The 125,483-nt window shown below is 41.8% G+C and overlaps 3 protein-coding genes across 3 annotated transcripts; all 3 read left to right on the top strand.

The window, feature by feature from the left end:
- Positions 1-3,974: 3,974 nt before the first annotated feature.
- Positions 3,975-21,824, top strand: RRAGD (Ras related GTP binding D). The gene is made up of 7 exons (XM_060237069.1): positions 3,975-4,356; positions 11,890-12,185; positions 14,156-14,355; positions 15,060-15,174; positions 16,189-16,331; positions 18,067-18,215; positions 21,202-21,824. The coding sequence occupies exons 1-7, from the start codon at positions 4,176-4,178 to the stop codon at positions 21,351-21,353; spliced, it is 1,236 nt and encodes a 411-aa protein (XP_060093052.1). The 5' UTR covers positions 3,975-4,175; the 3' UTR covers positions 21,354-21,824.
- A 3,289-nt stretch (positions 21,825-25,113) lies between these two features.
- On the top strand, positions 25,114-43,162 carry UBE2J1 (ubiquitin conjugating enzyme E2 J1). Its single transcript, XM_060237057.1, has 8 exons — positions 25,114-25,436; positions 28,906-28,979; positions 31,906-32,037; positions 33,161-33,245; positions 33,497-33,602; positions 35,227-35,356; positions 36,676-36,810; positions 41,823-43,162. The coding sequence occupies exons 1-8, from the start codon at positions 25,406-25,408 to the stop codon at positions 42,084-42,086; spliced, it is 957 nt and encodes a 318-aa protein (XP_060093040.1). The 5' UTR covers positions 25,114-25,405; the 3' UTR covers positions 42,087-43,162.
- A 3,899-nt stretch (positions 43,163-47,061) lies between these two features.
- On the top strand, positions 47,062-111,577 carry LOC132570425 (gamma-aminobutyric acid receptor subunit rho-2). Its single transcript, XM_060237021.1, has 9 exons — positions 47,062-47,417; positions 62,778-62,884; positions 83,588-83,655; positions 91,335-91,558; positions 93,343-93,425; positions 97,167-97,307; positions 99,106-99,258; positions 100,234-100,430; positions 110,938-111,577. The coding sequence occupies exons 1-9, from the start codon at positions 47,305-47,307 to the stop codon at positions 111,244-111,246; spliced, it is 1,395 nt and encodes a 464-aa protein (XP_060093004.1). The 5' UTR covers positions 47,062-47,304; the 3' UTR covers positions 111,247-111,577.
- Positions 111,578-125,483: the final 13,906 nt, after the last annotated feature.

The raw sequence follows: 125,483 nt of genomic DNA, 5'->3' as shown, positions 1-125,483 counted from the left end.
AGAAAAGTAGGCAGAAGGCAAAAGTTTGCCCTTTACTACCCTGAACAGAAGCTCCAGTCTGCCCCCCTTAGAGAGGCAGGTCAGCTCAGCATTTTCCAAATCCCGGAAGTCGCCATTCAGCTGTTTTTGTGGCTTTCATGGGGAACAGAAAATGTGGGAGTCCCTTAAAACTCCTGCTTTCGCTCTATTCATGAACCCCCACAAACTGCTTTAAAAGCTCGTGGAAGTTTGTGATGGTAGACTCATCATGAACATCATGAACCACAGGCTGGGCAAAATTCATGACAAATTTTGCTTTGTGGTTCAGCTTGTGCCCATTTCTAACCCAGACATCCTCATGTCATATGCTTCCTCAATGGGTCATGCAGATCAACCCTTCTGTGGTCCACAGATTCCCCTCATGGAGCCTGCACATAGATCTTTTGGCTCTCACTAAGCCTCCTTTTGAATCCTTAAGGGAGATTCCCCTTAAATAGCTCCACATCATGACCTTTTTCCTTACTGCAGTGACTTCAGCTAGGAGAGTATCAGAACTGGCAGCCTTATTAGCCAGGAAAGGCCCAGAGCCAGCCCTAGACTATCTGGGACCCTAGGCAAGGCTATCTTCTGGTGCCCCCCCTGCACTGATAACATCACCAAGTCACATGGGGGGCACCTAATTTGGCATCCCCAGAAGGCCAGCGCCCTAGGCAATTGCCTCGTTTGCCTAGTGGCAGTGCCAGCCCTGGAAAGGCCTATGTATCTTCCAAAAGTGGTGCTCCAGCTGGACCCCACCTGTATTCCCATGGTGAGCTCAAATTTCCACAGGAATCAAAAGATTAATCTCCCATCTTTCTGCTTGCATCCTACCCATCCCAAAGAGAGAGAAAGTAGCACTCATTTGACTTCTGGAGGGATCTCAGAATCTACCTCCAATGTACAGAGAACATCAGAAAGATGGACTCTGTTTTAATTTCATTAACAGCCCAAAATAAGGGGAAGAAGATGTCCTGATCGGCCATCAGCTATGCCATTCAGCAGTGTGTCTCCCTTGCCTACAAGGCAAGCAAAATTCTAGCTCCAGCAGGCATCACAGCACACTCCGTGAGAAATGCCACCTCAACCACAGCTTTCTCTCCATCAAAGTGGGCGGGGGGGGGGGGGGACCTGAGTATGCACCCTGAAATCCAGGAATTTCCAGATAACCTAAAAAGCTGAATTTTCATACATCCATAGCCCAAGACCCACTGATTACTAGACAAAATCTGAAAACAGCTATTTCACTCCCAATTATCAAAAAAACCTCAGGGAGCCTAAAGTTTCCTTTATAATGGAAACCAGCATTCCAGCATCATATTGCAGCTGAGGTACATGAGAAGCATCATGCAGAGCTGTGTGAATTTTATGAGGGAGAAGAAACACTTCCAGTTATCAGAAGAAACATAGATCTATGCTTGCAGAATTTACTGCCATATATAATGATTCCATATATAATGATTCTCAGACATGGCTGATGTTAGGATACTTTAAAAGAGTCAAAGCCCTAAACTGAGTACATGCATAGTCTCTAAGAAAGGCCAGATCTACGGGGGGCAGGGGGGGTGCTTGCCCCAGGCACCGATGGAGGGGGGGCGCCAAATTGGGTATGCAGTCCATTGTATTCTATGGGACCATAATATAGAATGGCCCAAAAGGGGGCGTCATTTTTTAATTTTGCCCCCCCCCCCCTCAAGAAACATGTAGATCCGGTCCTGTCTCTAAGGCACCACAATGTGTAGCAAAAGCAGAAAACTGGACATTTATCTATATACCACTTCTTCAAAATGGGGAACCCAAATGGTATCTCCACATGCTTAAACTACTTCCATACCACCCAAAAAGTTGAAATTGACATGCACATGCTGATCAGTAGAAGAGTTTGCAAAGAAAGATTAATCCTTTTCCTGAAAAACTAAATTGCACCTGAGGTGGAATGCTGGGTGTGATAGCCCTGTTGCCTTCTCACATATTTCAGTCAGAGCAATTTCAGGGAGGAGGAGCTAGGATCATGTATGTACTAAAGCAAAATGCAAGCATTATCTACATGTGTTTGTGTGTGTGCATGCATGCATCTGTTTATAGACTCTAAGAACAGTTGCACATAGGGTTGCTAATCCCCAGTTGGGGGCAGGGGATCCCCCGGTTTGGAGGCCCTCACACTTCAGGGTCATCAGAAAGCAGGCGGGGGGATGTGTGCTGAGTACTCCATTATTCCCTATGGAGACCAATTCCCATAGGGTATAATGGAGAATTGATCAGCAGGTATCTGGGGCTCGGGGAGGGGGGCTGTTTTTAGAGGTTGAGCCACCAAATCTGCAGCATAGCATCCAATGCCTCTCCTCAAAACACCCTCTAAGGTTCAAAAGGACTGGATCAGGAGGTCAAATTCTGTGGGCCTCAAAAGAAGATGCCCCTATCCTTCATTATTTCCAGTTGAGAGAAGGTATTTAAAACTATTACATCATGCTTTAAAACCTGTTAACTAGCTTATCGAATCTAGACCAATGGCCTACTGCTATTGTTGATTGCCTCTGTGCTTTATTTGAATTATACATAATTATATTTCACCCTGAACTTCCTTGACCATGTTGCTGTTTTGTTCATACTCATATACAGTATGGTGACTGCCAGTGTAGGAGAGTGGCTAGAGTGTTTGACTAGAATCCTGAAGACACAGCCCCCACCCCCCGCCCTGCCTTGGAAGCTTGGGCCAGTCACACATTCTCAGTTTTGCCTACCTTACAGAGTTGCTGTGATGGTAAAACAGGGGAGAGGAGACTGAAGTAACCTGCTCTGCCCCCCCCCCTGGCCCAAAGAAAGGCAGGATATACATGAAATAAATATAGAAATATCTTCCTAGTGGGGACCTGCTGCATTGTGTCTGAGGAAATAGGCCCTAAGCTATGAAAATGTATTTTGGAATAAATTCTAATGTAAAATATAAGCATGCCTATTCAGCCTTCTGTGTCCAGGTGAATTTTATCCCATTGAATAAAGATTCAAGTGGGTAGCTGTGTTGGTCTGAAGCCGCAGAACAAAGTTTGAATCTAGTGGCACCTTTAGGAGCACCAAAATTTTATTCAAGGTATAAGCTTATGTGTGCATGCACACTGTATCTATCTGAAGAAGTATGCACGCACACAAAAGCTTATACTTTTGTCTAAATTAATATAAATATGATTGCAATATAAATTGTGCTGGAGTTCTCCTCCTCTAGCTTCCATGGGTGGGGCCACAGGAAAGCAAAAAAATAGCAAGCCCCCCCCCCCCCCCCAAATGCCTGGATCCATCCTAACTGGGCTCCCCCCAGAATACCGGTATGGAAGTTTGTATTCATTGGTATTCAGGCTGCTTTGAGAATCAGTTTTGGCAGAAAAGCTGTATAAAATCTGAAATTTATCCAAAATATTCCACTCCCTGATATGCTTGCGAGTTGACCATAGTTAGGGTTTAGTACTTAGTATCTGTTAAAATACTTAAATGATACAAGAAGAGAGAGGCCTCCTAAACTTTTAATAGTGGCTTTGAAGGGAGAAATTAGGTTGGCGTGCAGCTTGTCATATCACGGTTCTACAGTGGGACATCTGCCAAAATTTTCATTTTTGCACAACTACTTAAATTAAATGAGCCCTCCCCCCATACTATATTAATTCCCATTGCCTTTGTTCATGTAACAGAGACTCCCCCCCCCATTACTAGGCAGCATGCGTATGGGGGAGAAGGTACCTTTGGGGGAGATTTAAAATCATCCTTTTTATTCTGCAAATCTAGCGGTGACCCCCTCCCTCGTGTGGCACGCGGTTTGTGCAAAAACAAAACAAAACCCCCGAGCGTACGCGAGCAAGTCCGCTCCCTTCAGTGCCAGGATTCTCGCTTCTCTATGCATACTATTATGTTACTCACTATGTGAGTGTGTTTCTCTGTGTGTGTGTCAGGTGACTTGGGTCACGCAGTTTTTCTCCTCTGGGAGGGACGCTGGGGCCTTGGCTGACTTTCCTTTAAGAACTGCGGGGAGTAGGGGGAGGCGAAGGAGGAGGAAGAAGAAAAGGAAGCCGTTTGCGTGGAAGTCCCAAGGGGGGGGGGGGCGCATATTCGTGGAAGAAATTCAGGGGCAGTAGGAGACTTTCCTAGGATTGCCTGCTCTTCAGAGGAGCAGGATGAGCCAGGTGCCGGGAAAGCTGAAGGAGCAGGAAGAGGACGGCGGCGGAGAAGAGGAAGATGAAGAAGAGGAGGACGAGGAGGAAGAAGAAGAGGATGAAATAGTTGGACTAGGAGACTATGGAGACCGAGCTGAATCCTTCTCAGACGGTGACCCAGAGAGTGGCGGGGATGAGGCATGTAAGTGGCCGCCGCCGCCGCCGCTGCTGCACAGGAGAAGCGAGGAGGAAGAGGGAAGCCTCGTGACTGCCCTGCCAGTTCCATTGTTTTGGGGCGGGGTGAGGTGGAGTGGGCGAAGAGCGAAGCCAAATTGAGCCCCCAGCAGTTACGAATGCTTGACTAAGCGGCGGCGCGGGGAGGGGGGGGATCTATCTGCGGTCTGGGCCCTGGGGAGTACCGTACTTGAGTGGTCAGGAATTGGGAGAGCGAAGTGAAGGAACCGGGGAGGGGTGCGTTGCTGAGAACACTGTTGTCAGATTAGCCATGCATAAAATCATCAGAGCTTTAGAATTCTTTTTCTCAGACAGCCTTGAAATGGGGTATGTGTGAGCACAGATAACCCTTCCGTCGTTCATCCCCCCTCTTTCTCAGGCAGCAGTGATTTTGGGGCACATAAACTGCCCCTCACAGGATGCTGCTATATGGAAGAGCGACTATTACAGGACCAGAAGGCTTCTTTATCAAGGGTAGCCACCAGCTCTGGCTTGGGAAATTCCTGGAGAGTCGGAGATAGAGCCAGGGGAAGGCAGAATCCGGGGAGGGGAGGGAACTCAGCGGGGATATAAATTCATAGAGTTTACCCTTAAAAGCTGCCATTTCCTCCAGGGGAACTGAGCTCTGTTGCTTGGAAATCAGTAGTAATTCCACCAAGAGATCTCCAACCACCACTTGGAGGTTGGCAACACTACTTTTATTGCAGTTTGAGCTGAGGCAACAGCTGCAGGGATGGAGAGGACACTAGCACATTTTCCTATTCATCCTTTTGCTTCATAGTTGTTGGGCACACTAGGAATTGCTACTGCGATGCTCAAGTTAGTTCTGGAATCCCTGAATCTTTCCAGATGCAAATAGCCTTGTACATCAATTCTAACTGTGTTTAAGAGAAATTTCACCTATTGAGCAGCACTAGTGGGGAAAGAAGAATATAGGAAAATGTTGGTTTGGGGGTGGGTGGTGTATTGAGTGTGTGTTCTGACAAAGAAATTAGGAGGTGAGACTATGGATGCATATGGGGGTCTGTGGGCTGGTGGAGGTGGAGAATCTAGAAGGGGCAAGAGAGAGAGGTAGCTGATGAGAATCAGTAAAGAGTTTAGTGAGTGGATAAGATTAGGGATGGGAGATGGGTCATGAGCAGTCTTTAGTGATGTTAGGATGAGTAAGAAGAGAAGTGAATGTTGGGAAATGGTTGCAGATGTTCTGAAAAGCATTAGGCCAAAGCCCTATATATGGGTTAGCAGGGGTGGAATTCTAGCAGGAGCTCCTTTGCCTATTAGGCCACACATCCTCCAAGAAATTACAAGGCTCTTTTTTGTAAGCTCTTGGAGGATTGGCTACATCAGGGGTGTGTGGCCTAATAGGCAAAGGAGCTCCTGCTAGAATTCCACCCCTGTGGGTTAGTCTCTTTCTCTCCCCTCCCCCCCAAAAAACCTTCAAGTCACAGCTACGTTATGGTGACCCTGTGGAGGTTTCAAGGCAAGAAGGTGTTCAGGGTGGTTTGCCATTGTCTGCCTCTGTGTACTAACTCTGGTATTCTTGGTAGTATCCCAGCCAAACACTAATCAGGGCCAACCCTGCTTAGCAGTCAACTGACTAGATTGGGTAGCCTGGACTATTTAAGTCAGGGTTAGTCATAGGGGCAGAAATACTGAAGGCTTACAAGTCTCACAAGAGGTCCAACTAACCAAACTGTGTTGCATTTTCTGCCAGGGACCTATTGGACTGGAATTTGTTGGGTGTTTTATGGTATTATTAAAACACCTCGTGCTTTTACAGTATGGTATTACCTCAGTAAATTTTTTAATATCCTTGAAAGGGCTAATTTAAGTGTAGTGTTTGCACTTAGCCATCACATAGCTTCTTGTTTAAGTTAGATTGTTATGTGTTGTGCTAAGTTAGCATGCCAGAAGCTAGTAGCCTGGGTGGGTGTTGCTCTGGGGCCTTAGCTTTGCACAGATAGCAGCCCAGTTTAAGCACAGATCTGCGTGACTCCTGTAGATCTTTTGCCTCATTGCTGTCACAGAGAAATTGGTCCAAGGTTAGACCAATATGGCAGAGGGCGAGAGCCATACGTGTAAGAAAAAGGCCTTGCTTTGAGCTACCTAGAGGAAATTTGAAGTGTAATCTTTTTTGAACCCCTAGCCCAGAGATGTCATACTTATTTGTTATGAGGGCCAGATCTGACATAAATGTCACTTTGTCAGGTCATGCCATGTGTGCCATAAAATATAATGCCAGGTACTGGAGATATTTTATCACTGGCTGTGGTCCATACCCCTTCTCAGCAGAGGTTGGGGCCAAACCAACCCTCCTCACCACTTATGGTTCCCAATCTGGATTGGGCAATTCTTGGAGATCTGGGGGAAGACCCTGGGGAGGGCCTGCATTTGGGGAAGGGAGGAACCTCAGCAGGGGTTATAATACCACAATATAGGTCCTTCCAGTCCATGTTTGGACTGATTTCTCCCCAGTCGCTTGTGGGACAGATAAGAGCCTCGGACGGGCCGGTTCTGGCTCTTGGGCCACATGTCCACCCTAGCAGCTTTAATAAAGACTGCCTGGCAGTATATGTGCAAGGTTTGCTTTGAATTAGGCTGAAGAGTCTGTTTTCAATGCCAGGACCCAGTCCCAAACTATCAGAAGTAATAGAGCACGTGCAGCCTTTTCCTTGCTATTGAACATTCACAATCAGCTCCTACACTTCTGAGTTCTTGGGGGAAACAGGCTTTCTAGTCAGAATCTTCTGCTTTCTTAAAAATGGAATCCAGTTAGCATTTGTGCCTTGAATATACAAGGTGAAGCAGTAGCTGCCTCTGAGTAATGCAATATTTAGCTTTGTAGGCAGTCTAGTATTGTGCATCTGACTGATTGAAGATCCTGGAGGAGAAAGTTAGACATTTAATACTTCCAAATCAGGAAGAAAATGGGGGTGGAGGGAGAAAATGTTAATATGACAGTGGGGTATGATCAATAGGAAAACACCATGCCAGCATAAGAAACATATATAGAAATAATAATCTGTGGCTACTCAGTTTATTAGTACTTAAGACTGTATTTGGTATATGAAGCGGGAAAGGGAAAGGATCAGCAAGACAAATGCCAATGAAAAGTGATCTAGACTGGGGAGAAAAATAGTTTAGATTCATATAAAAGTGATTGAGCACCACTTGAGAGGAAGAAGAGAAGGACAGTATTAATGTCTTTGAAATAATATCTGGAGAGAAATCAAGAAATGCTTCCTATGATTGTTGTGAACAGGTATTCACTATGTAGAATAAAGTGGATGCCTTTTGTGACCCTGGAGTTCTAAGGAAGCAAAGAAGGCAGATTTTAGGCCCATAAAAGGCAACAGCTGTAGAGGGTTCTGTATTTGGAGTTCCTTCGCAGCTGTGAATGTCAGTCCCCATATTACCAGGCTCTGCTCCAGTATCTGTCTTTATAGTTTTCATTGAGTGCCTGTGCACCAATATGATGGTATAGAGAAAGTATATTATACATGATTATTAAAAAGAGTACCTCATATAGCACCTGTTACTTTCTGTACAGAATGAATTACTTTTCTTTGGATAACACCCTGTTGCTTTTTACAGAGCAGAAATAAATAAAAATCCCAACCTTGAAAATTGAATTGAAAATGTCTTGAGTGTGACCTTATTTAATGTGTTGTTCATCAGTGTGATTAATTTAATGCTATTGCTGGTATTTAATACACAAAGGTAATCTCGATCAAGTTTGCACAGTTGACGTGTTGCATTTGCAAGCAAAAATACCATTTCAGATGCCCCCTCAATTTTTTCATTAGCACTTACTCTTTTAAAACAGCCTTTTTAATTTCTCAAGGAGGGGGGAGTATTTTCTTATCTGCATAGAACCAGAAACAGATTCCCTTTTCCATGAGATGTTTTATACCATGATTCAGTTGGCATGTTTACAGTCCCATATTTCTAGTTCCTTTTCCAAACTGATTCAATGGTATGAAAATAGTTCATAGTCCAGTTCTTTCTGAATTGTATTCCTACTGAGTGCAGGGGGTGGTATAGCAATACAACAGAAGAGTAGGCACTAGAGGTGTACAGAGTGTTTTACAAAAGTAGATGCCAGCACTCTTTTAAGTAGGATGTTCTTCCTGTATCGAGTGCATGGGCCAAAGCCTCTAAAATTCCATGTGCCACAACCACCACATCTGATTATAAATAAGAAAATGAGGATGTCTGAAAACTTAACCTCTCTGGCTATTAAATGCTTTTTGGTGCTTGGGTAAAAGAGTAAAGGAAAAACCCACTAACTTTCCCCAGTATTAATATTCAAACTCAAGCATAGCCAGAGTCTGCCACAGGAGGCAGCTGGGGGAAATTTGGGTTTATATTCAAGGATATTGCCTTTTTAAAAGAGAGAAACTTGAATAATGGTTTTAAAAAGGATACAAACAGAGAGCAGAACCAATGGTATGCTTCTTGGAATCAAATGTACTTCCAATCAGGGCTCAACATGTTCTTGAAAGTATGCTTCATCCTTAGGTTGTAGCCATATTGATTCCATCCCCAAAGATCTTCAAGTGTTACTAACATCCCACTTACAGTTTGTTTTAGCATTTAACATGGAATGATCCCCTCCAATATTCCTCTTGAAAGTAAATCCCTAAAATGGTTGATTTTTGGGCAGCATGACTTGAGCTTTCCCTATTTTTGTTCCCTGATTATAGGCGCAAGAGGTGTGTACGGTACTTCTTTTCTGTTAAAGTGGTACAGATCTGTGTTCATTCTTCACTTTCCTTTTGTATGTAGAGGAAAGGTGCAAATGCAAGCTTCCCTTTCTGCAAAACTGGGAAGATGCTTCAGCTTATGCTTATAGTGAACAATTCAGTACAACAGATATATGTGAACGTTTGCAGGAGTCTTTCTTCCAATACTAGACATGTGCACAAATATTTGTACTTTTCATCTCACTGCTTTAAAAAGATGAACTTGATTTCATATTCAATTATTGAGATATAGGCTGCGATCACACACTAAATAATGCACTTTCAATCCACTTTCAATGCACTTTCTAACCAGTTCACACAGCAAAACCCAGTTGGAAAGTGCATTGAAAGTGCATTGTTTAGTGTGTGCAATCGCAGGCATAGTCTTATTTTTAATGATTAACGTATGATGTACGCAGGGGTGGCCAACAGTAGCTCTCCAGATGTTTTTGCCTACAACTCCCATCAGCCCCAGCCATTGGTTATGCTGGCTGGGGCTGATGGGAATTGTAGGCAAAAACATCTGGAGAGCTACCGTTGGCCACCCCTGGGGTATAGAATCAAGTTACAAACTCATCCCAGGAAGAGTTATACCCTCCTAAATCCATTGGCTTGAAAGTAAATGTAGGCTTGACCCTGTGAAAGAAGTGAACTGTGAACAAACTTCTTTGTCACAGTTCAAACTTAACCTTGAACTTATTTGGAAAAGTTTGTGAAGTGGCATGTATCATCATTTTCCTGAGTATTCTTCAGGGCTATTCAGAAATTTTAGAAAGCAAAACCCAAACCCATATAATCCAGTGATTCTTGGTTCATAATTCATAGTTTGCAATTTATGTAATGAAGCGAGCTCTCTATATAAAAAGTATGATGGAATAAATTTAATTAGGCTTTAAGGTACCACTGAGTTACTGTCTTATTTTGGGTTAATACTATATAATTGGGGCCCTAAACTCATGAACAAAGTGATGCTCAGCTGTTATTGTGTCATGTAATGTTAAGGTACTGACTGTGCATGAAAGATACTATGAATGTTTGGGAATTTCATGTAACTAGTTAAATTGTTCTATAATAATGCAAATATTTAAAGAAAATAAACTGTGTTTATTTCTGCTTTCCAAATTTGCTGCTGAGGGAAGTTTAAATTAAAAAAAAAAACCTGGGTAGAACTGTTTCTCATGTTATAAAAGGATACTAAAAATAATACCCGGGTTTAGACTATACCACTTGAAACTCACATTGAAACTCCTTCAACTTTTGTTTGAAGTGGTACAGTCTAGACATAGGCTTGTCACCTGATCTGTTTGTGAGGACTAGGCATAACTGAGCAGTAAGTTTAACGTAATGTACTGGCAGTCTCTTCCAAAGTCATGTGTATAGGATCAGGGTATTACCCCCTTGCTGTAAGCCTCTTGTGAGTGACCAGTCAGCAGCAAGCAAGCAGCTGCCCAGAGTTGTATAAAGGTTTCAATTCCCTTAATTCTTGTAGTAAAATCCGTGTGCCTGGAAAGTATACATATTCCAGTTGCTGTTCTAAAAAGATGGGGTGGAGGCTGAAATCACAGGTGTTAAAATTGTATCTTCAGCTCCAAGAGAATGCATTGGATCCAAAGGACCACAAGTGGGAAAGCAGAATTGGCAAAAATAGTCTCCTCTTGAACTGTGCAGAAAATGGGGTTTGGATCCTGCACAATATACTTTTAGATGTATTTCTTTATAACTCAAGAACAATAACATTATTTTTAGTAAGGGTTTCCTTTTGCATTTTAAATAGTACCCTTTTCTGTTTTCTACTTGTAATGTCTGATATAATACAGGATAGAGCTGACAACTGACTTAAATAAAATTTAATTAGCAATTTGCCTATGTACCTCACTTGTTAATTAGCCATCACATTTAGGTGATGTATTATCAAAATCTTTAGCATAGGTACCCTTTTGAGGTGTTGAAAGATATGAGACATTATAATGTATTAAACAAAGTATACCAATTTTTAGGATTGGCAGCCTTCAGATTTATTTATTTATTTTATTTTATCAGATTTATATCCCGCCCTCCCCTAATGGGCTCAGGGCTCAGATGGGGCTTGGAGATCTCCCGCTTTTACAACTGATCTCCAGCTGGCAGAGATCAGCTCCCCTGGATAAAATGGCTGCTTTGAAGGGTGGACTATGGTATTCTGTCATTCTGAAGCCCTTCCGCTTCCCAAAGCCTGCCTTCTCCTGGATCCACTCCCAAAGTCTTGTTTTCTAACACAGACCTGGCAACCCTACCATTCATTGTTGAAAGGGAAGACCAGTTTCATTTCCTGTTGTAGTAACAAACCAGAACCAAAATAGCCTCAAAATATACTCCTTACTTAATCAACTAATGCTTTAGTAGATCAATGTAGTGATTAAAACCTACAGTCCTATAAAATAATAGCATTCTAAAGTTAATAAACATTATGAAACTGTGTAATCATAATGTGTAAACAGTCATCTAAATTAGTTATTCTTTGACTTTTTTTTAATCAGCACATGGTGCTTTAAAAATAATGAGGTCAGGTAATAATTAGATGATCAATTAACATTAATATCTTAAGTACAGTAAAAGGAGGAATTCACAAACTGGAAAAGACAGCCTCACATGGGAATAGGTTCAAATGAAATTTAAAAATATTGCTTCTAAATAAGTGCATAAGAATTGAGATGCATGATGAATACACATATTTTTATTAGCTAAGTATGCATTCACCAGGTAATTGTTCCGTTCAGTTCTAGATTTCAACGATCCCTTCAGTACTGAAGTCAAACCAAGAATCCTGCTTATGGGACTGAGGAGAAGTGGAAAATCTTCCATTCAGAAAGTTGTGTTTCATAAGATGTCACCAAATGAAACTCTTTTCTTGGAGAGTACTAACAAGATCTGCAGAGAGGATGTTTCCAATAGCTCCTTTGTAAACTTTCAAATATGGGACTTTCCTGGGCAAATTGACTTTTTTGATCCAACCTTTGACTATGAGATGATATTCCGAGGCACTGGAGCACTGATATTTGTTATTGATTCTCAGGTAAGGGAAAATATTACAATGGCTGGGGTGTTTTTTGTTTGTTTGTTTTTGCCCTTCTTCCTTCCCCAGTAACTTTCTGTGAAAGCACACAATCTGCACAGTAAATTAAAAGAGAATTTTATTCAATTTATGTTGTTTGCCATCTTTTTCCATAGTATGCTTTCATCTGTGTTTTTTTAATGTGAGTATGAATCTGTACAAGCTTTTCTTGTTTCGTTGTAGACCAGGGGTATCAAAACTTATTTGTTAGGAGGCCAGATCTGACACAAATGGGGCTTTGTGGGACCGAGCAATGAGTGTCAAAAAATACAATGCCAGGTAGTGGAGTTATAAACTTTTTCAAAAGACCCCTGTGGGCCTGATCAAAGCCCTGAGTGGGACGGTTTTACACCCCTGATGTAGACAGAGTCATGATATTCTTTTGGGAACTATATGTATAGTTGAATGTTTTTACAATAAATAATTGTAGGAATAAAACAATAAGAATAGAAAGTTTATATTGTTGAAAAATTCTTTTTTAATAGTTTCAAGATTGATAATTTTAGTAAATTGAATATTATATTCATCACATAAGAACAGGAAAGAAATTGTCATCTTTGGGAGTGGCAGTAACCCTTGGCCAGCAATCCCTAGCAGCATTGGGGATGGAGATTTGAGTCATCACTTCCTGTTCCAAAAAAGGAAGTGACATCCAAGTGTAGATTGATGTCATTCCCTCCTTCCAATTCCTGCCCTCCTGCCACTCCACTGAGCAGTGGCAGGAGAGAAGGAGAATTGTAAGGAAGTGGCCTGCCGGAACTGGATAAGTAGCAACTGTAATGACAGAACATCTGATTTGTATTCAGAAGGCCTGTGGCTCAATCCCACGCATCTCTAGTTTAAAAGGTCAGGTAGCAGGTGATGTGATAGACCTGTGCCTGAGGCCCTGGACATCCACTGCCTATAGTAGAAGGTAATACTGACCTTCAGGGCTTTTTTGGTAGAACAAGCTCAGCAGGAACTCATCTGCATATTAGGCCACACCCCCTGACATCACCATTGCTTCACATAGGGATTTTTGAAGAAAAAGCCCAGCAGTAACTCCTTTGCATATTAGACCACACCCCCTGACACCAAACCAGCCGGAACTGCATTCCTGCTCAAAAAAAGCCCTGCTGACCTTGATGAACCATGGTCTGATTCTATGAGAGATAGTTTTGTGTGCTTGTGTATGGTAGTTGAACCCCATAATTTAAGCAGAAAAGTGAGAAAATTTAAGGACACTATGGGGAAGCTGTTTTTTCACTCACTGTCAACTTTTTAAAATGTAGATGATGATACAGAATTGCCAACAGTGGTAAGCTTACTACAATGGTAGCAAACTTCTAACTGAGAAGCCTGATTTCAAGCTTAGCTGCATGATCAGCAGAATCATGGGATGGCTCTTGCTGGTATGTGCTATTTAACATGGCAAGTATAGATCAGTAGGAGAAATACAGCTAGAGTTCTTGTCCTTTTTCTGTGTGCAGAAAGTTGTGAGGAGGAACTCTTACCTGAAGTATTACAGTCTGACAAGTGCTGTGCAACATGGTTATGTTAACTATATAGTTCCATTCAGTGATTGGTGAGATGTTGAGAACAGCCATCCGAGAACACCAATCACAGCATTTCTTAATAGCATGCTCTGCTTAAAAATAATGAAAGATAGAAGAGATCTGTAGGATGAAATTTTATAATGCTGCAGTTTTAATCTGGTGCAGGGAGACTTTTGCAGGTACAAGAAGCTGTTCTCCAATGACAAATCTTTTTGTAGAGGAGGAAAGCTGTACCATTAGCAGAGTCGTTCTGTAGGAACTTACCTGTATGCTGAAGCATGGGCATTTGTAAAAGGTATTTTACAGTGATAACATAAAAGTGTGAAAAGTTGAAATATTTAAATTCCTTGTTAGTTTATAAAATCAAAGGTTTATTTGATGTATTTCTGTTTGTAGGATGACTATATGGAAGCATTGGCTAGACTGCATCTGACTGTGACAAGAGCATATAAAGTCAATCCAGACATAAACTTTGAAATATTTATTCATAAAGTAGATGGTTTGTCTGATGATCACAAGATTGAAACACAAAGAGACATTCACCAGAGGGCAAATGATGATCTTGCAGATGCTGGACTGGAAAAAATCCACTTGAGGTGAGCAGATGGTAGCAATTTGTACAGCCCGTGAAATAAAGTTACAAGCACCATATATATATTGTACATCATTAAAGCCAGTAATCATGCCAAGTTCTTGTAAGTTCTTAGCAAACAACAGTTGATAGCAATGATGCACATTGGAAAAATAATTATCAAGTTAACTAGAAAACCCTGTTTTGTTCAAGGTTGTTTTCCAACATGGCTTTTATTTTGGTATTTTCTGTGCCAGTATAAGGAATCTTAAAATATTTAGTTGTATGTACTAGTAATCATATTATTAGAGGCTTGAAAATGCTTTGTCTTAATCACATCAGTCCTCTTAATATGCATGGCTTAGGAAGAATCTTGAGTATAATTTTGTCATTTATTGCAGAGATATGCCAAGTGGCAAAATAAATACCTCTTCTGGGAGTGTTACAGTCCAGAATGAACACGAGTCCTGGTGTTGGTAGCCCTCAATATTAAAAATGCAGTTGATGGAAATAAAAAGAAAGGGTTAGCAACTGGGAAGGGATTTTTAAAAATCACTTAAAATCTTGTATTCAGTTTGTGTCTGGCTTCTTGGTATTGATAAGTAGGATTTAACAAAGAATTAATGAAGTATTACTTTCTGTCATTTTATCACTATACTAGGTTTTTAAAAAGGAGTTTCTGTACCTATGCATTAACAAATTAATTAATAATGCTATTTCCTTTCCCAGCTTTTATTTAACAAGTATATACGACCATTCTATATTTGAAGCATTTAGCAAAGTGGTACAGAAACTGATCCCTCAGCTTCCCACATTGGAGAATCTGCTTAACATCTTTATCTCGGTAAATACTTTTTTATATGCATGTAAAAGGTGAAAAAACAACTGTTTTTTTACCTTTAAAAAATATATTGCAATTGTTGGGGCTACTCCAGTGGCTTGAGAATAAATGCTAAGAAAATCAGTTCAGTCATGTGGATGTATGTCTTGGATTCATTGGAGGATTTCCACAGATGGAAGGATTTTCACTGATTTCCCAAACATGCCCTGCCCCACTGCATGGTGTTCCTGCAAATCTCCCATCCCCCAGGAGCAACTTTTTGTGGGGCATTTTGGTCTTCACCAGGAGGGGGAAATTTCTGGTTGATCCAAGCCACAACATCCACATACTTACAGTGCCACCCTAAGCAAAAGTGGAGTTAGTGATTTAACTCATTTGAAAAAGAATGCCCGTTATATAGATGGTTTTGGCACATAGGCTATGAAGCTGGTTGTTGAAATTTCACCTATGTAGATTGCAGACAGTCTAGTAAAAGTCAGTCATGACTTAGTTGCAGTGATATCAATGGGAGTTAAGTGTACAATGGGACTAAGGATCAAGCTAGCGGTGACAGAGGCATCTCTATTGATTTGGGTCCTCCTGTTCACATGTGAAGTGAAAATAGGAGATAACTTTGGTTTTAAATAGACAATGGAGTGTGCATATTAACAGAGCTAGATACTCTTCCTCCCAATCCTTACTTTGCTGTACCACCTTGAAGAATTTTTCTCTCCACTTGGTTCACTTCTGTTATGAAACTGAGCTGGTTCAAATCGTTAAACCTGGTGCATGCTGAAATGAGTGAGGTCTAGATGAATTAGTATGAAGTAGTACACCCTGATCTATCTTGTGACCTCTGGTTTGTATGTTATAATTATTGCTTGAAAGTAACTGTATATTGAAGGAATCACTTCTACTTAGTATCTTTCACCAGTGTCTGCCCACTGTCAACATGCCTGGAAGAAAAGAAAGTAGTCTTTATTGTCTAAATGTTAGGTTCCTGCTAACAAGGTTTATGTTCATCCTATTTGTTTTCAGAATTCTGGGATCGAGAAAGCCTTTCTCTTTGATGTAGTCAGTAAAATTTATATTGCAACAGACAGCACCCCAGTGGACATGCAAACTTATGAGCTCAGCTGTGATATGATAGATGTTGTTATTGACATTTCCTGCATCTATGGGTAAGTAAAGTGTTCCTGTGCCATGTACTGTATCCACTTGTCAGTCTCTCATCAAACTCATATTCATCAAAACACTTGAGTGCTTCGAACTGGGCTGATTGAGTAGAATACTGAGGTAGAGAAAGACTCACTACAAAAATCCAAACTGAAAGATCACATCTTTCTTTTGTGTACCTCAGTATATATGCCTTGATGTGGTTTTGCAGGTATAGCATAGGCAAACAATAGTATGGGCACTGACTATTCCATAGGCTGTCATGCTTCTTTCCAGGAAACCCACAGATTCTGGTTGCCTGTGCCACTTGTTGACTTAGTGGGATATTCTAAATAAGGTTTCCTTGCACCTTTGGAATCTCTGTTGTAGCTCTACCATCTTCCTAGTAACCAGTGAACATAAGAGTCTTGCTGAATCAGACCAGTAATCCATCTAGTCCAGTATCTTGTCTCACACAGTGTCCAATAAGTTTCTCTGCAGGGTCAACAACAAGGCATGAGACCTTCCCCATGATGTTGCCTCCTGGCACCGGAATTCAGAGGTTGACTGCCTCTGGTGGAGGTTTCCTTCAGTCATCATGGCTCGTAGCCACTTACAGACCTATCCTCCATGAATCTACAGACAGACATAACCTTTATCGGCATAACAGAAAAGAAAAACAAGGTCCAAAGGAACTTCAAAATTGGACATACAAACCACAGTAATTTGCAAGCCCAACCAGCATGGGAATACAAGGTTATATGCAAAACTTAACTAAGAAAAGTGGGGCAAGGTATTTCCCTACCTGACTCCATTTTTAATTTCTTTCTCATGCACTGCTAGGGCCAGAAATTCTGCAACCTGCTCAGTAATTGAGGGACATTTGTCAGCCAACAAAAACTCTATCCTTTTGCTTGTCACCAAATTGAGGGTTAAGAAGAGAGGTTTGATCAGGCGCCGTTGGTGCTGGGAAAGTAATGGGCAGTCTAGTAATGTCCCGTATAGAGTCAGGTTCTCTACCACATTTGCACTGTCTCTGTTTGTAAGGGATACCCTTATATCTACCAGAGACCACAGACAATGGAAATATGTTGAGTCTGGCCAACATAAAAGCTCGGCATTGATATGGGCTTATTAGATTTGAGAAGTACTGAGCCATATGTTGGGAAGGTCCAAGAAGTGGGGTGAGCATGTACCCCTTGAATCTTTCTAATCCCCATGTAAAACTATCTATTTTTGTGGTCATCGCTACTTCTGGCAGCAATTTCCCCATTTTAATCACTCCCCATATAAAGAAGCAGTGACATCTTTGACATCTTGCAACACAGTTGTTGCTTGCAGTTGAAGTGGCTGAGATTTGGGAAGAGAAACTGCAGTCATCTTATTTTACCTATGAGTACTGTATTGAACTACATGTAAAAGTGGTCTGAATGAGTGAGCTTGTCTGCCACTGACATAACATGTTATGGATGGAAATTGACTTATCATTGTCTTCTGTTCATCGGAGTTGCCCTGGCTAGAAATAGTAACAGAATGGTACACTTCCAGAACATAATGTAAACAGCTTATCTCTGTTCATGGTGCTATAACAATTTTTTCTACAATACATTGCAAAGCTAGTTTTGATACAAGCACCCGATTCTTAATTGTATATAGTCTTCAGAATGGAAATAAGATCTTTTACTCTGGAAGAGGTAAATGATGTGACTTTTCCCCAATCTTCACTCCCCACTATTCCTGCCCCAAACTATTCCTGTTTAGGCTTAAAGAAGATGGTGGAGGAACCCCATATGACAAAGAATCAACAGCAATAATAAAACTAAACAATACTACTGTCCTGTATTTAAAGGAAGTGACAAAGTTCCTCGCTCTTGTTTGTTTTGTCAGAGAAGAGAGCTTTGAGAGAAAAGGTATTTAACTTTTTAATTACTTTAGTTAGATACAACATTGTAATATCCAAAATGCTTCTTAGTTTTTATCCCATTCATAATTATTTGTGTCACATAGTGATACGTTGGCTTGTTGGATTCACTTGCTGGCTTGGACTCATCTGCCTGTATCTCTCTGAGAAGTGCAGTTTTCTCTAGCTATCCAGTTACAGCAGTTGTCGCCAATGGGAAAAAGCTGTTCCGTAAAGACAGACAGAGTTGCTAGCCTTTTTTGATGACTCCTAGTGAGGGGTGCCTCTCTCCCAATCTTGGCTAACCAGATAGGTTGAATGGCTGTGCTTGTTATTAAGGACACCACTGATTTCACCACTGAGAGCAGGGATTCTGTTTCTTCAGCAGCAGTGGCTCAATACAATGATTTCATTTCTTCAACAGCCTTTTTGATTTATTGCCTCTTGTTTCTTCAGGGGGGGGCCTGCACCTTTGCTTCTGACCATGTTGGGATGGACTCTGCTGCCCACAAAGCTGACACCCCCCCAGGTTTTCCTTTAAAGGAGAAGTGGGAAAAGCCACAGGGATTCTGTGCTCAGGCCGAGCAGTTCCTCAGTCATTCCAGTCTTGTCTGGACAAGCAGAGCATTGGAGGCAATAGCTGTAGGGTAGGCCCTTGACCTAGGATTGTGAACTTCAGATTGGAAAATGCCTGGAGATTTGGAGGTGGAGCCAGAGGAGGAAAGGGACCTCAGTGGACTATAATGCTGTAGAGGCCACCCTCCAAAGCACACCCCTCTTCTCCAAGGGACCTAACCTCTGTAGCCTGAGAACCATTTGTAATTCCAAGATCCCTCCAAGCCTCACCCAGATGGAGGCAATCCTACCTTTACCTTCCAACCCCATGGCAGCCTTGAGTATGTTGCACTTGGCTGGTAAGAATGGACCACAGGGTACATCAAAGGACACGGGCATGCTCTCTTGCCAGAAGAGAACCTGCTACCCTTCACCTATCCTGTTGGGATATCTGCTCTTTAAAAAAGGCTACCTCAGTGATATCCAAACAATGGGAACATTTAATAGAAGAATAGAAAGCATTAAGCAGTTCCACAAAATCAAGGAAAACATTGCTACCCCTAAAGATGACAAAAATATTGTTGATATACCTAAAGTACAACCTTAAGTGAGTCAGGAAGGAAGAAGAGAACTGAAAGGTTGATGTTTCCTCAAAATTACAGCTAGATTAACAACCATGGGTGCAACTGCACTATCCATGACTACCCCTTGGATTTTATAGGACCAAAACATCTCCAAAGTGAAAATAATAATTTTCCAACACAGCATCAGTTGTGTTATAATTCTCTTTTTTCTTGAGGAAGAATTCAGCTACAGAAAAAGCCTGGTGTGGTTGGTTCATGTATAATTCTTTTACATCAAGTGTGGCCAAAAGGTTATCATTGCCAAAGGGCTTACCTTCTGCTTTTGAAATAAAATCAGTGGTGTCCTTAATAAAAAAACCCTCATAGTAGGGGCAAAAGATCTAAGGTGATATTCCAAAGATTTGGCCAAAGGCTCAAGTATAGAATTGGATCCAGAAACAGTTGGTCGTCTGGAGGAGGAGGCTTATCAAGCTTATGAATCCTGGGCAGCATACATATCATGAGAATCCTAGAAAATTCCTTGATCGAGAAGAAAGAAACAGATTCCTCAATATAACTTAACACAAGACCTTTGTAAACAACCATTTTAATAATTGAAAGAATGTGATTTGTAAGGTCCTGTTCTATGGGTCTATAAAAGGATGTATCGCTAAGTTCTCTCTCCACCCTGCTGTATAGGTAGTTTGAGGGTATCCATGTTGGTCTGCAGTAGAACAGCTAGATTCAAGTCTAGTAACATCTAAAAGACCAAAAAGATTTTGGGGGGGGGATGGATTTTAGAGCATTATCAGATACCATCTAGCTCACCTCCTATATGTACTCTGTAGGGTCTTGAATGACCATTGCTTCCCCTTTGTCACTTGGCTTTATTACAGTAGACTTGGTTGTACTAAAGTCATCCAAAATCATTTGTTCTTTAGACACTGTGCTACTGAGATGCATTCCTTTTCCAGTCTGCCAGAGTCCTTAAGTACCAGATGCTCGAAGGTGAGACTGTTCAAGGGAGTAGTTGTGTTGGTCTGCAGTAGGAAAGCAAGATTTGAGTCCAGTAGTATCTTAGATGCTTTCGAGCTGTGGTGCTGGAGAAGAATCTTGAGAGTCCCTTGGACTGCAAGAAGTGATCAAATCAGTCAATCCTAAGGGAAATCAACCCTGACTGTTCCCTGGAAGGTCAGATGCTGAAGCTGAAGCTCAAATACTTTGGTCACCAAATGAGAAGGGAGCACTCACTGGAGAAGACCCTGATGCTGGGAAAGACAGAAGGCAAAAGAAGAAGGGGACAGCAAAAGATGAGATGGCTGGACAGTGTTATCGATGTAACTAACACGAATTTAAGCAGACTTCAGAGGATGGTAGAAGACAGGAGGGCCTGGCATGACTTTGTCCATGGGGTTGCAAAGAGTCGGACTCGACTGTGCGACTGAACGACAAAGTACCTTAAAGACCAACAAGATTTCCAGGGCATATGCTTTCAAAAGTCAAAACTCTCTTTTATAGCAACTGATAACTCTGAAAAGCTTATACCTTGGGAATCTTGTTGGTCTTCAAGGTACTACTGAGCTCAAAAGGTGAGACTATTAAAGTTACTGGATAAGCAACTAAAGGATCACACCCTATAGTTTGTTTTTGTACCTCTGTTTTTCTTTGTCTCCTTTGTTTATGTCCAATAAAGACTACTAAAAAGAGATCACTGTATGGTCTTCTATATTCTGTATACAATTAAGTTAATGTTGCTACAGAACTCAGGGATCAGTTAAGTGAATAGTGTAAGCTAATATACAATTTGGAAGAGAATAATTTGTTTATAAAATTTTTAAAAGTTCCCTTTCTTGTGGTTTTGTTTTGTTATTTCTTTAGGACTGATAGACTACAACTTCCATTGTTTCCGAAAGGCTATACATGAAGTATTTGAAGTAAGAATGAAAGTAGTGAAGGCACGGAAGAATCAGAACCAGATACAGAAAGCCAAGAGGGCCACTCCTAATGGCACACCTCGAGTGCCACTCTAGCTGATCTCCTTATGTCATTTGTAAGGGTTCTTGCTTCAGGTAATGATGCCATCAAGTTCCACAGCCAGAGGAAGATCAGGACTGATGTTCTCTGACCATGGATTTTTATACACTATCCCCCAAATTGTATCTTCTATCTAGTTGTTCCTATAAAGAAATATCTGACTGAGCTGTGTGCACTCCTTTTATGTTTCATGATGGAATTGGACTATTGATGAACTAAGGTGTGTTATTTTCAATGCCACTCTGTGTATTTGGTTGGATAGAATGTGTACAGTCATTTCTCTATATGTTGCATACAAACTATTTAACAATCGCAACATAATAAGATGACTTTTTACAAACTTGAAAGGGTTAATATTCATGCCATACATATATATATATATTTATATGTGTGTATATATATTTTCCAGTTTGTAAACTGAAGTTTTATTTTGGAGTACAATGGCAATAAAGAAATATTTCTTGGAAGTGCTTATTGGTACATGATGTCATAATGTCCTCTCAGTTCTGCACACATAGTCCTTGACATTTTAAATAGGACACTTGAAAAATGCAAACTGGCAATAATTCACAATATGTAAAGGGATAAGAGCACTAACAGGAAGGGCTGTCCATCCTTTTGCTATGTGTTTCTATTCTGTCCCCACATTCCTGCTGAGAAACCCCAAGGGTTCCTCATTCCAACTATCTGCACATAACCAGAAAATGAAGGATGCAGCAGCTAGTACCATGTAAGCATCCTAGAAATTATCAGCACTGGTCACTGAGATACTTCTCCCAGCTGGCTTCATAGACCCATTTGGAGAAGGATCCAGGAATCGCTGTTCCACAGATGCTGAGGGGATAAATAAGCTTGCAGGCCCTGGGTCCTTGGCAGGCGTGAGGGAGGAAGGATCACAAGCAATTTTAAAATACTGTAGACATCTCAAATGATTAATGCCAACATTTTTATTTACAATAATATCTTGTTCAGGTGGGTTTGATTCTGAAAAAGAAGCCCCCAGATCTGTAATCCCTTCTTTAGAATGAAGTATTGCCCAGTGGTTAATGTGAAAGCTATAGGTGGAACTAGTTAATTTACATTTAAGTATTTTAATTTGCAATGATGGTAACAGATAAAAGTGACCCAAGAGATATTATATGCTTGGACTTGTAAAAGGCTTTTGAGAAGAGTGAGTATGTCACCAAAGAATCTTGAGTAAGCTCAGCAGTCATGGGACAGGTCCTCTTATGGATTAAAAAGTGGTTAAATGATAGGAAGCAAAGAGTAGGAATAAATGGCTGGTTCTTGCAGTGGAGTCCCACAAGAATATCATGGCTGGTGCTATTTAATTCATACATGATCTGGAACTGGGGGAGAGCAGTGTAGTGGCCAAGTTTCCAGCTGACACAAAATTATTTGGGATGGTGAACTAAAGCCAACTGTGAAGAGCTCCTGGAGATTTTCCACAAATTGGGTGAATGGGCAACAATATGACAAATGAAGTTTGGTGTACCTACACTGTAAGGTTATACACACGGGAACAACAGATCCCAACTTCAGTATATGCTAATAGGGTCTGAACTTGTGAGATGGGTCTGTGTGTGCTTTTCCACTTGATTGATCTCGATTTCTGTACACATTTCTGTGCCTTAGTTTTCACTTCAGTTACAAACAAAACCGGACCCTTTCGTCACCACATTTAATCTGATCCTTTTCTGGAAGCTGTTTCGAGTCACCATTGTTTGTCTTGGCTATTCCCACCTCCATCTAGCCCACTTTGTGATGATTGGATTGTCATCATCATCATCAAACCAGTCTCCCCTCCCTCAATGGTTTTTCCCCAGTCACCCATTCTGCAGACACTCCATTGGCTGTCTATTAGTTACTCCTATGTTCAAGTCAAAGGTTGACTGACAAATACAAAGCCCTTTCTGGCCTTGGACACTTGGATCTGGGAGAATGCCTCTCCACCACAATATGTGCCCCCTTGTCCAGAGGTTTGGGCTGGGATGTCATTAGTATGCAGTTGACACCCAGCTCTATCTGCTGATGGGTGACCAGACCAACTCCTCCCCAGAAGATCTGGCCATGGCACTACAAGCTGTGGCAGGGTGGCTCAGGCAGAGTTAACTGAGTTTGAATCCGACGAAGACGGAAGGCCTGTATGTAAGTCATGGTGATCCAGGATCCGAGGTCCTATTACTGATCTTTGATGGGGCGCTACTTACACCAGCACCCAAGGTTAAAAGCTTAGGGATGCTCCTGGACTCCTCTTTAACTATGGAGGCCCAGGTGGCAGGCACTGCCAGATCAGCCTCTTTATCATCTTCAGCTAGTAAGGCAGTTGGTCCCCTACCTCAAATGCAACAACTTAACGACAGTGATCCACACCACGGTCACCTTGAGATTGGATTACTGCAATGCCCTCTACATTGGGCTGCCCTTGTCTCAAACCCGAAGCTCCAACTAGTGCAGAATGCTGCAGCCAGGTTGTTAACGAATCTTCCCCTATGGGAGTACATTCAACCTGTGCTGAAAGTGCTGCACTGGTTGCCCATTGCATACCGGATTCGTTTCAAGGTGCTGGTTCTTACCTTCAAAGTCCTGTATGGCCAGGGACCTGCATACCTTAGGGACCGCCTTTCCCCGCATGTTCCCTGGAGAGCACTTTGGTCTGGGTCAAAAAAATCTGCTATCCCCGGCCCTAAAGAGGCCAGGCTCATGACAGCTAGAGCTAGGGCCTTTTCTGTAGCAGCCCCACACTGGTGGAATGAGCTCCCGGAGGGGGTCAGGGCCCTGCGAGAGCTCATACAGTTCTGCAGGGCCTGTAAGACGACACTCTTCCACCAGGTGTTTGAAAGTTAGATCATTGGCTACTACAGTCTCCGAAAAATATCTGGTCCACCTCTTGCAATCTGCTCCATATAGAGCATCTGGACCATTAAGATCTGCTTTACGGAGAACATCTAGCTGGAATAGCAAGACAACACACTTAAGATCACAGCACCTGAAATGAAATGTCAATTTCTATGTTTTAAATTGTTTTTACTGTTTTACTGTTTTATTGTATGTTTATATTCATGTATATGCATGACCATGTGAACCGCCCTGAGCCTGCCTCGGCGGGGAGGACGGGATACAATTATATAAATACTTTGCTTATCTGAGCAAGTTGCCACCCTGCAGATGGGCAAAATCAAAACTGCCAGTACATATCCTTCTCTATTGTGGCCCCCACCATTGAACAGTCTGCCTAAGGCAGACATAAACGTTCCTGTACTCCTGGTATTTCACAAATCATGAAGGACAGAATTGTTCAGGAGAGTGTTTATATAAAGAAAATAGGGCAACATTGTAACAAATTGACCCAGAAAATTATACTGCTTGTCCTGATGTAATACCATGCTCTGCATTGTTTAACATTTCATGTTTAATACGCTTTGGCCAAACAACAGCTTTGTTTCAAGTTTCTGTAATTTCTAATCCTATTGCATTGCTTATTAGATTATTGATTGCATTGGTTTACCCTAAGTAATCTCCCTCACGAGCTTCAGTGAGAAAGGCGGACTATAAATATCATCGTCGTCCTAGATTTGCACCCACACATACATGCGCCCAACAAGTTGGTACATTTGGGAATGCTAGTAAATGCGACTACCAGGTTGGTTTGGTTCTTACAGAACATTTACCGCGAGTAAAACATGACAGTAACCAACCAGTGACGACTGCCACTAGGTGGGCGAGGCAAGGAAGAAAGGCGGAGGCGGACAGAGACGGCGGCATTTCAAGGGCTGCTCGGCAAGGGGCGGCCAAGTGAGTGGCCACTGCCGGCCGGTGGTGGTTTCCTTCGACAAGCCTGAGCCACGTCAAGGGAATTTCCAGGCTGCCGTGAACAAACGCGGGTGGGGAGGAGGAGGTGCCGGTTGCCGCTTACTCGCTCCTCTGGTCTCGTGGCTACTGAGTGACGGATGCGGGTGGCCGAAAGCAGCAGCTTGACGTGGCCTGACTTCAGGAGAGAGTCGTCCCGGCCGGGCGTTGAAAGCGAAGGGGCATTCCGGCCTCCGCCATGGAGACTCGCTATAACCTCAAAAGCCCCGGTGAGTGCTTGGTAGAGGACGGAAGCGGGGAGGCTTTCAAGCTGGTTATGGCCGCAATCGGGCTGGGCAGAGCGGGGTTCGCCATCACGCGAGCCCGTGGTTTTGATACACGTACAGGCCGGAACCCCGCCGCCACCCCCGCCCTGTCGGTTATCTCTGCGGCTGTTGCCAGAGGGAGCGAGGAGGCCTTCTGTGCCCCGGCCCTGCTCCCGTGCATTTCCTTCTTCGCCAAGAGAGCTCCCCGGGGTGACGACGAGAGCAGTTGGTGGGCAGAAGCCTCCCGACGAAGGCTCACGGTCCAGCTGGGGTTGTGTGTGTGTGTGCGTGAGATGCAATCTAGTCTCGTCGAGTCCAGTTCTAACCACAGCTCAAGTCATGTTTCTTGTTTTATAAGCCGCAGCTATTTTTGGACGGGTATATTTCCGTTCCCCCAGTCATACATGCACCTATCTCTATAGATGCTTTCCAAACAACTTGGCACTTTAAGGAATGGCTATTATAATAATGGTTGTTTAACATACTTGACATGTCCAAGTGGGTATGTGAGTTAAGTGAAGCCATTCATCTCTCTTGGTACATGCTGGAATGTATGTCTATGTGGACACAAAGTCAGTTCCTATTTAACATGCCAATGCTGTGCTGTCAATGGTTGGTTGAACAGAAAATGTGATTCATCATGAGTTGGGTGGCTTACTGAAGCACTTGTAAGATTGCTTCAATATATGCCAACCGTCATGCTGGTGGTTTTGCTAATGTGGCACTTAGTTAGATCCAAGGTGTCAAATGGTCAATATTATTACAGAACAGATACCAAGAGTTGCAGTATCAGATGCAACCCTTCCTTTGAAGTTCTGCATTCTGCACTATGACCTCATTGCTGGCTGTGCACATATTTTTTTCCCTCACAAAAGGGTGAATGAATGCTGCCTAGGGGGAGGTTGTATGTGGCTGAACAAAAGTAAACCACCTGGGAAAGGGAGATAAGGACCAGCTGGGAAAGCTGAAAATCAGAAAGAAACCAGATTATCAACAAGACAGAATTTAGCATGATATTTGCTGTTTCTTCTGTGCATGCTTTTAGTGCTGTGCTCTTCATGGTTTCTGATCCTGAGTGATTTTTGTAAGCTTTTTCCTCCTGCGGAATATGGATTGCTAAAATTTGTCTGTTTGTGTTACACTGAGGTCTGTTCCCCTGCCCAGTATTATTTGTAGTACAATGGTTAACTTTATTCAAAGTAGCAATAAAGAAAAAGAGAAAATTGTTTTGAAGCACTGTAGTACAATCTATTTTGTTTCAGCACTAAGTGACTTTTGAGCATTCTGCCATTTCAGATTTACTATGTTAGAACTTTGGCACCTGAACTAACTCTGAATACTCATAGAAAATTTGAAAAACTTGGGTATGACAATCTCTATGATCCTACAAAGTAAGAGAAAATACACACATAGTCAGATCAATATGGATAGCTGTAGTAATCTGTCTGTAGTGGTAGAATACAGCAATAGTCCAGGAGCATCTTAAAAACTAACGTCATTTGTGGCAGGGTATGAGCTTTCGTGAGTCAGATACCTGAATCTGAAGAAGCGAGCAGTGACTCATGAAAGCTCATACTCTGCCACAAATGTTGTTAGTCTTTAAGGTGCTACTGGACTCTTTTCCTCTTTTCTACACAGTCAGAGGCAGCTTTGGTGCGCCTAGCAACCGCACACATGGCTGAACAGGCAAGTTGATTTTAAACAAAAAAGTAGTTGGTTTAGGGTTGCCAACTATCTGGAGAAAAAAATTCTACTCCATTAACAGAGGCTTAATTGGATGTTATTTTCCTGGTAATGTTATTTACTTCAGGGCCATGAAATCTTCATCTGGCCATTTCTGCACATTAAGCGACATTTTCTCTCCAATGTGTTAGCAACCCTGAGTTGGTTTATTCATCCCTGTGAATGCTGGTTGTTTGTATTCCACAACCTCCTGAGAGCATATGCATGGTTTTCCCTCATGCACGCATAGCTTTTTCTCTCCCCACAGCCTAAGTAAGGTATATTGAAGCTCTTCCTAGTACAAACAATAGTTCTTAATGTTATTTTGACAATGTCATTTTTGACTGAGTTATTTTAAAACCACTGTTCTGTATTCCAGATGAAGGTTAAAATAATAATAATTTTATATTCAGCCAAATCTGTTTTCAAATAATTGTGATTATTTAATAGTTGTTGCTGTTTTAAGCTGGATATAAAAATTCTAAATTTTATCATGTAGGAAATGAAGGGAGGGGACATGTGGTTAATCCAGTATGTGGCTGTCTCTCCCCTAGGCAGGATGTGCAAGTTCAAGTGTCTCTTTGATGTTCACAGTTTTGTTATGAAAAGCAAACCTAAGTGTCAGCATCCTTCAAGAATTCTTTCTGCCCATGCAGAACTATTTTTGTTGTCTACTAGTAAACATGTTCTACTTGAGTGATATAAATCCATTTATTTAGAATTCCTGGAGCCATTTCAAATATTGTGATATAAACTTCTTTTATTAGGAACTATGCTGGTAAATAAGTGGAACTTGCATTCATTTTCTTTAGAATATGAACCTTATAGAATACAGCAAAAAATTTAAAGAGTCCTGGCTGGATTTGAAAGAGCTATGTAAGTGTTCCACACTGACCCCAGGACTGTTCAGGCTCCCCATTCAGTTGTAGTCCCCCAACCCCCTCCCCCCACACACTGCAGTTTCTGAGCTCAAAAGCACTGTTTGATGTTGCATGATGGTTAAAACCAGAATGGGAAATTTACAATCCCTTTGTGTGCAGACATGCCTTTAATATGTGTATTTTGAAGGCCTTGTTGCAGTTGATGTCTGCTCACTGCATGCTGGATATATCGTGTACCTGTCATAATGTTTTGAAAATTCCAAATACATTTATTTTGAGATTAACTCTAGGTAAGTGTGAATGTATTTATGGAAGCAACTAATAGTTTCAAATTGCTTTATTTTCTCCCCCCCTCCCCGCCGCCCCTTTTCGGATAGATTTCTGGTTTTCTAATTGGATATGCAGGGCATTGGCCAAAGTATTGATTCTGTATAAGCCAAGCAACCTGCTCTGATGCTTGCCTGTGTCCTCTAGTTGACTGGATACTGCGGAACACCTACTCTGCCCTTTATAGTAGTATATACTGTGATTTTTTTTTTTACTATATTCTAATTTATATCCAGTGTAGCGATATATTTTAATATACAATATTTGAGAAAACAAATGAATAATCTTACAGCTATGAATCCTTTTAATAATTGTTTAGGTGGAAAATCATGATTTGATCACCCATGTCCAGGCAGTAAATCTGAATATCATCAGGCAACATCAGAGGAAGATCGTGGCCTCTGTGCCTATAAGTTGGTTGCTGTGAGAAAGTGAATGCTGGACTAGATGTACCACAGGTCTGAGCTAATAGGGCACCTCATCCCCCATGTTTTTTTTTCCAGCTGTTAAAAGGTTAATGAAAGAGGCTGCTGAACTGAAGGATCCAACAGACCATTATCATGCACAGCCCTTAGAGGTTAGTATGTATTTTCTGTATCAGGCAAATGAGGCCACATTTTTTTTTACAAGTCTGCCTGCCCGCATAGAGATGTTCCTGTCATTCATAGCATATTGTTGACATGATGAAATTGGGACAGCACTGTAAAGAAGCTTACAAAACATTTCTACTAACCTACTACATGTGAATTTAAAAAAACATTGTCTTTACTGGGGAGGGGATCTCTAATCTCAGATATAAAAAACACATGTTTAAAAGCATTGCTGCTCCGGAATTTCATGTTTAAAAGGGAGTATATTTGGAGGTGTTGCTTTAATTTTTATTTTAGTGTGCTCTTTTGATCACAGAACTTATGCTCACAATGTTATAGGAACTTTACATTTTTAATCCCCCTTCACAGATTCTGTTTTATCAAAGACAAAACAAAATTCTCCCTTTTCCCTCCCAAACTGGTAGTTATTTACAGCATAATTTTTGTACATTGTTCAGAACTTTGCAGGTGAATATTCCTGTCTCCTCTCTCTTCTACCCCACTTTAACCAAAGCCAGATTTTGCTTGAACTGGAATTCACATTTGCTTTTACTGCTAGAGATCAGGCTAACTTTGCTGGTCTTAAAGGTGCAAGTTGACTCCTACTTTGTTCTTCAGCATGTGAAGTAATAAATGATGTTTTTCCTATCTTTATAAAATGTTTGTTTTCTCTGCTGGGGCAAATAGTACCATCAAGGTGCCAGTTTACAGTGGATAAAATGGTGTTGGATGGGGGGGGATAAGCCTCTTCCTCCTCAAGCAACACCATGTCTAATCCAGTTTTGGGCTTTCCTCTCTAACCGTTTAGGAAAATTTAATAAAATAGGAGATTTAATGGAACAGCATCTACCGTGTGCCCTGTGTGCCTTTTTATTCACAGAATAATCCCAAGCAGTCTTTCTCACAGCCTTCTGAACCACCTTCTAAGGCAGCCGCAAGTTTTGCAAACACCCAACCACTTTATACTCTTCCCTGTGATAACCTCAGAGACAAATAAGGTCTGCCTACAGGACACCAAGAAATTTGCTGAGACCTTTAATTTAGTAGGTTTGGGTCACATGGAAAGAAAACAAACAACAGAATGCCTTGCAAAATGCTTTTTGACAAGAAGCTTCTGATGTGAAAGCAGTGTCTCATTATGATAACAGATAAGAGTTCAGTCAGTGCTGAACTAATCATGACTTTTAGAGGTCCAGACACACGTGTAATTGCAGTTCCAAGTTACAACCTGATTGCTTGGGGAAACAATTTCTCAAGCTCCTTGTTCATGATGTCTTCTCATGCACTGTGACTTTTAACATACTATATAGTTTCAGAGGGTAGCAGTGTTGATCTTCAGTAGAACAGCTAGATTCAAGTCCAGCAGCACCTTAGAAACCATTTTGTGGAATAAGCTTTTGAGAGTCAAAGCTCTCTTCAGGAGACATCTAATGCACCCTAAGGTATCACTGGACTCGAAACTAGATGTACTACATAAAAATACATTGGACTATTTTCCTGATTGCTTCCAGCTCATTGTCCTAATTTCCCTAAAATTGTATGTTTAATTTGTCTCTTCAGGTGCACAGTATGTGCTTTATCCCATGCAATAATGCAATTTGTTTGTATAGGGTTAAGGATAGCCAATTGCACGTTCCCATGGGGTGGGGGGGAAGAGACAAACCTTCAGTTCTGTGAAGATGGCTAGATGGATCAAGAGATGCAAATGCAAGATTCACACCAGTGATTCAGCAGGGTATTATCATCAGTCTGTTCTTAAAGCAACTTTCTAAAGAATTATTTCTCATTGAAGTGTCCAAGGGCATAAAATGTAAGTGTAGGTAATTTGGAAATTCATGCTGTTTGTAAAATAATTTCATGACAGTTTAAAAATTCATGTACTTGAAATTAAGTGCACATGCTGTACTCCCAGTCCTGTAGTACCTGAAAGCAGATTGCAGGATGATGCATTCCATTTCCCATCCCATCCCTTGTGCTATGTGAATATTACTCACTGACCTTATCTTTACTAAGATTCATGTCAGTGTTGTTCTTTGTCACGGGTCAACTAGATTTTGAAATCTTGAAAACCATGTTTTCAAAACTTGCTCAATAGCAAAGCCTAATGAGTGTTAATTATGATAAAGGTTAGTACCAGTAGAAGTCTTAGTTATGTTTAAGACAAGTGGAGAAATTCATGCTAGTAAAAGAAGTAGTGACTCTTGGCTAAGGGATTTAGGAGCACCATGCATACATCATCCAATAGAGAAAAAATTGAGAATAAATTACAAGTGGAAAGTGAAACTTCTGGGTGTGTGATTATAGACAGCGGTACGCAGTACAGAAGGCAGGGAAAAAGCTATTCTGCTATCTTTTCTGCAGACTTGTCCACAGGATCCAACTCTACATTTCCTTCCATTTTTTGTACTGTGTACACACATTACAGATTATAATAATAAACAAATCCATACAATGTATGTCTGCATAGATGTTATTGTGTAAGAGACATGCCAAGCTGTATCCAGCAATCTATTAACTGAAGGCACTAACAGTCATGCGGTTTTCCTGTTTTCCTCCCCCCCCCCCCTCGCAGTATCTTCTGACCCTGGCAATGAGATCTGTGTGGCATAATAACCATGTGGGGTGATGGCATGCAGTGAGGAAGCTGACGGGGACAAAATTGCCCTTCTTGTCTTCCTGTAGTGCAGCTCCAACTAAGGGGAATTTTTGTTCCCTTTTTCTTTCCTCCCTGCAGCCAACTTACCTGCATGGCTGCTTTCCAGTAAGTCTCATGACTTTCATGAAGGGGCGGGATCTGTGATCCCTGTATGTGGGTTGCTGGTTCCAACTCCTGTGATCTTTGTCCTCAATCTGTGTGGGATTCAACTTTGATCATTACATTCAGTGTACATTGCATGTTCATGTTTCTTCTAGGACAACCTTTTTGAATGGCACTTTACTGTCAGGGGTCCTCCAGATTCAGATTTTGATGGAGGTGTTTATCATGGTCGAATAGTATTACCACCAGAGTATCCCATGAAACCACCAAGCATTATTCTCTTAACGGTAAGAATATGTAAATCCCATATTTAAAGTGTGACTATTTGGTCAAATTACCATTAAAAGTTTTTGTTGCTCTAAATAATCTGCAAGCGAATATTGAAGAAAATAAAAAACTGCAAGGTTTTTTGGCCTTTGTGATGATCACCTGTGTTGGAAGAACATGGGAGTCCATACAGACTGTAATGTCCCCATGCAGATACATCTGCAAAGGCAATTTGCATCAGAGCTTTTTGAATAAGCTTCTTTAAGCAGCTGTTCAGAGAATTCTTGATTGTAGCATTAGCATTCATGAGTGGAGTTATGTTATCTGACTGATCATCCCTATTGCTACTGATAGATTTCAGGTTTTGATTTCAGTAATATTCAGCTGTACTTTTATTGTTTTTAATGTAACATTCCTACGAATTAATTTATTCTTGTGCTGGTCTTTGACTGTAACAAGTCATGTCATGTTAACTATACTTTGACGTTAGCATGTATTGACTATATACAAAGAATTATGCAACAGTATAATAGACCAAGATAGGTAGTTGTGTTCGTCTGTAGCATTATAAAGGAGCAAGAGTCCAGTAGCACCATAAAGACTTGACAAAATATGTGACATGTATAAGTTTTCATAAGTCACTGCTCACTTCTTCAGATACAGCTAGAATGGGAGTCCATCTGTCCTATATATTGGAAGGTGGAGTCATTTCAGACACCAAATGACATTATCAAGTGAATGACAGTAGTAGGCGTAATTGGATTTAGGTGAGATATGCGGATGGGTAGTAGGCATGGAGAAAACAATACTCAATGATTTCTCCATGCCTATCTCCCCTCTGCATATCTTATCTAAATCCAACCATGTCTAATGTAATTTGCCTGCTAATGAAGAAGTGAGCAGTGACTCACAAAAGCTTCTAACTTGCCACATATTTTGTTAGTCTTTTAAGGTGCTAGTGGACTCTTGCTCTTTTCTACTGCAACTGTAAAGTATTACTGAATATTCTTTGCAATCTGCTTATATTGCAAGAAGTGCCCCTTTTCAAATAAGTCTGTTTTCTGATTAAAACTTAACTTTTGAAAATAAAATTTGATTTTATTCTGATGTTTTCTCTTTCTCTCCTCCATGTACCAATTTAAGGCTAATGGCAGGTTCGAGGTGGGAAAGAAAATTTGCTTAAGCATTTCAGGACATCATCCTGAAACATGGCAACCATCATGGAGCAGTAAGTACTGAGTAGTGTTGCACACTGAATTGCCAGCCATGGGGCCTTGATACATAATAAAGCCATAGTCTGCTGTACTGCAGTTTATAACTGATACTTCATTGTAATTCACATATATTGGAGGCAAGAATAGTTAAACTTTACATTTCTGAGGTAGGGTATGTGATTTCCTATATTCTTCTGCTTAGCTCTTCAGTGAGTGATTTTTGGTCTTTTAATTGTTGGCTTGCATATTTCTCTTTCAACTACAGTAAGAACAGCTTTGCTAGCAATTATTGGATTTATGCCAACAAAAGGGGAGGGAGCCATAGGATCTCTGGACTACACACCTGAGGAAAGAAGAGCGCTTGCAAAGAAGTAAGGGTTTTCTTTCTGTTTTTAATAACAACTAGTTGACGCTTCAATCAGACAGCAGATTTCTTTGTTACTTGTTGAATAATCGACTCAATTTTTAGCCCCTTCTCTGAGATTAATAGTATCATCCTGAGCAGTTACAAACTTGTAGTCATTCATTGGGTTTATAAGGTATAACTCTGCTTAAGGTGGTACTGTTAATATATTTGAACATTATTCTTAAACATAGTCTTAAGAGTATGCTTTCACCTTGACTGTGACCTTCCCCCAATATCTTCTATAGATAGCTGAAATCATAGAGTTTTGCTACATGAACATCAACACACTTGACTTTTTTAACCAGATGTCTTTTCCTCCTTTTATGGAATGTATTATGGCTTGTAAAGGTCCTGTCCAGCTGTGCAGTCCTTTTGGCCCTACAACACAAAGCTTCTGTGCACCATGAAGCTTACTATATTACAGATGGCTCCAGAATCGCACAAAGTTTTATTTTCCTTGTCCATTACCATGTGCTTCCTCCGTGTTTGGTGTGGAGAGCCAGTTTGGTGCAGTGGTTAAGTGCACGAACTCTTACCTGGGAGAACCAGGTTTGATTCCCCACTCCTCCACTTGCAGCTGCTAGAATGGCCTTGGGTCAGTCATAGCTATCTCAGAGCTGTCCTTGAAAGGGCAGCTTCTGGGAAAGCTGTCTCAGCCCCACCCACCTCACAGGGTGTTTGTTGTGGGGGAGGAAGATAAAGGAGATTGTGAGCTGCTCTGAGACTCTGATTCAGGGTGGAGTGCAGATATAAATCCAATGTCTTCTGTCTTCTTCATGTATGTTTGCTTCTTCATTATATTTTTATCAAGGTTCCATTTTCTGTTAGAATCTAGTAGCATCTCTAATTTCTGTTTTGTCTTCTGCATTAAATCTCCTGTATGCCAAAGTAAGGACATCCAAGTAGGCAGAACGAAAACTTCGGGGTGACTGGCTAAGCCATCCATATCATGATGATATGAAAATGCAACTAGTGAAATGTCCAGTCATCTGGAACAACCCAGAAATTTGTTTTCATGCTTGTTCTGACAAATACATTGGATATTGTATAAATTGGTGTTACATTTGTCCTTTTGTCATTGTAATGCTTCATTTAATTTTCCCTTGAGGTTTATGCAAATAGTTAAATAAATTTTCTTTTTCTGTATCTTCCTAGAACACTCAAAATAAGTGTTGGTTTTTTTATGCATCATGTTTACTGGCTGAAGACACTTAATGATTCGAGTAATTCTGCGCGTGCTTGCTGCCGAAAAAGTCCAGTGAACATCAAGCAGCTTCTGAGTTAATGTGCATACTGGCTGTACATATTGTAACTTGTAGGAAAAAAAGAAAAAAAATTTTAAATTATGGAAAGTTAGAGTAGGATGTTGCTGATCAGAAATGCTCTGTAGCAAATCATTTAGTTATTTATGGTTTTGTACACTTACTACCAATACTTTATTGTCATCCAGGCACTCTGGGAGCTATAGCACTTACATTGGTGTGTCTATGGGAGATACAGCTTCACAACCTAAGATTCAATAAAAATGCTGGAGATTTTGAGCGCTCTAGCTGGCCCACTTAATTGTATACATTTCTATTTACTATTAGGTCTCAGGATTTCTTTTGTGAAGGATGCGGATCACTTATGAAGGAAGCTCTCCTGCCTCTGACTTCTGGAAGTGCCTCAAGCCAGGCAGATAAAGAGGCCAAGGAACTTGCAAGACAAATCAGTTTCAAGGTAGAGTCATTCTTTGCTTTTTCTTCTTCCAAAGTAATTTGCAATGCCATGCTAAATCCATTGAAGTCAGTGAGCTCAGATGGGTGTAACTCTGCCTAGGATGACACTATTAGTGAATAGGAGCATAGCTAGAGTAGAAAAAAAGGCAAGTTGCAGCAGGGGGACAGGACCAGTATAGGCTGAGAAACTGTAAAAGCCTAAAACTAAGAGATTAGTTGGCCATGCTCTTATTTACTGCTTTGCAGGGACCAGGCACTGCCTGCCTTCCCCAATGTTTTAAATAACAGGACTTCTGGAATGTATAAAATTCATATATAGGGCAGAACTAAAACGTACTGTTGCCAAACTGCTAATTGTCATTTTTGCTCATAAGTTATGGGAAACTAGGTGTGGAGATCTTTTAACATATACCCAGAGAGCAAAACTATATGGTTAGGACTCCGGTGGTGAGGCTAAATGTCAGCTGAGGTGGGTCTTTTTAATGTTATTTCTGTCTTTTGAGGTCTGTACCCTCCTAAAAAGTTGCTTTGAGCTTTTAGCGTATGCATGCTCTTTGAATATAGTGCTATAAATAACTGCCGTGCCTGTTTTTAAGCAAAATAAACTAATTTCAAGTGTAGTGTTTGCATCATGCTTTTGCCAACCAAAATGGTATAAAGCAGAGCCCTTGTGCTCTACAGCTTCATACATAAAAGAGTTTTCCATTTACTTGTGTATGAAAGAAGTCCTCCCATGATTGTGCAGACTCCTAGAAGAGAACAGGAAACTGTTGGGGCTCCCTGTTCTGTTGGGGTCCCTGGATCACACCTACCACAGGATTACTTCAGTCCTGTCTTTTTTGAGGGGTGTTTTACTTTTAGTCTTTTTAAAAAAATTGTATCTAAAATAAAAATGGCAAAGTTTGTTGCCAACATTATAAAGATGAAGACAAGATATGTAGATAAAGTATGGCTGATCTGTCAATTAATTGTTTTACTCTGGGTCACCAGCCATTGTATTAATAAGTTACACATTTGTAAGGGGTATTATCATGCTTTTATCTTGAGGTATTCGTAATGATTATTATGTGTTTTAATTTCTTCTTTGAAAAATTGTGAAAATTGCTTTTTTATTTTAATGGAGTTGTGGTGTTGCTTTTGTGATGCAATAAAGATTGTGTGATGTGGAAACTAGGGGAAAAAATCCTGACAGTTTCTAGAAACAGTGTAATACCCAAAGTGCAGTGCCCATCCCTGTTAAGGAAGATTGAATTCACTATTTTGATAACAAGATGCATTTCATAATAAATATTTTTGTAATTTAGTAATTTTGTAATTTAGGCTGAAGTAAATTCATCTAGAAAATCCATCACTGAATCTGCAGATCTGTCTGGATTGAGCCACTTGACCAGTTCCCCTGAAGTCCAGCAGCAAAGTACAACTCCAGCATTCCAGGATACCCCCTCCAGTGAAGTGGTGGGTACAGAATAAAGATAAATGAAGGCTGGGATTTGAAAAAGCAGGTTGATTCTGCCTGGGGACTTTAGCACACCCATGTTGTGAAACCTAGTAGTATGTCAGGAAAACCACTACTATAATATCCAGGTCTGAAGCATTCTTTAGTTGGCAAGGTGTACCGCTTTCCTTGACTGAGGACACGTCTCTGCCCTGAAAATCATGCCTTTTTGGAACTACATGTGGCTTGTACAGAGATTGGGATTTTTTTGCATCAGTGCCACATTTGTCCTTGTTCCAAACATAAGAATCTTATGTAAACAGAAAAATAACCATCATCAATATTTAGTTATTTGCTGCAGTTATTTTATTTAATATGCTTATTGTGTTCCTTTTGGTCTACATAAGGGGCAATTTGTATTAGTTCTGACTATTTAAAATAATTGTTTGCTTAATTATGGCATTTATGCATTAATATGGCCAAGGATGGTGCTTATATAACCCTTCTACTTTGAAAGTGACTGAGGCCTGGTATGGGGACCAAGCAGCTGCTACTATGACTGCTGTAGCTGCAATCTAAATTCACTGATAAATTGTAGACAAATCCCAGTTAAGCTGAGTGTGTGAGTATAGGTGGTTGTTGTTTTTTAAGTGTATATGGCAGGGGTGGCCAACGGTAGCTCTCCAGATGTTTTTTGCCTACAACTCCCATCAGCCCCAGCCATTGGCCATGCTGGCTGGGGCTGATGGGAGTTGTAGGCAAAAAACATCTGGAGAGCTACCGTTGGCCACCCTTGGTATATGGGACTGCAGATTGGTTAAAATTCATATAAAATCATGTCAGACCATCTGTTGCTCACTGAAGAGTATTTTCCAGCTGTTTAGGCATGCAAACATGATATTATGTATCTTTTCTCAATAATTCCCTGTGTGGGCAAGATTGCTACTAAGCCCCACAATTTTATTGTTATTTTTCCTCTGCAAATCTTAACAGCTTTTGGGAGTTATTTCAAGACACTTATCCCCTGCAGTTGTCAGAAATACTAATTGGGAGGGCTTTTTTTCCTGGAGGAACACAGTGGAACAGAGTTCCAGAACCTTTTTGTAAAAACAAAATTCTAAAAAAAAAAAAATGTTTAAAAGTTCATGAGGGGCATCCGTGTGTTTCTCCTTCATTTCCCTCTTTTTCCAGAAAAAAAAGCCCTGCTAGTTGGACTTTGCTCTTGTAATGAAAAAAAGCTAGCAGTAGTTTGATCCCATTTTTTATAATGTTTCATCTGGCAGCTCACCGGTTTTACTCCTTTTGTGAAAGAACTTTGAGAATTAGTGCCACACACAGGGCTGGCCCTAGACCATCTGGTGCCCTAGGCAAAGCTAGGTTCTGGCACTCCCCCCTCCCTGCCCACTCATAACCATTGTTCAAAAACAGATGAACTGTCACTATGATTTCTAGGTGCTGTTGTGGTGGAAAATGCAGCTTCCAGTAGAATTCTGTGCAACCAGCCCCCGCTCCCCCACCATTAAAAGCACCAAGGTGGGCAAAAGATGGGAAAAGCCAGGGGGATTCTGTTAAGGCAAAAATACACCTGTGTATAATTGTACTCAAAGTGAAATAATGATTTGACAGTTGCTATACAACTGGGAAGCATTTTCATGATTTCATCATCTGGCATCTGAAAAAGTAAGTGAGCTATTCCACTTGCTAGATCTTGATCATTGCTTAGATCTTGATCAGTGAACACTATCAATTTACTAACAATCACAAGATGCAATAAATGCTGCTCATTTCTGATTAATCCAAGTCAGCCTGAATCATTTGAATCAAAACACCTTCCCTGTAGACAGCGGAGCATAGGGTTGCCAGGTCCAACTCAGAAATATCTGGGGACTTTAGGGGTGGAGCCAGGAGACTTTCCCATTCCCTAAAATAAATAAAAATTTCTTCATTCCCCCAGAGCTGTCTCTCTCTCTCTCTCTCTCTCTCTCTCTCTCTCTCTCTCTCTCTCTCTCTGCAGTACAGCCAAAATAAAGAGTTTGCAAGCTCACACATTTGTTGTGGATCTCACTGGGGCAATTTACTCACAGGAATTGGTGAATGTGACCATCTTTATTTTCACGAACTTCTCAGGAAACAGAAAGCAGCCAAAGGGGGGGGGGGGAGAGGGGGGGGCTGGAGAGAAAGCAAGGAAGGAGAGAAAGAAGAAGGGACAGGAGGGAAGGCAGGGAGGGATACACTGTGCCCAGAAGAAAGGGGGAGGAAGAAAGCAAGGAAGGACAGAAAGAAGAGGGGACATGAGGGAAGCACCATGCCAGGAGAAGGGAAAAGAGAAAGCAAGGAAGGAGAGAAAGACGAGACAGGAGAAAAGGTGAAGAGGGAAGCAAGCGGCGGCACAGCCAGGCACTTCCCGGCAGCGTGATGCTTGCTCAGAGCCGGAGGGCCAGGGTGTCTTTCATGTTCTTTTATTTATTATTTACATCGGGACCACACAACATAGCATCCAGACAAAAATAAAAGAACATGAAAGGCACTGCAGACTAGGCCAACCTGAAAAATCAGCAGTGACTGAACACAGCCTAACTCAAACAGGACACAGTATCTTATTCCAAGAAACTGTAATGCTGGACAACACATCCAATTACCATGTAAGATTACACAGGGAAGCCATTGCAATCCACAAACATAAACACAATTTCAACAAGAAAGAAGAGAGTATAAAAATGAATAGGGCATGGTTTCCAGTCCTGAAAAACACAAAATGCTCTACAGCTTACAGCAGCACTGCAGATAAGATTAGAATTCCAACAGCCATTCCATATGCAGAGAACCTCCTCAGGAAAGCTCCATATACAAAGGAACCTCCTCAGGAAAGCTCCTCCATTAACATGTCACAGCCTGAGAAATTCCTACTAGATAATGACTCAGCCCTACCCCACTTTCCTGAGTAGATATAAATTCCTACCATTTTTTTTCCTTTCCTCTTACTTCAACACAGAGAGAACTCTATCTTTCTGTGTTATACCTCTGAGGATGCCGGTCACAGCTGCTGGCAAAGCGTCAGGTACTACTATGCCATACAGCCCGGAAAATCTATAACAACTAATGAACTCCAGCCGTGAAAGCCTTCGACAACATATTCGTGTGATATTTTCTTTAAAATGGGAAGGTGGGGGAATAGTGGGATTTGGCAATGCAATTTTTAAAATAAAGCTTGGGGTGGGGGGGAAAGCACAAGGATCACAGCAGAAATTAAAACTCTGAACTTAGGAAAACATAAACTGGTTGGCATTGCAAGCTTCTTCTCCCACCCCACCGCCATCTACTCAGATTGGCAGTGGCTCTCTAGTGTAATATCTCCCTTTGGCTGTGGGTTCCCAGGGTAGAGTACTCACTAGGCACCAGTTTATTCTGCAGACACAAGCTAGCTCAAAGCATCAACTCTTTATGTGGAAGGAAGGAGCTTCAACTGGTCATAAATGCTGCAAAAAGCTCTTTGAAAAAATGCTGCCTTAACTCCACTCCACTGAAATACATTGCAGCACAAAGTTACAAGGAAAACACGGAATAGATTTTCCATTAAGGTCTGTGGTTGCAGAGACCTTAATGGAAAATCCATTCTATGTTTTCCTTGTGGCTTGCAAGCCCAGAAGCCAGCAAAGACAAGGTAGAAGGAGTTGGGAATGTTGGCAGCTTTGGAGCTTCAACAGGTGGGACAGCAGGGGGAGGAGGAGGGAGAAAATTGCTATGTTCCTGATTGAAGCCCTGGGTGGGCCAGGTGCGGCCCTCAGGCTGGGCGCTTGACAGTCCTGGCATAGGGATTTCAGCCTTCAGGTCGGACCTGAGAATCCCCCAGAATTATAGCTCATCTCCAGGTCACAGAGATCAGTTCCCCAGGAGAAAATGGATGCTTTGGAGGGTGAACTCTGTGGCATTGTACCTCATGGATGTCCCTGTCCCCTTCAAGCTCAGTCCCCATATCTCAAACAGTTTCCCAACCTTGCTGAACTACCTTTGCTGTGGTGAGGATTTCTATTTTCTTTGCTTCTGTATAAGTATCTTCCACCTAAGTATATTTTATTCTAGCAAAGCTCCATTAAGAGCTATTCTTGACGTTACTTTTTAAATATGTAGTGGAATAGATAACACAAAACTGGCCAATGCTGACATATCCTTTTCTTTCATATTAATAAGTTGTCTATGCATTAATTATATAATATATGCTGTTGCCTATCTGTTCAGGTCTCCTAGTGTTTGGCTGAACTACAGTGATGTTATGGAATGCTAGAATATTCTAAATGCTGAGGCAGAAAGGGAGTTTAGAAGAACAGGCAGGGAAGCTGAGGACTTAGAAGTACAGTAAGTGTTGATCCCAGAGGTATGGTGGCTGAAGGAGAGGGGTAAATCCTGAGAAGCAGAAATGTGTCTAGAGAAAAGAAAAAGAGTTGAGGATAAAAATAGCAAAGCACTGACAAGAAAAAGTTGGAGGTAAGGGGCCCTTTGAAATTTTGTGTTATAGAGCAGAGCAGCTGAAAGCCATACAGGACAATGGATTAGAATGGCAAATGAAACATAGAAACTGAGATACAGGGTAGTATCTGAATAAAGCAGTGTTCTGAAATAATTAGCCAAATCTTTGATTATAACACTCTAATTAATCTAATAAATAGAGCTTCTCTTATATAAAGGGAGCGGAAGAGGGGAATTGGTATAAAAGTCCAGTCCTTCCTTTTTAACTAAGAGAAAAGCTGGTTGGGTTCAGTCTAGGATCTCGATAACTTACACTTCCTCAAATATGCTGTATTGCTTTCTGAGCCAAATCCAAACTATTTGTGTTACGCTGGGCTATGTCAGAAACTGTGTTTTCCTGATGTGCTTTTCATACTAGTAGTGAGCTGCTACTTGTACTTTGAAAAGCAAGTTCACAAGGACAGTTGCTTGTTGAACACTTGTCTGGCAGATAGTGAGCTTGCCAAGCAATATTGTGGTATACCAGTGCTTTTGTTTCACTATATTAAATCTGGCTTTTCTCTTGTAGTCGGACAATCAAACTAATTCAGCCACTTCTGGTCAAGAAGAACATACCCAACTGGTGTCAAGTAGTACATCCATGAGTCCTCGACAGCGACGTGCACAGCAGAGAAGGGTGCCATCTTCAACCAACTTCAATCAGGTCCAGCAGCCAAGAGTCAACACAAGCCACATGGGGTCAAATATGCTGATTCTTCTCCTTGTTTTAGCATTGGCGGCTCTTATATTCAGGCGAATATATCTAGCTAATGAATATATATTTGAATTATGAGTTTACCTTGTTCTTCAGTTACTTGAATGCTTTATTAAAACATTCTGTCAGATATGTCTTGAGGACTGTTTACATAAGATTACATTTTGTATTTACTCGTTTTAAGTATGAATGTTAATGTACCATGAGGCACATTAATTTCTGTCAAGAAAGCACACCTTGATGTTGGTGTGAATGTGGACTGTTCAGTATATTTATACAAACTGAGCAGATTGACTACAAAATTATTTGGGGAATCTGTTTCTGCAGTAGCAGAGCATTTAAGGAATGTGGGGAACTGAAAGCATCTGAACTCTGGTGGATAATTTTAATTGACAGACATAAAATTATGGTGGTATTCTGGAGTAAGAGAAGGAAGTGAGTGCTGATTCATAATAAATTTTATTATAAAATTTTGCCTGAGGGCTTCTTAAATTGAAATGCAGATATGTTTGCATAACAAGTATTCTTAAATTTATCAGAAAGGGGAGCTTGTTAATATTTGTAATTACTTTTGTTTCCTAGACAATAAATTCATTTTAAAAATCCCTTAAATTGTAGGGATTTTGTCTTCAGTGAAGAAGAGGGGCCAGAACATTGTCTGCTTTCCTTTTCCCTGGTTTTTTTTAGTTGTTCTGGAGTTAGACAGGATAATCTCTTGCAAGATCTGAATGTTGTTTTCTAATATTCAATTGTATATATATATTTTTTGGGGGGGGGGTTAAATTTGAAGAACCTGGAAATAGCTATGTAATATTTACTTGGAAGTTACTGACTACAACTTATTGCAGAAATATACTTAATGCTTTGAATTGATAGTTTCATGTGCCCATAATTAAAAAAAATTAAAAGCAATTACACAGTCCATGAGCTAAGCTATAAGGTTGTTTTTAATAAGGTTGTTATAGCTGTCCACAAAAATATGTCAGCGTCAGAGCACCTTTGATCTTTATTTAAATAATAGCCATTAAGTTGATAAGGAAAGGACTCTTGAGATTTTAAGATCACTCCTTTTCAACAGTTCTTCCTTGCCAGCATCTAGATCCTGACATTGTATGTTCCTGCTGATTTCTTGAATTAAACGATTACACTTTCAACATATGATCTTTGGAATTGTAACAGAGGCTGCTCTACTGTAGCTTTAAATTGTAAATTACCACACTTTAAAACTATCAGGATAAAAAATGAGTCAAATTATGACATATAGGTGTATAATGGAGGAAACTGTCCAGAAACTGCTGCCTTGAGGTAAAATACCGAGGGTTTTCATCTTTGTTTTGGCTTTCTTTGTTCTAAGTCCTTGCTACTTTCTTCCCTCTACTACAAGCTGCCCTGTGGATGGGGATTATCTTCCTGCATGAGAAGGCTGAACTTGCATGTTGGTTATGCATGCATGTTACAGGGTATGGAATGGATTGTGTTCTTGCTTTTTTAAAGAACTCAATAGCAAACAAAAACTAGAATTTGGTTGTGAGAGCTCTGAGTTCATTGAAATAAGATCCTTAGCTGCTAGCTCAGTTGCTAAAATGAAACAATGTTTTTAGATATTCCAGCAGCTCAGATGCTAACCATACTATTAGCATTGTGGCCTAAAACTATGTAGGTGGGAAGAGGGTTTAGCAGACACATGAGTAATTAGTATTGAAAGGGTTAGTTAATTGTTAGGACTGAGTGGTTGATATGTGAGTGTTTGAAACATAAATGTGTGCTCAAGAAGGAAAAGAGAATAAACACAGTAGATACTAGAAACACAAAAACATCTCTCCAAATTTACACAGGTCTCTACTTGTCCAACATATTTCAATAATACCCAGTGGGGACTGAGTATAATACTATTGGTGAGGGAGTTGCAGGATGAGGAGGAGAGGGGGAAATTTTGTCAGCACAAAAAGATTATACATCTAAGCTTGTACTTGGAAAAGATGGGGAGAGTCTTATATAGAAAGTGGCATGTGTCCTGATTTTACATATCTGATGTATCATGCAAGTAAATGTACACATTATAATTTAAAAAAAAAGATATGCTCAGGACAGTGAAGTTCAGCATTAGCAAATGTCGTAACAGGTAAATAATAACCTCAACAAACACACTTGTGATTATTCAAACCTCGTTAAGCTAAACTGTCTTGAGGTATACAGCATTCTGTTTTAGCAGTGCAATCTTTTATATCTGGATGTCCAACGAAACTTGGGATAACTCTGCAAGATGGCCTAAAGTATATTTAATGTCAGTTTTAACAATTTAATAAATATGGCCTTTTATCTCAATCCCTTGAGGTCCTGTGTGCACAAGAACTAAATATATATTTCTGAGAACTGAAGTGTAGTGGCTAAGACAATGCTGTGTTTTATCCTCACAAACACTGTGAGGTAGACTAAGCTGAGAATGAGTGGCTCAAGTTCAGCCAACAAACTTTCAAGGCAGGGTAGAGATTTGAACGTGGGTCTCGCAGGTTCTTGTCTGACACCCTAAACACTATACCACACTGACTCTCAGCTTTCCCTCCTCATGGTAGCATTTCCTTTGGAAAAGTGTACCCAAGTAGCCAAAGTCATGTGATAACACTTGTTCAGACAAGTTGTGTGGTGGCTGCTGCCAGGCCCATCCAAGTCTGGCAAGTTGTGTGGAAACTGCCTCTAGGCCTAGGCAAGCTGCTTTACATCAAGTCATCCAGTAATCACTATTGCACCTGGGTGAATCATGCCAGTTGCATGATAGCAAGTTCTCAAAGGTTGCTGATAAGGGTCCAAGTGCCACTGTGTCCCTCCCTCCAGGACAAGAGGCAGAGGAGCAGGGGTAGGCTGGGAGTCAAAATATCTTTGGAAATGTGCCTCCCCCTCTGCCTTTTACTGACAGAAATCAAGGTTTGAAGGCTGGTAATATTGTTGTGCTTGCCTAGCACCTCCCTACTATGTCTACTAACAGCCATTCCTTTCTTAAAGGTACAGGCACTGCTATTATTTTGGGGGTGTTTTAACTCCCTAATTTACTTTTTTAGAATTTAGATTTTTCTGGTTTGTAGGAAGATCTGTTAAATATCCACAGATTTGGTTGTGTTAAAAAATAGATATATTGATAATTTTTAGGATCCAAAGCCAGCAATGAGTGCTTTGAAAGCTAAACAACTATAAACCCTTTTGTTTATGCAACAGTTAGTCATTTGCATTTAACAATCCAAATTAAATTTGAATGGCACTTTACTGTCGGGAGTCCTCCAGATTCAGATTTTGATGGAGGTGTTTATCATGGTCGAATAGTATTACAACCAGAGTATCCCATGAAACCACCAAGCATTATTCTCTTAACGGTAAGAATATGTAAATCCCATCTTTAAAGTGTGACTATTTGGTCAAATTACCATTAAAAGTTTTTGTTGCTCTAAATAATCTGCAAGCGAATATTGAAGAAAATAAAAAAAAACTGCAGGGTTTTTTGGCCTTTGTGATGATCACCTGTGTTGGAAGAACATGGGAGTCCATACAGACTGTAATGTTCCCATACAGATACATCCTAAGGCAATTTGCATCAGAGCTTTTTGAATAAGCTTCATCTTTAAGTGGCTGTTCAGAGAATTCTTGATTGTAGCATTAGCATTCATGAGTGGAGTTATGTTATCTGAGTGTGACTAATCATCCCTATTGCTACTGATAGATTTCAGATTTTGTTTTCAGTAATATTCAGCTATACTTTTAATTTTTTAATGTAACATTCCTACTAATTAATTAATTCTTGTGCTGGTCTTTGACTGTAACAAGTCATGTCATGTTAACTATACTTTGACATTAGCATGTATTGACTATATACAAAGAATTATGCAACAATAAAGTAGACCAAGATAGGTAGCTGTGTTCGTCTGTAGCATTAGAAAGGAGCAAGAGTCCAGTAGCACCATACTTAACAAAATATGTGACAGGTATAAGTTTACATGAGTCACTGCTCACTTCTTCGGATACAGCTAGAATGGGAGTCCATCTGTCCTATATATTGGAAGGTGGAGTGATTTCAGACAGCAAAAGACATTATCAAGTGAATGTCAGTAGTAGGCGTAATTGGATTTAGGTGAGATATGCGGATGGGTAGTAGGCATGGAGAAATCAGCACCCAATGATTTCTCCATGCCTATCTCCCCTCTGCATATCTTATCTAAATCCAACCATGTCTAATGTAATTTGCCTGCTAATGAAGAAGTGAGCAGTGACTCACAAAAGCTTCTAACTTGCCACATATTTTGTTAGTCTTACGGTGCTAGTGGACTCTTGCTCTTTTCTACTGCAACTGTAAAGTATTACTGAATTTTGATGTGGCTGTGTTAAAAATTAGATATATTGATAATTTTTAGGATTCAAAGCCAGCAATGAGTGTTTTTAAAGCTAAACAACTTTAAACCCTTTTGTTTTTGCAACAGTTAGTCATTTGCAATTAACGATCCAAATTAAAGGAAGTACCACTAAGGAGGTGGGTTTTTTTTTTAACTTGTGAGAGATTTGTTTTTAAATAGCATGCACATTTTAATATGAAGTCTTCTATTACACACCTGAAACCTAAACTATGATGGCTTCAGAAATTCTACCATTATGCTACTGCAACCGTGTATGCAGGATGTGTTGAATAAAAACATATGTACCAGTGCAGTGAATACTATGTTTGACCAGGACTGGGGACAACTGGGTTCAAATCACTATTTGTCATAAAACAAGGCCAAGCTAGATAACATGCTAGAGTTATATGATCGAAGCTCCCACAGTTTTAAAATTCAGTTATCAGCATATGGGATCCCAATCAGGATTGTGACTCAAGTGTGCTATTTTTCTGATCTATACAATGATTCATGTAATAGCACACCACCTATCCAGACTCTTAACATGCAGTCTGGCAGAAGGACTGTACAGTTCTGAGATTAGTGGTTCAAGCAGAAACCTGGCAGATGGAATTGAAATCTTTTTATCTGTAGCTGTTGGGGGGGAGACCCACTCTAGGACCCTGAGGAAATGTTGCCGGACAGGACTAACTTCTTTGGGAGTAATGGCCAATCGCTGAGCAGTGATGAGAGAAAGAGCTTTGAGTGGGAAGCCCTGGAAAGCTGGTTTAAAATATTAAATCAGAAAAGCAGTGTTTTCTAACAATGAACACTCTAGCAAATGCAAGGCCCTGGAGGCACAGACGATTCAATGTTTAAACCAGGGTGTACTTGCAGGAGGTTACTGGAGAGAAGGAAGGTGGACCAGCAGTTCCCACAGAATGCCTTATACTGTAAAGCTCCTTTTGTTGATTTTTTGCTTGGTCCTTCTTGGGGAGAGCAGAAAGCACAGGAGGAAGAGATGGACAGGACAGATAGAGATGCAGAAGACAAGGTAAAGAAGGAACTGTAACGAAGTCAAATGATCTCTGTCTCTCTGTGTGTTTTCATTATATATTGTCACTGGAAAAATGATGTGTGGAGATCTAGGAGTGCACTGTACTTAAGCATTGTTAGGCATTGTATTTGTTAGTGTGTGAAAGAGGCAGGGTGGAAGTTTCCCTGAGTTAATCCTAAACTACTTCCTTTATTCTTTGAGAGCTGTTGTAATGGATCACGTTTGTAAGCATTGTCAGAGATAAATGGAGCATTGAATAGATTCTCTGACAAAAATGTTGAGGACGAAAGCATTATCCCCTGTGCAGTTACTCTGAAATGCTGCCAGTGAAGTTGTGGTCCTGGTCTGCATCACAAAGACTGAAAGAGTGCAAAAGGAATCAAACCTAGAGTCCTAAAATATATTTCTAAATACCTTTCTTGTTGTACAGTAAAAGTGAGCTGCCCAAACATATACATGCCTATTTGCATAGAAACACTATTTAGTTCACTGGAAATTATTTCTAAAAATATTGTCAAGGATAGATGTTTTTTTATATATTCATGTTTACCTATTAGATAGGCATTCATTGATATGGATGGACAAACATCGGCTTTGCCGGATTCTCCAGTTGTAATTTTTTTTGGGGGGGGGGAGGTTGCAGGTTGGAGACTTTCCCTTCATTTTTGGACTATCAGGGAAGGAAAGCATGTACTAAAGAGCTAAATAGTAAAGTTGATGAGATTTAGCGTCACAGAGACATACTGAATGGTTAATGTTAGAAAAGATAATCTCTCAAAACTGCCAAGCGAGTTTAAGTGCATTATCTCTCTTTGTTATGTCATTTAGTGGACAGTGGCATCTTATGACTATTTGCCTTGTAAACAATGAGTTAGCCCATCTCATTAAATGGAAACCCTGTGGCCATCATCCGTTCATTTGCTGTGTGTTCTTCAGCATGAACCTCTGAACTCACAGCATTCATGGAAGAGGTGCTAATGTACTACACAAGCTGGTGCAAAACAAACATTCCGGGCAAATCCATAATAGAGCAGGGCTGATGCCTAACTAACTGTTTAACAGGAAAAGATATTTAGCTTTACAAATAACACTGTTCTCAGGTTTTGCACATGGGATTATTGCTGCCATTGTTTTACTAAGTTCAACACAGTGAATGTTGTGATTTATTTGGCCAAGATTGTTAGTCAGGGTTTATTTTGTAGGAAAACCCTCCAGTAGGAACTCATTTACATATTAGGCCACACCCCTAACATCACCATTGTAATGTTAGTGAACATTTACAGTCTCTAGATTAGCAAAAGACCTCACTTTGCCAGCCTCAGGACATCTGTGAATCAAACTTTCTACTGTTTAACAGCTTGATCCTATACAGAGTTACTCCAGGTCCTAGTTCATTGATTACAATGGATTTAGACTGCAGTAATTATTTATAGGATTGCACTGTAAATCAATGAGAACTTTGCTGTTGATTAAAAAGAATACTTGTAAACTTGTTAATGGTTTATAAGCTAAAATAATACAAAAACAAATAATTTTAGGATGCAATTTACTGATTGTGTGCAGGGCCCATTCTTTTTGAAGAAACCCCAACTACTGAAATCAATGATGGTTTCAATGAAGCAGCGCTTAGTGGATTTCACTCTTTTGATTGAAACCCTACCTCTTTATCTGAATGTATGTGTAATTAAACACTGGAGGGCAACCCCTAGTACTCTCCAATGTAAAGCTCATAACGACTGATTCCTGCATATCATTTTCCCCTTCACGGAAAAATACCATAGTAAAATACTGATGGAAATGAAAATTTCCCCCCAGATTCCTGCTTGTTCCTGTCTGATCTACAAAAACCCAAGTACCAATTGCATCCAAATGTAACATTTTTCATGGTTTGCTCCCTGATGAAGAAGCACTGCACTAGCATTGTGTCACAGTTGCATTAATAATAATTTTAAAATTGCTTTGACTCCTTTGGCAATCCTTTCCCAATTCTTTCCAGGAAAAACAGCAGAACAAAGAAGTAATTGCTTCTTCTTTCACTTTCACTATACAGGCCCGTATATATGGTTCGCATGGTTGCATGTTCACTAAACTATAACACATAATATAGAAATGTATGCTAGTTCACAGTGAACGTCTCTATGCTGCCATATACTTGGGTGAATGATTGCATGAAGAAATGAAACAACACAGTATATGGAGAAGCTAAGCACAGTTGGTTTGAATGAACAGGATGTGATACATTTGAATAAGAGTCATTTTGAAACAATGAGAGTTAGTTATATATGGCTACATTGCTCAAGTAGCATGCAGTCAAACAACAGTGCGTTCATAACAAGCTAGCTGCCCGTTTACCAGAAGCAATGTCCATTTGTATTGCCTTTCTCAGCTAAGTCGCTGCCCTGATTCCCCCCCCCCCCCAGTTTGTTGCCTGTTGTAGAAAAAAATAAGGACATATGTGTTTTCTTGCTAGAACTGTAATTTTTTTTTGTATTTGAGAACTGAAGTGCCTGAATGGGGATAATGAGCATAACTTGTCAGTTTTGGACATAAACATTAGAGCACCATGTGGTGCATAGGCTGCCATGCCAAGCACCGTTGTTGCTGAAACACATTTTGAACTATTGCACATTATAATGATATAATAATTATTTCCCAACTGTGATTTATTTCAAAGAACACTGTCTTTTCTTCCAGGATGGTAGAGGTCACAGTCAATGAATACAGAATAGAATACACACAAAATTAATATTTTATCAAGGGAAGGTACTAAGGCAATAGTTGCAGGGTATTTAGAATCAATCTAAATCTAATGTATTTTAAGTAATGCTAGAATTTTGGCTGTCACTGCTACTCTTCAATATTTGTGCTAGATGCCGTACAGAATGCACAAATGAAGTAGCTTGGCTTCTCCATCCCAGCTGTAAAGCATGTAAACTTCTTTTACATGCTTTACAGCTGGGATGGAGAAGCCAAGCTTGAATCTTGCCTCTCCTCCAGCAGTGTCAGGGCATTGCATAATATCTTCCTCCCGCCTTCATTTTATCTCCACAGCGACCCTGTGAAGTGAGTAAGGCTGCCCTGACCTGGCTACCCTAGGCAAGCCTGATCTCGTCAGATCTTAGAAACTAAGCAGGGTCGACCCTGGCAAGTATTTGGATGGGGGAGACCTCCTTGGAATACCACAAGTCAGGAGGCAGGGGCAGACTTTATTCAGCCACCTCCCTGACTATCCTCCATGGCCTCAGTAGGGGTCAGTCATCAGAGGTCACCATGGCTTCCTAGTGCACGCACATACTTTGTTCCCTCTTGGTCTGATTGAATTACTTTGGAATTTTTTTTCTCATTAAGACAGTAGATAAAGGACTGAAAAAATGATAAATAACTAGCAACGTGTTCACACTTGAACACAGATCTTTTAATGAGGCTCAGAAAACGAGAGTGTCTAGGCAGTAACAGCTCACTCTCTCTTACACGCATCTCTCACATACGAAAATCACATAGGCATGGTAAAGTGCTGGATGACTGAAATGACATAACAAATAATTGTTCCTTCTTGGCCATCAGTCAATTCAGAAACCCAATACAAGCACTTGCAGAACTGCTCTGTTTTTTCCCACCCATGCTCACCAACACTAAGAAAAGGTTTGAAAAGTGCTCTTAAGTAGTCAATGCGGCCTATTATGCCAGCATGCCTCAGGAGGAAAGCTGTACAGCACAAGAGCCAGCAGCACTCTTATGCCTATAGCATACATTGCTCAAGACTTAAAAAGATGGAACATTCTTCCCACCTCCTTCCAGAAACCCCCATTTGCAACATAACTATGATGGTGAGCTACTTTCACGCATGTGTCTCAAAAATTCAAAAGCTCACAAGCAAATACAATGTGCTGGGGAAATATGCTTGGGGAAATTCTCTTCTGAAAAGGCTTTTTGTGACACCCTGTTTTAGCAGCAAAATAAAAGGGAAAGATGTCTGGTAGATTACTGAAGACATTTTCTTCATAAAATAGGGATGCTAGCCTTCACTCCTAGAACAAATAACAAAATTCTCAACAAGATGGGACATGGTGGTCATGGGAGATTTCAATTACCCAGATATTCATTGGAAATCAACTCTTCTAAAAATGAAAGAGCAAATAAATTCCTGACTTGTCTTACTGACAACTTCATTTTCCAGAAAGTGGAGATGGAAACAAGGGAATCTGCTATCTTGGGGAAGAACTAGTTGACAAAGTGAAAATAGTGAGCACCCTGGATAGTAGTGATCATGTAATTTTGGAATTTAAAGTCTTGGGGAAGGGGAAAGCTTATGTAGTCAGACATATAGGTTGGGCTTTAGGAAAGCAAATTTTGACAAACTTAAAAATTTATGCTGGATAGAATCCTAAGGCCAGAAATAATTAAGGAGAGGGAAGTTCAAGAGGGATGGGAATTTCTTAAAAGCAAACTATTGAAGGCACAATCACAAACAATTCCTATGAGATGGAAAATTGGGAGTGCCTAAAGAAACCAAGGTGGTTCCATAAACAACTCTCTAAAGAATTGAGAACTTATTATTTTCTAAGATTGCTGTTATTAATTGCCTTGACCTGGATAGGCCAAGCTAGCCTGATCTCATCAGGTATTGGAAGCTAAGAAGGGTCAGCCCTGGTTTTATACCCCATTTTCCTTTACCCTAAGAAATCTCAAAGCGGCTTACAATCACATTCCCTTCCCCTCTGCACAACAGGCACCTTGTTAGGTAGGTTGGGGCTGAAAGGGTTATGAGAGAATTGTGATTGGCCCAAGGTCACCCAACAGATTTTACATGGAGAAGTGGGGAATCAAACCTGGCTGTCCAGATTAGAGTTTACTGCAGCAGCAGCCCAAAATCTCTCCATTCTGTCCTATGGGCCTGGGTTGGTGGGTGGGTTGCCCCACCAGCCTGTGCCCAGGGTGCAAAAGCCCTGCCACCCACACCTCATGGAGACTCCGAGAGGCACACAGGGGCGAGGGAGCACATGATCCAATTCTTCACCCCTGGACCATTGGCACCCTAGGCAATGGCCCAATTTTAAGGTTGCCAATCCCCAGGTGGGGGCAGGGGATCCCCCAGTTTGGAGGCCCTCCCCCCGCTTCTGGGTCATCAGAAAGTGGGGGGAGGGGAGGGAAATGTCTTCTAGGAACTCTATTATTCCCTATGGAGATTTATTCCCATAGAAAATCATGGAGAACTGATCCGTGGGTATCTGGGGCTCGGGGGGGGGTTGTTTTTTGCGGTAGAGGCACCAAATTTTCAGTATAGCATCTAGTGCCTCTCCCCAAAATACCCCCCAAGTTTCAAAAAGATTAGACCAGGGGGTCCAATTCTATGAGCCCCAAAAGAAGGTGCCCCTATCTTTCATTATTTCCTATGGAAGGAAGGCATTGAAAAGGTGTGCCGTCCCTTTCAATGTGATGGCCAGAACTCCCTTTGAAGTTCAATTATGCTTGTCACAGCCTTGATCTTGGCTCCACCCCTAATGTCTCCTGGCTCCACCCCCACAGACCCCAGATATTTCTTGAATTGGACTTGGCAACCCTACCCAATTTGGCTAGTGGGTGGTCCAGTCCTCCATATGAGCCACTTCCCCATCATTTTATCTTCACAACAACCCTCACAGTAGGTTAAGCTAAGATATTGTGGAACTTGTCCACTTTTCTTCTCTGAAAGATACGTCATCTACAGAATATTAGGTTTGTCCATTCCTTGCTCAAGGAAATCAGCTGTGCCTTTAACTCTTGTGTGGTGTGTTTTGATCTCAATGGAAATTATTAGGTGCTACAATTGCTTACATATGTTGGAATATATTGCATTAAAATTCAGTATATACTGATGCTAAAATATTTTGAATATACAAATACACACACACAAATGATAACAGTCAATAAAAAACATTAAAGATTAAGATAATTCCACAGATGTAGCTTTCCCAATGTCCACATCGCTATGCCAGAGGAAGCCAAATTTCTATTATCCTGCAGTGTAGCTATTGATATGAATTAATTTACAAGTTAGATATAGCCTATGTTACTCAATAAAGCACAAATATGCAGCATATCTATACTATAAACTTTGAGTATGGTTTGAGTATAATTTTCTGTCTTTTAAAGACTCTGTGAACTACTGGTCAGGAAGTGCATGAAGGGATTTCTTAACATTTCCAGCACCCTAATCAAACTACAATTCCCAAATAATTTATTTGGGGAGGAGGCTGTGGATCCATGGTCGAGTATCTGCAGAAGGTCCCAGGTTCCACAGCATCTTCAGCTAAAAGGATCGGGTGGTAGATAATGTGAAAAGCCTTTACCTGAAACCCTGGAGAACTGCTGTCAGCCTGAGTAGACACTACAGGCCTTGGTGGACCAATAATCTGATTCAGTATAAGGCAGTTCATGGATACATTCAATCTATCTTCCCAAACATCCATGGATATCCTTATAGAAAATTCTACAGGTAACAAGGATAAAATGTGTTGCTTGCTCACTCCCATTCTCTGAAAGATTTGCTCACGCAGGAAGATCCTTTCTGACATCACTTTACTCCTCCCCCAACTTCTGCTCACTGTATTGTTGGCCTGCTGCCCAAGAACAGTCAAGATGGACCAAATGCTAATAGTGCCAAAGCTCATCTCAGCTCCATGGAAAGGAGATTCCACAATGGGAAGACAAAGGAGGAGGCAATTTGGAGAGTTAGGCATGGACTTGTAAGCAGCACTGGAAATACCCAGATGGCAGTGTCTGATTAATTGAAGCTCTGTTTTTAATCTATCAAGCTGTTACATCTATTAATGCCTTCATAAAGCCCCCTTCTTTTCCCTTTGAATGTTTATAAGATGAAAAGGGCTGTGCTATTTTATATTGCATAAGAAAAACACTTCTTATTGTGAAGTGAAGTAGTACGTACAAGGTTTTCTCTGAAGTCTAGTGGACGGCATGCTGATATTAGGAAGCAATTGCTCCAAGAGATATTTGTAACTAACCTTTTTAACATTTAGAAACCACACCTGCATATATTTTATAGTGTGTTACAATAATATAGCTCCCAAACATTACATTTTTTTACAATTTCAGTATATATTAGTAAACATGGTAAATCTGGTACAGAATTTAGTATGCAAACCAACAACTGGTCCACATAGTGAGAAACTATCTGTTTGCAAATGGAGGGTATGCTATTGACCTTTCATGAGTATGCCTGGCTTAGGACCATAGGAATGGAAGGAACTTGATGCTGGAACATTCAGATTCATTTGCAGCTTCCTATTCCATTACCTCAGACAATTGGCCTTTGAGAAGTATCTGGTAGATCTGATGGTAAAATAATTGGGAGGGGGAGGTATTAAAAAAAGGTATCAAATTGCTGACTCTTCCTCCAGGATCTTCCCTTTCCTCTTCCCTTTCCTGTCCATTTTCAGCCATGTTCATGGTCTTTCCACCTTTCACATGACTGTACTTGTTCCCTTCCTGCCAGGGCTTTTTTTTTTAAGCTGGAATGCACATGAATGCCGTTCCGGCTGGCTTGGCCAGTGCTCCAGCTTAAAAATAGCCCTGGAAGGCTCCCTTCCCCAGCCTCTCTGCTCTGAGCAGGCGCGAAGTGCCAGCAAGGGAGGGAAGAAGGAAGTGAAAGAGGTGACAGCGGCTGGGTGAGCAGCAAGGATGCATAGGAAGGGTTGCCACTTGGGGAACTGGCACCAGGTGCTGAAAGCCATTAGGGAGGCAGCAGCCGTCAGGAGTCGCTGCCCGCAAATGAGATCCTCCTCCTGTCCTCCTGCTGCGACACCAGTCAGTGCCACAGCTCTGGCCTTGCTGCCACTACCTCTTGTAGCCAGGCTTGCAGGGCTGAACCACACTGTGACGGTAGCTTCCTGGAGGCCGGCTCACCACTGGAGGTGCCTGGCTCTCCCACTGCTGCCTCTCCCCTCCCCAGCTTCCTGTTGGGGCTGCACACTACTGGCACTAGAGGCTGGGCAGGGCTGGGCCATGCTGCGCTGAGCTGGACTACCTGGTTGGCACTGTGCACCATGGAGGAGTGCACTGGCGGGATGGACCTGGAACGGTGCTAGGAGGTGAGCCAGGGGGACATGAGCAGGCAGGGGGTCTTGGTGGGAATGGGGGAGGCTGGGCCAGGTGGCCAAGGTTGAGCCACAACCTGTTCGCCCTGGAGTGCTATGTGATCAGCTATGTGATCTTGAAGAGAGCTTGGGGCTGCTGTGCTGTCTTTCAATTAATGAGGGTAATATATTTTACAATTGGTAGCCCCTGAGTGAAGCTGTGTGGACCCCAACCGCTGATCGCAGCAGCAGAACATGGGTGTAAATAAGCTATTTTCAATTAGATCTGGCTGCTGTGTGAGAGGCACACACCCTTTGTCCATATGTGGCTTTCTAGCAAACCATTTGTGGGCTGGAAGTCTGTAAGGCTTTGGAGGATGGTAGACTCGGTTTGGAGAGATGTGTGGAAAGGACCTGAGAACACATTCCCTTGTTTTTTTACCCAGACCACTATTTCAAACTACCTTTGCCTAGTTAACTGTTAAGACTACTGTTTCAAACTACCTTTGCCTAGTTAAGTGCCAGAGCTATGAAGAGGGAAATGAAGGAGAAACACATGGGTGCCCCTCATGAACTTTGAAACATTTTTTGAGAATTTAGTTTCCACAAAGAGGTTCCGGAACGCCATTCTACCACATTCCCCCAGGAAAAAAAAGCCCTGTGGATTGGTAACACCAAGTTGTGAGCCTCCAGACTCTTCTAATGATTATGGGAAGAGAATTTGAAGCTTGTCAGCTATAGACCAGGACATGTCATTTGTGAAAGGATACCACAAAAATGATCTCCCTATAAAGACTCACAACACAATGGTCTTGCTCTGTAAGTTCAGTTGCCATGAATAGGCCATTTTGGTCTGTTTCCATAGCAAATATATAAATTATTGTGGCCCTTTCTCTCCTACCTCTTCTTTATTCCCATTAGGAATGTTTTAATTGCTCTTTTATGTTGGAATTTTGCAGACAGCATCACAGTTGCTTACAGTTTTCCGTTCCTAAAGTCTGCTTGTATCTTCCTTCACCCTCCAAGTTACTAATGTGCATATAAAAATGGATAAAACCCCCCAAAAAGGAACAATGTGATGTACAGTATCTTCTTTTTGTGTGGTGTTTTACCAATTAGCAGGACCACTGCACATCAGTAAAGTCCACAGAAAAAGAATTTTCCTACAGATATACATTTGATCACACCAATTATTTACTTTTTAAAACAGTGTTTTTTCAGTGCACATTTGCAGATTGAAACACAGATGGTGGAGAAAATGCACATGAGCTGCAGCAAATCATACATGCTCCCAGTGGTTTTTTTTTAAAAGAAAAACCCCAGCAGGAGATCATTTGCATATTAGGCCACACCACCTGGCCTGGGAGCATCTGGCTGCCACATGGCGGGTCGGTCCAGCTTAGGGTTGCCAATCCCCAGGTGAGGGCAGGGGATCCCCTAGTTTGGAGGCCCTTCCCCTGCTTCAGGGTCATCAGAAAGCAGGGGGAGGGGAGGGAAATGTCTGCTGGGAACACTATTATTCCCTATGGAGACTTATTCCCATAGGAAATAATGGAGAATTGATCAGCGGCTATCTGGGGCTCTGGGGGGGCTGTTTTTTGAGGTAGAGACACCAAATGTTCAGTATAACATTCAGTGCCTCTTCCCAAAATACCTTCCAAATTTCAAAAACATTGGACTAGTGGGTCCAATTCTATGAGCCCCCAAAGAAGGTGCCCCTATCCATAATTTTGTATTGAAGGAAGGCATTTAAAAAGGTGTATGGTCCCTTTAAATGTGATGGCCAGAACTCCCTTTGGAGTTCATTTATACTTGTCACATCCTTGCTCCTGGCTCCACCCCCAGTGTCCCCAGATATTTCTTGAATTGGCCTTGACAACCTTAGTCCAGCGGGAGCCCTGCCAAGTCCAGGTGGAGCTCCATTCCTGTGGGTTCCGGCAGAAACCCCCCGCCCCTGCATGCTCCAGTTCTCAAATTAATTTTACGAATTCTCCTAGTAAAACCAGGATTGGGAAGAAGTAGAATACAATGGAAAGCAAAATTCTGGAACTAAGGAATAGATTGGTATAAATCTACTAATTCCTAATTTTCTGCTAGTACTCACTTTTGCACTCCTCCTTCCCTCACCCAATTCCTGGCAATCAGACCATTAAGCAAGGATCCTCCCCAATAGTTAAGTAATATACCATTACCACATTACCTAAATTTAGGATTCATGCCCACACAGAAATCAGCTTCTGTTTTATTTCCTACCTTTGGACTAGTTATCCAGTGGTTTCAGTTGGTATACTTTGAATTGCTTGCCACACAGCACAGCTATGCTGTGGTTGAACCTTCCTCAGAACAGACACCCTTTTTGCCTGGAAATGTCTGCCCTTTCATCTTATTTGGAATTATTCCCACAACTCCAGTCATCCTCTATCCCTTTTATCCACTTAAGGGTGCACATCTGGCCACCACCATTGTCCCTCATCTCTTTCAAATCCCTGGAAAGAAAATGTTTTTGTTTGAGTCAATGCTATTTGCTGGGGACAGAACACATCCTCAAAATGTTCTTTTAGCTGGCTCCACATTACCTAAATTTGAGCAGCTGCAAATCTGGCATATGATACATAATCTTGCGTTGTCCTCCTTTTGCATTTACTTGCTGCTGTGTGCTTGCACTGTTAGGTCATTGACTCTCTGGCTGGGCCTTCAAGGTCAATAAATATACATCTCTGGCTTTGTATTTCTGGCTTCTTGCATCCCTACTGAACAACAAGTTGCTTACCATTTGAACATGTGAAGTAACTTGCTCTTTGGTGGTTATTTAGGTATTTGGGTACTTGTTTAATCTGGGTGGCCTGGATAGTCTGGGCTTGCCTGATCTTGGCAGATCTCAGAAGCTGAGCAGGGTCAGCCCTGACTAGTATTGGGATGGAAGGCCTCCAAGGAATGCCAGGATTGTGATGCAGAGCCGAGCAATGGCAAATATGGTTCCCAGCCTTCCACTGGGGGTGGGTTTTTCCCCAATTTTGGGGCCTCCAACCTGCTGCCATGGAATTGGCTGGTAGGAAGAGCCCCACCCCCAAAGAGCACTGATGCGCCATGACATGCCTGGTACAATAACATCACCCAAAAGTGTGTCACGTTCTCAGGGTCAGGCAGGCAGGAGTCCAAAGCCAGTCCAAGGTCAAAGTCCAGGAAGTCAAGCAGGAGCCAGGTCACCAATGCAGAATCACAAACCGGAATCAGAAGTCAATGTCCAAAAGCCAAAAGGTCAGGGTGCCAAGGAAATCAAGCAGGTCAGGATCAGGAATAAGCGTGGATGCAAGCCAGAGAATAGACTCCTTGCTTTCACAAGGTTACCAGGTCCTGGGTGGGAGCTATATGGGAGTCTCAATCAGCCTCCTCCCTGGGTGGCAGTGACTCTGCTAGAACTCAGGGCTGAGAGATCTGAAGCATTGGCATGCTTCATGTCTTCGCTCTGAAAGTTCTTTCCAGAGCCTGCTTCGAACTCTTGAGATGGGAGGAGGAGAGCTTGGAGGAGATTGATCGTCAACAGCTGACACTGGTTCCTGGAGAGTGATTGATGGGCCAGCTGCTGTTTGTTCAGCTGAGGAACTGGCTGGCAACTCTTCCAGGTCTGTTAACCCTTCCAGCTCCTCCTCGTCAGGGCTCATGACAAAGTGATATTATCACACTGGGCACATCACTGGGGATGCCCTAGCATTTAGAAAAAACTCCATAATAATCATAGAGATTCCCCCGAGTGCTAGAACATCCCCCCACAATGTACCCATTGTGACAACGCCACTTCCAGGTGATGTCATTGTGCTGGGCACATTGTAGCATGCCAGTGCTGTTTGGGAGATCCCCTGGTTTGGAAACACTCCCCTCACTGCAGAATTAGCAGAAAGTGGGGGGTGGGGTGGAAATGTCTTCTGGGTACTCCATTATACCCTATGGAAACTGGTTTCCAGAGGGTATAATGGGCAATCAATCTGTGGGTATCTAGGACTCGGTGAGGCTGCTTTTTAAGGCAGAGGCACCAAATATTCAGGATAGCAAATGGTGCCTCTCTGAAACCCCTCCCCTCAGATTTCAAAAAGAGTGGACCAGGAGGTCCAATTCGATGAGCCCCAAAAGTAGGTGCCCTATCCTCCATTACTGCCAATGAAGGGAAGGCATTTAAAATGAGTGCGGCCCCTTTAAATGTGATGGCCAGAATTCCCTTTGGAGCTCAACTGTGCTTGTCACAACCTTGCTCCTGGCACAACTCCCAAAGTCTCCTGGCTCCACCCACAAAGTCCCCAGATATTTCCTGAGTCAGACTTGGCAACCCTAAAGCCACCATAATGTTTGTGCATGAATCACTGGCCAGAGTGCCCTCCTATTTGGAATTAAATGAGTTTTGAGCAAGAACTGAGGCAGAGTGCAAGACCTTTTTGAGGCTGGATAGTTCTGCTGTACCTCTGCATGGAGACTGATTGAATAATCCAATCACACTTGAGATGACCCACCCCAGTGGGGGCTGATTAGAAAGATACAAGGCCAGATAATGAATCAGAGAAAGATGCAACATCTGGCTTCTTTTGCAAGTGGGCACTTAGGCCTCACAAGCAGGGCCTTTTTTGTAGCAGGAATTCCTTTGCATATTAGGCCACATACCCCCGATGTAGCCAATCCTCCAGCAGTTTACAGGGCTCTTAGTACAGGATCTACTGTAAGCGCCAGGAGGATTGGCTGCATCAGGGGTGTATGGCCTAATATGCAAAGGAGTTCCTGCTACCAAAAAAAAAAAAAAAAAGCCCTGCTCATAAGCAACTTTTACTTAATGAATCTACTTCTCATGACATACCAACAAGTCTCTCATATACTTTAGCATGCCTGGCACAGTTTGAGAACTGTTGTATTGAACTGAAGTTACAACTTGTGCTCCTCTCACTTATTATAGTGTGTGGGGGGGTGGGAATCAGAGGTTTTCAGCATCCTGTTCCTATTTTCAACTCAGTTGGGTGACATTTTTCTGCATCGCTCTTCTCAGCTGTTCTAATTCCATCATTAAAGTTTTCTGTCAGCCAATATTTCCCTGAAAAAGTGATTTTGATTCTCTTCTACATTCTCTAGCCCATGACTGGAGCAATGGTATTTACAACTTTGTAGATCTCCCTGCCAGGGCAAAAGGCTCAGGGATCTTAATTTATTCTAATCTTCTAGCAGTGATTATAAAACTAGGGTGTTTTTTTCCTTAGCTAACATCTCATGACTTCTTATTGAACTGTAATTATATTCCCATTGTGTAATATACATTATGGTAACTCTTAAATGAAGAAGTTGCCCTGTCATCTCTCTGCATTAATTTCCATTTTGGAGGATTCATTTTCTCATCTACTCCACAAGGCAATCAGTTGTAAATATATTAATTGGAAAGGAATTCTGTTCCCATGGAAACATATTCAGAGCAATCAGATTCAAATCTGTTGTGGACTGGGAACATCCAGGGCTTTTTTAAAAAAACAGGAACGACAGGAATGCAGTTCCAGCTGGCTTAGTGCCATAGGGTGTGGCCTAACACATAAATACGTAAGTTCCTGCTGGGCTTTTTCTACAAAAAAGCCCCGTGAGAAACAATGATGATGTCAGGGTGTGGCCCAATATGCAAATGAGTTCCTGCTGGGTTTTTCTTTAAAAAAGCCCCGCACAAAGCAATGATGTCAAGGGGTGTGGCCTAATATGCAAATGAGTTGCTGCTGGGCTTTTTAAAAAAAAACAAAAAAAGCCCTGCCATCATTTGCAACCAGAAAATGAGTATACATTTCTATTGCTATATAAGACAGGACAATGTGCATATACAAAGTTTCATTAGCACTGTAATTTAGGACAGAATCAGGCCCAATGTGTTCATGTTTTGAAGAGGGTTCCAAGTAAATACATACTGTTCCAGTGTACAAGAGAAGGAAGTAGTTTTAAAAAGTATATAAAAAGGCAAACTATTGTAATTACATGAAAATGTTAAATCAAACATGAAAATGTGTAATATTTTAGTAATGTGCAGATCTGTGGTACTTCATAATTTCATATCAAGTGTACATCTTTCTGCTAAATTAGAATCCAGTCATAATAATTTGTCTTCACCCTGTGGTCTTCTTGGGTCAGTCCTTGAAGATGAGATACCTTGCTGTTAGATGAGGTTGGGCTATGAGAAATACAATACAGAGCTTTAGCCCTCTGCACTGGCTTCCTATTTTCCCCAAGGCACCATTCAAAGTCTTAATATTGAGAAATTCACAATAAAGCACTTTCCAAAACCTCTATCCTAGTGGACATTCACTTTTTATTTTGCCTCTCTAGTCCCTTTTTGCTCGACAGAATAGTACAATGAAACCATGGCAACACAGCAGAACATGGTACTAACAATTTTAGTTCAGTATAATACCTTGGATCGGATGGCAAAGCCTGGAAGTAACCAGACTCACTAGAACACCAGATAGGATCACCAGCCAAGATGTACCTTTAGATCTCAGGCTCTTTCAGAAGCTTGCAATTGCTTTTGTTTTGGAAGGGGTGTGGTAAAAGGGATTGTAAAGAGTTAACTAGAACCTGAGTATGGGATAGCAGAAAACTCCACCCCCTAGACCTCCCTCTCCATAAATTGGTTGAAATACAGCAGATTGTTACATTCAGCAACTCCAGTAAGTAAAGCTATCTATACCATTGCCCCAGGGAGATCACAAAAGTGTGAGCGTGCAAACTGTTTATTTAAGCTGCTTTGTGAATGTGTGTGTGTGTGAGAGAGTTCACTTTCATTTTAGTGGAAGTGCAGCTGCTGTAGAACCATCTGAATGTAAAAAAGAGGAGGAGGAAAAGGAGACTATTCAGGGGAACTGCACTGCTGTATTTTTATTTATTTTTAGGGAATGGGAAAGTCTCCTGGCTCCTGACTCCACCCCCAAAGTCCCCAGATATTTCCTGAGTTGGACCTGGCAACCCTACAAACAATTCAAGAGCCAGTACAGGTGATGCTTTTCACACAATGAGTTGTATTTTAACACATAATCCCTGCTTTTTCAAGGGATTTCTTCAGTTCCCAGTTTCGTACAAAGCTATCAAGCTGGGATGTGCAAATTTGGCTTCTTATTCTACTTAAAGGTGATTATGCAGAAATATATTTCAGAGTCTTTACCTTTTAAAATATTTAACCACTACAGAAATAAAGCAAATTTCCCACAGTTTTTAATGATAGTTTCTAAAATGATGTTTGAGCTCTATAAATTTCAATTGGTGCTATTATTTTCCATTTTAGTCACATTTATAAAAAGAATCACGACATAACAAAAATTCGGAAAGGAAAAACTGAACATCTTCTGAGGGTAGATGACCATGATTTCACCATGAGACCTGCCTTTGGAGGTAAGAAATTGTACAAGTTCCTTTTTGGCTAAATTGTTCATAAACCTAATGCCATTCCCAACACTCCTACATATTATTATAAAATTACTTTGTATTGGACAAGCCAAAGCTGATGAAAATAGGAGTTGAGTAACTTCCTGATTTTCCAGGAGTGCATAGAAATATTACTCCCACTCTCAGTATGTTGCTAAATTCTATTGCAGCACATATCTGTCTGTCTGCCTATTTCTCTCTGTCTATTTCAAAAAATGGGGTGGGGGAGAATAAGAAGGGGGGATCACAATTCAGTAACTAATTTTAAAAAAGAAAAAGGGAAAGGGAGTTTGTGTAAACAAAAATATCAGAACAGTGGTAAAAAATCTGCACATAAGTTTCTATAAAAGCTTTCCAGATATCTAAAAACCAGTCCATATGCAGTTGACATCTATATGTCAGGTTTTTAATTAATTGATTTACAGGAGGTGGGCATTTGTCTCTCAGATGTTGTAATACCAGTCTCTTGGCTGTAGTAATAAGGGCATGGAGGATCCATTTTTGTTGATCATCAGTTAGCCTCTGCGAGACAGGCAGATACTTTAAAAGTATATAATCATTCTTAAAATTCAACTAACATTCTAATACAGAATTTATATGAGTACTAACTCTCTCCTAGAAAAACGTAATGACTGGGCATGCCTGAAGCATATGTTTAAGGGACGCATCCTGTGAGTTACAAAACCAACAATTAGAAACTTTACTCAATCCTTTATGAAAGTCACTGTGGTAGTCAATATATCCTAAACATAGGTAATTTTTTAGCTGAATGTGTCACAACTTAAGGTCCATAAATTTAGCAGATTTAAACTTTAAGACTATATCCCATGACTTTGGCAAAACAGGGCAAGCTAAGCTTCTTATTCCATTCATTCCTGAGATTCTGTATAACATAATTTTTTTGGCATTTTTGTTTGTGTGTGTGCATGCACATTTGCACCTGGAAGTCATGTCAATTTCTGGTGACTGACCCCTACTGGGGGCCTGGAGGATATTCAGAGAGGTGTCTGAATAGAGCCTGCTTCTGTCCTCAGTATTTCAGGGAAGTCTCTCATCCCAGTACTAACCAGAATTGATCCTGCTTAGCTTTCAAGGATTTGCTGATATCAGGTTTGCTTGGGCTATCCAGGTCAGGGATGCCTAATATATTAATCAACATCAAATATTTATAAACTAATATTGTAGGTATTATTTTCTGCATTGATACAATTAGAGTTTCCTGAAGGAGACTCTGGGACACATAATGCAACAAGGTCATAGTTAGATACCAACAAATGTTGTAGCTTATTGCTACATTTCAGCTAAGAAAATGACAAAAAATTCATCATCATAGTCTATCAGCTAGTCCAACATATTGGCAAACATGGTTTGCCAATGTTCATGGGCCAATGCCCATAATGTTAATTTAGCATGTGAAAATGGATCAAGTTGGTATGATGTTATGTACCATACTTCTCTAGCTGCAGAAACTGCAGTAGGGACAGAATTCACTCTAGCATAAGTAGACACTAATAGTGTCAAACATACGGCCCGCGGGATGAATCCGCCCCTCAGAGGGATCCAATCAGGCCCTCCAGCAACTGACCATTGTCTGCTTCCTTCTCCCTTGCTTGCTGTGTTCAGTCACCATTTTGCGTTTCTCCCCTGTGATCAGTCAGCCAGCAAAGCAGCCTCTCCTGGCTCTTTTCCTCTTCCCCCTCCCTTTTCCCAAAGGGTGGAGGCAAGAGGAGGAGCCTCAGCCAATGAGGGAGCTTGGCTCTATAGCTCTGCTGTATTAAGTTTGCCAGGCTCAATCAATCACAATGCAGAGCTACTGAGTCAAGCCTCTCTTCCTTAGTGGCTGAGGCTCCTCCCTCTCCTCATCCCCTGGGGAAAGAAGAAAAGAACTCCAGTTTCCTTTGCCTGGTCCCCACCATCAGGAGAAATACAAAACAAATGCTTTTAAGACTAGTGACGTTTCATTGAAGATATGAGCTTTTTGCCTTGCTACAGGGAGAAAGAGAGAGAGTTTGGTTGGGCTTGTTATGGGTACAGCTGGTTTCCCCTCTTCTTTTTCCTATATTCATGCCCTCTGGTCTTTCTCAATAGGAAAGAATGTGAACTATTTAGAAGAGCAATAACAACAAGCCCAGGTTAAGCTGAGAGTGTGTGTACAGCCCAGGTTTACCCAGCAAATTTCCCTTGATTTTTCTTTCACATTTCCCTTTGATTGGTGATCTTGAACTTAGACTTCCCAGATAGCAGGCTGATACTGACCACTGTACCACTGTCTCTCTGTTCTTGCACTGCCACTTAGGAGTTATAGTTATTTTTCTGGGGAAGACTATAGTTTTGCAGATAAGCACATAGCCCCCAGTCTGTGCCATAGTGCCTTCACATGTTCTTGAAGCAACTTATGTACAAAAGATCACAGTGCCCAGCCGCTTCATGTTTTCCTCTGGGTCATGGTTCAAAGCATTGACCATGAGATCTCTGTAATGAATGTCAATAAATCAAAAGTAGGTTTGCAATTTATAGATGTGCACACCTGAACAATACCTGAACAGCATATTCAAGATTTTTACAACATAGACATTGTCTGCAGTTTTTGATACAATAATTCATAGCAAGAGTGACATTTATCAGAGACTGTAAAACAAAATATTGCAAGTGTGCTAATGCTTTAAGCATGTTTTATTTTAAGCAAAAAAATATTCAATTGTGTTTGTGCCCTTTATAAAGTTTATATGTCCTCTATCTGGTATTACAGTTTATGACACACATGGCCCATCTTGACAAGGTCTCATTTATGTGAAATTCGGCCCTCGTAACAAATGAGTTCGACACTCCTGTACTAATGCATTCCACTTACAAAGGGGCACTAGATAAGAAGCCTCCAAAAGAGTTTAAGATGGATAGTCCAACTGTGAGAATTGATCCCAATAATTAGTACAATTTAACAAATATGCTTGATGATAGAAACCATGATCAGGAAAACCAAATCCTCCAAAGCTGAATCCTTTTAAGAGAAATCTGGGGTGGTAAGAAACCCCACATCAATTTCTGAAATTAACTATTAATTTTATAAATATTGACAAGGTATAAAAAATTGAATTGCATGTAAAATATAAATAGGCCCAAGTCACAGCTGTTGTCAGATCAGCTTTTTGCCATCTTTTTCTAGTCAGGTAACTGGTCCCCTACTTCTCCCCACCTATCCTGGCCACAGTGATCCATGCAATGGCCACCTCCAGGCTGGATTACTGTAATGCACTCTACGCTGGACTGCCCTTGAGGTTGACTCAGAAACTTCAGCTGGTCCAAAATGCAGCTGCATGTTTTCTGATAGGGACACCTGCCAGAGCATGTGTACAACCAGTGTTCCACCAGCTACATTGGCTCCCAGTTGAGTACCGTATCAAGCTCAAGGTTCTAGTATTAACCTTTAAACTCCTATGAAATCTGGGACTGACATATCTGCAGGACTGTCTCTCCCAATATGTCCCCTGGAGAGCCTTGCACTCAGGAGATCAACATCTGCTGGTGATCCCTAGCCCAAAAGACATCTGCTTCGCCTTGACAAGAGCCAGAGCTTTTTCAGCTCTGGCTCTGGCCTAGTGGAATAATCTCCTAAATGAGATCAGGGCCTTGTGGGATTTGTGGGCTCTGCAGGGCCTGTAAAACAGAGATGTTTCACCAGGCGTTTGGCTGAGGCAGTGGATGTCCAATCATATTGGCCTCCCCCGCCTAATCCTGCATTACCTTATTCCATTTTGTTCCATAAAAGCCATTTATGGTGATGCATTAGCAGGATAGACACTGCAGGCTGAAATTCAAATTTTCATCTTGGAATGCTGTGATTTGTTGGTTATCACTGAGGAATTTTATTATTGAATTAAGTTTTATAAATTGACTGTTTTATCGAATGTTGTAACCACCCTGAACCCTGTATCTCAGGGGAGGGTGGAATATAAATCAAATCAAATAAATAATATTCATTTTGAGTGTATTCACTTTGCCCCATAAATTCAGGTTTAATGTTCCCCATCCATCCAAATCCAAACACATATTAGCAATTAGCTTGTTAAAATTTAGCATAATCATGTGCGTAGTATCTCTAGGAATCAATATTCCAAAATAAATAGTGATATCTTGTCTCCCAGTGGCATCAACATATTTTAAATGATATTTACTGCCCATCAGAAATGAGTTAGGAAGGAATTATTCTACTGTTTACTTACAACAGTAAATGGGGCCATGACTTTGCTATTCCCACCCCCCTGCAAATATAGGATGTTTACCCCTTATGTAGAATGCTGGGAGTGGCTCTAATTTTCACCCAGTGCTGTTGTGGGGGGGGGAGGGTTGGGGGGTTAATTCAAGATCAATACCAGCACCTTGAATTGAACCCAAAAGCAAATTGGAAGCTAGTGTAGAGGAAACAGGACTGGCGCAATGTGCCCTAACCCTACTACAAACCCCTCCAGCCAATGCTTTGGTATCAGCATTCTATGCCAACTGAAGCTTCCAGACAGTCTTCAAGGGCAACCCCATGTAGTGCACATTGAAACAATCTAATCTAGACGTTACCAGGGCATGCACCAAAGTGGCAAATATCTTTCCTTAGTTCAATGAAACTTAAGTAAAATATTGTTACTACTACTACTTCAGTAAAATGTTTTATGACCATGTGTTTATTTTCTTTAAAGTATATGCCTTGTACTCTTTCATTAGATTTCTCAGATTACACCTGCTTGTGTTTCTTCAGTTCCTTACACCCACAGTACTTGGTGCTAAAAACTGATGTCTGCCAAACATAGGATGTTTACCCTTTATGTAGGGTGCTAGAAAAATATGCATGATTATCACAGAAAAGTGCTTCTGGTGTGACAGGTAGATCTGATACAATTATTCTGATTATTTCTTTCTTTCAATTTCTATCCTGCCATCCCATAAGGCTCAGGACGGGTTACAACAATTTAAAACAGTTAAAACAAATTTAAAACACACATTATAACAGATGGTAGCAGCCACAAGCGTTTGCGTTTTGGTAGTACAACACCATTTCTATTACTGCCAAATGAAGAAGAAGAATTTATACCCACTTTACTCTCAAAGTGGCTTACAAGTGCCTTCGCTTCCTCTCACTACAACAGTCACCTTGTGAGGTAAGTGGGGCTGAGAGAATTCTGAGAGAACTGTGACTGGCCCAGAATCACCAAGCAGGTCTCTGTGGAGGAGTGGGGAATGAAACCTAATTCTCCAGATGAGAGTCTGTCACTCTTAACCACCATGCTAGGCTCTCATCCTGTGCTGAAATCAGTGGGTTTAGAAGGGAATAACTTTGCTTCAGATGGCAATAGAAGCAGCTATTGCTTCACAACTTTATGGAGATGTTGTTTTACGGAGTAAGGATGGATTCCTAAGGCAGCTGGCAGGCAGGATAAATACTCTAACCACAGGAATCCCCCCCCCTCCCATCTAGTCATTTTAATACCTTCAAATAAAACAAGATGATTTCTTTGTAGTATATTTTCACAGACTATTGACAAAACCTGCAGAATTAAAAATTCCAAAGGAGTAGCACCTTCAAAATCAGGTGCTGTAACTAAAATAAATGAACCCTGACAGAAGTCATTGAATTCAGATCCTCAGAGGAACTTTAGAAGCATCTTGTTTCAGGCATGATACTTGGAAGTACTCTTTATATAAATGCATGCACATATATGTCTGTGCAGCAGAGTATATCCCCTGAGTCTGTAGAGCTTTTTTGCTGAATATAGACACCGACCTTTCTAACTGGCAGAATGAAAGCATTTAGTGGCAGGTGCAGTATATGAGGGCTGAGCTTAATTTAACTCTAGGTGTACTCACAAAGAACTGGGAAATGAGCAGATTTTATGGCAATGGATCAGTGTTGTGTAATCAAATTTAGCTTTGTTGCCGTAAAGCCTCCATTTTGTTGGCTGTCTCATTTTTCTTTCACCTTGGAGATGTTAGATTAGCTTCTGGCTGGTAAAAAGATGAGATCATGGAGCAGCATTTCAGGCAATTAACACCTCAGAGGAACAGATTCAGATTGGTAGTCATGTTGTACTATTTCCCTCAATAAACATCTATGTGTCTAATAGTGAAGCTTAGCCTCCATCTATGTATGTAAATCTGCAGACTGGGGCCACACTGACACATATTTTCCTGCCCCTCAACAATATATATAAACAAACCTTTTTAAAAAAATGGCAGCATTAAATTTCCCCCAAACATGAATGGCTTTTTTCGTTTTGTTTTTTTGATATTTGCACAAGCACAGTGAATGCAGCCACCTCTGGGCTTCAGGTAGCCCAGCGCCCCTGCAGGCTGGAAAGATGTTGGTGCAGTGGGCAAACAGGCATTGTGCTGAGAAAAGAGGGGAAGCATGTGGGCAAATGCTTCACCAGCGATTGGGGAGAACAGGCTAGGATCCTGACAAGCATGGGATGAAGTGGGCAAGTAAGTGCTGCACCAACAATGGGGGCCCAGACAAGCAGAGCACCAATGAGGATGGGAGGGGATGTGAGAGACAATAGGGGGAAGACAAGCAGAGAACTGATGATGAGGGTAAAGGTGAGTAGACAGCTGAGAGCTGACAATGGGGGGCAAGCAGGTGAGCAGAGGCCCAAAATAAAATATAGGGTGGAAAGAAGATAAATATTTAGAGGGGAGAAGCAGAAAAGGTGAAAAAAGGAGTAGATGAAACAAAAAAAGGTGAGTGAGTAGGGACAGAGGCTGCCTAGGAGAAACAGAAAAGGGCAGGTACATAGGTGCATGGGTGGGAGAGAGAGGGAAATGCAAGAGGCTGCAAACAAGGATGGGGAGGAAAAGAAAGAACATGGAGAGAAGTGGGATAAGCAGACTCTTTCTGCACCCTCCTGAGGGCCCTCTCAAGTCCTTCAATTTGTATTTCTGATTTCACTGTATGTGGATTCCCAGTGCTTCCTTCAGAATTTATGAAGGATACACATGACTTTGTCAGCACATCCCTTTGGGTATTTATATGTATCATTGCCCAGATTGGGGTATTCTCTAAACTGAATGTAGACTCCAAACCAAAGCTCCTTTAGCTTAGGAACGAGAAGCAACAGAGGAAAATTAGTTTCCTTATACACTATTTGGGGCTTTGCATTAAATTGTTTCTGGGTCTGCCCCAGACATGCACTGGGAGTTTTTTTGTTTGGAGTTTTTAGCAGCTTTTGAAACTGAATTCTCAGGTTTGTAGAGGTCCAACCTAGATCAGAATCACAGTACATGAGAAAAGAGGGCTTAAACCTTCTCACCTGTGTCAAAAAACAGCATTGGAAAAAAGCTTAATTTCCCTCTTCTTGTGCTCTGCACCAATCTGAATTGGGCTCTCACATGTCTGAGAATTAAGATTAAAAACAAAAAACGCTGGGAGCTCTGGATATGGAACTCCCTGTACATTTCTGTTTTGACAGGACCCAAAACAAATAATGTGATTATCCCAGTGTGAATTGGGGCTCAGACTGGAAAGTGGGCCACATTCACAGTGACATATTGCTCCCACTGACTCATATGGTAATAGCTTAATGGCCATCAAGAAGTGTTTCTATCTGTTCTGTTGTTTACATCACCATTATCTCTGCCCATATGCTTATGTATCGACATCTTTGTCCACTTAATACAACTTTCTCTTGCACACAACACAGGACCTTTTGCAGTTCTCAAATGATTTGTTCTTTATAACTACAAAATGATTATGTAATTGTACACATGTAAAATAATAATAATAATAATAAAAATAATAATAATTTGGCCCTTTCAGAGTTTTCCTAGTGCCAGTGACCTTGGTGAAACGAGCAGATGTTCAGGTATTATTTACTACAGATATTAATATTTAAAGCTTATGTAAATAGTTCATTTGGGCTCCCTTCCTCATACTCTCACTGGAAGCATTTCATCTAGGGCATCTCATATTTTTTGATAGAGAGTCCATGAATAAGCAGCTTTAGCTAGCTGATACTTAAAATAGCTGTATCTTTTCTATTGAAGAACAGCCTAATGCTTCCTATGATGTAGTTTACTTTCCATCCACCCCCACTTTGCCATACCTCGAGATCCCAGAGGACAGAATTTAATCAGCATACATAGACTGGAGGCATAAATGGTACAGTTTGGTTGCAAGACCATTCACTAGTTTTTGCAGTGGTAATTCCTGAATAGGTATCAATTAATCAATCTTTACTAAAAATGGTCATTGACCAGCACAGAATAAAACAGGTTCACATGCTCCAAATTTTTAAAACTATTAATAATTTTGTATTTAAAACATAATAAACCATTCTTAAACCTTCTTTATCTGCCAAATTCAGTAAGCAGCTACAAGAAACTATTCACTAAGACCAGTAGATTTCATCAGTTAGCAGCATTCTAATATACACTGAATCTGGATGGCCTGGGTATCTAGTATCTGCTCAGGGCCGGCCCGCCCACTAGGCAAACTAGACTTTTGCCTAGGGCAGGGGAGGGTGCTGAAATCAGCCCTCGCCCCCACCTCACCCCCTAGGCAAATCCCTATTTGCCTCCCCCTCCCTCCCGCCCTCACAATTTTAATGCCCAGGAAACAAGCGGTGAAGCGCCGCGCTCCCAGGGCTCTTTAAAAGCCGCCCCCCCTACACATCAGCTGATTGGTGGGTAAAGTGGCATGGAGGCTGGCCTTCCGGCATGCTGAGGATAATCAGTGCTTGGGCAGCAGCAGTGGGAAGGATGAGCAAGCAGCTGAAAAAGCAGCCACACCACTGCCTCCGGAAGAAGCAGTGGTGTGTCCGCTCTTTCAGCAGCTCACTCATCCTTCCCACTGCTGCTGCCCCAGCGCTGATCATTCTGAGTGCGTTGGAAAGCCAGCATAGGAGCCACCAGCTTCCGTGCCACTTTACCCACCGATCAGCTGATTGGTGGGGGAGGGGGGCAACCTTTAAAGTGCTCGGGGAGTGCAGCACTTCACTGCCTGTTCCCTGGCATTAAATTTGTGAGGGGGGGAGGGGGAGCTGCAGAGGGGGGCGGGTAGCGAGGCTGCCTGGGGCGCCATGCGTCCTAGGACAGGTCCTGTATCTACTAGTTATAGGAGAGACAATACAAACTTCTCCACTGTTTCACCCTTCTAGAACCGCTGAGGAGAGAGCTTGATTTTTAGCAAGCATAAATGCTCTCCTGTGAGCTGGTATCTCCAGACAAGAGAGATAAGTGGCTGGTGAAACAACGTATCTGGAGCTGTCTGTGGACAGAAAGCCAGTGAGCTCTCTACATCTGTCTGGTGCTAGTATCTAGCATCCTTTGCCTGTTCATACCCAAGCTCCAGGACAGAAAAAGGAGAAAAACCCAAACTCTTCAGCTTATTTTTGACTGTCTTTAGCCAAGTTGATCCATGGTTATCATTAAGTATCAGGGGAGTTCAACCCTTGGGCTTTAGAATGAACTTTATCCAAATATTAAATGAGGTAAGACACACCCTGGCCTCCACTTTTACCATGCCCATCTTAGATCTATCGGGGTTCTTGACAGAATTACTCAGGGCTTTTTTTGAGCAGGAATGCACAGGAACACAGTTCTGGCTGGCTTGAGTTCCTGCTGGGCTTTTTTGTGAAACAATGGTGATGTTAGGGGGTTTGGCCTAATATGCAATTGAATTCCTGCTGGTTTTTTCCTACAAAAAAACCTACAATAGCCCTGCACCTATAAAAAAAAGCCCTTTGACACCTTCCTCCAGACATGTTCCAGCTTATCATCAACCTTAAACTGTGTTGCCCAACACTGAACACAGTGAAGTCTATGTAGAGCAGAGTAAGGTGATCTGGAAATTATGTTATGCAGCCCAGAACTGCTTTTGCCTTTTTAGCTCATAGATCATGTTTAGTTATGCTCGACAAAGACTCCTAGATCCTTTTTGTATATGCTACTACCAAGACAAATCACCCCTATTCTAGAATTATGATTTTCCCCACATAAACACAGAATTTTACATTTATCTCTGTTGAAATTCATTTTGTTAATTTTACTCCAGTTTGCCAGCCTGTCAAGATCCTGATTCTGTCTTCTACTCTATTTTCTACCCCTTCCAATTCAGTATCATTGCTAATTTAATGAGCATCCCCTCTCTTCCTTCATACAAGTAATTTACAAAGACACTGTACAACGCAGAGCCCAGGACAGATCCCTGAGGCACTCCACTTCAGTTGTTGTGTGGATAGTTAAGCAGATAGCCCATGACAGGCATCCTCCAAGTCTAGCATCTTAGTCAATCACCTGGGTCCTCTGCTTGGACTCAGGGGCTGTTGTGCAAATATTGCAGAGCAGACCATGTGGGTAGGTGGGGAATGTGATGCTTAGAGCAATAAATCACATACTGTTTCATACAGAAATGTTTCTATATATATTTTAAATAGTACACTAAAGCACACCAACAACTCGAAATAGATGTTTGACTACCGTTCACTTTTATCAGCACTCAAAAGCAAATTGAGAAATTATGACAGCTTTATTTGCAGTGCTATTCTCTAGACTATAATGAGCAGCCATAGTGCAGTGCTAGTTTTCAGGCTCTGCATTTATAAAGTTTCAGGTTCTGTTCTGATATCCAATTAAAGCACCCCCAGTAACAGGAATTTGAAAGATTTCTGCCTAAGAATCAGGAGAGCTGCTGTAACATGTAACACAGGGCTGGTTCTGTAGGGCAAACCTGGGTTTATGAGAAGGACAAGGCAAATTACAGATTTGGGCATATGAGGGATGCTTGCAGGGGAGAATTAGTAGGGAGTGATTAAATCTTCTCCACCCACTGGTCCTCTCACCCAGCCACTCATGCCATTTTAAAACATTTCTCTACACCCAGGGTCCAAAATCAGAAACAAGCTAGTTTGGAAGGAAGGCACTGTCAGGCAGGGGGGGTGTATGTGCATGTACATTTCACCCACCAATATTCCTGACCTTTTGTGACATCTTGGCAAAGCAGGGTTTGGAAACATGTTCGCAAAGTATAGTTGTTTCACATAGTACTAAAACAGCGCTATCTTTTGATATATAAGCCATATATAGCCCTTCACCAGAAACAATTTTATAGCATAGACAACACTGAAACTGCAAGAGGTGCCTTTTAATTTTGTAAAGATGCATACACGAGTCAGACAGGTGGCCGTCGTGCTAGTTCTTCACATAAATGCAGGGCTGGACTTCAATCTCTGGGATTGCTAATCCCTGGCCTCTTTGCAGAGATCTAAAATTCAATCAAGATTTGAAATAACTGACTAACTAGATTGCAGCAAACGTAGCTCACAAAACTGCAGGATTAGCCACAGTAGCTGGGAGCCAGCAGGCAGGTGAAGCATAAGCTTCTCTTCAGAGCCGCAGGGTCTAGGCCCCCTCCGCTTGGTGTTGCCTTCCATGCTGAATTACCTAATTAATACTGTAGTGCCTGTAAAAAGCAAGAATAATAAAACTTGAGTCCCTCAGGGTTCATTCCAGACTTGTTCCAAAGCAGAATTATGGTATATGAAGGAGAAAAGCATCAGACCCCCTCTTACAAAACGTTGTCCCTAAAAAAGCCTCATGTGTCAGACCAATCTGAATTTAGTATCCTATACACTTCTGCAAAAGCACATTGTTAGAGAGATAGAGAGAGCAAGGTTCAATGCATCAAACTGAAAAAAAAAACCCAAACAAATCTCTGATTGTACAAAAAAAGTAAAAATTCTTTTAAAGGGCATTTTACAATAGAACTAACGCATTGTAGGGCTTTGAAAGTTACCCGTGAGAAAGCGACTGTAGTGAGTGGAAGGCCAAACAATTCAGAGGGCACCCTTCCAGGCATACATTAATGGGACATGTCCATGCTAGGTCATGAAACTACTACAAACTACAAATAGATAATTGTGAACAAAATAAAAAGAAAAGCATAAAGACTAATAGCAAAGAAGGACCTATGGGCACATATATGTATGCTTTCTATTTTAAGTATATTAAGTGCTATGCTTTTTGAAAGTACTATGAAGCAACTTGACAGTCACGAACAGCTCATTGTTCACAACTACTGAAGAGGATGCAAGCTGGAGTGGAGGGTGTTCAAACATCCCTACTTAAAATTGTGCCCCTCTGTTGTGTTCTGAACCCAACTGCTCTGACCCCTTTATCTTCTTGCTAATAAGCGGAGGTTATTTTGAACCCACCCACAGCTACGGTGTTACCTCAAAAGCAGGAGCCTGAGCAACTATCCCGTTCCAGATTTGCAAGCAATCTGTCATGTCCTTTACCCTTATCCATTCTTATAACACCACTAATCCAAAACGTTAAATTAGCAAATTCTATTTTTCTTTGTTCCCAGTTAAGTATAATTAAGTGTAATTGCTGTCACCGTTCTACAACCCGGCAGGCTAACTCCTGAGTCAAGGAGCCCACTCCAGAAGGGTGGCTAGTTTGGAAGCAGCCACCAACCCCTTTGACTTCTCAGAGACCAAGGGATCTTCCCAGGTCTAAACAAGAAACCAGCCCTGTAAGGTTGTGCACTCAGAAGCTGAACCCAAAAAAGAAGCTACTTTGGTAGCTGTAGCCAACTTGGGTCAAAGTATTAGATTCAGATTGAAGCTTCCTGAATTCAAGAATACACCGAAATATAATTAAAGTGAAAATATTAAAAGGATGGACAGGAATATTTAACAAAGAGCAAAGAACAATGGGAACAGAATAACAAAGCTAGATAACTAACCTAGATGCTTACAAATAGTGGGTTTTAATCCAGAGGTTACTTAGGAAGGCAAATACAAGATAGTTTCAAAGTCCAAAATTAACAGATGCCTACCCAAGTCAAAAGTGTCCCAAGGCTAGTAATCCAAGCAAAGGGCAAAAGAAGAATGAAGGATCTTTCCTTTATGCCTTGCAGCCTGTGCTAGCATGATTTAGGCTAGCCAATCAGATGTAGGGATGGGCACGAACTGGCACATGCACTAGTTTGTGGTGAATTTTGGCCAGTTTATGGTAGGTCAACTAGCATGAACTTTCAAGCCGTTTGTGAAGGATCATGCCAGTTTGTGAATGGAAACATTTCCATACGGTCTGCCTCTGCTCAAACAAAATGTTTACCAAACTTCAAAGCAATTGTGGGGGGATTCCCCAGCCTTGGAAGAACTGTTGTCAGTTTCATAGCAGTCATGTCAGTTTCAAGAGCTCCCCCACCTTCCTTTGTGTTCACTTTCCATTTTCTTGTACAAAGCTTACAAAATTCTACCCTCCTTGCTTGGATTTGTGACTTGTCATTTTAAGCTTGCAATGTCAGTGGCACTGGGTTCTGTTGGGCACTAGTACACTGCACTAGTTCTGCTGGGCTTGCAAAAATCTCTCCTTTAGTTTTTACTGCAGAGATTCTCTGTTTTGACCCTAGTCCTGTTGGGTTTGAACTGCCACAGTGGCACTGATTCTGCTGGGCTTGCAGAAATACTACCCACCTTCAGTTTTTACTGCAGAGATTCTCAGGGACTTTGATTTTGTGTTGCAGGGCCTCTATTGCCCTTGCTTTTTTTTGCTCCCCACTCTCCATTGGAAACAATGGAGGATGAGGGCTTCTTCTTTGTTGGGCTTTGTTGGCCATAGGTTGGACCCTGTAAATCCAGTCCTCTTCAAACTTGGCAGGCAGGTAGAGGAGAATCAGCTAGAGATATCCTGCAAGTTTGGTGTTTCTTGAATGCCAGGTGGCCATTCTATTGCATTATGAACCTCACATAACTGGTTAATTTAACTCTGAAAAGTTTGTGACAGTTTGTGGTTCATGAACCGGGCATGCCAGGAACCACAAATCATCACAAACTGCATTTTCCATTAGGGATGGAAAGCATCCATCCTTAATCTGATGTAAGCCAACTGACCCATTGGTGTTACTGACAAGGTAATGTAACCAAACAGGTGAGACTGCCAGTTAGTTTCTGATGTTCTACAGCATCAGACCCAATTTACAAACTCCCACAAATCCTTGCATTAACAAGATGGAATGTATAGGCCCCTCAGGTGGCCTTGACATCATTAGGACTGATGAGACTCCCTGCAACTGTGAATGTCTCACATTCTCCCTTATTTCTTTCTCTGAGTCACCATCAGCTTGGCCTTAATGCCCAGAATGCAGAAACTTTCCATGTTCTTTCAGTCCCTCGCCTGAACCAGTGTTTCAGTTTGAACAAGAGTCTATGAGAGAAGCCTAATCTTTTCACAAACTCATTTGTTTCTTTGATTGGAACCATCATAATAGGAAATGTCCCACTGACTTTTAAGTGAGAAACTATTCTCAAACTAAAAAGTGGTTATTAAAAAGCAAGTAAGATTACAGCACACACATCTTGAGATCCACATACATTTCACAACTATGATAACTCATGTGAAAGCATGTGTTGTCGCATTTAGTACATGTGCCCATACTATAAATGTAATTAATGATAGAAAGTAATAGCCCTGTGTGAAACAATGGTGAAGTCAGGGGATGTGGCCTAATATGCAAATAAGTTCCTGCTGGGCTTTTTCTACAAAAAAAAGCCCTGAATAAAGTTTCCCCAAAGGCAGAGATTGATATTTTTATGACGACAAGAAGAACACAAATTTCATCCTCACAACCACTCTGTCCATAGCTTTACAGTCCAGAAAGAATCCTCTGAATGCTGAAGAGTAAATCCTGAGAGAGTCTTCTCAAGTTAATTCTCAAGTTAATTCTTCCAAATATCCAGAAATTTGAATCTCCATGAGGAAGCTGTGGAGGTTCAAATTTCTGGATATTTGGAAGAATCTAAGGAGCTACTCTTTGGCATTCAGAGAATTCTCCAGACTATAGAACTATGGACTATTATTTACTCAACTTGTAATAGATTATTAATTGAATGTTTGATTGATTGTGATTTATAATTATATGAATTGGTGTAAATATTTGAATATATTTGAAATTGTTCATAGTGACTTGGGTTTCAACATTTTGTGTATTCTTCCCAATTACCCTTATATAATCATCTCAGCCAAATTTCTTCTTTGTCTACCTGGAGACTGGTGTTGCTGACCTGTTGAAACCAACCTGTAAATAAATAAATAAATAAATCTTTTTTGTCGTTTATGTTCTAATCCTACCTCAGTGATCTTTGTATTTTACTTGTGCACCACAATTTATGCCAATAAAGGTCTGAATGAATTGTGCACCACAAAACACCACACAGCAGTGAACCCAAAGCCTATACACTTGCTACTTTAGGAATGCCTGGTAACTGGAGGAAAGGTTTATAATTCAAAACAAGCCTAGCTCCCAAAAAATCACAGACAGCTGTGAGGGTCCCCTTAGTTGATAGAAAAGACCTGTCACAGCACTCATATATAATGTTGCAGAAATTTCCACCAATTCCCCCACAAGGTGTCATTACTCAGTACCAGTCAGTACTCCAAACTGGAGTAGTTTCTATTAATTTCTGCTAGGCTGTTGCTTTGATATGTGATCCTGTTTGGATTTCTTTAGAATTATTCCATGTAATTCTGTCTTTGCTTTGGTTTAGTATAATAAGCATAATGCCTTCTCCTTTACATTTTTTCTGTGGTTTAGTTAGGAAGTTCAGTTTTGTTTTGAGAATTGTTTTGGAAATTCACAGAAATGTTCTTTATTCTCTTTGGACTGTTTGGATTATACATAAGATTATACATAAGATTGTCTTTTCTTTTTGGTCCACCTTCCTGTATCATGTGTTACTTCTGGGTTATTCCCTCCCCCTCCCAGAAAAAAATGTAAAAGTAATGAGAAATATAGAGAATGTTAAAACTAGGTGTGGGTGGTCTAAGAAAATTTTAAGATTGGATTGTTGGAAGCCAGTTCCTGTAAGAGTTTATCAATAATGATATTAGCTATTTAATATCCCACCTGTTGCATACATTGTATCAACTTATTTTGGCATTTTATTAAATCAATTTATTCTATTGTATCAATTTATTTTGGCATTATATTAAAATGCAATGGGTAGGCAGCAGATGGTTGTTAGGAAAATTATCCTATATTAATGTGTTTCAAGTGCACTCTGCAAAGACTGCATGGTGGCATGGGAAAGTTACGAACACACACAGAAATTCAAAGGAGGTTTTGTTTTAGCACAATTAAGTGTTGTTCATGAACAACTTATAAAAGGAAACAAGTATTATGTAGCTACTCTTGCAGATATTCTTTTGGTCACTGCTACACAAAACATTGCTCAGCATGGACACTTGGAAAATGAGGCAAGTGACAACAGGGGAAATGATCTTTGAATTCTTGCACTTAATCGCAAAGCAAAATACTAGAATCCAGTCTGAAGCAGATACTTTCCCATGATATGCAAAATACACAAATCACTGTGTTCAGTATGAATTGTTACATATCACTAGCAGAATGGTTGCCCTGACCTGAATAATGCAGGCAAGCCCAATGTCATCATATCTTGGAAGCTAAGCAGGGTCAATTCTGGCAAGTAATTGGATGGGAGCCCTCGAAATATCAGAGCCAAGAGGGCAGGTTTTATTCAGCCACCTCTCAGAATATCCTCCATGCCCCCAGTAGGGGTCAGTCACCCGAGGTTGCCATGACACACACATGCACATAAAAGAAGAGAGATATTTATTAGCAGAACGATTCTGGATCTGGCGTTAATTTCTGATTAAGTGAAGGAAGTTGGCCTCTTGGCATTAATTGCTAATGAAACAAAGGACATACATAAACAGGAACAAATATTACAAATATTAATCATTTTCTATTATTGCTACAATGGCAATGTATATGAAAAGTTTGTTGGTTTCTAGCCATGTTATTCACTAGATGCTTCTTCACTAGTGACTTACATAAAGAATACCTTAGCATGTTGTGGCATAGATATCAAGCACTGCATAGCACTAACCTATGATGCAATGAGTGGAAAACTAAATGGGGTGCAGGCATTGCTCCTGAAAGAGGTGCCACAAGCCATCTATCTTCATTGCTTCAACCAAAGGCTGAACTTAGTTACTGTTGATGTGTGTAAGAATACTGATGTTGAAAACTTCTAATCTTTCAACAAATGTATGTATTTGCATCCTGTTCTTACGTGCATCCACATTTTATCAAATTGCAAAGACAAACAAAGAACAGAATTAGATCAAGATGAATAGCCATGCTAGTCTGTCTGTAAGCAGTCAGAAATATACTTTGTCCCTTCTGTGCCTCCCCAGAATTTTTTTTTCTGGTGCTGCCACTGCTCACCAAGTGACACTAAACAGAAAACCTCTTTGTAAGGAAGCATGTGAAAGACTGTACACATGGAAATGGGAGCAAAATGTGCAACTCAGAATGACAATCACGCAACCCCCCTTAAATGGGTGGGAGATGTGTTGGCCCTGGCTGTTGTTTGGTTCAGCAAGGCCTGTGCTAGAGACATTTCCAAAGGACTGTATTTCAGAGTCCTTTCAGGACTGTTAATTTTGCTTCCCTTTGTTGTATTTTCTATACTTTTAAATATTATTTTGCTTTCTCCTCAATGGTGTTGATTTAGAGAAGAAAGTGGTTAACCATCTGGAGCAAGCAACCCAACCCTCCCAAGCCAGTATAGTTTGAGGCAGAGACAGGATTAAATATCTAGCAGCTTTCTAATGACTATAAGGATTAGCGAGATCAAAAATCTCCTGGTGACTCATCACGAGATGCTTAATTCAGCAGTATGGTCTGCTGCCAGGGCAACCTCCAAAAACACCCAAACAGAGTCTGAGGTGGGTTCTTCTGTATATGTGTTTAGGTTTCGATAGTATAAAAGTGAGTGCTATGTGTTCACCCAACTTTTTATTCTTACTGTTATAAAAGTTAGCCATGTGATTAATTGGTTTATTTATTTATATGCCTTTACATCCAAGGTGGTTTACACTTCACAATATTTCCTCAGAATATAACATAACATAAAAGGGGAGATAGGAAGAGAAAGTAAAAACAAGCAAATTCAGGTGTAAACTTTTGGATAATTATAAAACTGTTCCGTAATGATCAGGTAAAATTCAGGGACAGAGAGGGAAGCTCCATGGCAGTTGGCCCCAAGCAGGCTGGTGGGAAGGCCTTGTTGTGCCTTCTCCCTCTGCATTTTAGAGGGCCACCTTTGAGTTGTAAAATGACTATTCACTGTCATTCCAATGACATATATGCATGCTGTATATGCCCTTTGCAACCATTATCTTAAGAGAGTTCTCTTCATTTATATGATTGTCATGTAGTCCACAGAACCAGTATTGTTTTAAAAAGTGAATATGTAGTAATTGATTAATCCATTCAAAAGTTGTATGGAACATAATGAACATTATACTCCATACAATCCCAGGAATCTTTGGGCCTTCCTGAGATTGTCCGCTGCAAGCATAAAGTGACACTCTAGTTTTTGGACAGAATTCTACGATTTGAGCCCGAATTTACCCAGCATCAGTGACGCAATTATGTCACTTCTGGGTGACATCATTATGCCACATTTTGGGGTATTTGCAGGTGTGGAGGAGCCTGTGAAAGCAGGGAAACCCCAATCTGGACCGGGGTGGGGGGGCTGACAACCCTGTACACTACCACAAATTTTGTTAGTTTTTAAGGTGCTGCTGAACTCTTACTCTTTTCTATTGCTACAGACAGTCTAACATGCACATTAATCTAAGCTTACTGCTTAGCATGTCCAGCTACCCAAGTAATCTTAGTGCACTTAGGGTTGCCAGCCTCTAGGTGTTGGCTGGAAATCTCCTGAGATTACAACTGATCTCCAGGTGACGGAGATCAGTTCACCTAGAGAAAATGGCTGTTTTTGAAGGTGGACTCTATGGCATTACACCAATTGAAGTCCCTCCCCAAACCCTGCCCTCCTTAGGCTCCACTCCCAGAATCTCCAGGTATTTCCCAACCTGAAGCTGGCAACCTTAGGTGTACTTGTATTTTGCTAAGGAATGAAGAGGCATCAAGATCAGCTGTGATTTCAACTGTTTCCAGCATGTCTGGCTTGATGTTCTGACTGAGTCATACTCTATGGCAGGGGTGGCCAATGGTAGCTCTCCAGATGTTTTTTGCCTACAACTCCCATCAGCCCCAGCCATTGGCCATGCTGGCTGGGGCTGATGGGAGTTGTAGGCAAAAAACATCTGGAGAGCTACCACTGGCCACCCCTGTTCTAGAGGGTTCCAATGAGCAAGTGCTGTGATTGGAGTCTAAAGACCACTTGACACCAGAGGGCCAGAGACTATAATTAAGCCATAGATAAGAAGGAAGCCATGCTAGCTTTATGATTTCATGGGACAGTGGCTTTAACTATGATAAGCTTCATTGCAATGGATTACTATGTGGAAGACACTTAAGCCTCTAGCCTATACTTTAATATTCTGAATGCTGTGGCATCTAATGCAAGGTACCAAAGTGTTAGAAAAGTTAGTCTTTAGTGTCAATTTGCTTTATGTTTGACATAAAAATCTGTAGGGAGTTATGCCAGTCATAAACCAATTTAACATCAAATTGACCAGTAGAGGGAGTAAAGCACATATGAAACAGGAAAAACACACACAAAGCAACAGTGAGGAAAATGACACCGATTTCGCACTCACCCTGCACTGCTCTGACGTTCCTCTTTTCAGTGTGGCAATCTTCCGATTTCCCACTATCTGCCCCGGGGCTTCAGCTTGCATTTCCGTTTTTGTGCGGCAAAGAGAAACTGGTTTTTACTGGTTTCTCTTTGCCTTGAAAAAATGGTAACGCAAGCTGAAGTCCCGGGGCAGATAGTGGGAAATTGGAAGGACGCCACACTGAAAAGAGGAACGTCGGAGCGGTGTAGAGTGAGAGCGAAATCGGTCTGAGAATATGGAAAAGTTGTGTGATGCCACAGGAGTTTCCAGGATGCACTTTGTTTGCCTGAGGATAACTTCATCCTTTTCCATTTAGATCTTCAAACACCTCTGAACTATTCGCAAATTGCTTCCCAGACCTTCTGCACTTCACTCTATGGTTTGTGCCATTTGGCATTGACCCTTGCAATATATTCATCTGCTGAAATCCAAAAAACCACTTTCCTGGAAGTAATGTCATATAATAAAATGAAACTTACTTCTGAGTAGAAGAAGAAGATATTGGATTTATATCCTGCCCTCCACTCCGAAGAGTCTCAGAGCAGCTCACAATCTCCTTTACCTTCCTCCCCCACAACAAACACCCTGTGAGGTGGGTGGGGCTGGAGAGGGCTCTCACAGCAGCTGCCCTTTCAAGGACAACCTCTGCCAGAGCTATGGCTGACCCAAGGCCATGCTAGTAGATGCAAGTGGAGGAGTGGGGAATCAAACCCGGTTCTCCCAGATAAGAGTCCGCACACTTAACGACTACACCAAACCAGCTCTCCTGCTTGGACTTGTTTCCAAAACTGCTGGTGCTTTCTTGGATAGAGAGGCTCGAGTAAAATTATTGACTACATTCCTCCCCCCTCCACATCATCCTTTGAGCATGGATTCTCATTTTAGGAGACAACATTTACTATACAATAAAGTACTCTGTCTTAAAATATTATGCTGTGGTTTAATACCAACAATGTACAATCCATACATCATGCTCAAATCGAAGTACCAACGTAAGTTGAAATATTCGCATCCTTTCCTGCAGTTGTCTGAAGATTTATAAAGGACATTTTCACTCTCCCACAGGCCCTGCTATTCCTGTTGGGGTTGATGTACAGGTTGAAAGCTTGGACAGTATTTCTGAGGTCGATATGGTAGGTAACTTTTTTTTTTTTTTTAAAGTCTATTTCCAGCTAGCAAAATCTTGAATTTTGATTCTGGGTTAGGGCAGGGTATTATACTCTTAACATGTAAGTACCTCACAAAATCAATGTATGATAGACTGTTACTTGGGTCTGGTTGTTACTGAGATGGTAAATTGTGGTCTGGGCTACCCCATTCCAAATTGCAGGTGGAGGCTGATATAATGGAATGTTCCTGTATTAATTTTTTTCTTTTTGCATATAGAAAACTATAATGCCAGGGAGAAAGTTAGAACTCTTCTCCCAAGGTTACCAACCTCCATGTAGTGCCTGGAGTTCTCCTCAAATTATGACTTGATTTCCAAACTATAGAGATTAGTTCCCTCCTGAAACTCATCTGGAAGTGTCCATGGGCCAGTTGGAGGTGTCTGGGAGCCAGCTGCAGGAAGATGAGTGGGTTATTATACCCCACTTTTTACTACGCAAAGGAGTCTCAGAATGGGTTACAATTGCCTTCCCAATTCTCTCCCCGCAGTACGCATCCTTTTTTTTTTTTCAATTTTAAAACAAATTTTATTTAATGCTTACAGTTACAACCATGACATGTCCGTACAGTTCACATAGACAAGATCAATCTAATGTTGAAAACAAAGTACAAGTTCTAAAAAGTCAGTTGTGCAGAATATACAAAATAACTCAAAATAAAAAATAAATCAGTTTTCTGTAAAATGAATTCTGAGGTACAATATCATGTTTCATTAAATATGATATTAAAGGAAACCAAACAGAAACAACACATCCTTCATACTGCTCTAAATTCAGTTTGAATGAGTTGCAAGCTACCTTATTGATTACAAACAGTTCCCATAATTTCTGAAACCAGTATTCTAATGATGGCAGAGAGGAGTTTATCCAGTTAGCCGCTATTGTAAGTCTAGCAGCTGCAATAAGAATGTTGATTAAATCAGAAGAGCATTTCCTAAGCGAGAGGTCTTTCCAATTGTGCAATAAAAAAATGTCTGGTTCTAAAGGCAAGAGGTACCCTGTAATTAGTCTTATCTGGATTTAAATTTGATGCCAAAATGTATAAATATACCTACAATTCCACCAAATATACATGATTGGTGGAATTGTAGGTATATTTATACATACTTATATACATAAGTAGCTAGTTCTCCACATTTTTTATACAAGTAGGTGCAATAGTAGGGACAAATTTGTGAAGTCTAACGGGAGGCCAGTACCACCTCATAAGTGATTTGATGCAATAGACATCCTGTCAGGTAGGTGGGGCTGAGAGAACTCTGAGAGAACTATGACTGACCCAAGATCACCCAGAGCTGACATCATGTGGAGGAGTGGGGAATCAAACTTGGCTCTCCAGATTATAGTCCACCATTCTTAACTACTACACTACACTGGCTCCGCTAACCCGGAGACGAAAGCATCTTTCGGCAGCACCCTGAACGACCAAGCAGCCTTATCTAGGGACAGCACTGCTTGCTCCACACGGAGAGGGGCCTAGAAAAGGTGGCCTAAACAAAGCTCGTCTCCCCCACCCCAGTTGGCTAGCCGCGGTCAACGGGCATCCTTACTTGCGGTCGAAAAATAACAACAAAGAAAAGGCATGCACCTGCCTCACAAAGTGTGCAAAGACTAAAGCTTGCGTGTTGGAACATCAGAACCATGCTTGACACAGTAGGCAGTGGTCGCCCTGAACGACGCTCTGCTCTAGTTGCCCACGAACTTCTCAGGTTGAATATCGACATAGCAGCTCTCAGTGAGGTCCGTTTCCCTGAGGAAGGTAGTCTTCAAGAACACGGTGCTGGCTATACCCTCTACTGGTCGGGTAAGTCAAAGGCTGAGAGCCGCCTTTCTGGCGTTGGCTTCATGGTCAGGAACTCCATTGCCTCCAAACTCGAAAACCTGCCAACAGGTCACTCAGATCGCATCATGTCCATGCGCCTCCCACTTCAAAACAAGCAGCATGCAACACTCTTCAGTGTGTATGCCCCAACCCTTCAAGCAGATCCTGCAGAAAAGAACAAGTTCTATGCTGATCTACGCAACCTCGTACGGAAGACCCCTACAGAGGACAAGGTGATCATCCTTGGCGACTTCAATGCCAGAGTAGGTAAAGACTCGGAAGCCTGGAAAGGAGTACTTGGCAAACACGGCATTGGCAACTGCAATGACAACGGGCGCCTCCTGCTAGAATTCTGCATGGAGCACCAGCTCACCATCACCAACACTATCTTCCAGCAGAAGAACAGTCTGAAGACAACCTGGATGCACCCACGGTCCAAGCATTGGCACCTTATCGACTACATTCTGGTGCGCCAGAGAGACCTTCGAGATGTCTTACACACCCGAGTAATGCCCAGCGCAGAATGTCATACGGATCATCGTCTTGTACGCTGCAATCTCCGTCTTCACTTTAAACCCACACCCAGGAGAGGAGGTATCCCTCGGAGGAAGTTTCAGGTTGGCAGCCTCCAGTCAGCCGAAGTTAAAGCTGCCTTCCAGGCAAAACTCCAGTCAAGAATTGAGGACCTCAGTTGCCCCACAGACCCTTCTCCAGAAGCACTCTGGGAACACCTAAAAACTACCGTCCTGCAGATCTCTGAAGAAGTCCTCGGGTTCTCCACAAGGAAGAACAAGGACTGGTTTGATGAGAACAATCAAGAGATCCAAGAATTACTGGCAAAAAAGAGATCTGCCTACCAAGCACATCTTGCTCAGCCCTCCTGTCCTGGGAAAAAAGCAACCTTTCGCGCTGCATGTAGCAACCTCCAGCGCAAGCTTCGAGACATTCAGAACGAGTGGTGGACCAAGCTTGCAGAGAGAACCCAGCTGTGTGCAGACACTGGTGATTTAAGAGGGTTCTACGAAGCCCTGAAGGCAGTATATGGTCCATCTTATCAGGCTCAGAGTCCCTTGCATAGTGCAGACGGCCAAGTGCTCCTCACAGACAAGGCATCCATACTGAACCGGTGGTCGGAGTATTTTCAGGTTCTCTTCAGTGCCAACCGCGTAGTTCAAGATTCAGCAATCCACCTCACCCCACTTCAACCGGTGAAAACAGAGTTGGATGAGATCCCCACCCTAGAAGAGACTGTTAAAGCCATCAAGCAACTGAAAAGTGGCAAGGCAGCAGGAGTTGATGGAATTCCACCAGAGATCTGGAAGCATGGGGGCACAGTACTACATAGCTCACTTCACAAAGTACTTGTCACCTGCTGGGAACAAGGCAAATTACCACAGGACTTTCGCGATGCAATCATCATCACCCTATACAAGAACAAAGGGGAAAAGTCAGACTGCTCCAACTACCGGGGGATAACCCTGCTCTCCATCGCAGGCAAAATCCTTGCCAGAATACTCCTGAACAGACTGGTGCCCACCATTGCAGAAGAACTCCTCCCAGAGAGCCAGTGCGGCTTCAGAGCTAACAGGAGCACCACCGACATGGTATTTGTTCTCAGGCAGCTCCAAGAGAAATGCAGGGAACAGAACAAGGGTCTGTATGTGACTTTTGTCGACCTTACCAAAGCTTTCGATACCGTTAGCAGGAAAGGCCTGTGGCAAATCTTGGAACGTTTAGGATGTCCCCCAAGGTTCCTCAGCATGATCATCCAGCTACACGAAGACCAGCGAGGCCAAGTCAGACACTGCAACGACCTCTCGGAGCCCTTCCCAATAGGCACAGGTGTAAAGCAAGGCTGCGTTCTTGCGCCAACTCTCTTTACGATCTTCTTTAGCATGATGCTTCAAAGAGCCGCAGTAGATCTAGATGAGGACGATGGTGTCTACATCCGCTATCGCACCGATGGCAGCCTGTTCAACCTGAGGCGACTAAAGGCACACTCCAAGACAATGGAAAAACTCATCCGAGAGCTACTGTTTGCTGATGATGCTGCACTCGTCTCCCACTCGGTATCAGCTCTGCAGCATATGACGTCCTGCTTTGCAGAGGCTGCCAAGCTATTCGGCCTAGAAGTTAGTCTGAAGAAGACAGAAGTTCTCCACCAGCCTGCACCCCAGGAAGATTATCACCCTCCCTGCATCACTGTGGGTGAATCAGTTCTGAAGACAGTCCAGCAGTTCAGCTACCTGGGGTGCATCATCTCCTCAGATGCCAAGATCGACAAGGAGATTGACAACAGGCTGGCAAAGGCAAACCGTGCATTTGGCCGATTGCACAAAAGAGTGTGGAGCAACAAGCATCTGAAAAAAGGCACAAAGATCAATGTTTACAAAGCGGTTGTGATGACAACCCTCATCTATGGCTCCGAATCGTGGGTTTTATACCGTCATCACCTGCGACTCCTTGAGCGCTTTCATCAGCGCTGCCTTCGCACCATCCTCAACATCCACTGGAGTGACTTTGTGACCAACACTGAAGTCCTCAAGCGGGCAGAGGTTACCAGCATCGAGGCACTGCTGTTGAAGACGCAGCTGCGCTGGGCAGGGCATATTTCTAGGATGGAAAACCACCGCCTTCCCAAGATTGCCCTGTATGGCGAACTCTCCACCGGCCATCGAAATAGAGGGGCACCAAAGAAGAGGTACAAGGACTCCTTGAAGAAATCCCTTAGCACCTGTCACATCAACCATCACCAGTGGTCTGACCTAGCCTCAGATCGCAAAGCATGGAGGCACACCATCCACCAGGCTGTCTCTTCCTTTGAGAACGCACGCATAGCTGGTCTTGAGGACAAAAGGAGATTGAGGAAGAATCGCACTGCTACAGCACCAACCCCAAATCAGACTTTTCCCTGCAGCCACTGTGGCCGGACCTGCCTGTCCCGCATTGGTCTTGTCAGCCACCAGCGAGCCTGCAGCAAACGTGGACTATTGCACCCTTCTTAAATCTTCGTTCGCGAAGCCAAGCCGAGAGAGACACTGGCTCTCTGTAGGAGAGCCCTGCAGGAACCCAAAACAGCCAGTGTAGGATTGGCAATCCCCATTTGGGTACAGGGGATTGCCTGGTTTGAAGGCTCTCCCTCTGCTTTAGAGTCATCAGAAAGCGGTGTGTGTGTGTGTGTGTTAAATGTCCACTGGGAGCTCCATTATACCCTATGGAGTCTGGTCACCATAGGGCTTCTGACAGTCTACAAGGCCTAGCCTCTGGATTGAAGAAAGAAGAAAAGCTAGAGATGTCCTTCCTCCAAGGAACACTTCAATAGGTGGATCCAGGAAAGTCCAAGGGGCTTGACCACTCCCTTGACTGCAAAAAGGAGAGGCATAAGCAGGCATGAGAAAGCAGGTGCTGCATGGAAGCAAGCCCACATCCCCTAGGAGGTTCTCCTAAGGCCCTCTCAGGAAGAAAAGAACCCTGGAGGTTCCTATGGCTCCGCCCATTGGAGGGCAGCAGAGGAATTGGAGCCCCAATTCTCCAGGAATTTTCCAAGTCAGATTTGACAACCCTGTCCCTGGCATCTTGTTTTTATGTACACCCAGGTTAAAAAAAATATTTGATAAAAACATATTTAACAATAGACATTTTATATTAGAGTTGATATAGTATCTGCTCAGAGCTCATTCGGGAAAGGGCGGGCTATAAATCGAAAATGATAGATAGATAGATAGACAGACAGACAGATAGATAGTTGCTGGATTCCTAGAGCTACCCATAGAGTTTCTGGAGTGACTCGTAGAGCTACCCTATGTCAGTTGTTTTTTACCAAAAGTAACGTGATGCTACAGCACATGCTGCAGTTTTGTTTTTGTTTTTTTAAATTTCTTCTGCTGCCACTCAGAGCAGTAGCAGGCAATGGAAATGGGGTGGAAAACTTCCTGCCCTGAGGACTAATCTAGGCTAGGCTTGTTCCTGAGGACTGTTTGTCAAAATATATGTGGAAGGCTGAAGAAACTACCACCATAAAAATTAAGTTTTGTAGAAAGGGGATTTGTGCATAGGATTGTCAGATCTGATTTAGGAAATATTTGGGGATTTGGGGGGTGGAGCCAGGAGCAAAGTTGTGACAAGCACGATTGAACTCTGAAGGAAGTTCTGGCCGTCACATTTAAAGAGACTGCACTCCTTTTAAATGCCTCCCTTCCATTGGAAATAATTATTTTATTTTTTATTTATTTTATTGGATTTATATCCCATCCTTTCTGCCGAAGCAGGCTCAGGGCGGCTCACATCAATAAAACATTTACAATACTGAACTTTAACCGCTAAAACATTGAACAATATAAACAATTAAAACATATTAAAACAGTTTGCTGCTAGTGTTAAATTTCAGTATCGTCAGCCCTCTTGAGTATCCTCAAGAGTAATGGAGGATGGGGGCACTTTCTCATAGAATTGAACCCCCTGGTCCAATCTGTTTGAAACAAGGTGTTTTTTTAAAGAGAGTCAAAATTTGCTGAAAATTTGGTGCCTCTACCTCAAAAAAACAATCTCCCCAGACACCCATGACTCGATTCTCCATTATACTCTTTGGGGACCAGTCTCCATAGGGAATAATGGAATGCCCAGCAGACATTTCCTCCCTCCCCCACACTTTCTGATAACCTTGAAGTCAAGGGAGGGCCTCCGAACCAGGGGATCCCCTGCCCTCAAGTGGGGATTGGTAACCCTATCTGTACATGTTATAAAGGGGATGCATTGACGTTGGGCCTGCCTGCAAATTTGCACACATAACCATCTAGTTAATTATAGTTGTGACAATACTATAATGCTACATTCATACAGGTATGACTCCCAAAGAGTGTAGCCATATGTCTTTCAGGCATATAGTTCTGAATATTTGCTTTTTAAAAAAAATCACTGCAAAGTGATCAATCAGCCTTCTAAAGGAAGGGGGGGGAGTCCTCATGGTGATGGTGCTAAATCAAGTTGTTTCACACAGCTTCCTTTGCTTTGAGTAGAGAAAGCATCAGTGAAAAGCCTGTTATATGTCACCCTTTCTTGTCTGGTGTTGGATCATTATTGCAAAAATGGATTGTAAGTGACAAAATCTAAGGAAGATACTCAGAGATCTGTGTACATTCAAACACCAGAGGTAGCTATGGATTTGTTCAAGTGTAGGCAATCTTGAGTACAGTTTCATAATGGCTGCTTGGATCAGTGAGGAAATGTGTAGCAGGCAATTGGCAATGTTTACTGTTGCCCACTACTGTCTTTCAGTGGTTATTAAAAGTATGTTTAGCTAAAGTTTCAACTTCTGGGTAAAATTACAATTTTACTGTAAGCGCCTTTGGCAGTTTTTAAATTGAAAAGTAGCATTAAAATGTTTAGATAACAGATAATTAAATGGCAATGCCCCATTGTTGCAAGGTATTATAATAAAGACTTGGATAGCACAGGCTAGACCAATCTCATCAGTAGTTGGATAGGAGACTGCTAAAATAGTCCAAGGTGCAAAATAGTCCAGTAGTGCAGAGGCAGGCAATGGCAAACCACCTTTGAATGAGTCTTTCCTTGAAACCCTGTGGAGTTGCCATAAGACAGCTGTGACTTCGTGTAAAAATCAGTTAAAGAGAAGAAAATCATAGTAAAAGAGAAGACATGAGCATGTAGATATTGTAAGAAAAGACTTAGCTGAGGAGATTTTACCTCAGGGAAGTGGTAATATAGCTATCTTTTCCCTTTCCTTCCTTCTCTTTGTGTAGGCCCTTTCTACTAATATTTATGGATGTGGGGGATATAATCATCATAACACATCTTCTCTCTCCAGGATTTTACAATGACATTGTATCTGAGGCATTACTGGAAGGATGAGCGTCTTGCCTTTCCCAGTCATACTAATAAGAGCATGACTTTTGATGGAAGGCTCGTGAAGAAGATCTGGGTACCTGATGTCTTCTTTGTTCACTCTAAAAGATCCTTCATTCATGACACAACTACTGACAATATCATGTTGCGGGTGTTCCCAGATGGCCATGTGCTCTATAGTATGAGGTAAAGCCACAATCAATTCATTAGCAGTTGCACAGCATTCTTCCGCCAGCTCTGCTCCAGTTTCCATGGAGGTGTTTTCTGTAAAGAGATTTTTCCCACAAAGAAATTGTTTTTGTTACATCTCTGTTTCAAGCTGTTCAAAGTTGTCCTTCAATGGTATCTTCTATTTCCATTGGAGGTGTACTGGGCAATATAAAATCAGTGGTTCTCCCATGTAGCTTATCCATTGCTGTGGTGTTTGCCATATAAACTGTGATGGAACAAGAACTTTGCAATTATTATGGCTATCCCTTGTGACATTATTAATGATATATGTGAGGCAAAGAACCCTAATTTCACCCAAGGGTTAAGAGTGTGGTAATTGGCTAATTGCAGAAACTTGCAGTCAGTTCCATAACTAGATGGGAGGGGGGAGTCAGGAACAAATGGAATAATCTTCTAGAGCAGGGGTGGCCAACAGTAACTCTCCAGATGCTTTTTGCCTACAACTCCCATCAGCCCCAGCCAGCATGGCCAATGACTGGGGCTGATGGGAGTTGTAGGCAAAAAAACATCTGGAGAGCTACCACTGGCCACCCCTGTTCTAGAGGGTTCCAATGAGCAAGTGCTGTGATTGGATTCTAAAGACCACTTGACACCAGAGGGCAAGAGACTATGAGCGTTTTCGCACTGACCTTACTCGGGAGTGACGTCCCTCTTCACCGCTCAGCGTCTGTGTGGATTTCGCTCTAATTGCTCCGCAGAACCCAGAAGAGCTGCAAAGTCCCGCGGCTTTTGCGTCGCAAATGTAAACTGGCCAAAGAACAGTTTACATTTGCGACGCAAAAGCCGCGGGACTTTGCGGCTCTTCCGGGTTCTGCGGAGCAATTAGTGCGAAATCCGTGCGGACGCTGCGCGGTGAAGAGGGACGTCGCTCCTGCGTAAGGTCAGTGCAAAAACGCCCTATAATTAAGCCATAGATAAGAAGGAAGCCATGCTAACTTTATGATTCTATGGGACAGTTGCTTTAACTATGATAAGTTTCATTTCAATGGATTGCTATGTGGAAGACACTTAAGCCTCTAGCCTAGATTTTGATATTCTGAATGCTGTGCCATCTAATGCAAGGTACCAAAGTGTTAGAAAAGTTAGTCTTTATTATTATTTTTTGCTAATGAATTTTAGAGACTGTGTGATACTCCTTTAAATAAATCATTCAATAAACCTATATATCTTTTTCAAAGGTTTGGTTTCTTGTGTGCACTCAGCCTCAGGGACCCACAGATCTGAGCACTGTTTGCTTGCCCTAGAGGTGGTGACACAGAGGGACCCTGGCTTGGGTTCTCTTATCATTAATAGAGATGTATTCTTTCCTCTATTTCCACATCATTTCAAATGTTCTCTTCATCAATTCAAGATGTCTGAACTTTAGAATTTCTTATCACAGCAACACATAAGCCATAAAACTCTTTTAAAAGTGCTCAGCTTCTGTCTTTATGTATGGGCAGATAATTTCCATTACATTGTATCTGAGGAATATATGTGTACACTAAAGGTTATACCTTGAATAAAACTTTGTTAGTCTTAAAGGTGCCACTGCACTCAAACTTTGTTCTATAAGTATTGTCCCTTTCATCCCAACCTCATCAATCAATTGAGGAAGAGCAATTTTTAAAATCTGTGATTAATGTTTTTGTGTAATAGTTATCAGTTCAGTCATTTCAAACTCATAGTCTATTGGTGTGTATATGTACCTGTGCCTGCCCATGTATACCAAAACTGACTATGTCCTTTGGAATTTCTAGGATCACAGTGACAGCAATGTGCAACATGGACTTTAGCCGTTTTCCACTAGATTCCCAGACCTGTTCTCTGGAGCTGGAAAGCTGTATGTAGAATTCACATTTCCCCCTGCAATTCTTTCCTGCACAACTGTTCAATTACTAGTTAATTTGGTTAACTAGCACATGTTTACAGGAGAGATAGTGGGAAATGCAGCTCAATGATACCCATGAATCTCTCATAATGTGCAATTTGGGCTTTACGTGAACAATACCCAAATAAACAATACCCACAGCTTTCTGCTGGGTTCTGACATTTTTGTCTACACACGTCAACACTCCCCTCCCATTTCCAGCCTGTATGAACATCTCACACTGCAAGAGCGACATGTTAAACCAGAAGATAATTATTACTCAATGCAACCAAGAACACACAGCTCTTCTTGACTGCCATTTGCACAGTGAAAGTCTTTATCACTGAATATGGGACAAAGGAGAATAAAAGGTCAAACATTCTATTTCCCCTGTGTCCTCAGATCAGGGCATCCCCATGCCGATGAGGAGGAAGAGGACAAAGGTCATACACCAACAACATATACCCTGCGGAAATTATGGCTCAGCCACTGGCTCTGAAAGAGCCTCTTTGCTTTGTCATCCATAAATCCTCTGAGCAGACCTGCTAATCCATGGTCCAGCTGACATGCAGAATCTTGGTAGTGATAAAATCGTCTGCATCTGCTTGCTGGCTCTGCTTGTACACGTACTTGGCTACAGCAACCTTTAATCCACCGCCACCCACAAAGTATGCAAGATTATTATTTTATGTCATGAAGTCCTAAGTAAAAAAATTAGGACATAAAAGCAGCACTCCAAACAAGGCAACTGTATTAATATACTTTACTTCTTATAGTTTTTACAACCAAAGTCATAAGCAGCAGACTCTCATCCCATATAAGAACCTAAAGTTAGTTATTATGTAACTTAACAACAAACTGCCAAAATGTTTGCCACACAGAGAGTAGTTTGTTTATCTTTATCACTGAGTAGCCAGGATGATTTTGCTTCTGGAGAGAAAGAATTCTAATTAAACCATGGGGAGATTAGAGTCAAAGAAGGTGTGGTCTACAGAATCAATTATGTTGTTGCCACAGTTGTAGAGTCCATCTGAGTATGGGATTCTGCTGAATCTTCTTAGTATCACTGCTGAAAGTAGGGCATTTAAGTGTGCAGTCATTGTCACACTCTTAATTCATTGTTCATAAGTATACTAGTTCAAAAGATGGATTGCTGGCTGTTGCATTTATGGACCAAAACAGCCTTTGATTCTGTGCCCAGGCAAAGATTCTGAAATAAACTGAAGATAGACATACTTAGGATATATGAAGACAAAGGAAAAGCAAGCTCTTAATATATTATGAATGTGCTTGGCAATTTTTGGAGAAACTGTATCCCTTGCTACATATTTTATGCCCTGGGCTTTATGTAGTTTAATGCTATTTGTTTTTATGGGCTGGGGTTTGATATTATGTTTTTATCTTGTTTTATTTTGTGAGCTGCCATGAGCAAGTCTCTGCAGCATATAAATGATTTAAAGAAATAGTCTTTATTGCAATTTTAGTGCCCTTGTCCTCTTTGCGATTTTCTTAGAAACTCATCACACATATTCCATTATTTCCAGTGAAGGGAAGACATTTAAAAGAAGCGCAGTCCCTTTAAATGTGATGTTTAAAAGGGATGTTTGAACTCCCTTTGGAGTTCAATCATGCTTGTCACAACCTTGCTTCTGGCTTCACCCCCAAAGTCCCCAGATATTTCCTGAGTCGGACCTGGCAACCCAATATTGCAACTAGGTTTTATCAATGGGAACTCCATTTAAAAGCCCTACTGAGGGAAGGGGGAGTTTGGATCAGGAATATAGAAAAAGGAGGAATATAGAAAAAGGAGGGGTTTGTGCCCTCTCTCCTGTACCAATTTTCCATGATGATGTGGGACCAGAGGACTTTATTTGCTCCATTAGGGAGCTGCACTTTATACATGGAGACCTGCAATTGGGCAAATAACTAGCTCTCCATCTCTGTTTTGGCTTGGGAAGACAGCACAGGCAGAAGCAGGAATCCCCCCCCCCCCCCCACCGTGCTGTTTCCCTTGCCAAAATCCAAACTGGGCCCCTGCAGCTCTTTTAAAGGGAGTTCATACTGGGAACTCACAGCTGCAGTATGGCTGCAAAACCCCATGACGGACTGCATTGTAATGTGTAGTTTGGCCCTGAGTGATGGTTGCTGGTGTACACTATATAGGAAGATCCTATTTAATTTATTTTCTGCTATTGGTACAAATAAATGCCACAGTTCAACAATTTTGGATATAGCTATGATACAAACGTATTATAAATATAACTCAGTGTAACTGTTATGGCTTCTTTGGAGGAAACCCCCCACTTCATTCTGAGTTTTAAAAGTGTGGGCTTTCCCCCCTTTCTGGAAGTAGCAGGGGGCCAATTCAATGGCCTGCTAGCTTATATATGTACATATGCTAATGGCTCTGGTAAGAATGCCAACTAGGCCTTTTTTTGTGGCAGGAACTCCTTTGCATATTAGGCCACACACCCCTGATGTAGCCCATCCTCCAAAAGCTTACAGTAGGCCCTGTAAGAAGAGCCCTGTAAGCTCTTGGAGGATGGGCTCCGCTCTGAGCCCCTATGGGGAATGGGCGGAATATAAATAAACAAATAATGATAATAATAATAAGGGGGTGGAGGGAGTGATGTAAAGTGGGTAGAGACAAGGGATTAAGAAACTTCAGTGCAAGGGGAAGTTGGCCTCTTTTTCCTTGGGATGCTTGGTTGAGGAGGACACTGCTCTGTTCTGCAAGCAGGCAGGCATCTTTTCGTAACCATGCAGTCAGTCTCCCAGGTAATGGGACATAGATAGAAACCTTGTAACTCTTTAAGATTATTAAATCAGTTAGAGTATGTCTAGAACATGGAAAAGGATTGCATTTATGACCAATTTCCTTCGGAAATCCCTTTGCAGATCTAGTGCTGTGCTTAAGGATGCTTGTAAATATTTTTTTTTCAATAAATAGGTTTTTACTCTGGAGATTGATTCTCAGTCCCTGAACCACCTAGATTCCCCACTGTCTTGGAAACACTAGTGCAAGAGGGGCCCCTGGGTTGGGAAAAAAGAAGTTTGTGTGCACATGGCTATTTCTCTAGGAGAGCCCCAAAGTGGTAAATGGTCCCCGTGGTAACCAGACTCTGGGTAATGGAGGACATAGACAGGGCCTCAGATTGGGTAGGGGTGCAAGGAGCCCTGACCCTCCTAGCAAGAAACCCCTCCCCCCAAAAAAAGTGCAGATGGTGGCAGTGAGTTACCCTATTGGAAGGAAGAAGTAACCCCCTCGAGGAGTTGGTAGCACCAAGGAGGGGTAGGCACAGAAGGGTCTGCAAGTCAAAGCAGGCCTGTTCCGTCACAGCTTCCCTCAAAGAATCCTGGGAATTATAGTTTGTTGAAGGTGGTGAGAAGATGTGCCCTAATTTAGACACTCATGATTCCAAAGATTTCTTGCCCTGGGGTGGGGGAGCAAATATGCAACCTGTTTTAGTCTAAGGTAAATATCAGGTGTTCATGGCAGGGAACCCCCTCCCACCCAGGGGCTTGCTTGTATTCCTAATTACAACCCAATTTAGTTATGTGTTCTTCATGTGTTCTAATCAGTACTGATAAACAATCACACTTTCCTACAAGATCACACGTTCACAGTGTTAATACTTCATCTGTCAGTTTCATTATTTTGGAATTGAACTGTACAGCGTTACATTCTGCTGTCCTCTTCCCCTTTTCCCCTAGATGCTTACACAGATGAAGATCTGATGCTCTACTGGAAAAATGGGAATGAATCACTGAAAACAGATGAGAAGATTTCCTTATCTCAGTTCTTAATACAAAAATTTCATACAACCTCTAGGCTCGCTTTCTACAGTAGCACAGGTATCAGGGCTTAGTTGTAATTTTCTTTTGCATCTTTGTCAGTTTGCTAACCCAGGATCACATATTTACTTAGTGAAATGCTGATAAAACTGTCGTAGATCTTTTTCTGCCCATCTTTCTCTCACATATGATTCTACTAAGCATATTTCAGTCAGTCATCTTTAAATCAAGCATACCTTCTAACCAATATGATTTTCACATCTGTGTTATAGATGTAAGGGATACCACATATGAAAAGTGATGGGCACAGAGAGCTGGAGTCAATGACTTTGCTTATGGTTGCCAGCCCTCTCTGGAGGCAGGGATCCTCTGGGCCTGCCCCCAATCAGCTGGCTAGCAGAGGGACTTACCAGGAGTGCAAGGGAGACCTAGGCTATGTTGCTGGTAACATGGCGGCCTTACATCTGGCATGTACTGGCAGTTACAACATTGTGTCAGTGACATCCAGCCAATGCTCTGGTATTTGGGCAAAAACTCTATGGTAAAAGTCATTTTTACTGTAGAGTTTCCCCCCAAATACTGGAACATCACCAGGATGTCCCAACATGATGAGTACAAACCAGAAGTAACATCATCACATCATGGTTGACATTGCCTGGGCCTCCCTCCCACTCCTGGTAAATCCCCATAGGGTTGCCAAGTCTGACTCAAAAATATCTGGGGACTTTGGGGGTGGAGCCAGGAGACTTTGGGAGTGGAACCAGGAGCAAGGGTGTGGCAAGCACAATTGAACTATGAAGGGAGTTCTGGCCATCACATTTAAAGGGACCATACTCCTTTTAAATGCCTTCCATTAGAAATAATGAAAGATAGGGGCACCTTTTGGGGTTCATAGAATTGGACCCCCTGGTCCAAACGTTTTGAAACTTGGAGGGTATTTTGAGGAGTGTCACCAGATGCTATGCTTAAAATTTGGTGCCTCTACCTCAATAAAACATCTCCCCCAGAGCCCCAGATACCTATGGATCAATTTTCCATTATACAATATGGGAATTGGTCTCCATAGGGAAAAATGCCCAGCAGCCATTCCCCCCCTCCCCCGCTTTCCGATGACCTTAAGTGGGGGAAGGGCCTCCAAACTGGGGGATCCCCTGCCCCACCTGGAGATTGGCAGCCCTAAATCCCCACCATCCCCCATTGGTTGCCAGGAGGGATCTGGCAACCCTGGCTTTGCTGCTCAGGCTTGCACTAATCAGTTCCCACCCCATATGACTTTTGTCTATGCATATCCTAACATCCCTGGCATAGCTTTCTCAGTGGTCACAAGTGACTCATCTTCCTTTCCCCAGCAGTTAAGCTGAGAGGATAAAACCCAGATATTGCTGAATGTTATCTGATATCTTTAAATTGTTATCTGATATCTTAAAATATGATTTCTCCGAGCACATGAGAGTGGTGTGTGTATATATATATGTTTCATTTTGATTTATTTAAACATATACGTAATACATAAATATATAAAGTCCAACAGTTTTTAGAAAATCAAAGTTATTACATATAAATCCGGGCAGCTTAATTAGTAAGTAAAATTCTAAAGCAATATTCTCATTTTTATATAATGTTGATAGCTTTATATATAAATAAAATATGAATAAAAATGTTTTGTGAAGCTAATGAATATAATAATGGCAATATTTTGTTGTTTGGTTTCCTTATCTTCCTTTTTGAATGCTTCCTTCCAGTACCACCTCTCTCCCTTTTCTGGCCTTATTGTTTTCACTATGCATATGTCTCACCATTCTTGCTTTCATCTCCATAAAGAGGTTTACCTCTCACTTTTATGCTTCCCTCCCAACAGGCTGGTACAATCGCCTCTACATTAGCTTCACTTTACATCGCCATATCTTCTTCTTCTTGCTCCAAACATACTTTCCTGCCACTCTTATGGTCATGTTGTCCTGGGTGTCCTTCTGGATAGACCGCAGAGCTGTGCCTGCAAGAGTTTCCTTGGGTGAGAATAGTTATTTTACTTTACATTGTGAAGCAACAGCCATTTAAAAAGGCTTATCAATTAGGATGCCAGCCTCCAAGTGGGACTTGGAGATCCACTGGAATTATAGCTCATCTCCAGACTAGAGAGATCAATTCCTCTGGAGAAAAATGGATGCTTTTGAGGGTTGACTCTACGGCATTGTACCCCACTGAGGTTCTTGACCTCCCCAGGTTTCAACCCCAAATCTCCCAACCTGGAGCAGCTGGCAATGATAACCTTCCCCACCCCGCTTGTGGCCAGGAGGAACCTGGCAGCCCTATTTACTCAAAGTACATGTTCACACATACACCCAAACAACTCATCCTGATGAAGAATTATAGACAATCCCTCTCACTTCATGGTTAATTACTACCTTCTGTAGCCTGAAATGAAAGATGCAGGAAGAGAAGCAATTAACTTTGAAACTAAACTCAGACCAATTTTCCACTAGTCTTACTGCGGGGCTTCCGTCGGATTTCACACTATCTGCCCCCAAGCTGCAACTAGTTTTGCCTTTTTCACACGGCAAAAAACCCGCTAAAAAGCAGTTCGTTTGTCGTGCAAAAAAGGCGAGGTTAGTTGCAGCCCCGGAGCAGAAGCCCTGCAGAGAAGAGGAGCGTGAGAGCAGTATAAGGCTAGTGGGAAATCCCAATCTGTTTTTTTCTTATTTTATCAGTATTTTATTTGCAAAACATAAGAGGTGGGGCTTACGTTTACTTGCAGCTCAAGGCCATTCATCTTTTAATTTGATATGTGTGGCATTTGCTTGAGCTACTTAATGATAAGGGAAAAGGCAATTCTGCACATGTTCAAAGGCAATCTAGCTTTCATTATTATTTTCTACACATTGCACTTTGAAAACAGGTGCTCCTGCTATTAGGCCAGGTTCAAATTAAGCCTTATACTTGCCATGTATTGATGCATGTAGTAAATCCTTGTGCACCACCTTTGCAGGAATAACAACGGTGCTGACAATGTCTACTATCATCACTGGTGTCAATGCCTCCATGCCTCGGGTTTCCTACATCAAAGCTGTGGACATTTACCTCTGGGTCAGTTTTGTGTTTGTCTTCCTCTCAGTCATAGAGTATGCAGCAGTGAACTACCTGACCACAGTACAAGAGCGAAAACAGCGGAAACTGCGAGAGAAGGTGAGAGAGACTTCCTGCACACCTCTATGGAATATATTAGAGATTTATGAATGTGAGGAAGAAAACTCCAGTGCCCATAGGTCTGTTTATAGGAACAGTTTTTGTTCACATCAAAGCCCTAACACCAAAAAAACCAGGAGCAGATTATAGTAGAAACAACACAGTAGGAAATTAAAATCAGAACTGGGGAAATCTGCAGGCTGGGATTTTGGCAGGAACAAAATAGGGAGGGTAAGAAGAAGAAAATTCAGTGAGGTGATTTCCTATGCTTGCCTCAATGCAGTTTGTTACTGCTAATGAATAATTATGAAGCCCCTACCACAATCAGATGTACATATTAAAGCTAGCTTCAACCAATGTGACAGCAGAAACTCATGATTTTAACAATCCACTCCGATTCACAAGTTAAATAGAGTTGGCAAGATCAGAAGCATGGGTGACGTGCATCGTATTATCATCTCTCATACCAAGTGCAAAGGAGAAACTCATGCAAGGCCATAGCCAGGATTTAAAGTTTGGTGGAGCACACAGCCAGGATTTTTTGTTGAAGGAGCCAGGGGGCTGCCTGGTTTGCTGGCCCTGGCTGGGCTCTCAGCACTGGAAGGCAGGGAAGGATGCCTTCAAGAGCGCAGCCAGAGGAAGGATCCACACACAACTTCCTCCCCGCCACCTGAGGGTTGCCCAGTCTCTCTTGCAGCAGGGCTCTCAGAGAGGCATCCAGCAGCCCTGACCTGTGATGGTGGCGAAGGTGGGCACACTGTGGAAGTGTGGAACTACAATGCCCAGCAGGCAGCTGGCAGGAGGTGCTCATTCCAGCCTCTCCTGAGGAGCTTTGGCCAGCCACTTGTGTATGTGGGAATCCAGAAGAGCTGGTGGCTCTGGCGCATGTGACTTCCTGGAATCTTTGCCAGCTCTCTCCCAAGCTCCCCCCTACCCCCTTTGCCCAGGTCCATTTTCACACCAAGGCTGCAGGGAAGAGGGAAGATCACCCTTTAAAGAAAAATAATAATAATCCTTGTGGCTTTCAACAGGCGGTCTCTGGAATAGGGATTCCCCATTACCGCAAACATAAAGTCCCAATTTAAGTTGTCGAAGGCTTTCTCTGCGTCAACAAAAAATAAGGCCACTTCTTTTTCCGGGTGCTTTTCATAATATTCCACAACATTAATAACAGCTCTTACATTGTCCCTTATTTGTCTTTTAGGAAGAAATCCCGCTTGGTCTTTGTTTATAAAGTTGGTCAGGTATTGTTTCAGTCGCTCTGCTAAAATTCTTGTATAGATCTTATAGTCATTATTCAACAATGAGATTGGTCTATAATTTTTTACGTTTGTGCTATCTTTATCTTCCTTAGGAATCAGAGAGATTACAGCTTCCCTCCAGGTCTTTGGGATTTTCCCTTCTTCTCTTATCGTGTTTAACAACTTCAACAGTTTGGGTGTTAATTCATCCTTGAGAGATTTGTAAAATTTTGACGTGAATCCATCTGGCCCTGGAGCTTTACCCTCTTGCATTGCTTTTATTGCTGCTTCTATTTCAATTTTCTCTATTGGGTCATTTAATATCTTTTTCATATGTTCCGTCAAAGGTGCCACCTGAATGTTTCGTAGATACTCTTCCACTTTTTCTTTACTTACATTCACACCCTTGAATAAATTTGCATAGTATTTAAAGAATTCTCTTTTAATTCCTTCTTGATCCACTACTGTTTTCCCATTTGCCATGATTTTATTTATAGTCTTATTTTCTTTCCTTTTTTTTAATTGCCAGGCCAGGTATTTACCAGGTTTGTTTGCACTTTCAAACGATTTCTGTTTCAAATTTTTTAAATTCCATTCTAATTCTTTATTCAGCAAATGTTTAACTTGGGATTGTAATATCGTAATTTCTTTTATTAATTTTTTCTTCCCTGGTCTTTTTTTTAAGTCCTTTTCTTTTTTATCTATTTCATTTTGCAGTGCTGACAGCCTTTCTTCTCTTGCTCTTTTGTCTTTATTATTCAATGTAATTAATATACCCCTCATTACTGCTTTATAAGTGTCCCATACTGTTGGATATTCCATATCATCCGTTTCATTTATTTGGAAGAATGCTGCAGTCTCCTTTTCTAAGAATGATACAGTGTCTTTATTTTGTAGTAAATCCTCATTAATTCTCCATCTTCTTGATTTTCTTTGCAATTTTGTTGACCAGCATATTGGATTATGGTCCGCCCAAACCTTTGGAAGGATCTCAATTTTTTTTGTTATGAGGCCCAAGCCTTGGGAACCCCACAACATGTCAATTCTGGAAAAAGAATTATGCCTTGCTGAGAAAAATGTATAGTCTCTTACCTCAGGGTTGAACTTTCTCCAAATGTCTTCTAGATTTTCCTGTTTAATCAACTCAAAGAAAGAATTGGGCAGCTTCCCTTCTTTATCATTCTTCTTTGGACTTGATCTGTCAAGGTTATTTTGTATTGTCCCATTAAAATCGCCCATCATCAATACCTGGTCATAAGTCTCTTCGTCCATTTGTCTATTTATGTCTTTAAAGAATTTGTCTTTCGCTCCATTGGGTGCATAGAGTCCTAGTAGTAACGTTTTTTTCGCCTCTATCGTCACCTCAACAGCAATGTATCTTCCTTCTTTGTCTTTAAAGATTAATTTTGGGTCAAGTTGTTCTTTAATGTAAAAAACCACCCCTCTTTTCTTTTGCTCTGCTAGTGAAAAAAATTCCAACCCCAAATTTCTATTCCACAAAAATTTACTGTCCTTGCGTTGTATATGAACTTCCTGTAAACAAATTATATTACATTTTTGCTTTTTAATCCAATGAAATGTTCTCCTTCTTTTCTGTGGTGAATTTAGTCCATTTATATTCCAAGATAGTAATTTGTACTCCATTATGATGTTGGTTCTTTATTTTCTTCAAAAAAGCTATGCATCTCTTGTTCGCTTCTTATTGTAATCCTTTTGCCATTTTGTTCAAATCCAAGACCCTCTGGTATTATCCATCTATATCTTGTGCCCTCTGCACGCAACTGATCGGTTAGCTTCTTGTACTTTTTCCTATCGCTGATCACTTCTCTTGGTAGCTCTTTCATTATTTTAACTCTGCTCCCTTCTATTGCCCAGGCTTTTTGGTACCCTTTCCTCAAAATTTTCTCTGCCACTTCTTTTGATCTTAATCTTATGACGATGTCTCTTGGCAGACCTTTATTTTTCGCATAAACTGAGTTGACTCTGTAGGCACCCTCCAACATACTCTTAAATCTGTCAGGGTCTTCTTCTATGTACTCAGTGATGATATCCACCATATAGCCTTTTAAGTCTGTGTCTTCTTTTTCAGGTACCCCTCTTAGACGCACTTGTGACTCCAGCAACTTACAGTCGTGTATTATGACCTTTTCTTGAATTTTTAGCAAGGCAGAGGCCTGTGTATCCACTTTCATCTCTACCTCTTTCACTTTATTTTGAGTCTCTTCCTTAAAATTCTCTATCTCCTTCTTAAGGTCTCCAACTTCTTTTTTAATATCTTTTTTTATTGCCAAATGCAATTTGTCCATAGCTTTTAACATTTTTGCCTCCAGAGCGTCAAATTGAGCCTGCATCTTGTCAAATGATTGGGCTCTTGCACGTGTTGTTCTTTCTACTGACATATAAAAAATCACCAAACCTTAAAAAAATCCCCACATAAAATTTAGCATCCAATCCAATAGCTTAGAGCCAGTTCTTTCAGATGAGACTAGTTTCGTTTTTCTCCCTTCTTCCTGAGCAAAGATATTGAATTTTAACAATTTTGACAGTTTTTCTCCCTTTTAAAATGGCAATCGTTATTTCTCTATGGTACAGTTCCAGCCTAGAGAGGTCTCTCTTCGTCTTTCTTGATCTGAGTCTTGGACTCAATTCCTTCCTAGTTCAAAGGTCGGATGTCACAGCTCTTGTTGTCCTTATAGGCTCTGATTTATTGTCCAGCCCCTTTTAGTTTCACTTCCTGTCACAGCTTAGACTGATCTCGTGTCTAATCTCGCAGTTTTTTGAGCTGCATGAAGAAACCACAACCACAAAAATTCACAACAATATGTCCTTTCTCCAAAATATCTTTGAAGGCAATTGTTTTTACGGCGTTCAGTTTTCCCAAGCTGAATTCTTTTCCTGCTGTGCCCCCACTCAGCTCAGTTCATTCTAGGTTCTGCAGTTTATGGGCATATATACACGGCAACTCTCTTTTCTTTCTTCTGCGTCACCAGCCTCCCATTGCCAACTTTCACTCTTATCTTGAAAGGGTTTTTTTTTTTTTTTTGCTGTTGTTCACATCCAAAGCCACAGAGCTCAGCTTAACAAGGTAAAAGTTTTTTTTCATTCAATTATGCTTTGCCTTCGTCTGTTATTAATCCACTCAGTGTTTAAACTATATTCAAAGTCTCTCAGAGTGAAGATAAGAATGATGAGTCTACCTTTTAGATGTTCTCAACTCCCCCGGCTGCTATTTTCTTGCAATTAAAATCAGTCCTTCTAGCGTGCTTGGATTCCGACAGCCTTAAGTGACCGAAGTCACTTTAGAGTCACTGCAGACGATGGTTGACATTCCATTGCCGGACATCAAGAAATGAAGGAGTCAGTTCCCTGACTGCTCCAGTTCGATATCAACAGCATTAAAGGAAGATAAGTCGTCTTGGGTTAACCCTTGCCTAGGGTTAATGAGCATAGACCTTATCAGGGGTCTTTAATACCCTGAACAGTGACAATAAAATCCCCCTCTGTTAGGGAGCTGCAGACTGTCTTCCAGCCAAACAAATTTAGGGGAACAATTTATAAAAATGACAAGAGCAATATATACAGATCAGCATGCAAAATTGTGTATAAATGCAGACCTTACCAAAGAATTGAAAGTGAGTAAAGGAACAAGGCAAGGATGCCCGCTATCACCATTGTTGTTTATAATGACTCTTGAAATTTTGTTACAACAAATTCAAAAAGATGAAAAAATAGAAGGTCTAAAAATTAGAAGATTCTCTTATAAATATAAAGCTTTTGCAGATGATATAGTGTTCATAATGGAGAATCCGGTTCAAGTGTCACCACTGCTGTTAGCTAAGATAAAAGAATACGGAGAACTAGCAGGATTATACATAAATAAGGAGAAATCGAAATTCCTCTGTAAAAACATGCAACCAAATAAAACAAACGAACTACAAAAGGTGACAGGTTGTGAAGTCACAACCAAAGTTAGGTACCTTGGAATAGAGATAACAATGAAGAACATTGATTTATACAAAAACAATTATGAAAAACTGTGGTGTAAGATGGACAAAGATTTGATGAAATGGAATAAACTCAACTTGTCCTTACTGGGCAGGATAGCTGCAATCAAAATGAATATTTTGCCAAGGATAATGTATTTGTTTCAAACCATCCCGATTGTAAAAGAAGCAAAACAATTCAACAAATGGCAAAGGAAAATCTCTGATTTCATTTGGGCCGGAAAGAAACCAAGGATAAAGATGAAGATCTTAACGGATGCCAAAGAGAGAGGAGGTTTTCAACTTCCCGATCTAAGACTATACCACGATGCAGTTTGTTTGACATGGATAAAAGATTGGATAATGCTGTTAGATAAAAAACCTTTGTGGTTAGAAGCTCACGGAAATAGATTCGGCTGGCATGCATACATGTACTATGGGAAGAATAAAATGGATGGTTTTTTCTCTCACCACTATGTCAGAAATACATTACTAAATACTTGGATAAAATACAAGAAATACGGGGACGAGAGAAAACCATTATGGATAGTGCCAGCAGAAGTAATAAAAATAACAGCTGATTCTGAAGAAAAAAGAGAAATGTCATATAACCAACTGCTTAAGATTCAAGGAGACAAAATTGAATTAAAAACCTCAGAAGAGCTAAATAACAATTATGATTGGTTTCAAATGCAACAAATTAAAAGTTTGATGGAAAATGACATAAAATCAGAGGGGATTAGACGAGAACAAACAGAACTGGAAAGAGTCCTGTTAGGTGACAATGAAAAATTGATATCAAAAGTATATAAGTTATTATTGAAATGGTCTACAGAAGAAGAAGTAGTAAAGTCTCAAATGGTCAAATGGGCAATTAATGTGAATAGAGAAATACAAATGGAAACATGGGAGCACCTCTGGAAGAACTCAATGAAGATATCAACTTGTCAAAGCATTAAGGAGAACTGTTTTAAAATGATGTATAGGTGGTATATGACTCCGAAAAAATTGGCTAAGATAAGTAAGAAAATGTCGGATAGATGTTGGAAATGTAAAAAACATGAAGGTTCTTTCTTCCATATGTGGTGGACATGTGAAAGAGCGAAAGAATTCTGGAAGATGATACAACAAGAAATCACCAAAATTTTGGGCTATGATTTTAAGAAAATTGCAGAGACGTTTTTACTTGGATTACAATTAGAAAAATACCCAAAAGAAGACAGGACTTTAATTTGGTACCTGTTATCAGCTGCTAGGACTTTGTACGCGCAGCTTTGGAAGCAAGAAAAAATACCAGAGAAATGGGAATGGACCATGAAAGTTTTATCGTGGTGTGAAATGGACAAATTAACCAGAACACTAAGAGACTATGATTTAGAGATATTCAAAAGGGAGTGGAGAAAATTTAAAGGATATATGGAGAAAACTTGGAAAGTAAAGAAATATTGGACATTTTTTTAGTTGTAAGAATATATATACGGAACTTTGAGCAATCAGAAGTGCCTTTAGTATGGATTTGAACTTATAACCTCGGGGAAGTCAACATTGGAGGGAGGGGGGATGGAAATGTCATATGGGTTAATGTGAAAAAAAAAGAAAAAATTAAGAAATAGATAAGCTTTGTAACCATATGCTACCAATAAATTGTTTAAAACTGGAATAGGGATTCCCCTACTTGCAGCATTCTGCCCACCTGCAAGATTTCTTTCCGGGGAGGGTGTGTGTATGTCCCTCTCTTTGCAAATCTACAAAAGGGGAGGACTGAGTCTCTCTCTTCCCCCTCACCCCCACTCCAAGGACCTGTTGCAAATGGAACTTTTTTTTAATGCATGGATCTGGGCACATCTATAAAGAACGCACACTATATATACTCATACGCGCCCTGCAAGGGAAAGAGGGTGAATCCTCCTTTCTAGCAGCTGACACCACCACAGTTTTGAGACCTAGCCTGCACCTTTGCAAGGGCCGGTCAAGGCTGCCAGCAGAGGAAAGCTTGCCACAAAAGTTTCCTGGAGAAGCCAAGGCAGGCAGCCAGGATCACCCTCGCAAATCAGCCAGCCCAGATGGTGCCTGATCTGGGGTATGCTTTGCCTCTTGCAGATGCTGGAGCCCTCCCAGTGGCACCTTGGTGGTGCTGTTGCCCCCCTCCAGCCCTGGCAGACTGCCCAGCAGCACCACTTGCAGCTGCAGTGGCTCACCACCCACCTGCATCTCCACTGCATGAATCCTGCTCTGGCTGGGTGGCCCAACTGCGCCAAGGAGAGCACAGCTGAGAGCGACTAATTAGAGGGACTGGTTGGAGTGGCCATAAAGGTGGATTGGGGTTTTTATTGGCCTGAACCCTCCTGGGCCCCACCATAGCTGCAGGCCTGAATTTTGTACACCCAAAATTAGCAAGTCAAAACCAAACACAGAAGCAGGCTTCTGCATGCATAGCCAGTGCAGATGGACTGCTGGAACTTCATTGCAGACTTCTTTGGAGCCCCAGTGAAGTGTCTTGATGTATCTTTTGATGCGGAGAGTAAAGGAAACCTTAGATAAGTAGTTTTACAATTGCATGATCTGCTGATGCAGGGTTAACATATGTTGCAAAAACACCCTTGTTAAATTAGTTTTCTCATGCTATTTTAAGTAATAATTATATGTCTACTTTTCTCCTGGGCAACCTACCAATCTAAAAACACCTTGTACCTTACTAGCAGGATATTCCCTCTTTGCCAAGTAGGGTTGTCAGGATGAGGATTTGGGGGACATTCTGGTTGTGTGATAAAAATGACCACAAGCCATAGAGGTTTGCGCCAAAAGGTAGAGTATTGCCCCCAATGTTGCCAACATGATATGACTTCCAGAAGTGATGTTAGTGTGTTGCCGATGGCACATAGGGATGTCTGTTTGGAGGTGGGCTTTCCCCCACTGGCCAGTTGACTGGCAGCAGGCAGAGATTGCAAATTGGGAGATCCCCCACTTCCATCTTGCCAAACGGAAGCCCTAAATCCAGCGAAGACAGAGGTCCTTTGCCTGAGTTGGGGTGGTCTGGGTAGGGAAATCCCCCTCCCAGCAATTGATGGTGCGCCAATGCAAATGGCGCACAAGGTCAAAAGCTTGGGGGTGCTGCTGGAGCCTGCCTTAACAATGGAGGCCCAGATAGCAGTCACTGCTAAATCAGCTTTTTTTCATCTTAGGCAGGTGAGGCAGTTGGCCCCCTTCCTGGAGCGCGACAACCTGGCAACAGTGATCCATGCAATGGTCACCTTGATTTTGGACTACTGTAACGCCCTCTATAGGGTTGCCAAGTCCAATTCAAGAAATATCTGGGGACTTTGGGGGTGGAGCCAGGAGACTTTGGGGGTGGAGCCAAGATCAAGGCTGTGACAAGCATAATTGAACTCCAAAGGGAGTTCTGGCCATCACATTTAAAGGGACGGCACACCTTTTCAATGCCTTCCTTCCATAGGAAATAATGAAGGACAGGGGCACCTTCTTTTGGGGCTCATAGAATTGGACCCCCTGGTCCAATCTTTTTGAAACTTTGGGGGTATTTTGGGGAGAGGCACTAGATGCTATACTGAAAATTTGGTGCCTCTACCCCCAAAAACAGCCCCCCCAGAGCCCCAGATACCCGCAGATCAATTCTCCATGATTTTCTATGGAAATAAATCTCCATAGGGAATAATAGAGTTCCCAGCAGACATTTCCCTCCCCTTCCCCCGCTTTCTGATGACCCAGAAGCGGGGGGAGGGTCTCCAAACTGGATCCCCTGCCCCCACCTGGGGATTGGCAACCCTAGCCCTCTACATGGAACTGCCCCTGTGCCGAATCCAGAAACTGCAGCTGGTGCAGAACACGGCGGCCAGGTTGTTAATGGGGCTCCCTACGTGGGAGCACATACAGCCGGGGCTGTGAGAACTGCACTGGCTGCCAATAGTGTACCGGATTCGTTACAAGGTGCTGGTTATTACCTTTAAAGCCCTATATGGCCGAGGACCTGCCTACCTTAGGGACCATCTCTTCCCATATACTCCCCAGAGGGTGCTTCGATCCAGTTCACAAAATCTATTGGTAATCCCTGGGCCGAAGGAGGCCAGACTGAAGGTCACCAGGGAAAGGGCCTTTTCGATCACTGCCCCCTACTGGTGGAACCAACTCCCAGAGGAAATGCGGGCCTTGCGGAATCTTGGTCAGTTCCACAGGGCCTGCAAAACTATACTCTCCCAGCTGGCCTTTAATTGATACAGAGCCTACATCATAGATGGAATACCATCGCACTGTAAAATCCAACAAGATAATATCTAGATCTGAGCACTAAATGATTTGTTGTTTTAATCTTTAAATATATAATTTTATAGAAAGTACTATTTTATAATATGTATTGTTTTAATTCTGTGAGGTTTTATGCTGTGAGCCGCCCTGAGTCTGCTTTGGCGGGGAGGGCAGGATACAAATCAAATCAAATAACATAAATAAAATATTGCCAAAAGCTCTCTGGAATAAACATTTTACAGCCTCCTTGGAGACCCAGGAGATTAGAAGCCCCTTCTAGGCAGCTGTTCCACAAGCAGGGGGAAGCCATGAAAAAGCCAGAGACTAGATAGTTGTGATAGCCTTAAACAGAAGGGGCACAGAACACAGGACTTCTGAGAAGGAACAAGATGTCAACAGGAATATGGTGGAAGCGATACTCCTTCAAGTAGAGGATAGATGAGTGGCAACCTGAGAAAGGGCCTTCTCTGTCATGGCACCTTGGAAGTCCCTCACCAGAGAGATTTATCTGTCTCTCTCTATCAGCGTCTTTTGCCAGGTGAAGACTTCAGCCTATTTCACACGCAGTAAATAACACACTTTCAATCCAATTTTAATTCACTTTGCAACTGGATTTTGCCATTGCACACAGCAAAATCCAATTGCAAACAGTTGTTGGAGTGGATTGAAATTGCATTATTTAGCATGTGCGAAAATGCCCTTTGTTTCATTTGGCATACCCCCCATAATAATTTTTTGCCCTCCTCCTAGAGCGTTTGTTTATGTTTCAATTGGATTTTATATTTTAACAGTTTTAATGTTACGTTTGCTGCTTTGTGGAGCCGAAGTTTCCAGATAATCTTCAAGGACAGAGCACATTAGTGAAATCTAGCCTCAAGGTTCCTGAAGCGAAGATTAACATGACCACATTGGGAAAGGATATCTCCAAATAGGGAACCAGCTCCTAATTAAATGAAGCAGGAAAAAAACATGATCTTCCAGTAACTTTCTTTCTGTCCTTTTATTGTATTTCTTCTTCTACAGTTTCCATGTACTTGTGGAATATCGTCAACAAAAACTGTGCTGCTCGATGGTACCTACAGTGAGTCAGATGTCAGCAGCCTAGAAAGATACGCAAGAGGCCAGATAGTGACTGAGGAGGATAAGCAAGACAAGATGGTGATCCATTTGACCATGAATAACGAGTCTAATTCATCAAGGAAGAAAGGGCTCAAAGGATATGTGAGCCTTCGTATCATCCAGAACACTCATGTTATTGATAATTACTCAAGGTTAATATTCCCAGGCACCTATATATTTTTTAACTTGGTATATTGGTCTGTCTTCTGCTGAATATATGGAAGCAGTGGGGAGCCAGGAGTCATTTACAAGAGAGAGATGAGTGACAAATTTATTTCTCCTGTTGCACCTTTGGAACATGAAAGTACTGCACTTCACAAACTTGTACTGGATACCACTCACTTGTGCCATTTAATTACTGCTTGCAATCATTTCTTAATTTATGTCAGTCTCATATTTCATACTTGAAACTAGAACCTGTTGACATTGGTACTGCATGCATCCTGGGCACCTGCAGTACATCTAAGATTGCCAAGCCAACTCTTCAACAATAAGAGGTGTGGAGGAAGAGATCTGACCTGCTACGTGAATTTAATGGGTACTGTAGAAATAGTAGAAAGTTCTTACATTTTATGGGAAAATGAACAATTTGGAACATTCTTACCATATAGAACAAATGAGACCTGCAAACAGGTTTGTTCTGCGGGGAATTATCAATGTAGTCTATAAATCCTTACTCCAGATCTTCTGCATAGTTGCTTCTGGTGATTGTTGAAGCACAGGTCCATCAGTGGTTATTAGCCACAAGATATAGACTGAACACTATGTCTAGGGCAGTGATGCTCTGTATTCTTGATGTTTCGGAGGCAACAGTGGGAGGGCTTCTGGAATTCTGGCCCTGCTGGTGGACCTCCTGATGGCATCTGGGTTTGGTCTGCTGTGTGACAGAGTATTGCACTGCATGGTCCATTGGCCTGATCCAACTTGGCTTCTCTTTTTTATGTTTATAAGAGATCCTGAAAAAGGCAGGTCCTATTAGAATACGGCTGAAGAATATTGCTTTTTAGTGTGTCAGTAAAATCAAATAATTTGTATGGGCGGGGGAAGGGGTTCTAGCCAAATATTTACATTGTTATATAAGATTACTCATCCTAGTGGAACTTTTGCTTTATTATTTGCCCTTGTGGTTAGGTAGAACTTTGAATTCTCACAACTACCTACTTTTCTGCATGTTATGTCAGTAGCCAGAATACTACTGATGTAGTGGCATAATAATGCCCCCCCCCCCAAACATACCAATCATCTCGCAAGTATTATGCCTGAAGAAACACGGTAAAACCTTCTACCTTTTCTAACTTCTTTCACTGACATCATGGGGGTGTCTTGATATGAAAGTATGTATATCTAGTAGTAGATGATAGGTAGGCAACACTAAGATATTTCTATTAATGTTTATTATGTTCCTTTTCTCTCCACAATGAAGGAGGGTTGCAGCACAATTCTAAGCAAAGTTACACCCTGGTCAGTCCATTAGTGTTGCATTGTTAGTTACTAACTTATCCCTATAATATTGTAGACTTTTCCAGTATGACAACAAATTGAACTGGAGGTTATAATCCTCTAAAGATTTACCTGACAACATAGAAACCTAGAGTTGGAAGGGACCTCCACAGCCATCTAGTTCAACCCCCTGTACAATACAGGAAATTTACAACTACCTCCCCCCCACATCCCCAGTGGATCCCTGCTCCATGCTATTGTCCCTTTGTGACAGGGCTGTCAAGATGAGCATGATGGATGATTTCTTGTGGCAACAGAGTTTGCAGGATCTTGCCGCTAATGCCTACATTTTAGACACCAAGGTGCTCTTTTTCTTTATTTGTTATTTGAATTAGAGATGTAGAGCAATAATATGAATCTGAAGCTCATTTTGAATTTAAGAACAACAGCAGGCTAGTGGGTCCTTGGACTAACAAATATTATGACATAATAGACAACATCTATTTTGTAGATGATTAGACATCATCTGTTTTGTCTTGGTCATTGGCAGATTTTACAGGTGATGGCCCATCTGGAAATGTCACCTACCCCAAAACCTCTTCCCCACCAAAATTTTATAAGTTCTCAGGGTCTTGAATTCTCAGGGCTGATTTGTCCTCCCCTTTTTCTTCTTTAATTGACTCTCATCTTCTCTCAACACCCCCTCCCTTCTGGAGCAAGTTTAAGTCCTCATTTGACCTTTTAAAAATGTTTTAATTTACAAAGTCAACATCCCCTGAGCATACAGATACCATTCCCTTGTGTAAGGGTGGACCAGTTTGATAGTTTTTGTCATCCATGCACAGGACAACCACTACTATCAGATGGTGATGGTCTAGGAATGATCCCAGGCATAACATGAGCCCCAAATTAAAATGCAGCTCATATCAAACCACCAGTGAATCTCTAAAACTGAAATTTTATAATGTATGTGTAGATGGATGCATCTTTTCAGTTTCAAAGGAAAAGTTCACTTTCAGAGATTATTTAAATACAACGATATCTCATCTTGCATTCCAAATCTGATAGATGAGATCTGACTAGAGATAACACTTGACCACAGTATGAAGCCCAGAAATGCTTTTCAGGTCACTTAAACAACTTATTCAAAATCTTTTTGGGTTGACAGAATCATTCAAATATCTCAGCTGAATTTTTAGGCCCTTTTGTTTATGACAGAAGCAACTAAGTCTTCACTGGATCCTAATGGTAAATTTGTTGACTCCACATGATAACTTTGAAAATTTATTCTGTGCCTCACATTGTCATGGGTCACATCAAAATACATTTTAATATTAGAACTGACTTACACAACAACCCTGTGCAAAATTACTGTAGCTCAAGATGGAAATACTATTTTGGATTACAGTCAGAGCCAATCTGAGGTCAGTGGCTTCAATAGCAGCTGACTGCTGGAACAACAGTGGCAGCACTGGTTAGTCCCCTTAGGAGTCCCAAACCATGGCACAGCCAGCCCATGCTGCAGGTTGGCTGGCTTGCCAGTGCAGAGACCTTGCTGGAGCCCCAGCAACTGTGCTGTGGCACCAAGTGGCAGCACCATGGCATAATGGCACAACTGAGATGCAGAAGAGATGGCATCCAATGACCAGGCAGGTGGAACATTGGTGCCACACGTGGCATCCTGGCCCCCATACATGTGAACAGTATCTGGGGGCATGACAGCATAATGAAATGTGCCCCTCATGACAGCTGACCACTAAAATCATCAAGCAAGGCAATCAGTCACACATAGGCTGCAGGAGTGAGCTGCGTCCCCTACACAAGCACACCCAGGCACTATCCCCACAGGAGGGAGACCCCTATGGGTTCTGTAAACTGGCCAGATGTGTCCCTCTGCTGAAGACAGAGCTATCACTGCCTCTGCTCCAGCAAAGGCCATGCAAGTACTCCATAACCTGACTGCCTTGGGCCACTGTGTGATGATGTGGTGTGACCCCAGCTTGGTCAGTACAGGGGGAATCTTAGCACTGTGGATGTCTGACTACATCTCTACCAAAACCTTGTTGGTCAGTGTGACCCCTCAGAGGGTCCTTGGCTGAGGCTGGTGTAGGATTGAGAGCAAGCCTACAGATCACTATGGACAAACCATCTACTTCCTATTCAGTGCAACCCACAACTCATTAAGCCTCCAGATAGCCAACAGAAAATTATACAGGAGATCTTCCACATACGTTGGCCTTTCACAAGACTATTGCAGTACTGCTGGTCCCAGTCCAGGGCATTCTTCAATTCCTGCTGCTCCTTCAATTCCAGGTGCCCCTACTCTCATGGATGCCAAGGCCAGGCAAAAGTTGAAGGCCCTTCACCCTTGGGCCAGGCAACAGGGTTACACCCATGGGAACATCCTCAATCCCCTACACCTCCTGCAAATACCCCTTCAGTCATCCTATGGGCAACTAGCAAAGGGACATGCAAAACTTGCCCTCACTGGGCACCCTGGAGATCACATACATGGGGAATTCACCATGTCCAAACCCCTTGAGGATGGCAGAGCTTGTCCTCAATGCACCATCTGGTGGGACATGGGCCAGCCCAGGCACTATCCTCTGCCATTGTACAAGGCCATGTTGGATATGTGGGGGCACACGGGCTTTCTGTGGTATAGTGACTGATGGATCATAGGTATAATGAGGTGTAGAGATGGGGGGGGGGAGGCCCTATTGTGACCAGGATTCCCATCTCATGCATGCACCCATGTTCCTAGGCCACAGCAGCTGCCACATGGTTGTCCGCATGACTTCGCCCCCACAGCAGTCAAGAGGGTAGCCTCCACACCTGTTGGGGTGCAATGGCAGACCAGTGGGGCTGCTGCCAAGAAGAGTCAGCACAGCCAATCCCTCCCCCCCATCAGTGTCTGGTGAGGGAAGTGGAAGTATTGCCCCCTGGCCAGCTGAAGGCTAGCAAGACATCCAGCAACAATGAGGAGGAGAGTGGGGTCAAGGTGGTACTGTTTATGCCAGTGAGGCAGGGGGATCTGTCAGCATAACTCCAAGCTACATTGGTGAAATAGTTGGTCTGCTCCCTGAGCACTCCCCCTACCCCAGATTGTGCTGATGGTCTTTTAAGAAAAGCGACAGAAAGGATTATTTTAAAGCCATAAATCCTCTTCCCTATTTATACATATGTATACAGCTCACTCTGGTGTTGAGGAAAGAACCTTGTGCTTTTTTGAAGGAAAAGAGCTATGACAAATTGTATATATATAAGAAAAATGTACAAAAGTGGGGAGGAAAAGCAGTTGGGAGGGTCATTTATAATAAAAAAAGGATAGACAAAAGCTTTCCCCATCCTAACAGCTTCTCCCCTTCAAAGCGCTCCCTCCCAAAGGAGATTTCCTTTGTAATAAAAAGGCCAATAGGGTTGTATTGCATGCATTTATATATAAGGGTTAGTTAGGCCTTCAGTAGAAAATAGGTTTATGACTGATTTAATGTATATTTTGTAATGTATTAAAGACTCCAGTGCAGAGATTTTGTGCATACAAGGCAGCGGGACTTCAAGGGGGCAAAAGAATGTGTCTTTTGCTCCCTTGAACTGCCCCCACTACTGCCCTGAGGGATGGATGATGCTGTTAGAATTGATGTTAGTGGTGCGAGACTGCTGTTCCAGGTACTGGATATGATTGTTTTCTCCTTTTTCTTGTCTGCATGTTGAATTTTATACAGCAGGACAGTCCATAGGTAGAAATCCATTTTTATAGATGAATCACCAAAATCTATTTTGACTGAAGAGAAAGAGGTCTGGGTGATTTGGGTGTACCTTTGGGCAGATAGATCACTGAACCTCTTCAGTGCCTCAGTTTCCCCATCTATAAAATGGGGGTGATGAACTAGCCTACCTCTCAGGTGTTTTGTGAGGCTTGTTTGAATAATGAAAATATGGTTAAGTGTTTCTCATTCTTGTCTGCAGGGTCTGTCTATATTCAGGGTGTTATAGTTACTACATCTCATTTAACCAGGGCTTTTTTTGCAGCAGGAACTCCTTTGCATATTAGGCCACATGCCCCTGATGTAGCCAGTCCTGGAGTTTACAGTAGGCCCTGTAAGCTCTTGGAGGATTCGCTACATCAGGAGTGTATGGCCTTATATGCAAAAGAGTTCCTGCTACAAAAAAAGTCCTGCGTTTAACTAAGCTAAGCTGTCTACAGGTGATTATTAATTTAGCACTATGTATAAAGAGCCAATGGACAAGCTGGTTTTATCTTCACAAAGAATTATGGGATGGGGTTGACAACCTCCAAGTGGGGTTTCAAAATCTAGAATTACAACTGATCTCCAGATTACAGAGATCAGCTCCTCTGGAGCAAATGGCTGCTTTGGAGGGTGGACTCCGTGGCATTGTATCCTACTGAGGTCCCTCCCCTCTCCAAACCCTGCCTTCTTAAGATCCATCCCTAGATCTCTAGGAGCTTTCCAACCTGGAGTTGGCAACCCTGTTTTGGGCCATAGTCACCTTTGGTGCATCTCCAGCAAATGTTTTGCAAAATCACAATTAGTAAATTATGCACATACAAAACAATATCTTCCACTCTGTAAATAAATACTTTGCCTCCATCTTGCTATTTATTTTTATTGACGCTCCCCCGCAATTCACCTAGTGGCAGATTCTGTTCTACAGATATTAGCTCTCAAATGCTTTATAATGAACTTTGTTCTGAAAAGTTAGCCTTAGCTTGCATAATATGCACACATGCATGTATATAATACAGGTTACAAAACCTTAAAAGTATCAGTAAGTGTTCTAGCAGATGGAATGATGCATGCTGGTTACAGGCATTGGCGTGGACATATATTTATGTGTGTGATTATCTTGAATACAGGCATGTTCTTGTTTGAGAATGTATCTACTGTCTTTGATTCCATTTATTGACGCAGTAGTGGATAAATAAAGCACAAGACCAGTCCTATGCATTTGCAGTTATTTTGCTTGACGTTATCAATCAACTCTTTTCTGGTTATGAGAGATCTGAATTCAAATTTTACCTTTCCATGAACTCTCTTGGTGGCATAGAGCAACTTATTCTCACCTTGCCTCTTCCCCATCTGTCAAATGAGGAGAAATAACAACCTATTTTTCAGAATCAGAAAGTAGAAAAACTCTCATCTCTTTTTTTACACTTTCGACTTGTGGCAGTAAACTTCACTCAGAAGAACTCACATTTGATTAGGATAACAACAATAAAATATTAAAACTCTAAGGTCTGGAACTATCTGGAAAATCACAACTACAGTACATTTGTCAATATAATCCTAACAAATATCAAATTTATTTAAATAGCTGTTGTTCTTTCCATGGTCTCAGCACAATAATTCAATCTCAGCACACAAATTTACCAGATACGGAATTTTTCTGCTTAAGATAGATGCATGTCAATGCAGCAGGGAGTCTCGATGGTAGTACATTTCACTGTATTTATGTTGCATGTACAGAATTCTGTGCACATGACCTTTTAGTTTGAAGATAACCTGAATGTTCACAGGACTGATTGGCCAATGCTTTTGTAAATCATGAAGCAACTCCCCTTCTCAGAACTGTGTCAACTGGCTAGTTCTTTGTCAGTTGGCAAGCTGTCTCCCTTCATGCCTGTCTAAGGAAGTGTGCATGCACATGGAAGCTCACACCCTGAATAAAACTTTGTTGGTCTTAAAGGTGCCACTGGATCCTAACTTCATTCTGTTGTTTCAGACCAACACGGCTACCCACCTGGATTTCCCTTCATGTTTTCCTGCTAAAACTTTACAAAGTAGAAAAAAGTACTGTACAAAATATAATAAAACATACTTGTATTCAGACAGTCATGCTAGATGCTTGGAACAAAAAAAGGAAAGAGACAGAACAAAGCAGACAGCATACTCCTGCCATGTTTCAGTCACCTTTCATTTCAGTTCTATATGGCTACAGGAGTGAAGGCTGGAAGAAACAGATTTTGCCTTATAGTTTGTCTTCAGCCTTAGATTCCTTAAGTCAAATAACTGATAATCAAATGCACATTTAGAAGACTGCCGGTTACCTCTAACAATAAGATGTGTACTGATCTATAATTTGTTAGACTCAATATTAACAGAATTAAATTTTTTTCCAGGCAAACTGACACAGTAAAAGGTAGTGGTAGAATAAACATGTAGCTGCTAATACTATGGCCACATATCACCATAGTAAAATGTATCTGTTTTGCTCCTTGTTAGGAAGTTTGCAGGTGGATGATATTTCAAACACCAGTCAGAGAAAAAGACAACCATATTAGAATCTTTTCCTTGGGATACACATTCTCACATTACTAATGGGAGAATCTGGGCCATGTTTTCTCTGGATTACTATCAGTAAAAAGGGTTTTGGGGAACCCAAAAGCTTGTACATTGTTATGTGTCACTGAGTTGGTCCTAATAAAATGTATTACATAGCTTGTGTTTGGGATTTTGGAGTTTAACCTTCAGACAAACAACTGTAAATAATTTTTTACTATCAGCAAGGGACACTAATTTTAGTATGATCCTTGAAGATGCATAAGTAGTAGCATCAGAACCAATGTTCCCTCCAAGCTGTGGAGTCTTGTGAGCAAAAATTCTACTCTGTGAGTTACTGGCATTAAAGTTGTGAGCTACTGCAGAAATTAGTTTGCTCTGGGGCCATTTTTCCTGAGCTGAGACAAAAATGGGTGAGCTGGAGGTTAAAAAATTGTGAGCTAGCTCACACTAACTCAGCTTAGAGGGAACACTGATCAGAACTTGAGACTAAGAAAATTGCTGAACAAGCCCACCTGTTATTCACTGGAGCCATTCACTGGCTTTCTCCTTTCAAACTCTGGTCCAAAAATGGGAGCTACAGCCCTACTTAATTGTTTGTGATGCTTCTTAATAATATCCTTGCACTTCTCATTTTGTGCACTTCTTGCTTGACTCAACTAAGCTGGTAATCACAAGGGCCTCCTAAGGCAAGACTGGTGGTGGACAGTGCTGTCAAGTTGCACCTAATTTATGGCAACCCCATAGAGTTTTCAAGGCATAGTGACCCTGGACTACCTTGGCAGTCTCCAATCCAAGAGCTAACTAGACACAATCATTCTTAGCTTTTGATATCTGATGAGAACAGGCTAACCTTGGCCATCCAGGTCAGGGCAACATTGCCAGCCACAAAAGTGAACCAAAAACCGAGTTCACTTCCCTGCTGAACAGCATTAACTCTGTTCTGCCAGTCAGAAGCAGAGCAGCCTCAAGTTGCTAGTTTCCTTTAGGAAAGTCAGATTACTGCCTCACAGCTATGAGAAACCCAGAGGTGCTTTGTGGGTTGTTGGGGTTTTTTGCCCTTCTACTTGGACAGAATTATCTTATCATTTAAACTTGTTATACTGAAATCTGAGCTAGGCAAGCAGCTTTTGCTTGACATTTATATTAGGGCATTTTTTTTTGCAAGTAGCTAGAGATGGACTAAAGGTTTCTCACAAACTGACATAATACAGGCACTATAGCTTACCATGAACACATGTAGCCTATTGGTGTCTCCTAGACAGTACAGGTGATACTGAAGCTACCTAATTCAAACATACAGATTCTTCCTTTTCAATGAAGAGTGAAGAGAGAAACTGCAGTTATTCAGTTCATGAAAGGGGAGGGTCCATCTTGTGTGATATTTTGACCTTACTTGTTTGAGTTAACTATTCTGTATAGCTATCTTGTGTTTTTGTGGGGCTCAATCCAAAAGGATAATTTCTGTGGGCAGAAAGATTTCCATCCATGGACCATAATTTTCTTGCCTCCTGCTTTCTGCTACAGCCCAAAATGCCTCCTGAAATGCCATTCCTGGGTGACTGGTTACTCCCTGGAATAGGATTTGGGGGACATTTGAGCCTGTAATGGGAGCAAGAGACAAAAAAATTGTGCTCTACAGATGGAAATCCTTCTGTTTGCAGAAATACTCCATTGGATGTAATCCAGAGTTCACAAATGCACACTCAAGTAATAGTGTATTCACTGGCATCATAGATGTAAATCCGGATTTTAATATGTGTAGGTGTGTGTTTCAATATTCTGTACCAAATGCAATATTTCAATTAAATATGCCACATTCAGAGAGAGCCACATGTTAATAACCTGTCATTACAATCTGGCAGTTGGTTAGTAAAGATTAATTCCTAATGAAGAAAAAACTCTTTATGTAATGTAATGCTTTTGGCTGTGGATCAAGGGTGCAATCAACCACCCACAGCAGACCTCTAAATCCGGCTTTGTTTCAGAGGGGGAAAATCCCCCTAAAATATCTGTTCATATCTAAAGTTACAGTTCAGTCAACCTAAACCAAACCATTCATAATTAAGGGAGATTAAGATTTGGCTTGTAAATTGTACATAGGCTGTAAACTGACAAAGCAAACTGTTCTTTTCCCTACAGCTTTGGGAATAATCAATGAGGCAACTACCAGAGGCAGAACATTTGTTTCTGTATGCAAAACCTTCTGATAATTTGAAGAGAGAGAAAAAATGCAAATTTTTTTGCTGACTTCATCAAATTGAGAGATACTGGAGAACAAAACAATAGTCACTAACGATACTCCTTCTAAGCTGTGGAGTCTTGTGAGCAAAAATTCTAGTTTGCAAACTACTGGCATTCATGTTGTGAGCTGCTGCATACATTAGTTTGCTCTGGGGCCATTTTTCCTGAGCTAAGACAAAAAGGTGTGAGCCAGAGGCTAAAAAATTGTGAGCTAGCTCACACTAACTCAGCTTAGAGGGAACACTGGTCACGAAGAGTTAACCTGAAACAAAAGGAAAGGAACAAACAGGGACCAACACATGCTGCTGCAGACTGGTCCTTTTAATTTACTAATTCTTGGTGGGCTGCAGCTGCCTCTGAGCGACTCGCCTTTAAAAAACCATGACTACCACAACAGGATGGCTCAGCAGAAGGCAGAGCTGTGACACCAGCAGGAGCCGTTCCTGATCCCTCAAAAATGGAGCCACCTTTGTGCAGAAGCAGTAGGACTGCATCTTCCAAAGGACCGAAGGGTGGGCCCATGATGAGGACACTTCTGACTACCTTCTCTGGGCTATGAGAAAGGGAAGCTGGCAAGAGGACAGCATTCTAGCAGAAAACATCTGGCAGATGCTGAGAAACAGAAGCCTGCACAAAGTCTGGACATTAAACCATCATATTTCAATATGTAAGAAACACTGACAAAAAAAGCAAATATGTTTAGATGGGTCTAGAAGGGTAGAGTGGGCTTCTTGGAAATACAGAGCCATTACTAATGAGCATGTGGGATAATACACGCTCCTACCTCACCTCCACAGTTTTAGAAAGATAGGCTTGGATTGAAATACAAGCCATGCAATCCTAAGAGCATTTTTCTGGAGTCAGCCCCACTAAATAGATCTGCGAATGATTCTGAGTAGACCTGCTTAGGGTTGCTAAATTATTTCTTTCTGTATTTTTATGTGCACCTGGAAGTCATGGTGATAGACCCCTACTGGGGGCCTGAAGGATATTCAGAGAGGTGGCTGAATAAAGCCTGCCCCTGTCCTCCCAATTTCTGTGTGTCTTGAAACAGCTTGCCCATCTAAAGGAGAAGCCATTACTCACGGATACCAGCAGCTTCAAGAATATAAAACAAAGCAGCTTTCCCAAATGCATCCTTCCACTTCCCTCCTTGCTCAAATGACTGCCATGCAAGTCATAAAGGCATATGAGTACAAGACACAGCCATCAGCTCTTTTATCTAATGTAGCACATTCCCCATCCATGAATTCTTTCTAAAACATGGAGGGAAGAACAAATCAAGTATTAAAAAACCATGCACTTCCCTTATGAAGCAGAGTGACTCAGTTATCTATGGCACAGCAATTTTACATCAAGGGTGAGTGAGAAGCAGTTGGGGGGCGCTTCTATAGTTTAGACCCTGACGTATTACATTTATATGCCATCCTTTTTCATTCAAGGCGGCATTCAGTGCAGGTCTTCCACCTAAGTTCCATCTAGATCATACCGTCCAACCACACCAGGGCTTTACAGTCTCTGTGTCCCCATGGCAGGTCACTTTCTGTTCCAAATACTTTTTTTCTGCCATTGCCTACCAGCTCTCTTCATCCTGTTTACTGCTTTCTACCGATAACTTCCTTCTGTTTAAAACCCTTCATTTCCCAGCTTTATAGCTGCTGTCCATGAATACAATTGCTTCTGTTTCTTTCCACAACACCGTTTGTGATTGCCCACTTCCCCAGTGATCTCCGCTCTCATAGTCCAGAGTATTCTTCTGGCAGGGCTGCTGAGAACCACCATGGGCCCCCAGACAAAGATTCTACCCTTGTATGACCCTGATTGAAATGGCATGTCTAATTTTGTCATTTTATATTTTACACACCAATATAGGACACACTTCTTACATTTGATAGACTCTAGATCACAAAAACTTCATATCACAATATATCTTTAGTAAGTAAATCAGTGAGAAGTTTAAGTTTACCCTTGTACATCTCTCTCTCTCGGCTTGGCTTCGCGAACGAAGATTTAAGAAGGGTGCAATAGTCCACGTTTGCTGCAGGCTCGCTGGTGGCTGACAAGACCAATGCGGGACAGGCAGGTCCGGCCACAGTGGCTGCAGGGAAAAGTCTGATTTGGGGTTGGTGCTGTAGCAGTGCGATTCTTCCTCAATCTCCTTTTGTCCTCAAGACCAGCCATGCGTGCGTTCTCAAAGGAAGAGACAGCCTGGTGGATGGTGTGCCTCCATGCTTTGCGATCTGAGGCTAGGTCAGACCACTGGTGATGGTTGATGTGACAGGTGCTAAGGGATTTCTTCAAGGAGTCCTTGTACCTCTTCTTTGGTGCCCCTCTATTTCGATGGCCGGTGGAGAGTTCGCCATACAGGGAAATCTTGGGAAGGCGGTGGTTTTCCATCCTAGAAATATGCCCTGCCCAGCGCAGCTGCGTCTTCAACAGCAGTGCCTCGATGCTGGTAACCTCTGCCCGCTTGAGGACTTCAGTGTTGGTCACAAAGTCACTCCAGTGGATGTTGAGGATGGTGCGAAGGCAGCGCTGATGAAAGCGCTCAAGGAGTCGCAGGTGATGACGGTATAAAACCCACGATTCGGAGCCATAGATGAGGGTTGTCATCACAACCGCTTTGTAAACATTGATCTTTGTGCCTTTTTTCAGATGCTTGTTGCTCCACACTCTTTTGTGCAATCGGCCAAATGCACGGTTTGCCTTTGCCAGCCTGTTGTCAATCTCCTTGTCGATCTTGGCATCTGAGGAGATGATGCACCCCAGGTAGCTGAACTGCTGGACTGTCTTCAGAACTGATTCACCCACAGTGATGCAGGGAGGGTGATAATCTTCCTGGGGTGCAGGCTGGTGGAGAACTTCTGTCTTCTTCAGACTAACTTCTAGGCCGAATAGCTTGGCAGCCTCTGCAAAGCAGGACGTCATATGCTGCAGAGCTGATACCGAGTGGGAGACGAGTGCAGCATCATCAGCAAACAGTAGCTCTCGGATGAGTTTTTCCATTGTCTTGGAGTGTGCCTTTAGTCGCCTCAGGTTGAACAGGCTGCCATCGGTGCGATAGCGGATGTAGACACCATCGTCCTCATCTAGATCTACTGCGGCTCTTTGAAGCATCATGCTAAAGAAGATCGTAAAGAGAGTTGGCGCAAGAACGCAGCCTTGCTTTACACCTGTGCCTATTGGGAAGGGCTCCGAGAGGTCGTTGCAGTGTCTGACTTGGCCTCGCTGGTCTTCGTGTAGCTGGATGATCATGCTGAGGAACCTTGGGGGACATCCTAAACGTTCCAAGATTTGCCACAGGCCTTTCCTGCTAACGGTATCGAAAGCTTTGGTAAGGTCGACAAAAGTCACATACAGACCCTTGTTCTGTTCCCTGCATTTCTCTTGGAGCTGCCTGAGAACAAATACCATGTCGGTGGTGCTCCTGTTAGCTCTGAAGCCGCACTGGCTCTCTGGGAGGAGTTCTTCTGCAATGGTGGGCACCAGTCTGTTCAGGAGTATTCTGGCAAGGATTTTGCCTGCGATGGAGAGCAGGGTTATCCCCCGGTAGTTGGAGCAGTCTGACTTTTCCCCTTTGTTCTTGTATAGGGTGATGATGATTGCATCGCGAAAGTCCTGTGGTAATTTGCCTTGTTCCCAGCAGGTGACAAGTACTTTGTGAAGTGAGCTATGTAGTACTGTGCCCCCATGCTTCCAGATCTCTGGTGGAATTCCATCAACTCCTGCTGCCTTGCCACTTTTCAGTTGCTTGATGGCTTTAACAGTCTCTTCTAGGGTGGGGATCTCATCCAACTCTGTTTTCACCGGTTGAAGTGGGGTGAGGTGGATTGCTGAATCTTGAACTACGCGGTTGGCACTGAAGAGAACCTGAAAATACTCCGACCACCGGTTCAGTATGGATGCCTTGTCTGTGAGGAGCACTTGGCCGTCTGCACTATGCAAGGGACTCTGAGCCTGATAAGATGGACCATATACTGCCTTCAGGGCTTCGTAGAACCCTCTTAAATCACCAGTGTCTGCACACAGCTGGGTTCTCTCTGCAAGCTTGGTCCACCACTCGTTCTGAATGTCTCGAAGCTTGCGCTGGAGGTTGCTACATGCAGCGCGAAAGGTTGCTTTTTTCCCAGGACAGGAGGGCTGAGCAAGATGTGCTTGGTAGGCAGATCTCTTTTTTGCCAGTAATTCTTGGATCTCTTGATTGTTCTCATCAAACCAGTCCTTGTTCTTCCTTGTGGAGAACCCGAGGACTTCTTCAGAGATCTGCAGGACGGTAGTTTTTAGGTGTTCCCAGAGTGCTTCTGGAGAAGGGTCTGTGGGGCAACTGAGGTCCTCAATTCTTGACTGGAGTTTTGCCTGGAAGGCAGCTTTAACTTCGGCTGACTGGAGGCTGCCAACCTGAAACTTCCTCCGAGGGATACCTCCTCTCCTGGGTGTGGGTTTAAAGTGAAGACGGAGATTGCA

Source organism: Heteronotia binoei, chromosome 1, assembly GCF_032191835.1.
Source record: "Heteronotia binoei isolate CCM8104 ecotype False Entrance Well chromosome 1, APGP_CSIRO_Hbin_v1, whole genome shotgun sequence".
NCBI lineage: Eukaryota > Metazoa > Chordata > Lepidosauria > Squamata > Gekkonidae > Heteronotia > Heteronotia binoei.
This window is presented reverse-complemented; position numbering and strand designations above follow the sequence as displayed.

What these genes read in the sequence shown, in the direction of transcription:
- RRAGD (XM_060237069.1), top strand. Translation starts at nt 4,176, where the DNA reads ATGAGCCAGGTGCCGGGAAAGCTGAAGGAGCAGGAAGAGGACGGCGGC. An exon ending in GACATTTCCTGCATCTATGG is followed by an intron (nt 16,332 to 18,066) that starts GTAAGTAAAGTG and finishes ATTCCTGTTTAG; the next exon opens with GCTTAAAGAAGATGGTGGAG. An exon ending in AGAGAGCTTTGAGAGAAAAG is followed by an intron (nt 18,216 to 21,201) that starts GTATTTAACTTT and finishes TTATTTCTTTAG; the next exon opens with GACTGATAGACTACAACTTC.
- UBE2J1 (XM_060237057.1), top strand. Translation starts at nt 25,406, where the DNA reads ATGGAGACTCGCTATAACCTCAAAAGCCCCG. An exon ending in ATGGCAACCATCATGGAGCA is followed by an intron (nt 33,246 to 33,496) that starts GTAAGTACTGAG and finishes TTTCAACTACAG; the next exon opens with TAAGAACAGCTTTGCTAGCA. An exon ending in AGAAGAGCGCTTGCAAAGAA is followed by an intron (nt 33,603 to 35,226) that starts GTAAGGGTTTTC and finishes ATTTACTATTAG; the next exon opens with GTCTCAGGATTTCTTTTGTG.
- LOC132570425 (XM_060237021.1), top strand. Translation starts at nt 47,305, where the DNA reads ATGCCTTATACTGTAAAGCTCCTTTTGTTGATTTTTTGCTTGGTCCTT. An exon ending in CGCTTTCTACAGTAGCACAG is followed by an intron (nt 97,308 to 99,105) that starts GTATCAGGGCTT and finishes CCCTCCCAACAG; the next exon opens with GCTGGTACAATCGCCTCTAC. An exon ending in GCCTGCAAGAGTTTCCTTGG is followed by an intron (nt 99,259 to 100,233) that starts GTGAGAATAGTT and finishes CCACCTTTGCAG; the next exon opens with GAATAACAACGGTGCTGACA.